General features: G+C 48.2%; 9 protein-coding genes and 1 long non-coding RNA gene across 17 annotated transcripts in view; 7 read left to right on the top strand and 3 right to left on the bottom strand.

Moving 5' to 3' along the window:
- Positions 1–5,435: 5,435 nt before the first annotated feature.
- On the bottom strand, positions 5,436–9,804 carry sirt3 (sirtuin 3). The gene is made up of 7 exons (XM_086224098.1): positions 9,537–9,804; positions 9,421–9,460; positions 8,654–8,830; positions 8,346–8,578; positions 8,168–8,268; positions 7,861–8,022; positions 5,436–6,586 (listed from the first exon to the last, which is right to left on the bottom strand). Exons 1-7 carry the CDS (start codon positions 9,619–9,621, stop codon positions 6,344–6,346), a joined length of 1,041 nt encoding a protein of 346 aa, XP_086080224.1. The 5' UTR covers positions 9,622–9,804; the 3' UTR covers positions 5,436–6,343.
- Positions 9,805–11,597: 1,793 nt separating this feature from the next.
- On the top strand, positions 11,598–17,350 carry psmd13 (proteasome 26S subunit, non-ATPase 13). Its single transcript, XM_086193270.1, has 13 exons — positions 11,598–11,830; positions 12,167–12,245; positions 12,885–12,919; positions 13,022–13,077; positions 13,162–13,205; positions 13,292–13,378; positions 14,536–14,707; positions 14,788–14,867; positions 14,938–15,063; positions 16,096–16,158; positions 16,571–16,651; positions 16,763–16,879; positions 17,056–17,350. Exons 1-13 carry the CDS (start codon positions 11,730–11,732, stop codon positions 17,149–17,151), a joined length of 1,137 nt encoding a protein of 378 aa, XP_086049396.1. The 5' UTR covers positions 11,598–11,729; the 3' UTR covers positions 17,152–17,350.
- A 6,719-nt stretch (positions 17,351–24,069) lies between these two features.
- Positions 24,070–39,394, top strand: jph3a (junctophilin 3a). Its single transcript, XM_086224084.1, has 5 exons — positions 24,070–25,406; positions 30,988–31,768; positions 32,368–32,492; positions 33,580–34,826; positions 37,604–39,394. The coding sequence occupies exons 1-5, from the start codon at positions 25,025–25,027 to the stop codon at positions 37,682–37,684; spliced, it is 2,616 nt and encodes an 871-aa protein (XP_086080210.1). The 5' UTR covers positions 24,070–25,024; the 3' UTR covers positions 37,685–39,394.
- Positions 39,395–43,606: 4,212 nt separating this feature from the next.
- On the top strand, positions 43,607–49,069 carry znf319a (zinc finger protein 319a). Its single transcript, XM_086224071.1, has 2 exons — positions 43,607–44,658; positions 45,645–49,069. The coding sequence occupies exon 2, from the start codon at positions 45,784–45,786 to the stop codon at positions 47,557–47,559; it is 1,776 nt and encodes a 591-aa protein (XP_086080197.1). The 5' UTR covers positions 43,607–44,658; positions 45,645–45,783; the 3' UTR covers positions 47,560–49,069.
- A 1,050-nt stretch (positions 49,070–50,119) lies between these two features.
- Positions 50,120–62,883, top strand: LOC147268881 (casein kinase II subunit alpha'-like). Of its 3 annotated transcripts, none has more exons than XM_086224050.1 (13): positions 50,120–50,377; positions 54,006–54,382; positions 54,701–54,812; positions 55,753–55,854; positions 56,316–56,366; positions 56,537–56,596; positions 56,957–57,040; positions 57,740–57,850; positions 57,949–58,050; positions 58,834–58,934; positions 61,392–61,540; positions 62,036–62,123; positions 62,449–62,883. In XM_086224050.1, the coding sequence occupies exons 2-12, from the start codon at positions 54,276–54,278 to the stop codon at positions 62,107–62,109; spliced, it is 1,053 nt and encodes a 350-aa protein (XP_086080176.1). In that variant the 5' UTR covers positions 50,120–50,377; positions 54,006–54,275; the 3' UTR covers positions 62,110–62,123; positions 62,449–62,883. The 3 variants fall into 3 exon arrangements, with proteins under 3 accessions (XP_086080176.1, XP_086080166.1, XP_086080185.1); XM_086224040.1 differs by having other exon boundaries at positions 50,120–50,568; XM_086224059.1 differs by lacking the exon at positions 50,120–50,377 and adding an exon at positions 50,710–51,025.
- Positions 62,884–66,977: 4,094 nt separating this feature from the next.
- Positions 66,978–76,413, bottom strand: kiaa0895l. The gene is made up of 6 exons (XM_086224020.1): positions 74,751–76,413; positions 74,517–74,660; positions 73,880–74,012; positions 72,120–72,425; positions 71,779–71,876; positions 66,978–69,884 (listed from the first exon to the last, which is right to left on the bottom strand). Exons 1-6 carry the CDS (start codon positions 75,465–75,467, stop codon positions 69,723–69,725), a joined length of 1,560 nt encoding a protein of 519 aa, XP_086080146.1. The 5' UTR covers positions 75,468–76,413; the 3' UTR covers positions 66,978–69,722.
- Positions 76,414–82,323: 5,910 nt separating this feature from the next.
- Positions 82,324–83,711, bottom strand: LOC147268879 (uncharacterized). The gene is made up of 3 exons (XR_015119201.1): positions 83,614–83,711; positions 83,148–83,365; positions 82,324–82,561 (listed from the first exon to the last, which is right to left on the bottom strand). It is a non-coding gene; the product is annotated as an uncharacterized LOC147268879 (long non-coding RNA).
- A 14,527-nt stretch (positions 83,712–98,238) lies between these two features.
- Positions 98,239–113,711, top strand: LOC147268878 (beta-1,3-galactosyltransferase 1-like). 5 transcript variants are annotated; one of them, XM_086224008.1, is made up of 3 exons: positions 100,360–100,543; positions 100,824–101,687; positions 110,274–113,711. In XM_086224008.1, exons 1-3 carry the CDS (start codon positions 100,425–100,427, stop codon positions 110,314–110,316), a joined length of 1,026 nt encoding a protein of 341 aa, XP_086080134.1. In that variant the 5' UTR covers positions 100,360–100,424; the 3' UTR covers positions 110,317–113,711. The 5 variants fall into 5 exon arrangements, with proteins under 5 accessions (XP_086080125.1, XP_086080109.1, XP_086080134.1 ...); XM_086223999.1 differs by lacking the exons at positions 100,360–100,543; positions 110,274–113,711 and adding an exon at positions 98,239–98,612 and having other exon boundaries at positions 100,828–105,812; XM_086223983.1 differs by lacking the exons at positions 100,360–100,543; positions 110,274–113,711 and adding an exon at positions 98,239–98,612 and having other exon boundaries at positions 100,824–105,812.
- A 7,469-nt stretch (positions 113,712–121,180) lies between these two features.
- nqo1 (NAD(P)H dehydrogenase, quinone 1) lies at positions 121,181–135,124 on the top strand. Of its 2 annotated transcripts, none has more exons than XM_086223956.1 (6): positions 121,181–121,344; positions 123,710–123,877; positions 124,904–125,034; positions 133,013–133,126; positions 134,202–134,303; positions 134,709–135,124. In XM_086223956.1, exons 1-6 carry the CDS (start codon positions 121,341–121,343, stop codon positions 135,048–135,050), a joined length of 861 nt encoding a protein of 286 aa, XP_086080082.1. In that variant the 5' UTR covers positions 121,181–121,340; the 3' UTR covers positions 135,051–135,124. The 2 variants fall into 2 exon arrangements, with proteins under 2 accessions (XP_086080082.1, XP_086080089.1); XM_086223963.1 differs by lacking the exon at positions 134,709–135,124 and adding an exon at positions 134,372–134,668.
- Positions 135,125–137,268: 2,144 nt separating this feature from the next.
- LOC147268876 (gamma-aminobutyric acid receptor-associated protein-like 2) overlaps positions 137,269–141,246 on the top strand; it is a 10,302-nt gene continuing 6,324 nt past the window's right edge. Inside the window, exons 1-3 of the mRNA XM_086223946.1 lie at positions 137,269–137,487; positions 139,897–139,952; positions 140,037–140,209. Of these exons, the coding sequence (XP_086080072.1) occupies positions 137,454–137,487; positions 139,897–139,952; positions 140,037–140,209 (263 nt within the window). The 5' untranslated portion in view covers positions 137,269–137,453. The remainder of the gene's footprint in view (positions 137,488–139,896; positions 139,953–140,036; positions 140,210–141,246) is intronic.

Here is a 141,246-nt window from a genome sequence, read left to right as displayed (position 1 = left end):
TTCATGGCATCATAACAACATCCTCTGCCCTCAGAGCCTCACATCGACTGAGGAGAAACTCCATAGAAAACCTTGAACAGGGAAAAATGGGAGAAACCTCAGGGTGAGGAGGGGAGGAGGATCCCTCACCAGGAGGGACAGACGTGCAGGAGATGTTGGTACAGACAAGAAAACAGTTTATAACACAGAATGGAGGAAACATGGAAATGTTAAGAACAGCTGAAGAAGGAAGCTTCTGGAAGGGGAGGCAGGGAGAGCAAGCCAGCTTGATGGGGGACTGGATGGTAGACTGGTTCATGGAAGGGGAGGCAGGGAGAGCAAGCCAGCTTGATGGGGGACTGGATGGTAGACTGGTTCATGGGAGGGGAGGCAGGGAGAGCAAGCCAGCTTGATGGGGGACTGGATGGTAGACTGGTTCATGGAAGGGGAGGCAGGGAGAGCAAGCCAGCTTGATGGGGGACTGGATGGTAGACTGGTTCATGGAAGGGGAGGCAGGGAGAGCAAGCCAGCTTGATGGGGGACTGGATGGTAGACTGGTTCATGGAAGGAGAGGCAGGGAGAGCAGGGCAGCTTGATGGGGGACTGGATGGTAGACTGGTTCATGGGAGGGGAGGCAGGGAGAGCAAGCCAGCTTGATGGGGGACTGGATGGCAGACTGGTTCATGGAAGGGGAGCGCAGGCCGGTGTAACAGTAGGGAATAAGGGGGGGGGGGCGATGCAGGCGGCGGTTGGAGCTCTGGTGGATCTGTGGAAACACAGAGAGACTGCGAGACACCAAGGCCAAACTACAAAGTGCAACAAGTAGTGGTGATGACAGTTCCAAAAATGTGCAGGGAGGAGAGGAGGAGAGGAGGGGAGGAGAGGAGAGGAGGGAAGGGCTCCATGTAACCTGATGTGTCCCCCAGCAGTCTAAGCCTGTAGCAGCATAGCTATCAATGGTTCAGAGCTACCTGAACCAGTCCTGACTGAAGGCTCTGTCATAAAGGAAGGTCTTAAGCCTGGACTTAAACGTAGTTAAAGTGTCTGCCTCTCTGACCCATGGAGAGATGCTGGTTCCACAGTAAAGGAACCGGTACCTGAAGGCTCTACCTCCCAGTCTGTTTTTATTGATACTGGGAGTCACTAACAGACCTGCATTCTGGGAGCGGAGTGCTCTGGTGGGACAGTAGGGACTAATGAGCTCTTTCAAATAGGATGGAGCTTCATCATTGAGAGCCTTATAAGTTAGCAGAAGGACTTTGAAGTCGATTCTAGATCCTACAGGAAGCCAGTGGAGAGAAGCTAAAGTGGGAGAGATGTGTTCTCTCTTCTTAACTCCCGTCAAAACCCTCGCTGCAGCGTTCTGGACCAGCTGGAGACTCTTTAGAGAGTATTTAGGACATCCTGACAGGAGAGAGTTGCAGTAGTCCAGCCGAGAAGTGATAAATGCATGCACCAGTTTGTCAGCATCACTCTGGGAAAGGATGTTCCTAATCTTAGCGATACTTCGCAGATGGAAGAAGGCGGTCCTGGTCACATGATTTATGTGGGAGCTGAAGGAAAGGTCCTGGTCAAAAATGACCCCAAGGTTCCTTGCAGTTGTCCTCTGGGTCAGGGTGATGCCATCTAGAGTAGAGATCCGATTCAAGAGTGTGTCCCTGTGGTGTTTAGGTCCAAACATGATGACCTCAGTTTGATCTGAATTTAGCAGTAAGAAGTTAGAAGACATCCAGGATTTAATGTCTTTCAGGCAGTCTAGCAGATTAGTAAACTGGCTTGTGTCGTCTGGCTCCATCGACCAGTAAAGTTGTGTGTCATCCTCATAACAGTGGAAGTTGATCGAGTGCTTCCGGATTATGTCACCTAATGGGAGCATGGAAAGAGTGAAGAGAATCGGTCCTAAAACTGAACCCTGTGGTCCACCATATGTGACTCTGCTGTACTCTGAATGGTCATTATTAACATGAACAAACTGAAACCTGTCAGATAAGTAGGACTTAAACCATTTTAGGGCAGTTCCTTTAATCCCAATGTCATGGTCTAGTCTCTGTAGCAGGATGCTGTGGTCGATGGTGTCAAATGCAGCACTGAGGTCCAAAAGGACAGAGACGAGACCTCTGTCTGAAGCTGTAAGAAGATCAGTAGAGACTCTGACCAGTGCTGGTTCAGTGCTATGGTGTCCCTGAATCCAGACTGGAAGGCTTCAAACAGGTGACTGAAGGTGGGCTGCAGCAGATGCATTTGTTCCTTGAAGTATGTCCCTCCTGCTGCAGAAGTGCACTCTCGTTACACAAAATAGTGGGAGCCTCCCCGACAACAACAACAACAACAACAAACAGCTCAAGTGAATATTACGGCGTAACAAGGTACGTACACACACTGCTCTCTACTTGAACAGGAGGCCTTTGCAGATGTTTGATTGTGCAAATACAAGGAAGTTCATGAGAGCCACTCCTGCTTGGTGCATGAAGGTTAAAAATACATAACCATGCTTGTTGGTTTGTTTTTTAAAAGCACATCATGAAGAAATTGCACACTCAACTCAGGGCAGACAATAAAGTCCTGAAACCTAAATGTTCTTTAAAAAGTTATTGCACAGCTCGTACCTTCCATCTGCCCAGGCCACAGGGTTACCAGCACGAGGGGGGGGCACTGACGCCGTTTCCATGACGAGAGCTTAGAGCAGGGGTGTCCAAACTGGTCCAGTAAGGGCCGGTGTGGCTGCCGGTTTTCATTCGAACCCAGCAAAAGCAACACCTGATCCAACAAATGAGCTGTGAGGACACAGCTTGGTTGATTTAAGTAGAATCAGGTGTTGCTTTTGCTGGGTTGGAATGAAAACCTGCAGCCACAGCGGCCCTTACTGGACCAGTCTGAGACCCCTGGTTTAGAGTATGAATGGACTCAGGAGAAGAAACTGCTCATGAGTCTGGTGCTTGGTACTTTACTGACCTCTGGTGTCCTGGAGGTCAGACAGTGAGGCGGCAATTGATGGTTGTTAAGATCTGGTCCTTTTTTGTGCTGCCCTAAGACCATCCATCCCTCCATCCACCCATCCCTCCATCCATGTTCCCTCTCTTCTCCTGTTGAGGGTGGTGGGGGTGGAGCCTATCCCAGCAGCCTTCCCAGAGCCCACCCTCCTCCTTCAGGATGTAGGATCGTTTTAAAACGTCATTCGTATCAACAGATTTTGATGATTTTTAAAAATGCATCAGTATCAATGTCGGCTGTGTCTCTGTGGGTTATTATGGGGTCTGGAGGAATTCTCGGCCAGAAGGAAATGTTAACATTGAAGAAAGCATTGTGGTGAAAATGAAGGCCAACACAATGTTGACTGCAGCAGAGACAGCAGTTGGTACACCCACTCTGTTTGGTTGGGCCTTTTCCCATATTTGCTTTCTCGTGAACTCAGGCTGCATTTTGCAAAAGTGTGAGCACATTTTAATACTGTGGCAGCGGGAAGCCGCTGGACGCCTCCACCTTTACCCAGGCTCAGCTCCATCTGCTCCGCACCCATGAGTCAAGCTGCGCTACATAACTGCTGTCTTCTTCTTCACGCACTCTCACACAGTCATCAGGTTCTATCAGCTGGCTTCAAGGCTCAAAGATCCACAGGTGCCATCCATTCAGCTAGCTAGCTAGCTTTGACTTCACTTGCTACATTTGTGTTAAAACCACTGAAGTTGCCCCTGACCAGTGGTATGGTAGCGTCTGACCAGTATGACCATATGGAAATGTGGGCAAACACTTGTTCAGCTGCTGGGAATGATGTGAATTTTTCGAGGGAAAGTTCTGACTGGTGGATTGGTGCCAGAGGTCGGCACAGCGACACGGTGAAGTAAGGGCAGTAATGATGCAGGTCTGTTCACAGACCCCCGAGTGGCGGCGCTCTGACCCCTGAGGAGGAATGATGACCTCATTCAACATAATGAGCCATCCCTGTGAGAATCCCAGTGACTCACCCAGGGAAGCAAACTCCTTTTTCCTGGCTGTTTATTATCAGGGTTTGTCATTTAATGGACCTTTTCTTGTTAGCAGCTTGTTAGCAACACGCCAAAAATACATCTTCATCGACCGGGCGCAAAGGAGAGGTGGAAATTGGAGGAAAGTGTGAGTGTTGCAAAGCTGAAGTGTGTGTTAAACTCTGCAATGATCCTCAGATCACCCACAACACGTGAGTCACAGAGCGCCAAACCGTGACTGACTCACTCGTTCACATGCGCTCAGTTGTTCTGTGTTCAAGGGAACTGTGTTAGGCAGCACTGGGAACGACCATGATGATGAGATTCAGGATACTGGGCTCCAACATTCCCGAGGACATGGATCCACAAGTTCCCACTCATCCGTCCATCACCCCTCCATCCCTCCCTGTTCCCCCTCTTCTCCTGTTGAGGGTGGTGGGGGTGGAGCCTATCCCAGCAGCCTTCCCCCTGGACAGGTCACCAGTCCATGGCAGGGCCAACACATAGAGACAGACAACCATTGGCTCTCCCAGCCACGCCTACGGTCAATTTAGAGTCTGGATTAACCTGGTCCCTCTTGATGTCTTTGGACTGTGGAGGAAGCTGGAGTACCAGAGAGAACCCAGCAGGAACAGGGAGAACATGGAGACTCACCCAGAAAGACCCCGTGCTGCAGCCGGGGCTCCACCCACAACCTTCTTGATGGGGGGCCGCAGTGAGGACCACTGCTCCACCCACAACCTTCTTGCTGGGGGCCACAGTGAGGACCACTGCTCCACCAGGCTGGCCTCCACCAGTTTCCAGGTTTGCGTTTCTGTTTGGATTTCAGCCATCAGGAGGACCTCTGGTGTTCTGGACTCCTGACCTCACTTTTAGTTCAATATTACAATCATAATGAAATCACTGGGCACCACGCTTTGTTGTGCTGTGACGTACCGCGAGTCATGATGTGAGCATGTCCACGTCACTGTGACCCTGATCATGTGGTCATAAGCAAAAGTAGCCACTTTCTACCTCAAACCCAAGCTAGCAGAAGTCAGGCGTGATATCTTTGCCAATCCACTTCCATGATGTCTGACAAGTGTTTACATTAAAAACATCCAAATCAAAGTTTACCACCAAATGTTTCAGCACACCTTGGAGAAGCGACTTGGTTGGAGGGAACACAAACATGTATCGACCTGTATACTTGGAAGTTAAGGTGATTCTGAGCCACATTTCCAGGACTACTCTCAAATTTTCTGGCTTTCAATCCCTTTTCCAGGCCTTGAAACTGCTCCTGTCAGACTCCAGGCCGTATGCAGGTCTGTCATGACCATACGAAGCAGACACGAACCAGGATGTGATCCGTCTCTGCACCAAGTGACCAGTTCACCAGCGTTCATGTGAGCTCATTGAGTCTAGCAACACAACGCAGACGCTTGATGCAGACTGACTGCAGCAAAGGACAAGGACCAAATCCAGGAAACAAGCCTGGCATTTATTTATCCAAAGGTCAGTTCTTCTGAGCCTCGCCCCGCTGCCTCTGTTCCCGTCTGTCATCATTAGTTTGGCCTCTTGTTGGAAAACACAACAGACCTTTTTCCCAGTGGACAGTTTGACATGACAGCACAGGACTGAGCAGGTAGAAGTCCCTGTGCTTCTGTTGTCTTTCATCGTGAACGAGAGGACCAGCAGTCGCTGCTGCAGCTCCTGCTTCTGTTTGAGCTTCTTTACCTGTTTGATGGAATTTTCCCTAAAAATTAAGATGCACAAAGCTCACAAATTTTCCTGCAACATTCCTGGACTCTGCTTTAATGACAAATAATTAAAACAGCAAGAACACACACACACACACACACACCACTAACAATAGCTGCAGCAGGAACCCTCAGCACACTCATTTAGCACCCCCTGATGGTTAAAACTCTGAAAACACTGGAAAAAGCCTGATGATCTTAAGTTTGTTGACTCTTAGTGGAAGCAGTTGGATTTGGTCTGTGCTGTTGTTTGAGGGTTCAGCCCCCCCCCCCCCGCAGGCCTCATTAACTCTCCTCGCATCTCTCTCTCTCTCTCACACACACACACACCTGCCACTAATGAAGCAGAGTGTGAGCACGTCTGGGTTCTCTGAGTGTGGATGAGGTCGGTGGGGACACACACATCTCCTGGAGATCAGGTGGCGTTCTGAGAATAAATCCTGTAAATCTTTCAACGCTGCTCGTTAGTTCTCATTATTTGATGTTTTCAGGAGTGACAGGTGATCAACAGCGAGGAGGGGGCGTGGCCGCTTCAGTGTGTTGCGGGTGTTTGGCTCTGGAGTTCCGTCTGAGGTGCTGGGTGCGTGATTTCACTGCTGAGAGCTTCGCCACCTACACATATCGTCTTTTCTCTCGTTTGGATCTCATGACGACCGTCTGGTTTCATTTGTCTTCACTTCTGTGACTTCCTGACTTCTCAGAAGCTGCCGCCATCAGAGCTTCAAGCTCCTGAGTCCAACCCAGGGCGCTGGCTAAAGTTCCCACGCCACTGACCACATCACCCAACTGCACCACGTCTTGAGGCCGGCAGGTTCCCCATGCAAACGGACCCACCAAGTCCCTGTTGATAAGCAGCCGGGGAACGGAGCCCCGCACAGCTCCAGCCAGGCTGGCAAAGGGCTCCACCTGCAGGACACAGAGGGAACAGCGTAGGCATGTCTATTTGACACTTCAAGGAACCACGTATTTCTTTATATTTTCTTATTTCAGAGAAGGGTTTTCTTCCAGACACAGGAATGTTTGCAGTTTATTTCCTGCTGCACTTTGTACAAATACAGCAATGACATCAGTGCAACTACCAACTTGTGTTCTTAACATTTCCATGTTTCCTCCATTCTGTGTTGTAAACTCTTTTCTTGTCTGTACCAACATCTCCTGCACGTCTGTCCCTCCTGGTGAGGGATCCTCCTCCCCTCCTCACCCTGAGGTTTCTCCCATTTTTCCCTGTTAAAGGTTTTCTATGGAGTTTCTCCTCAGTCGATGTGAGGCTCTGAGGGCAGAGGATGTTGCTATGATGCCATGAAGCCTGGAGACAAACTGGAGGGGAAAACAGGCTACAAAGAAAACTGCCTTGCCAACTGATGTTCCAACTCCCACGTCACCACTGACAGGGGCTCAGATCCACCTCGACAGCGCCCTTCCTTTTCTTAAAATAAAGCTTTTGTATCTCGGAGTTTGATGGAGGAGTGGCTCGAACACCGCGGCGGTATAACGAGACGTCTAACATTACCACGCCAAACACAGCAGAGGTGTGGAGCTGTAGTGTCGTCCGTAGCAACAGTAGCGTTCTTCTGCAGATTGGGTTAATCCTCCAAAAGATGAGAAATGCATTCCTTTGTGAACTCAATTTGATACATTTAAACAATGTGAGTCTCATAAACTTTTGTTTGCTACAGAACTGATTTTCAGCAACGGACCCAAATCAGAAATGATGATGTCACTGGCTTGTGGGCGAGGGACCCCGTGCTGATGCTAACTGGTTAGCTGACAAAAATATATCATTCCACAGCATTCTTTAATTCTTCAACGTCAACTGGGAGCTCCCTGCAGATGTTTGAACTCAGCCATCAGGTAACATGCTGCCCCCTATTGGTCTGGAGTGAAGAGTACAAGACGCTAGCTTGTTTTCAATGCCACCCAGAGGCCTGGCAGCTGTACTACATCATAGATACTGCATACATGGCTTGACTCAGCTTCCTTTATATGGCTGTTGATTGCATTCTGGCAGCAAATCCATACGGCTCATGAGAATCAAGCACAGTGCAGATTCACTTTCCTTGGTTCTCAGCCCACCAAGCTTGAAACTTCATGTCGTCTCCCAGCCTGACTGCTTACTCAACATCATAAGAATGGCGAAGACGCAGCGTAGTCTCCTCTTGAGGTTTGGAGGAAGTGCTCACCTCCAGTGATGTGCCCATGATGATGAGGAGGTCTGCCAGAGGGAAATCAGTGAGGTACTTGAAGAAGTTCAGAGGGAGCTCCTCCCCGAAAAAGACGATGTCGGGCTTGACCACGCCCTTACAGGTGGGACACTTGGGGATCTTCCCTCTCATCACGTCCGGCTAATGACACACAGGAAACACACATCAAGTCATCCTTCATTCTGAGGATAAAATTAAAAACAAACACATAAAAGAATGTTGTCATCTTCACCCCGACTTGAATCATCAACAGAGTTTTAAAATAAAAGTCTTGATGACATCTCACCCGCAGGTCCTCTCCCTCATAATTTCTCCGGCACACAGTGCAGGTTGCCGTGGCGAACGTGCCGTGGGCCTCCACCAGCATCTCAGGAGGAATGCCTGCCACTAAATGAGCATGCTGGGTTAAAGCAACAGCTGCAGAGTGTGGCGCATTCGCAAGAACCGAAGACATGAAAACATACGTCGTTCCAAGCCGTCGATGTTCTGCGTGTACATCCTGAGAAGCTGAGCCTTCTCATGCAGCAGACGCACAAAGTAGTGCGTCAGATTAGGCCGGTAATTTCCTGGGTACAGCTCTTTGGCCAGGGCAAAGAACGGCTCCGGCTTGTGGTGGAAGAAGCCGATTTCAAATATGGCCTCAGCGTAGGGCAGGTTATACTGCTGCAGGTTGTCATAGAGACCGCTGCCTGGGGACCTGGCAGACACAAACGCTCTAGAATACACTTGTACATGTAAACACAGTACATTCTAGAATACTAGCAAAGGGAACCTGAAATCTGGGATGCCACTCGGAGTGCTGATGCCGGCACCCGCCATCACAACCACCTTCCTGAACTGCTGCTCCCGGATCTTCTTGGCGATGCTCTCCAGGGTCTGCTGCTCACCAGCTGCACCGCCACGGGAGAAAAGTCCTCGCGTCCCATTGGACCAGGAGGACTTGGTTTGTCTGGACCGAGGCAGACCAGCAATGAAGGAGCAGTGGTCGACATTCAGCAGCAACCAGAGCCCTGGCTCTTGAAGACACCTCCAGACCTACTGAGCCTCAATGCGGACACTGACTACACTGGGCGGCGCCAAGCCTTGCTACCTGAGAGCGCGTCTGGGTGAGAGCGTTGACCAGATGATGACAACAGCGACCGACTGATGGCACCTCGTGGCTGCCAGTGACTTGATGTCATTTCAATTCTCTGAGGATTAAAATGTCGAATAATAGCGTGTTTAGCATCACACGCTCCTGCGCCAGACTGTTCCTGCACGATTTCTGCCTCGTCTGATGTGTTTCATTACAGCCTCACCTCAACGCAGTAAAGAGCAAACGGCTGCAGATCCTTCCAGACATTAAACGAATGGCTGAGTAAATTTCAGTTTAAAACTGTGTGCGTGTGTGTGTGTGTGTGTGGCTTATTGAGCAGTGGAGTGGATGTACTGTACTGCATGTATAAGTCGCAACTGCTTGATCTGAGTCAGCTTCGATGTGAGCATGTCAAATATGGAGGTATGATTCATGACCCTTCACCCAGAGAGGTGTGTGTGTACCTGAGGAGAGCCGCTGGCGCTTGACACACACTCCTCCGACCTGTAAACACAAGGCATGTTTTTCATGGCACATCAACGTTTTAGAGGTATGACGTCAGCTCTGTCGGCGCACTGACCCTCTGCAGAGACTCTCCTGCTTGCCCCTGGACACAAACTGTAAAAGAGAGCGAGTCTGAGAGGCGAGCACAAGGCGGAGGCCATGATGGCAGATGTGGAGCGGCCTGCTGCAGGCTCCCGGTGCAGGACTCCTCCGGACTGGACCGGGTTCCGCAGCACTGGCGTCAGCGCATTATGTCCGCTGGAGTCTCATGAACTCGAGCCTCCACCGACGATGAGCTGTCCGGTCTCCTCCTTCTCCTTCTCCTTCTTTGGCATTTGTGGGTGGTTCTCAAACAAAGACTTGGTGCATGACCGCCATCAACTGGTATGGAGGAATAATTGTTGTTTTAAAATTGAAAACTTTTCATCGATAAAATCCAACAGGCGCAATTGATACACAGTGTAGTACCATAGACATACAGTATATTCATAAATATGTATATAAATGGTGTAGCACGTACAAGTCCCAGAAATAAAAAGCCAATAACAAAAATAATGACAAAGACGGTAAAGAACGAAGGAGGTCAGTCTGGAGTTGAAATGATTAATGGCCACATGAGCTCTTCTGAAAATTTCCTATAATTATATAAAGTTTCACATAATTATATTCAGTAGTACCTCGGGCTTTTTTTTCTAGATATTCATTAAATATTGGTTAAGGTTTTGTAGCAACGTCAATTTATGATTTTTCCCCCATCAACACATTGTTATTCCTAAATTCTGTTGTTGCTGTTGTTGTTATCATTGCTGTTGTTATCGCTGTTGTTGTGGTTGTTGTTGCTGTTGTTATTATTGTTGTTATTGTGGTTGTTATAGCTGTTGTTGTTGTTATTATTGTTGTTATTGTTATTTTGTTATTGTTATTGATGTTGTTATTGTTATTGTTGTTATTGTTGTTATTGTGGTTGTGGTTGTTGTTATTGTGGTTGTTATTGCTGTTATTGTTATTGTGGTTGTTGTTGTTATTGCTGTTGTTGTTATTGTTGTTATTGTGGTTGCTGTTGTTATTGCTGTTATTGTTATTGTGGTTGTTGTTATTGCTGTTGTTGTTATTGTTGTTATTGTGGTTGTTGTTGTTATTGCTGTTGTTATTGCTGTTGTTGTTATTGTGGTTGTTGTTGTTATTGCTGTTGTTGTTATTGTGGTTGTTGTTGTTATTGCTGTTGTTATTGCTGTTGTTGTTATTGTGGTTGTTATTGCTGTTGTTGTTATTGTTGTTATTGTGGTTGTTGTTGTTATTGCTGTTGTTGTTATTGTGGTTGTTATTGCTGCTGTTGTTATTGTGGTTGTTATTGCTGTTGTTGTTGTTATTGTGGTTGTTATTGCTGTTGGTGTTATTGTTGTTATTGCTGTTGTTGTTGTTGTGATTGCTGTTGTTGTTATTGTTGTTATTGTGGTTGTTGTTGTTATTGCTGTTGTTGTTATTGTTGTTATTGTGGTTGTTATTGTGGTTGTTGTTGTTATTGCTGTTGTTGTTATTGTTGTTATTGTGGTTGTTATTGCTGCTGTTGTTGTTGTGGTTGTTATTGCTGTTGTTGTTGTTATTGTTGTTATTGTGGTTGTTATTGCTGTTGTTGTTATTGTGGTTGTTATTGCTGTTGTTGTTGTTGTTATTGTGGTTGTTATTGCTGTTGTTGTTATTGTTGTTATTGTGGTTGTTATTGCTGTTGTTGTTATTGTTGTTATTGTGGTTGTTATTGCTGTTGTTGTTGTTGTTGTTATTGTGGTTGTTATTGCTGTTGTTGTTGTTGTTATTGCTGTTGTTGTTGTTGTTGTTGTTATTGTGGTTGTTATTGCTGTTGTTGTTATTGTTGTTATTGTGGTTGTTATTGCTGCTGTTGTTGTTGTTGTGCTCCATCTGCAGACCAACCTTTATATTCTGACAGGCAACAGTCAGATCAGTTTGATTAAACTCTGTTTTCGCTCAGTTGTTGGAGAATAAATGTATTCTGTGGTCTCCGTGTCAGAATGACCGAAGATAAACATATTAAACTCCATTAAACCCAGCAGAAGACATCACACGGGTACGAATCTCCATTCCGGGACAGAGAGTCTACAATCCGGTGCGATTGGCTGCGCGTCGGTTTCCCATAATTCTTCGCGGCAGATCCACAACACGGCAAGCTAGGAGCTTCACACTACGCTAGCAGAAAAGATTCACCATCACTTACCAGCCCTGAATTAGAGTAGTTTTCGGGCCTGTCGCCACCATGAAAGATGTTACCGGGTACCTCAAACAGCAGCAGAGCAACAGCTCGACGCCGGAGATGGCGACGGAGTGGCACACGCTGGAGGACCTGTACAACAAGAGGTGAGCGGCCCCGCTAGCCCCCGGCTAAGGTGCTAGCTGTCGGTAGCTAGCCTATTCAATGGGAAGGCTCGCTGAGTCATGCGTTCAGCTAGCGTTAGCACATCATGAGGTGCAAAATTCTGTCACATTTGTCATCACACCTGTACAGGTGGGCATTATTTGCTGTATAGAAAGACGCTGAAGGGTGTGAGCCCTTCGCGGTTTGTGTCTCGCAGCTCGGACATAGAAAATGTAACGTGGGCTTGTTGAGAAGGAAGTGTTCCAGTTGGTTGCTGGCCTGGATGGAAAGAAAGTTACTGACAAGTGTCCCTGACGTTGTACTTTTACTTTCAACAGATTGTGGCATCAGTTGACCCTGAAGCTGACAGACTTTGTGAAGGATCCTTGCTTCAAAACAGGGGATGGCCTCATCCAGGTACCTGCACTGTCACCCACGCGGGGCTGTTGCTTGCAAGGGGGGGGGTCTGTACACCTATGTGATACTCTTGAAACACAACATGGAGTGTGACGTATTGAGCTGTGCATGCAGTATTGTCCTGTGTCATTATGAAGGCAGCATGTGTTGTTGGTATGTTACTGTATGTCCGTGTCTAGAGAGCTCATGTGGGAGACTCCACTTGTTTATATCATTGGAAATTATTTGTTTGATTTCTATTAATATTAAGGTGAAATGCATTTCTATGAAGGACTGTCTTATGTCTGTATTTGAGCCTTTGACTCGATTAACACTGATCTGATGTGGCATGTTCAGATTAATACAGTGAAAAGTCACTTACTGTGTTGGGTTATTTTTCTGTATCAGCGGTTTGTGTGGGGCTGAAATGGATAAATTCAGTGTGGGCGTGGAACGACGCCATACGACGGGGCTTACTGGAAACCCTTCAGTAGAATGTGTATTAGTGCAGGGATTAATCTGGCAGATATACACCACGTATGAAGAGACAATCATGGCACATAATCTCACATCCCAAAGGCAAGTAGAGGTCACAGTCCAGAATTGTCTCTGGCTCGATCGTTCATCGTTCAGCATTTTAACTTTGTTTCCTTCTTACAGCTTTATGAAAATTTCCTCAGTGACTTTGAACACAGGTGAGGTGGAAGCTGCTCCCACACACTCAGTCGTCTTTGGCTTGTTGGTTCAGCTCTGTTTGCTTATTCAGCAGCTAATTCATCATTCCCATCCCTTCATAGGATCAACCCGCTGTCTCTTGTGGAGATTGTTTTGTATGTTGCCCGACAGATGTCAGGTCAGGACACGCTGATACAGTAGAGACTTTATCTCTGTAGATTGACTTTGTATTTAATTGGATTGTTTAAATGTATGTTTCCAGATCCTAAAGATGCCATTACTTTCCTTGAGAAGACCAAGGAAAAAGTAAGTTGACTCCAAACAAAGGTTCAAGGATTTAATTTGATTGGCACAATGTTTTTGGTCACACTTTAATGCGTCTGTCTCTGCAGGTGAAAAGCAGCGAGGAAGCAGTGATTCTCTGCAAGACGTCGATCGGCAGCCTCAAACTGGAGATCAACGATCTTCCTGCTACAAAGGTGGGAGCTCCCCACACCTCCTCTGTGTCCTTTAAACAAGTGCTCATGCAACCCTAAGGCGTTGGACGTACGCTGAGCATCAGGCTGCTGGTAACGCTCACACGTGATTGAACAGCTGTGCAGCGAGTCAGCAGCAGGGTGGTCTGCCGCTGATGTCCCCTCGTAGGAACAGAAATCATGTTTAGAAAGAATAAGCATCTTTAAATCTGCGCCCTTGTCAAGTCCTCTTGAGTGCGTCTGCGGTCATCAAGGGTTGGTGTTGTTCTGCCTTGTTTATTGAGGTCTTCTATCAACAGGCAGTCTCAGAACCTGTTTCATGTTCTCAGTGTGGGTAGAGGACAAATGTTGAGTCATCTGAAGATAATTGCACCCATCAATGTCTGTTCTCATTCTGACTGTATGAAGGCGCTGCAGAGAGACTGCAGCCTGGAGCAGAGCACCTGTGCGTGGTAGACCAAGCTCCCACCACTGTCATTTCAATATGTTCTTCAAGATAAGTGTCAGTAGCAGCAGGAGACTAAGAATTCCTTCTCGTACTGTGAGTCGTATTACGATTGCAATATCAGTCCGCAATAATCAAACGTACATTTTTTTGATTGTTTAGCCGCCACTCAGAATTCCCAAATGTTAAAGTTGGTTGAGGATCAGAAATAATCCAGCCGAGCGATCTGTGCGTCCAACAGGAAGCAAAGCCTGACGGCGATTTGAAGGCGTTGGACTCAAATCAAGAATATTTCATGAAGTGAACAGTGTTAGGACCCTGGAGCGCGGCTGGGCTCCCCCAGCAGCTCATACGCAGATGCTTTCATGTCTTGAAAGTAAATCACAAAAACTTGGATGGTAAAACTGCTAGACAGTCTTTGTGAGCAGGTAAGACCCAGTCACTGTGAGCTGCGGCCGTGCTCGGAGTGAGCTGGTGAGCTCCAGGCTGTACAGCAAACAGATCTGGAGTCTGTGAGATCGTTTTTCTCAGTTATTTGAATCTGCATGAGGAGAGCACAATGGGGTCGCATCCCCACAGAAAAGTTGCCTTCAGCATATCAAGTGCCACTAATGTGCGACCCATCCTTCAAACGCCGTTCATGTATGGCGAAACCCTGAGGTTTGACCCACAGCTGAGGGCTCTGGCTTTGTGTGTGCTTGTGATTCGCCTCCAGAAACTCATTGAAGAGGTGGAGGAGATGCTGAATAACTTGCCCGGCGTGACATCGGTGCACGGCAGATTTTATGACCTCTCTAGCAAATACTATCGCATCATCGGGAACCACGCCTCCTACTACAAGGACGCTCTGCGATACCTTGGATGTGTGGACATCAAAGACCTTCCAGGTGACCAAAGGCGTGACGGGAACGGTTCAAGCTCCAGGACCCCGTAAGAGGAAAACTAATTGTTGTTGTCGCCCTCGCAGAGACTGAGAAGCAGGAACGAGCGTTCACGCTGGGGCTGGCGGGTCTTCTAGGAGAGGGAGTGTACAACTTTGGAGAGCTGGTGGGTTTATCCCTCTTCAGGTTGTCTCTGGTGCTGGTCAGGGTGGCATTGACCCTGTGTGTTGTTGCAGCTGATGCATCCCGTGTTGGAGTCCCTGAGGAACACTGACAAACAGTGGCTCATAGACACGCTGTACGCTTTCAATGGAGGGAACGTGGAGAAGTTCCAGGGCTTCAAGTCTGCGTGGGGCCAACAGGTGATCATTCATGTAACTGCTCAGCAAAAAAGTTCAGCGAGGTCACAGGAGTGTTACAGCGATTTGTAGTTCAAGAGTCAACCTCAGGGTCTGGACCGCGGACCTGGGCCGAACCACAACTCTCTCCAGAGTAAATTCTACTTCTGTGTGCCTCATTTGTAGCATCTGTTAGATACCGTCACAGGTAACAAATGTCCACTTGCTCCGCTGCAACCAGCGTTTCAGGTCAGAAAATCGTAAAAAAAAACCTGAGAAGGTCATGGAATTTGAAAATGGTCATTTCAAGGCCTGGAAACGTCAGACTACCAGAATTTTTTACTGCATGTTGGTGCACATGTGGTTCAGTGGAGCCCGAATGAGAGAAATGTCTTGGTGAATACTGATGCATTTGAATACGCTTGGCACGAATCGCAGCTAAACAGTGAAGTGAGTTCTGTCAATGTTCACAATTCCGAAACAGACGTTTCAGAGCTGGTGAGGTCACATGCTTGCAAAAGTCATGGAAATTGAATGGTGTAAATTTGTATGAACCCTGACGTAACTTAAGGTCATCTGACTGTTGGAAACTCTCACCAGACTTCCATTGACCTCATAAACGCACCTCCGTCCTGCTTGACTCAGGGATGAATGGCGTCAGGAATCGATTGCTTGCATTTCTGAGGAACTGTAGTCTTGTAATTGTTCAGTCAGGCACGGTCCTGGAGCAGTTCCCCTTCGAAAATCCATTCCAGTTGATTTTGCCTTCAATATAAAAGCAGAAGTGCCGCTCGGAGAGCCGCCTTCTGTGAAATTCTTACAGGAAGTGCAGCAGTTCTTCCACTAGCTTTTCAGGCTAAGCTAACATGTCTCCTGTATGCTATGCGGTATTTACACTCTTGACCTGTCCTGTTTTGACTGTTGTTGACAGGCTAGCTGGAGACAGTGCAGAACAGTTGTAAATTCAGTACTGCAGGAAGTCACTGGTAGGCATTTGCTGACTCCTCATCCGTGGCAGAAGTAAATACGTAAACGTGTTTTCTCTCTTGATCTTAGCCGGACCTGGCAGCCCATGAAGCTAAGCTAATGCAGAAGATCCAGCTGCTCTGTGTGATGGAGGTGAGACCCCCAACAAATATTTAGTAGATCCTGTCTGACTGCATTTGTTCCCCTTCCAGCATGAAGCACACAGACATTTCTGGGCAAAATCAGTTCATTTGGACCAAAATGATGCGACGGGTGCCTTCACGCTTAGCGCAGGAGTGAACCGACACACCAATCAACAAGTTAACAACCAGTTAAGAACAAATGTGAGGAAACTGACATGTTGGGGGTGCTGACCTCTTCAATCAAGCTAGGAACACGTTAGCTCGCTTCCGTCGTGGTCAGCCAGGTTAACACAATGAATGCAAGTGCACACACAACTTAAAACTTGCTTCAAATCTTTGTCACATTTCTATCCTCAATATGTGACACAGCTATGAAATTAAAAGAATAATCAAGCATTTCAGACGTCTCCCTTGTCTTCCAGATGACTTTCACCCGTCCTGCGAACCACCGGCAGCTGACCTTCACGGAGATCGCGCAGAGCGCCAAGATCCCTGTTAATGAGGTTTGTTGGTTTGTTGGCGTCCATCAGTAATCACAAAAATCCGCTGCTGGCTGGTCTTGAATCTGTTGAGTCAGTGCAGCAGTGTGACCTGTGACGGTGGCGCGTGTGCAGGTGGAGCTGCTGGTGATGAAGGCTCTGTCTGTGGGCCTGATCAAAGGCAACATTGATGAGGTGGACCAGAAGGTGCAGATGACCTGGGTGCAGCCCCGAGTGCTGGACCTGCAGCAGGTCAGTCCACCCACTGATATTAGTTCAACTTTGATGCTTTACATCCAGACCAAGGCACTGAGACAGGGACCACCTCAGCTGGTCCCGGTGCCCTGCCCTGGGCTCCTTAGAGGAGGAGTTCGATACGCAAACTCTTATAAGCGGTCCACTGAAGGCGCCTCTCCTCTCTGTTTCAGATCAAAGGCATGAAGGAGCGTTTGGACTTCTGGTGTGGTGACGTTAAGAACATGGCCATGCTGGTGGAGCAGCAAGCCCACGACATCCTCACCTAGACGCCGTCCTTCCTCGTCCGTCTCCCCAGCCAAGTTCTGTTCTGTTGTTCTGTTTGATGTCTTCTTTGGTTGCTGTCGCTGTTCATTACCAACCTGTAAATGACACTGTGGTATTTTACAAATAAACATTTGGTTGCGAATTATTATCACAGTGTGGACTGAAAATACTGACCAAAACAAGAATAAAATCTCCACGAAAATCAACTCTATCCATGTTGTTTATTTTAATATGCGTCAGTTTGTCCGGCTTTGGGGTTTAGGTTTATCTTTAGAATTTCTCCGCTGAGTGTTACTTGGGCCAAAATGATTGAACTAGTCATCTAAAGCTGAGGGAGGTCTCAAAAGGTGTACTTTCTGTTGTTTTATTTTTAGCCCTTCAAATACTCAAAAACGGGTGTCTCCAGCTCACTAAGATGTTCTTTCCCCTCCTGCTGCGCTGCGACTCCAGAGTGCAGATGGAGCCAGCCACGTCCATTTAGCTGGAAGCTAATTGAGCTCCAGCCATCCATTTTCTTCCTCTTATCCGGGGTCCGGTCGCGGGGGCAGCAGCCTAAGCAGAGATACAGAGACTTCCCTCTCCCTGGCTACTTTGTCCAGCTCCTCATGGAGGATCCAGAGTGTTCCCAGGCCAGCTGAGAGACATGGTCTCTCCGGCGTGTCCTGGGCCCTCCCCAAGGCCTCCTACCGTCTGGACATGCCCTGAACACCTACCCAGGGAGGCGTCTTGGAGGCATCCTGACCAGATGCCTGAACCACCTCATCTGACTCCTCTCGACATGAAGGAGCAGCAGCTCTACTCAAAGCTCTTCCTGGATGGCGGTGCTTCTCACCCTGTCTCTAAGGGAGAGCCCAGCCATCCTCCACAGGAAACTCATTCCGGCCGCTTGTACCTGCGATCTCGTCCTGTCGGTCATTACCTAAAGCTCATGACCACAGGTGAGGGTAGGAACGTAGATGGACTGGTAAATAAAGAGCTTTTCCTTAGGCTCAGCTCCCTCTTTACGACCCATGCAGAGTCCGCATCACTGTGGATGCCGCACCAATCCACCTGTCGATATCATGATCCATCTTTCCCTCTCTCAAACACTTGAACTCCTCCACCTGGGGCAGGGTCTCATCCCCCACCCAGGGATGGCACTCCACCCGGGCAAGAACCATGGACTCGGACTTGCAGGTGCTGATTCTCATCCCAGCTTATCCTCACACTTGGCACAAAACCAGAAAGTGCCCCGGCTGCACCTAGAGATTCTTTTCATAAAAGCTGTGAACAGAATCGGTGACAAATGGCTGCCCTGGCAGAGTCCAACCCTCACTGGAAACCAGTCCAACTTACTGCCTGCAACGTAGACCAAACTCTGGCACTGATCATCCCGGGAGGGAACTGCCCGAATCAGGCTGTTCGATACCCCATACTCCTGGAGCACCCCCCACAGCATTCCTCGAGGGACATGGTCGAATGCCTTCTTCAAGTCCACCAAACACATGTGGACTGGTTGGGCAAACTCCCACGCACCCTCAAGAACCCTGCCCGAGAGTGTAGAGCTGGTCCACAATTCCGCAACCAGGACCAAAGCCACACTGCTCCTCCTGGATCCGAGGTTCGACTGTCCGAGGAGGCTGAGGACTGTGATCCCACGATATCATGAACAGACCCTACGGTCCCCCTTCTTAAAGGGGAACCACCACCCTGGTCTGCAAATGCAAGGGCAAATCCCTCTTTCTGTATCGAAACGTTTGCTGACTCATCCTGCACTCAGGACTAATTTTGCGCCCAGTGAATATGCTTTTGTTACTTTATGGTCCCTCCCCATATGTCACATGACGCACTGCAGCCTTAAAAGACTTTTTTTCTATAAGCTTTCACTTTGAAAGATGCGTCTGTAAAACTTTAGCTAAACTGTTTTGATGGTTACACCACCACAGTGACAGGACTCACTACTGACCCCTCCAGGCTGATCAAGGTTAGACAGTCAGGAAGAGCTGCAGGATCAAACTACCTCTCCACACTCACTAGAGGATGATTAACCACAGGTAGTCAGTTTGACTTCTGTGTGTGTGTGTGTGTGTGTGTGTGTGTGTGTGTGTGTGTGTGTGTGTGTGTGTGTGTGTGTGTGTGTGTGTGTGTGTGTGTGTATTGGCACTACTGTAGAACAACAATATGCAGAAATACTTGAGGGACTGCAGCGACTAAGAACAGGTGTGCTGATTTGGCTCTGCCTTGCCTCTCTTGACCTCTCTGGCCTACAGCACATACATGTGGTTTGGAGTCTTATGTCATGAGTTACTACATGACGATGATCAGGCTGTAGCCGGTAAAGGTTGAAGTGACTGGGTGCTGCTACTGGTGCTGCTACTGGTGCTGCTACTGGTGCTGCTACTGGTGCTGCTGGGCTCTGGCCCTGCCCACAGGTGTGGGAGGAGACGACATAGACCAACCAATCATTCCACTCCGTGTTTTCATTGTTGATGAAGCAAAACAAGAAACTCCTCAATAAATACATGAATAGTGATGTTCCTCTTTCCTGTCTCTCCTCCTCCCTCTAACACACATATACACGCACACACTCACACACACACACAAATACACATATACACACACGCTCACTCACACACACACACATGCACACACTCACACACACACACACACACGGTGCCTCTGTCATTTTTTTTGACCCACATGAATCTGTTATACTTTACTCGAGTCGAGCCCTGTTGTTGGTGTTGGTGTGTCTTTTCTCACACTGGCGTTCATTAAATTAACTCCACTCTCAACTGGATATTTATCATGAACCATTTTTAAATGATATCCACATAAATTACAATCTGGTGTATTGACAGGTTTGCTGCAGCCAAAGTACACCAACAAAATCAGATGTACTTACTTCAAACTAAGAAGTCACACACCTCCTGAGAGGAAGTACTCACACAAAGAACGCAAAAAGAAGTGCGTTGTTGCAGCTTCACTGCCCCACACTTCCCCTTTATGTTCACTGGCGTTGTCAAAGTGTGACTATGAACACCACTGCTGTACACATGCAGTACACAGACAACGCTGCGCATCCGAAACACGAGCATTGCTGAGTCTGGTCGAAGGTTCCATAAATCACAGCTGGACTTCATGTAACAGCCACCCTTTCTTTGTAAACTCTCGTGGATTAAAGGCATCCAGAGCAGAAAATACATGTTTGAATTGCTTTTGAAAAACAAAGCAAAAAACCTCTACATTTCTTACATATGAGTATTTGTACCGCCCATCACGCATAAAGAAAACAATCAATACAGAGGATATCAGTAAATCATCCAAATCATGTCGCACTCATGTCCATAAACTTGACTATCGAATAGACGCAGACAGAAGGAGAAGCGGTCCTACAGTGGCACAACCGCAGATTATTGCCAAAACCTGATCAGGTGGGCTGATCTGACTCTGCTCACTCTCTTCTGCATAATTTAACCTCCAGTTTTAAACTAAGTTGTGTTTTACTGTATTTATTGAGAGTACTTTTACATGACGCTTAAGCAGCTAACTTTAGCCCAGCTAACTTGCTAACTTTTAGCAAGCTAAAAGTGGTGTTGCACGGACGCAGTTTCTGCAGTGTGCTCCCTCTAGTGGTCTTTGACAGATTGCATTTCATAGGTGAGAGTCAACATGAATCAGGTTTTAGACATGTCACTCTCACACGACGGTGGGGCTGTGGGGGGTCAGAAATGGCTGAGTGGCAGAAATTCAGGTCGTGGTCAGGTGGCCTCTGGTTCTGTCAGTTCTGTGGCAAAAACCTGCCAACTGCCTCACTAATGATCCTCAGCTTCCTGTCCAGATGGTGTCCCGTGGCGTGTGCTGTGCTCTCCTCAACCTTTGACCTTCTCTGCACCTGTCACCTTGTGCTCAGGTGTCCAACTGCAGCCAGCAATTATTATCAGCAATCCGTCAGTTTTCGTTTTATCAAAAGACATTTTGTTCCCTAAAATGTCAGAAAACTGAAAACATTTCAAAGTTCAACTAAATCCTCATCTCAAGAAAAAGACATTTGCTCAAGGAACCTCCCAAGGTCATCAACTGATGGTACAACTGCTGACGACCATCCGGTGGATGGCTTGACGCCAGCGGCTTGACGCCAGCGCCAGCCAGAGGTGCGACAGCAGCACCTGCAGTAATACATGAGTTTGAGGTGAGGAATTCCAACGCTCGTCTTGTTGGTTTACAAAGTAGAACAAGACTTGCTAAGAAGGGACTTTTGACCTTTAAACCCAGGCACAAACATGGGTCCCGTTAGCTAGCCCAGCCTGTGTGCTACTGTTAGCTAGGTTGACTCACCGAGCGCACAAACCAACTGGCTAACATGAACTAGTCAGACTTTCAAAATGTTGATGGTCCTCAGCTTTTTATATTTTCACTCCCTGAAGGAAAACTTGACATGGATGCTGATAATCAGATGATTAACCTTAATCTAAATAAGACTGATTGGATTAATGATTGATATCGAGGCGGCCCGGTGGAGCAGAGGTCCTCCCTGTGGCCCCCATCAAGAAGGTTGTGGGTGGAGCCCCGGCTGCAGCACGGGGTCTTTCTGTGTGAGTCTCCATGTTCTCCCTGTTCCTGCTGGGTTCTCTCTGGTACTCCAGCTTCCTCCACAGTCCAAAGACATCAAGAGGGACCAGGTTAATCCAGACTCTAAATTGACCGTAGGCGTGGCTGGGAGAGCCAATGGTTGTCTGTCTCTATGTGTTGGCCCTGCCATGGACTGGTGACCTGTCCAGGGGGAAGGCTGCTGGGATAGGCTCCACCCCCACCACCCTGAACAGGAGGAGAGGGAGGACAGGGAGGGAGGGATGATGGAGGGAGGGAGGAATGGATGATGGAGGGAGGGAGGGATGGAGGGATGGATGGATGGATGGAGGGATGGATGATGGAGGATGGATGGATGGATGGAGGGATGGATGATGGAGGATGGATGGATGGATGGAGGGATGATTGACATCAAGGGCCGATGACTGAAGACAGCCTCATTTTTACACTCCAGTTTTCCTTCGTACTTGGAACTGACACCGTTCCTGTCTTGTTGGTACAATCTGAAGGTTGTCTTGTTAATGACGCAGAAAACTGAGCCTGAGGCTGGAACCCTGACAGGAACTCGCGTCACCCTCTGAACAGCAAGTTTCCAGTGCTGGAATGAGGGTGCTGTTTCTGCTGACCGTGCATATGCAGGTGGGTGCACCTGGGACACGGTGACATCATTACATGTCTGTGACCAACACCACCAGAAGTAAAACACAAGCTCAGTCCCAACTGCCCCCCCCCCCCCGACACCCTCCATGCATCACTGATTCAGTCGTGGGGAGGTGGCCAATAAAACCCTCATCAGCAGGTGCACACCGCTGATTGTTGTATGTTCGTCTACTGCCTTTATTTTGGAGAGGACTGTGACTGCTTCTTCCTGTTTCTGCGGGAAGTGGCAGGGGGTCTGGAAGTGTTTACCCCTCCTCCCCCTCCAGTGGTTGACTTCATACGGAGTGACAGGCAGAGTGAGGGAGGAGCCGATGGAGGCCCGCTGCTCATAAAATATGCAAATACATAATACAGGAATTTCATTGAAATCCCATCTGATGTGGTTTTATATTGTAAATAATATAGAAAATCTGCAAATATAAATACATTAATAACCACTGCATTTTTTGTGCAGAACTTTGTAATAATGAAAAAAGAAAAGATTAAAAAATGACTTGAAATTCCGTAAAATTGAATCCAATAATACTTTACTTCTGCGTATTAGGTTTTTAAGCTTGTATTTTCTAATTTGTTTTTTTGTTTTATTTTTTTCTATTCAAGTTAGACTTTGGTTATTTTTTTGTGCATCTGCCAGCTTCCTCCTCCTCCTCCTCTTATCCGGTTGGTCCGGGTCGTGGGGGCAGCAGTCCTCTCCCAGCCAAGTCCACCAGCTCTTCAGGGGAATCCTGAGGCATTCCCAGGCCAGCCCAGAGATATAAACCCTCCAGCGTGTGCTGGGTCGGCCCCGAGGCCTCGTCCTGGTCCGACATGCCCGGACCACCTCAGCTGACTCCTCTCACATGGAGGAGCAGCGGCTCTACTCTCAGTCCCTCCAATCATCTGCCAACTAATTCTCAATAAAGCCACACAGTTCCACATTTCTGGGACCCTCTTTAATCCCCGGTGACTCGTGTCCTGTCATCAGTCCTGCTGTGAGGGGACGAGTGTTTTGGGCCAACTTTGGTCCTCGTGTCTCTTCAGAAGGGAGCATGGCAGCTTCCTCCCAGCAGGTCTCTGCCAGTCTTCCTCTGACACCGTTGTCTGGTCACCATATGATCCAGCAGATGGTGCGTTCAATACCACAAAGATTTCCAATGCCATCATTCCTCATCCATTGATTGGGAAAATATGGACAACATTAACAGTGTGGGAGTGAAGATGAGTCTGTGTGATGTCAGGTCGGGCGGAGGCTCATATTTTGTTGTTGCTGTCGCGGCAAGTCGAGTCACAAATGGATTTGTGGCCTTTCTGCTAAAGGTCATTCTGGGTCTCAGCGGTGCTCGGTTTGGTTGACTGAAGGCTGAAGTGACAGCTAGAGTCCATTGGTTTGAAAAAGACTAACAACAATTAACTGGGGACACTGGCGTGGGATCAATGGGCTCACAAACCAGCCGTTATCAGAAAAAAACGTTTGCTGACTACCCAGATTTCAGTCTGGGAGGAGGCGAGTGAAACCAGGCTGGATAATTAGGAGAAGCAGGCTGTTTCCCCAAAGGCAAAGAGCAGCGAGCTCCATGCATGCAGCTCTTCCACCATCCCTCTGTCTCTATCTCTTTAAGAGCCGAGAGTGTGTGTGTGTGTGTGTGTGTGTGTGTGTGTGTGTGTGTGTGTGTGTGTGTGTGTGGGGGAGGGGTATTGGCTGGGGTGGAACAGTCCTGTAATGAGTAGATTTTTAGAGCGACGGCGAGATAGAGCGAGAACGAGTGAGAGGCCGAAAAACAAGGGAAGGACAGATGACTTGGTGGAATTGAGGGACACGAGGAGCGTCCTGATTTAGGCGAGCGCTGAGATGGAGGGACGGACAAAGGGAAGATGAGAAGAATATTGTTTTTCTGCTTCTCTTGACACCTTGAGGAGAGAGCATCCTCTTTATATCAGAGGGGAGAGCGAGGGAGGAAACAGGAGAGATTCACACTCCGTGACGTCTCGTGAGGTGTCCGTGTGGATGTGAACGTGTGTGTTTCCAGGCCATGCTACCGAGATATCTCCAACTTCTCTGCTCCTGGGATTTTTTTTTGATGGCGTACCAGCGCGGCAGCATCCGTGCCCTGTATCCCTCTCTGTCTCTGTGTCTGTGCTGGTGCAGCAGGGATGCTGGGATGCTGTAATGTCTGACTGAGCTGAGCTCGATCGCTGCTGCCGCCGCCACCGCCGCCGCTACTCTCTGGGCCTGTGGGACTGTTGGAAAAGCCTAGGCCTCGCTTGTCTGGAGTGGCCCGCCGCGAGGCTGAGGCAACGGGCCGACAAGCTCCCAGGCTGCGAGGAAGGTGGAGGAGGAAGTGGAGGAGGAGGATGAGAAGCACTCTGAGCCTGCATGCCCATGGGAAGCGGCGCGCTCCACAGCTGCATTCATCCCTCCAGACCCATCGCTGAGGCTGAGCTGGCTTCTCCATCATAAGGTGGTGCTCTTCAGGCCTCGCTGCTGTTTCTAACGTGAGGAGCCGGTATCTTACAGCCTAACTGAGAGGAGAGGGGAGTCGGGGGCCTGCGCCTCCATGCTACCTGGTTCAAACAAGGCCTCCTCCCTCTCTGCTCCTCCTGAGTGAACCAGGCCCTTGTTTAGTTTTTTCTTGACGTTCTAAGGATTTGCCTAAACCTGTTTCATGCATGTCCACTGGAGGCAGGTTTGACTTTGATGATGGGGGGTCGTACTGCGGGGGGTGGGAGCAGGGTAAAGCCCATGGCCGTGGGGTGTGCACAGGACCCCAGGGTCAGGGTGAGTATGCGGGGGCCTGGAGCCATGGCTTCGAGGTCCTGGGCGTGTACACGTGGCCCAGCGGGAACAGCTACCAGGGCACCTGGGCCCAGGGCAAGCGGCATGGCATCGGAGTGGAGAGCAAGGGCCGCTGGGAGTACAGAGGGGAGTGGACGCAGGGGTTCAAAGGTCGCTACGGGCAGCTTGAGAGCACGGCCAGCGGCGCCCGTTATGAGGGGACGTGGAGCAACGGTCTGCAGGATGGATACGGCACTGAAACCTACTCTGATGGAGGTGAGGCTACTTGCACCTGTTCCACACCACAGCTCAGTCCACAGGCGTGTAAAGAGCAGCTTGGCCTGATGCTAACATCTGCAATGTAGGCTGCACAGGTAACATGTGGGTCTCATCCACGCCGTCACCCTCACACCTGCCCCACATGACCCCAGAACAGCAGACATGAATGGAAGCAGACACTATATCGTCTCCACGCCCGCCGTGATCTTACATCACCATGGTAACGCGGAGACAGCAGGTCAGCGTGTCACTAGGGACCAGCTCAGGCTCCCCCACTCTCTGATTGGCTGCTTGCTCCCGTCACTCCTCTCTCTCCCCACCTCGAATTTAGGCCGTTTGACGATCAACGCAGGCACCCGAGAGTCAGGTGAAGGGTGATGCAGGTGGAGTGGAGGCGTGGTGCTGGAGCGTGAGGCCGGCGCACGCTTTAACACGCAGCCGATAAAAAAACGACTGCGTCACGCGACAGCCCTGCTTTCGTCTTCCGCTCACGTGGAGCAGCGCGCACGAGCTGACACAGTTTGCAGGGTGCAGGACGTCCAACACCCAGGAGACCGGCGGGGAGGCGCGGCAGCACGGCCACGGCTCCTCCCAGCACCGCGGACAGCTCCCCGCCCGCCCGTCCGCCGGAGCCCAGGCGGAACCGCGGGGAAACCAGGAGCTTGTTTCATCAGAACATCCGGTTTCATTTCCGTCCAGGATCAGACCTTTGGAGGTGCTCAGCCACGAACGTGCCACTGAATAGCAATTAATACTCCAATATTTCCTCAGGGGATACCGTCAATTTGAAGTACGCACGGTATGTGTGTGAGTGCTCAGTAGTACTAATACTAACAGCAGTACACGGCACTCAGTAACACCACTAAATAGTTTTACACTAAAACAAATAAAAAGTGTGGGAAGGCAGTGAACTGGTGGGGTTTGTCCAGCGCCTGTGCCGCTTCCCTCGGCTCTGCTGCAGGTACACAGTGAGCTCTGACCCTTACCAGGGGGTCCTCAGGATGCTGCTGAGCCCGGCACGAGCTCACCTTGGCTGGTCCCGCTTCCACTCCTGGACTCCCCTGGTTCCGGGTAACTGGACTCTCTGAGTCACAGCAACAGTGACCCCACGTTCACAATATTCCAGCTCCCCTTCCATTGTGTAAAACACTGTCAGCTATTGTGTAGGGGTGCTAGATGAGTGTTGGCAGAGGGACAGTTTGAACCACCCTGGAACGCGTCTTCCATGTTGTGCCAGGACAAATGAGGTGCAACAGCTGTGAGATACCAGAACAGAAGTCTTGGAGGTGGGGAGCGACCTGGGACCACAAACTGATGCAGCCACACGTATCAGGACATCCAAAAAGTACCTAATTACCACATTAAAAAACCCCAAACACTTCTACCTCTTCTCCCTCATTAGAAATGACAGAATGTACGCAAATATTTTCGGTGTCTCAAGTGTGAACAGGATGTCTCTTCTCTAGCGTCCACATCAGGTTCCCACATCACACTGAACCAGGATCAGCCTCAGAATATTTCTGATGCCACTAATTCTGCTTGTTGGGCCGCTTCTTAAATTCAGACTGAGTCCAGAGGGAATTTACATTTGCAAGGACGGGAGTGAGAAGAGTTCTGGTGTCAAGCTCTGCGCGAGTGTTGGTCTGGATTACTGGGCAGCGCTGCAGGGTTAATCTGGGGTTATTTCCTCCTCCTCCACCTCTGTGTGCTGCTGTTTAAAAGTCCCCTTCGCTGTGAGGAACAACAACTCTCTCACCTGGTGAATAGTTGGGAACTTGCTCTACTGATACGAATGTATACCAGTAAAGAACCTTTAGAACAGTTTTCCCAGTGCAACCTCCTGGGTTTAGCTCCGCCCACCATAATTATAAGGCCTTTTTTTCCCGCCATAGGAAGATGGTGAGGGGCTGAGGCGGATCTCTGTTGTGGGGGGACGTCTGAGTTGTCTCTCTGTTGAGTGGGAAATCTGAGCTTCTGCTTGCAGGGTTTGTGACATCACACTAAGTTGGAGCCAACCAGGATTCAGGAACAAGAACAAATATGTGTGATGGGAACTTGAACGTAGTTTGTGGTTTTATTAAATCTTGATTCTCCCCGAGGTAGACGGAGGAGGGGACAGCTGGGACTCGCTATAAATAAAATGTGCTATTTATAATGAAGTCAATGGTTAAAATAGTTCCCCACTACAAACATTGGATATAAAATATTTTGTATGAGGTTGGGAGACTTTGCTATGTGCCAATTAGAGGCAGACTCAACCGCACTGTACTGCAGACCCTCCATCACCGCTCAGTGGTTAGCGAATGCAACACGTTGCCTTTAAGTGCACCAATAACCACCGTGCAAACGACAGACTAGCTGCTTCTTTATGTTTTGTTTGCCGCCGCGGAAACAGCCCCCCCCCGCCCCCCCCCCCTGCACGATGATCAAGCAGTCAGTCTGGTTTATTCAGCAGTCAAGTGACCACTGTGGACTCGTGGAGGAACACAAGTTGAGATCAGATCAGTGAATTCTTGACAAGATTAAACTATAGTTTACTATGTAAATGGCTTGTTTCAAGGGCCTCACAATAAAAAGACAAAGTAAGTCATGTGCCACGAAATGAGGGTCAATTCAGCAGCGGCAGCAGAGAGAGATCTCCCCAGCAGGTCATGTGGGCGGCGTGGCTCAGGGGTAGAGCGGCCGTCTACCAACCCAAGGGTCTCTGGTTCGATCCTCTGGTGACCATGTCCAAGTGTCCTTGAGCAAGACACTGAACCCATAATTGCTCCTGATGAGCAGGTTGGTGCCTTGCATGGCAGCCTCCACCATCAGAGTGTGAGAGTGTGAGTGTGTGTGTGTGTGAATGAGACGACACTGTAAAGAGCTTGGAGTGCCGCTAAGGTAGAGAAGTGCTCTATAAAATTGAGTCCATTTAATGTGTGTGTGTGGGGGGGGGGAGGTAAAGGTGGATTTATTTTAGGTCAAAATTAAGTCTTCATAACAAAATTAAACTGCAACAGGCCGGAGACGATCACACTCTTCTTCTGTGAGACTCAAACTGATCTGACTAGTGTCTCGGTACTTTTAGTGCACGTTCCCTAGCAGATATAGAAGTATAGGTAGCACAGAAACACACACACGCACGCGCGCACATGCACGCACACACACACACACACACACACACACACACACACACACACACACACACACACACACACACTCCACCAAACAGCTCCAGGTGTCTCTAACTACCATCACCATGTCTGCTCCACTGAGATGACGAGGTGCTGTTGTCGTACTTTTTCTTGCTCCATTTCCTTACTCTTATATCTTAGATTTAGTTTGATTCTTTATCCTCCTTCAGTCAGTGCTTTTAAACTATTACAAAAATATGATCATATTTAATTTCATGCTTTGGCGCTAATATGTTTTTGTTCATACTGACAAAGTCATTTAAATCAGAGATCAAAGCCTGAACCCCAATGATCAAAGTCAAACATTAAAGCCAAAGGTTGTGGCACACACTGACATGTTCAGGGTGACTGACATCCGTGACAGAGAACACATCTAAGGGTGTTTTCCTTTTCAGTGACACACATGCAGCGACGTATGGTAATCTGATATATTGATTATTGCTCAGTGTATCACGTCTAGCAGAAGGGTTATTCTGTAACCCCACCCCAACCAAACAAAGCAGTGAGCCAACAGACCCACAACAGTCACCGCAGATAACAACTGAAACTACACACAGACACTGACAATGTCTGTGTGTGTGTGTGTGTGTGTGTGTGTGTGTGTGTGTGTGTGTTTCAGCACCGTGGACAGCTCCAGCTATGACCCCCACAGCAATAATGCTTTACTACACTGAGACTTTACCTGGTGATGCTGTGTTTGCAGTAAACCACGTTAGAATTGCAACTACATTACAAACGACAACCAAAAGGTTGAGACCCACTGACTCACTTATGGCACTCGCACAGCAGAGGAAGGTGAGGAATGAGGTACAAGCGCCATTGATAAGACTCACACTTGCACCTTTGTTGTATTGTGTTGTGTGGCTTGAAAACTAAAGTGGCACGTATGTAGGGTTTGTTGTTGAATGGGTCCAAAAGCATAGATATTGATTATAAAGTGGAAAGAGACAGATTCTCCTGCCTTCATAATTTACTGATAATATGTGAAATCATGACTGTACCGCTTTGGTGACTTGAAGCAACACAAGTGGAGCACAACACACCCTTGAACAACAGATAAATCACACGTGCTCACATGTGAGCGTTTAGAATCAGTGTCAGTGCCTGGTTGAAGAACAGGAAGGTGCGAGCAGCCTGTGACAGCCCCATCAGGGTTGTCTTGTCTCTAGAAAGTACAGAATCGTTTTTTTTTTTTACTTTGTGCCTGATGTTGCACAAAGCATCACGAAGTATACCTCCTCTGACCAGTGTCTAGCAGAAACAAGTTAATGTCTGCTGTCAGTACGGATCTCTATGACAGACATTTGAGGGATCGTTACAAAAAACACAAGAATCTTAAAAAAGAGTAGACGTAGAGTAGAGAAGAACCCAGGGACGCGCCGATGGCACCACAGAGCTTGTTGCATGTCCAGCCGTTCACTGATGAGGTGCCCCCCAAAGATGTGACTACTCGCTCTGAGCCGTGGGCTCCAACCTGTCAACAGCTTAAATATTACAAATCCCAGGAATGCAGCAAGAACACACATCAGCAGGAAATCCCTGTCACGACGACTTGAGGATGTAGGACATGAAGGATTTCAAAATAGGATCCATTACTGCACAGCTGCAGCTGTTTACGACATGACGTGAGCTATTTGGTTGAACAGAGCTTCAGTTTCAGCTGGAAATGCAGTCACAGTCCTCGTGTTTTACCTGCTAATGATGTGCATTCATGATTCGTGTGAGAGTCTTTTGGGTGCAGTTTGTAATCCCCTCCGCCCACTGGGCTCCGTACAGACGAGACAGTCGGGGCCAAAAGCTTGTAAACTTGAGTTTGAGCCCAGACCAGAAAAGGAAAGAGAGAAAATGTGTTCCTAGAAGATGCTTTCCTCTACTCACATTCTAACGTTTTGAAGAGAAGCTTGGTTGTGCTCGGACATCGTGAACTACTTCAAGAATTGATTTGATGGTTTAACTTTAAATTGATTTTATTCTGGGTGGTTAAAGTAAGTTCATCACTTTCAACAGTACAACAAGGGACATTCATATCAAACTGTAACTGTACAGGCTAATGTCACTGCACACAAGCTAGCAGGTCCACAAGAGGCTGCAGGCAGACACAGGAGGGCTACGTGCTAACATGCTCTTAATAGCAACGATAGTGCTAATCCTGATGTTCACCGTGTTCACTGTCTTAGATTTGCTTGTTAGCATGCGAACATTTTGCTAATTAGTACTTTGTACTCATTGTAAACCTGATAAGGTTGACCCCACGGTGACCTCTTTCAACAGGAAGTATGTTGAGGAGGTAATGAATTCATTTGGAGAGTGATCCCAACATGTAGCACTCCTGATCTCCAGAACTGAAGAAAACATAACAAGCACTTGTTGGATTTCTTCCTAACTCAGTGTCTTTGTTTCAGGAACCTACCAAGGCCAGTGGCTGGGCGGGATGCGTCATGGCTATGGCGTACGGCAGAGTGTGCCATACGGCATGGCGGCCGTCATCCTCTTCCCTTTGCGAACATCCATAAACTCCCTCCGCTCTGAGCACAGCCACGGACCACCAGCTGTGCTGGAGGATGGCACTGCCACTACACCCACAGATGGGGTGGTGGCCGGGTTGGCTGGCAGCCCTGTGGGTCGAGGTGGATTTGCTCTGACAGCTCCAAGTGAGGCCGAACGCCAGAGGAAGAGGAAAGGCCGTTTCCGCCAGTCCATCCTGAGTGGGCTGAAGCTGCGGCGCTCTGAGTCAAAAAGCTCCCTGGCTAGTCAGCTCAGCAAGCAGAGCTCCTTCTGCAGCGAGGCTGGCATGAGCACTGTCAGCTCAGCTGCGTCTGACATCCACTCCAACGCCAGTGAGAATGAACAGGGCGCCCCTGTGGACGCCACTGTCACAGAGATGTATGCTGGAGAGTGGCGGAGTGACCAGAGGGCTGGCTGGGGGGTGAGTCGGCGCTCAGACGGGCTGCACTATGCAGGTGAATGGGCCGGAAACAAGAGGCACGGATATGGATGTACAACCTTCCCCGATGGCACCAAAGAGGAGGGGAAGTACAAACAGAATGTGCTGGTGAGCGGAAAACGCAAGAACCTCATTCCTCTGAGGGCCAGTAAGATCAGAGAGAAGGTGGACCGAGCTGTGGAAGCGGCAGAGAAGGCCGCTGAGATAGCCAAGCAAAAAGCCGAAATTGCCATGTCAAGGTAACAGATTCCCATCATCGTCACAGCTTCAGGGAGGGGCGTATATCGGTGCCACACCCATTATTAGTCATTAATCCAATTAAAACCTGTCAGAAAACAAGTTAAACAAATAAACATCGTTTTGACTGACATGGATTGTCATGAGCCTTCAGGTGGATGTATTTCATGTTGCGCCACGACACAGATCATTATGTCCAAAGATGTAACGTCTCTGGAACGAGATCAGTGTCCTGAGCTGCATGCGGGTGTTGCTGTTTATATGTCCCTTTACTTCCTGGTCAGCCCAAGGGCGCCGGCAGACAGCAGACCCCAGTCGAGGTCCATGTCGTGAGTCCAGAGGAATTAATGGAAATACCTGGATCTGTCCCTGAATTCAGTGTCCTCTCCGCCTGCTCATGCTCCACCCCTCCACCTGGTTTAAAGAAAATTAAAATCAAAATTAAAAGATTAGATGCATGACGATGTTGAAAATCACATTTGCTGACCAAACAACACTCAGTAGAACGTATCAGATGGGTTTTGAAAGCAGAGCTACAGACAATGTTGGTGATCCCCTTGACAGCGTGTCTGACTGCAGTGTTCCTACCTGTCCTGCTCAGGATGAGCCATGCTCGAGGGAAGGCGGAGGCAGCTGAAGGGGTGGCACAGAAAGCCATGGAGGAGTGTCGACTGGCCCGCATCGCTGCCAAAGAGCTCTCGCCCTCCTTTCACATCTATGGAAATGGTGAGTGGACAGCAAAGGCCACAAACACCAGCTGATGTAGACTTTCCCCCATGACACGTGTCCTTCTACACGCCACCTCATCTTGTATAATCAGACAGATTAGCTCTGCATTCTATACCTAATAGAAGTACTTCCTTTACTGGAGTACATTTACCACAAGGAGGGGTTGAGGGGGTGCACTAAAACACACACACACAAAAACACCAAAAAACCCTGTAGCATCCTCTCAAAAACGCTATGACTGGCTCCAACTCTGACCCATGACATTAAACTGCCGAAGGCACCGGGCTCGAGCCAGTCAGAGCAAGAGTAGGGCAACGGGCAGGACCTGCCAAAATGAGAGGTTTCAGCTGATGCCTAATTTCTTTAAATATGGATAAATGGTTGCAACAAAGGGGGAAGCAGACGGCGTCGGTGGCATCCACTGCTCTGAAGCTGAAGACAGAGAGCAAAAGTGGGCTTGGACTTCCAGCTCTGACACAGCTAGCGTTACTGTTAGCAGTGCTAACATGGTCACTGGTGGTGGAGAGGATGGAAAATGAAACATCTGTCCCTAAAATGCTTCTGATCCAAACTTCTGTGTTAATTATCGTAAAATTTTCTCTCACACATTGAGAATATCCTGAAATGCTAAATAGTCCATTTGATTCATTTCCCCATAAAGACCTGAGTTGTGACTCTTCGTCATCTGAGAGTCAATCGAAACGTTTACCCTCATGTTTTTAATCTAAAAACTTCATAACAGCGTATTTCATTAAATGAGTTTCTTACAGATTTCATGAAATATAGTTAGAATATGCGGATTTACAGCGTATAATAGGCTCTGTGTCTCCTCACATATGTTGATCTCATAATAAACTACAGAGGATTAGTTGTTGAGAATTTCAACTAAATCTAGTTTATTCCATAATCCTCTCTGAGCCAACTGAGCTTGTCTGCACACCATTCTGTTTGGAGGCAGCTCCCCGCTCCTCTTGTTACTGTGCATGCTAATAACACTGCAACGTACACACACACATGTACACACACACTCGGTGGACCCGGTCCAGATCACTTCATTGGTGCTATTCTCCTGCTGTTTTCATAGGGCTCGAATGTCAGAGGCCCAAGCACCAGGATGCCAAGGACAAAGACCACGAGGTCATCTCCACGGGAACAGACAGTCCGGAGCTGTGCACTCCGGACACCACGCCGCCTGTGATAACACCTGAGCTCAGCCCCGCACTGAGCGTACCCACCTCACCGCCCCACAGCCCGCCCAAGCACGCCCACCGTCCCAGAAATGCTTGCTTCATGCGACAGAGTGCCGTGGACGATCAGGGTGGCGCAGAGATCCAGGTGCTGGTGGAGGGGCGGGGGATGGACCTGCTGAGAGGGGGGGCTAATAATTGGACCGATGACATGTATCCGGATCGATTAGGCAGCAGCCGCTCCACCACACCTTCTCTTCTGGAGGAGCAAGAGGGCCAAATTAACGGGCATGAGCAAGCTCCTGTGTCCAACCACAAACCGCCAGAGAAATCTATGTCCAATCACAAGTCCCGGGAGCACGCCTCCTCCTACAGAACGTGGGAGCACTCCTTGTCCAACCAAAAGCCCTCCAAGCATGCCTCTTCCAATCACAAGTCGAGGGAGTACACGTCGTCCAATCACAAAACATGGGATCATTCTTCCTCCAATCACAAGGCCTGTGAACATGCCTCTTCCAACTACAAGCCGCAGGTGCACATTTTATCCAATCACAAAGCCTTGGAACATAACATGTCTAACCACAAGACTTCTGAGCATGCTTCTTGCAATCACAAGCCCCAAGATTATATCTCCTCCAATCACAATGCAAAGGACCACGTGTCCTCTTGTTATAACCCGCGAGAGCATGTCTACTCCAACCACCATCTCAAGCAGCACAACCCCTCCAACCACAAGCTTCACGAGCATGCTGTAATCGACCAAAGGCTAGACGGCCTCACCGAGGGCTGGACTGCTGGAAGCACCCTTAGGTGGAGCCCCGCCCACTCACGCCTCACAGAGCAGGACGAGGAGAGGATGAATGACTATACGGTTGATATGAGGCTGCAGTGTCCGGACTCGCAGATGCCTCGGGGGCTGGGTCAGGAGTCACCGGCCCCCAAGAACAACAGGCTGCGATCCCGAAGCCTTAGGCCGGTCCGGGAGGGATCCATGGACTCTGTACAGATGCTGGACAACCTGAATGTGGGGGCAGAGCTGGAGGAGTGGCCGCTGCACAGGGACCTCACCCTCTCCCCACCTCTCAAGTCTCAGCCCATCACTCTGGAGCAGGACGGAGAGCATCTCACCCTCAAATCAAACTCAGTGAGTCCAGTTTTGCATGGCTGACATGTGGAAGACTGTCTGGCTTTCTGTTTAGATTCAACTTTAATTAAGTCGACAAAGTTTCTGCTCTTAAAAATCTGTCTTTTACATGAATTTTTTTAATGACATCCAGTTTTCATCGACAGTGTTCATCTTTAACCTCTGTAAGGACTGCTAGCTGCTAGCTTGGATGTCTCTGTAGTGGTAAACATTAAACATTGAATATCAGCTCAGTGTGCACGCTGGCTGCCACGGCGACTGAGACCTTCCATCTCATTTCATGTCTAAGCTCTACAGAGACATTCGAGCCTGCAGCAAACCTCAACATGATTCACTGATTTAAGGCGGTAACCACAAACACCAATGACCTGAACACTGACACCTCGCAAATGGTGACACATGCTACCTTAGCATGAGCATGGCAAGCCCTGCTGCGGATAAACACGAGTAACACCACAGTTAATTATCATCATCATCCAAAGATCAGTTTTAGCTCTCGGAATGAGCTCTGGTCGTCCAGGCCTCAGGTACCGCAAAGAGGAGATCTGGCTTTTTTCAGAACATTACGACCATGTGAGGGACATAAACCCACAGGAGGTCAGGGACATCTGGGAACCCTAAACTCTGATAATCTTCTGCGGCAGGGTGTCACCTGCAATCGCCCAAAAAGTTAAAATTTTCAACTTGTGTGGTGGACCTGCTCTTGTGATTGGTACAAACACAAATTTATTAAATAGTAAATACCACATATTCTGAATGAGCAATACATTATTATTTTAAAAAATGTCCTTGTGTGAATGCGCAGGGAACACAAATATTCAAATGTGGAGAGAAAATAAACACCCAGTAGCCTCAAATGTTTCCTACATCATCTGGTGGGAAACCTGGTAGTCTCTGTTTTCCTCATGAACGTCTGCGACTTTGTTTTGCCTCAATGTCACCAAGAACATTTGATAAAACCAAAGGGGAAGTGACACTTGAAGGTCATGAGCCTATTTTGCCAATAGGGACAAAAAAACGATTGAGTTTGTTACAATATTGAACGCTGTGACTGACAGTTGCCAAACAGCCACAATGTAACCATAGTGGCCAATTGTATGCTGTTTTCTGTGTTGGGCAACATTCTGGAAAGTTTCCTTTCTTTTAGTTTCACCTTCATTTTCTGCAGCCTTGCTGTAGGGAGGCAGGGTTGACATCTTTGGAGGAGGAGTCACGATGAAACTCGTCAAAGGAGCATTTAGTTGGCTGTGACAAAGCAGCGCTGCTTCAAAAAGTTAATTTCCCAAGTTACACATAAATGTTTAGCTGATTGTGGACGAGCCATTTGACTGTCATGGCCGTCCATACTTGAGCCAGAGCAGAGTGACGGGAGGGCTGGAGAAGACAGACACTGACAAAAGCGATCTGACTGAAGCAAGCTCTTTCAGTGGAAATACTCTGATGTGTGCAGTTCCCTCATGCTCCGCCGTTGTAGTCATGGCGTTCTTGCTCTGTGTGGTGTGCTGCAAATGTGACATAGGTTCGTATGCTAAGCTGAAAGTTAGCATCACCATGGGTTCCCTCAACCGAAAGCCGATGGGATTTTTACTCTGGATTTTGAATTTGAATTGCAGGATATAAAATCTGTGTTACGTGTATCATTCTATCTCCACCAATGAACACCACTTTCATGATTTTGAATCTCGTGTTATGCTATGAATAAGCCATTCTGTGGATGCACGACTTCAAGGTGACCAAAACTAGCTTTGTGCTTCCTCTTTGTGCCATTATGGTATTGAATGTTGGAATCAAGGCCCATGGTCTCATTCAGCCACTTGCAAGCAACAGCTGATTGAAAGACACATGCTAACCTTAGAAATTCTCTTATTGTGAGCTTATTCTACAATCCTACAATCCTACAATTCTACAATCCTACAATCCTACAATTCTACAATTCTACAATCCTACAATCCTACAATTCTACAATCCTACAATCCTACAATTCTACAATTCTACAATCCTACAATTCTACAATTCTACAATCCTACAATCCTACAATTCTACAATTCTACAATCCTACAATCCTACAATCCTACAATTCTACAATTCTACAATCCTACAATCCTACAATCCTACAATTCTACAATTCTACAATTCTACAATTTCATTTAGCAGACGCTTTTGTCCAAAGCGACGTACAACACAAGCAAGAATTTAGACCTAATTAAGGAAAAACCCATAGTAGCACAAAAGTGCTTCAGTTGTGATTTGGTCACAGGTACTGCCATCTAGTGGCAGAAGAAGTGTCACCCCCCTCCCTTTTTTTATATATATAACAAACATACAACATCACACAACCCAGTTAGTGCTACATAGTCACTAAGTGCTGGGTCTTGGACCCTCTGACTGATTCTACCACAGGACAAAGAGGAGCAGAGTCAGGTTCAGTGCCTCGGTGCTCTCTGAACAATTGAGTCTTCAACTGTCTCTTATGAGTCGAATACAGACCTGATTTCTGTCACGTTCTTGAAAAACCCACTGACTTTGCGATGAGGGAACCTGAGGTTTAACTTTCTGTGTTTGAGGACTCATTCTTGCTCCACAGTATTAGAATGATTCAAAATCAAACCGTTTTCCTTCCTGTTTATGATTTTGACCCAAACACCTAGCGAAAGAGGGCTCAGGTGGAGAACGCGTGCCTTTGTGTCTGTCGAGGTTTGCTTGCTTGGTTGTCAGGTGTCATTCAGTGCTGACAGGAACGCGATTAACTGCTTCTTCTCTCTTCTCTTGTCTTTCAGGGCTCCAGCTCTATTCTGGTGGTTATGGTCATTTTACTCAATATTGGAGTAGCCATTCTTTTCATTCACTTCTTTATTTAAGCTTATACAGGTACGATCTACTAAGACTTATTGGTAACTACGGTATATTATATAATTACTTACTGAGACGGACTTTCTGCCTAATCGACCGGAGTCGCAGCCTGAGTGATGGACACAGCAGAGCCTTTTTGGTGTTGCTACTGGTCTTTCACCTGTGTTGACGCCCATTTTCTATGCCATTCCCTTTGAAATGCTTATTTTGAGCTTGCAACTATGGAAGAGAAGGCGATTGAATAAGAGTCACGGGGACATGAAGAGCGCAGCTTTAAACTCCTGTACTGGGACACACGTGCATGGGTGTCTGTCTCCTCCTGGAAAATGGACTGCAGGTGGTTATGCCCATTTTTCACCCCTTTCAAAGATAACAAACCCCTTGTTTCCTGGTCGTCATGCGAAACATTGAACATGCTAACCAACAGCATGACAAACACTCCATCTCACACCCCACAGACAATACCCAACTTTTCCTTTAAAGCCTGTCCAGCCCCATTCACCAGTTTCTTACCCCTGTTCGCACTATGCGCTACATACAGAACTATGCTGCAAGAGTAGATCCATTTAAAGGGCTCCGTCATTCTTCTTTTCTTTCCTTCATTACAAGCCCACACACAACCATTGCATGAGGCTGTGTGGGGGGTTTGAAGTGCATTGTCGATCCCTTTAACATCACCGTTCTGTCTTCATTTGTGTGAACTCCATCCCGATGATCCCTTCCTTGCACCTGTTGGCATAAATTTGGACGTCACCTCCACGCCACCCCAACCAAATCGATGAATTTGGAAAAATCTGATTCCAGTTTGGTTCTTTAATCTGATATCAGCCACCCACACGCTCTGAGTCCCGTGTCTAGTCTCAAGGAACTGCCTGAATTGAGAGTCATTTTTATGTCATCCCTCCCGTATGCACATCGGCACACTAAAGAGTCACACATGACACATGTAACCGCTGACATACGGAGGAGGATTCAGCCTTGCCACTTTGTACAGCCTTGAGACTGTTATGTTATGACCACTAATTCTACTATAATATGTGTATGTGTCATTATTATTCCAGTTCGTCACTTTTGCAGTTTGCAAGACAGAGAGAATGCTGAGTGCCTCGTATTTATTCATTTTCCGTCTCAAATTTATTTCAACCCGACCTGAGATAAAACACCCCAAGACAGCAGGCTAAGAGGAGACAAATAACCTTCGACATTACGAAAGGTGACCCTCCACCCTCTCTCACCCTCTCTCACCCCCTCACCCCTAAATGGCATGCACTGTTTTGTCTCTCTCTCTCCCAGTCGTCCCTTTCAGACCAGTCAAAAAGGGAAACTTGGGTTTCTATAGTGTCACTTCCAGACACTTTGGGCCGGATGAGATTTTTTTCCGCATGTTTGTTTCGCCTGCTCAATCTGGTGTCGGTTTGTGAGTTTCTCCCTCTCGTCTCTTTTATCCAGCAACACAAGGCTACATGAGACGTGGAGAGCAGTGTAAAATAAACGCTAGCTTTTAACTCTCAGTGGATAACTGAAATGTCCTGAGTTTATGAATGATATAAAAAGAAACTCTCTACTACTGTATGTTTTATACTTCGCACCCAGTGGCATCATCATGTTGTGACATCATTGCATGCCCGAGCATGCTCTTTCTTACTCTTTGGTTTATGAGGTTGTTTCGAAGTTAATGTGGAGAAAATAATGAAATGTTTGAAATGAACAAGTTTGCTGTGGTTCTTATTGCTGCATCATTTTCATTCGGGTGGTAAAGAGAAGAAAACATACTACAGCTTGACAAGCTAATTTTGCTACATCAGGCTTGTGTCTTGTTGCTTGCCACTAGGTGGCGCTATGACTTCAGCTTTAAAATGTCTTCAAGTTGTAAAGTTTGGAAATGATCTGACATGTGGAAGTCAGTAACAGGGTTAGTTTTCTATGGTTAAACATCAAACATGGCTGCCTCAGCACAGCAACACTGTTTATGTAAACCCCCGGTCTTCTCAGCGACCCATTGCCGTGGCCTCAAGGTGTTCCTCACTGAATTTGAGGCGGATCTGGTCGGACCACTTTGGGGAGGACATCAAATTTAAAAGTAAAACAACACAAACAAAACGTGAATTACTAATCTGCCCCGAAATTTTAAAAAATGTGTCCCTTATTGACTCATGCACACACACACACACACACACACACACACACACACACACACACACACACACACACCAAGGTTGATGAAATTCTGCCAAATAGTTTTTTTTAAAAATTGAAGTCTCCAGAATCGAACCCTAACCCTCTGGCTGAGTCTACACCTCACCTCCAGCGTCAGTATTGTTGGGATCACTTCCAGAGCGATTTGATAAACTACAGACACACAGATGGCCAAGCAAAACCTGACGTGTGCTCTGTCCCGACTGACACTGCCAGGAAAGCAACGAGCTAACGTTACGGTCCTGGATCCTCCCAACTTCTCTCTTCTCTGAAGAACTTTGTGAACCTGCATCTTTCTGCTTTTCTTTTGTTTCTCTCTGCTGTGAATCAGTGTCCATGTTCCTGAGCTGCTGGTGACCCCTCTGGAGCATCCAGCACAGGCTCACCATCACTGCTGACATCAGTGTGGGTGCGCACATAGCTAACGTTCTCTGGATGGTTTTTATATGTACAGCCAGAAGCTGAGCTGACACTGAACGTGTCTGTGGGCAAGAGTTTAGGAGTGCTGCCGTCAAGAGTTGAAAACGCTTGTCTCCCATCATTAAAGTCAATCATATCTGCCATTTAAACCACACCTGTGTCTAGATTAGTTACCTGGAATTGGTACCACTTTCCTCAGCTGAAAACCAACAGCTTTGTGTATGTAGTCATACTGTTGATTAATCATGTCCAACTTTTTAAATTTTAGTGCAAATAATTTAACTCTTGGCGGCAGCAGTGGTCCTCACTGTGGCCCCCAGCAAGAAGGTTGTGGGTGGAGCCCCGGCTGCAGCACGGGGTCTTTCTGGGTGAGTCTCCATGTTCTCCCTGTTCCTGCTGGGTTCTCTCTGGTACTCCAGCTTCCTCCACAGTCCAAAGACATCAAGAGGGACCAGGTTAATCCAGACTCTAAATTGACCGTAGGCGTGGCTGGGAGAGCCAATGGTTGTCTGTCTCTATGTGTTGGCCCTGCCATGGACTGGTGACCTGTCCAGGGGGAAGGCTGCTGGGATAGGCTCCACCCCCACCACCCTCAACAGGAGGAGAGGTGGAAGATGGAGGGATGGATGGGTGGGTGGATGGATGGATGGATAATTTGACTTGTATGTATTCAACCTCTACTGGTCAAAGCACTTGTTGCCTATGTTTTAGGGTTAGGATGAGGAGTTGCGAATTGTTGACTCTGAAAAGCGGTGGCTGCTAACGAGTGGCTAAAAGAGACGGCAGAGTTGAGAACATCACGCAGCAGCTCTCCGAAAACTCATCAAAGTGGTTTCCATGAGAGGTATTTCGCTAAACCAAACTTGTGAACTCAAACTTTTATTGGCCACAGAGCTTCTCTTCCTCCCAACAATCTAAAATCAAAAGTAAAGAGCGCATTGACTTTTGGTTGGAGGAAATGTGGTGATGGTACCAGGTTGGCCCACAGAAACGTCATCCCTGTGGCATTCAAGAGAGCTCACCTGCCCCCCCCCCCCCCCACACACACACACACACACTCTACCACCATGGTGGCAGGTGTAGGCCCTTTCATTGGCTCTGCAGACAGTCAGGTGGGTACTTGACTCTGGTTGAGTGGCACATTAGCGTGTTCACTCTTGTGCTCACCAGCTGTGAGTGTTCATGGATGCTGCTCCAGACAAGGGGTCACTTATTTGTGTGGCTCCGCCTCTCGTGTGAGAGATAAGCAAACTGGTGGCGGTAATGGAAAAGCAATATATGTGACTGTGACTGGGGGCAGCGGCCAACAACCCATATGTCTGCCTCGCTGGATCCCGGAGGGGAGGCGTTCATCATCATCATGTTAGAAATGAATGAAACAGTTTTTATTTTTGTGTCTCGTCTTACAACTCATCCTGGAAAAAAGACACCACAGAAAATCATGACAAACACTCACCCTACCAGCAGTAGCTGAGCCTAAACATTCCAGCAGCGCAGCTGAGCGCGTGGATGACATCACAAACAGGTGTGCTGTCTACAACTGTCTAAGAGCAAATAGTGAGTCAGTGTCTCAGATATGACACGTTTGAAAAGCCTGGTGGAAATCACTATCAAAGACTGGCTTGATTAAAACCTTTTTTTAATTTATTTTCTTGATATCATAAAAGGGCTTCTTAATATTGTATCAGTTTTTTCTGTGTGGCCCAGCCTGATCTAAGTTCACCAGGGTCAGACTGGACAGACCACATTCTGAGTTGGTCAGGGTCCCATTGTGACCGGATCTCCACAGGCGTGAGTGAATGTGGTTTTCACCTCAGGTGTAAAGGTTGACCTACGCCACCTCCACCTGGCACAGAGAGAACCTGAAACAGCAACTCTGAGGGCCGTAACTGCTGACCGACCCGCCAGCCCCGCCTGCCCAAGGTGCATCTGGAGACCTGGGACCGTGATGTTGACACAGGAGAGAGAAGCACACGGGACCCGTGGATCACAGGAGTCACACACAGCACCGAGAGTCGGATCACGCTGGAGTCGAGCGTAAATGTGGCCAGAAAGTCTCCAAAATGTTTTCATGATTTGAGTTTGTCGTGTTTTCTCTTTTGAAGGGTTGTGGCATTTGAAGCCTCATCGACCACATCACCTGTTATTGTCTTCCAAAACCAGAACCCTGGTTCCTGGCTGGTTGAATGTGTTCAACTGCTAAGCTAACCAGTCTCATTTCAGAACTTCTCTCTCCTCACTTCTCTTTTCTAAGCATTGAACAAAGGAACAGGTCAGTGGTCCCGGACTGAAGCCTGGGGTCCACATGCTTGGATCTGGATCAGCGACTCACTGTGTTAGCTCCTGAGTTCACTCACTTCCGATGGAAGCATCAGTAAGCTGAAGTGTTGGTGAGGGTTATTTTCAACCTGGTATTTGTCCTGAGTTTATGGAAAATGTTGAGCTTCTGTCCCAGATAGACCGTGGACGGTGTTCTGGCTAAAACAAGCTGCAGAGCGACCAGGGGCTGGAGGACAGGTTTTTGCTTCCTGTGTTGGGCCTGTTCCTCGTCCTCATCTCAGGCCAGTCAGCGGTGGTTTCCATCGCCTCGTGAGGGCATTGGCTGTCCATTGTATGAAATGATCACCACCAGACGTTCCTGTGTGGAAACGAGCCCTAGGGACGAGGTTCTGGTCAGTTATGGCAGCTGCACCTGCAATGACATTTTATTCCAAAAAATACTGTCCGTCAGATACATGTCTGATGGACACTGATGATACGGCACAGAAAACTTGAATGGATGTTGCGTAAATACATAGAAACTAGCTTGAGAATTAAAAGTATCCCTGTCGTTCATGAATCTGAAGTGTTCGGTGGCAGGTCTCCATCGCTGCACCAGCACCTCTGCTGCCAGACCCCCCACCATGACAAAACATGAGTGGAGACTTTGAATTGGACATGAGAGTTCGTCCACCGTGAAGGCTGCTCCTCTTCTTGGCACTGAATCTTCAACGTGATGCTGATTTCTGGGGAAAACAGCTTTTTTCCCACCCGCTGGTCGAGTAAGGCAAGATAGCTTCCCCTCTCCCCTCTGTGCTGTGTCAGGGAGCTGAGACCCACCGAGACCAGATGACTGCTAGTTAGCTTAGCACAATGAATTGTAGTCAGTGGGAAGTGTTAGCGTTCATCTATCTAAAGCTCCTCCCTCTCTCGCTGGGTATTTCCATTGTTGCCGCTACAACCAGCAGGTTTTCCTTGCCTCTCTTCAGAAAGTGACCTTGAAATGCTGGTGTGGATGCTTTAAAAAAAAAGGGGGGGGGGCGGGGAATTTGGCAACATCAGGTGAAGGTGATCTGGATCTTAACCAAACCCACTAATACAATTTCAAAGGGATGTTGTGTTGCAAACAGCAGCGGTGTGCAACCTTTTCCACGATGCTGCCTGTGCCCCGGCTTCGGGATCATTGCTGGAAGTGTGTGTGTAATCGTCATGACATGCAGGTAACTTCAGGAGGGATGATCGCAGTGGGTCTGATGTGGTCACACGTCCTCTAAAAGTCCAGTTTTAGTCAGACAAGCCCATAATTACATTTTTTTCCAATGTGGTGTCTCTTCTGAGTCGAATGGGTTCCTCTGACTACACGATTGGCCTCCCCAGTACACCTGCCGCAAAACTATAATTAAAAACGACAATTTAAAAACTATAATTTAGGGTTCCGTGTTACTGGTGAGGGTATTAACGGGAAATGTGTCGGACAATTACCACCTTAACTTCGCGTGTGCTTGCGTCCACCTGCTTGGACAATGTCCTCGTTTTGTTCCTCAGGTGGAAGGCAGAGGCTCCATCTTCTGAAGGAGGAGGGTGGAGATTCAAAGAGTAGACAACAACAAGCGCCTGATACGCTGCAACAACACGAGGCTCTCGACTTGTTTTTAATTTATGATAACACAATAATAAACACAAAATAAACACACACACACACACAAACAAATGTCATGGTGAATATCAGGGACTCGAACGAAGGCAAACCGAGAGAAACACTCCCCCCTGCTGTTCCGTTGTGGAACGACATGGTCTAATATCTTACTACCCGTCTTTGTGCTTATTTGGATGCTCCTCTGGCGAACCCCGGGGGCCGATTATCCTCACCCGGCACTGCTTTCGGGTTCTTCGGTGCACCTCCAACATGGGGCGGCTGTAGCAGCAGCAGCACCGCGGCGGCAGCAGCTCACTGCGTGGCGGTTTCCGGTGTCCGTCCGTCTGCAAGAGGATGGCGTCTCGTTCCAACCGCATCCCCTCTACCACCGGTCCTCGGACTCCCAAATACAGCAAAGGTTGTCGGCTCCAGACTGAAGACGGCGCGGAGAAGCAGTGATAAGCTGCGGGGGTAGGTAATGGTGGGCTGTTGTTTGTCGAATGTAGCCCCTGCAGACGCGAGCGGCTCCCCTGCAGCTCGGCGGAGGCCTAGTTTGAATTGGAGACCGTTTTCGGTGGAAGCTCATATTAAACGTAGACCCCCGAACGTTATTGTGGCCTTTCATAAAGCGGCATTTCAGTCGGTGCACCGGGACGTCGCTCCGGTCATTTCCACCGTGTCGGGGTGAAGCTAAAAACAGCGTGGAGTTCATTTCGAGGCCGATGCAGCGAATATTGTCTTTATTCAGAGCCTGAGACCTCGATGATCGCGCAGGAAGTCGGGTTGCTCAGAGGTGCTAGCTGGAGCTAGCGGTTAGCAGCTAGCATGTAGCTCTGGCGAGCTAATGTCTGTTAGCCACACTGCAACAGAATTCACTTCATTTTGTACTCCGTTGATATTCCGGTTGGTCTCCAGCCCGGTGAGCAGGAGAGAGACGGACAGGAGTGTGGCACGAAGCTGGCCTCAACAGGCTCAGCAAACGAAAGGAAGACCAACAAAATGCCCGATATTTGTTGCAGGAAATAGACTTAGCCCCGTTTTGGTCTTGGTGAAGCTTTCATTTTCAGTGTTGTGTTGCTTTTTAGAGAAATGCTTCAAGATGTCAACACAGTAGTTGTCTCATTTCCGACAGGTGTAACACCGGAACCTAACGAGTGTTTAATGGCCGAATGTTGAGTTCCATGCTAGCTAAGCTAGCTGGGATGTTCAGGTTCATCCTCGCAGCAAACCAGGCTACAAGTGTCAACAGTCCTTCAGAGCAGAATGCTCACGCTGCTGACTGCTCTCTCCTGACCTCCACCATGTGTTGGACAGATATTCATGCACACCGGCTCAAATCATGGTGGTAGCCTGTAGTTCATCAGCCTGCTTATTCATCAACTGCATAGCAGGGTTCCAGATGTCTATGGAACCAAACTGGTTTACAAATTCATTGCTTGTCTTTTGTTTTCCTCCAGGTTTCCACAGGTGTATTTAGGACCTGTGCAAGTGCTGATTGAGCACGCGGCCTCTCTGTGTCTAGGGCCCCCTCTCAACCACATCCAACCTCAGTGTGACACTGAAAAGCCCCTCACCTCCCAAGCTCTGACTCCTTACATGCAAAGAGAAAAGATGACGGAGGCGTGGCAGCAGCAGCAGCATGCAGTGGCTCCACCTTCTGTAGTGCACACGCTCCCCCAGGGCACTGACAACACTCTGGGCTGCACGGTGTATGGAGTTGTCCTGCAGCCAGACTCCTCCTTGCAGCAGCCCCAGCATGGCCAGCAGCACTCTGTTCAAGCCCAGCAGCCCTCCCTGCAAGTAGGGGGTGAGAGGGGGCACAAGTGTGGAGCCTGTGGCCACGACATTTCTCACCTGGCCAACCCTCACGAGCACCAGTGCATGGTAACCCAAGATCGATCCTTCCAGTGCACTCAGTGTATGAAGATCTTCAGCCAGGCAACGGACCTCCTGGAGCATCAGTGTGTGCAGGTGGAGCAGAAGCCTTTTGTGTGCGGTGTGTGTAAGATGGGCTTCTCGCTACTCACCTCCTTGGCGCAGCATCACAACTCGCACGGCAATGGCAACAACCCGATGAAGTGCTCCATCTGTGAGAAAACGTACCGGCCCGGATCTGGAAACGTCACCCCGACCTCCTCAGCTGCCAACCCTCAGCAGCCCTCCACCGGGGAGACGTCCGGTGGCGGCGCAGCGATCAGTGCCTCGTCTCCTCCTACTTTTGAGGCCTCAGCACCAGATAGGCCATACAAGTGCTCCGTGTGCCATAAGTCATTCCGACATTTGTCAGAGCTGACCCGCCATGAAAGAGTGCACACAGGTGAAAAGCCATACAAATGTGACACGTGTGATAAAAGCTTCAGCCAGTCTTCACATTTGGCGCACCACCAGCGCACGCACAGCTCTGAGCGACCGTATAAGTGTGCTGTGTGCGAAAAGAGCTTTAAGCACCGCTCTCACCTTGTGCGGCACATGTACGCTCATTCAGGCGAGCACCTCTTCAAGTGCAATTTGTGTGAAATGCACTTTAAGGAGTCGTCCGAGCTCCTGCACCATCAATGCCAGCCTGAAGGAGAGAGGCCCTTTCGCTGCGGTTCATGCGGGAAGAGTTTCAAGCGCCCGTCTGACCTGCGGCAGCACGAACGCACCCACTCAGAAGAGCGCCCGTTCCAGTGCGAGGAGTGCCAGATGAGCTTCAAGCAGCAGTACGCTCTCGTACGCCATCGCCGCACTCACAAAAATCCAGCCGATCGCCCTTTCAAGTGTAACCTCTGCGATAAAGGGTTTCTTCAGCCCTCCCACCTGCTCTACCACCAGCAGGTGCACGGCATGGAAAGTCTGTTTAAGTGTGCGTCTTGCCAGAAGTCTTTTAGCCAATCGGGAGAACTGCTACGGCACAAATGTGGCGGTGAAGTAGAGAAGCCCTACAAGTGTGATGTGTGCGGCAAAGGTTACAAAAAGAATTCAACGCTTCAACGCCACCAGAACACTCACTGCACAGAGAAGCCCTTGAAATGCTCTCTGTGTGACAAGCGCTTCGTGTCATCCTCCGAGTTCGTCCAGCATCGCTGCGACCCGACTCGGGAGAAACCGCTGAAATGTCCCGACTGTGAAAAACGCTTCAGGTACTCATCCGAGCTGCAGCGCCACCGCCGCGTTCACACTGGCGAAAAACCTTTCAAGTGCGCCAGCTGTGACAAGAGCTTCAAGCAACGCGAGCACCTGGCCAAGCATCAGAGCGTGCATTCGCGGGAGACGCAGTTTAAGTGTGTGTGGTGCGGAGAGCGTTTTGTCGACCTCACAGCCTTGCAGGAGCACACGGTGCAGCACACTGCTGAAGGGGAGAGTTTCCCTGAAGCTCCCTGCATCCCATGAGCTGTGCTGCTCGACTGTCTGGGACAGCAGTTGAAACATTAGCCCTCAAAGCAACATGTGCCAGCCCCCGCTCACTCTCCCATCCGTAGGTTCGAACCTTCACCTCTTTATTCTGTTGAACGATTTTAGTGTCGGTTAGACTCAGACATCCTCATCCCTCTGAGTAGAAGGCAGAACTGCATACGCTGACAGGAGGATCCGGATCCCTGCGTCGTGAAGACGTTGTGGTAAAGACTGGAAGAATGGAGACAAGCTGGTGATGTGAAACGTGGGACGTCTTGATTTTTGTTCAGAGAGTGTGGGACCTTATTCTGTGGTTGCATGTGATTGTCTTTTGTACCTGTTGACTGTTGTTGAGGAAGACGGTGAGACCTTGTGGGATACGTGTGCTCATGTGTAAGCTCCTCGAAAATCCATGTGCCTTTTTCTTTTCTTTTTTTTAACCCATCACTCAATATGTGTTGTCATAATTTGCTATCCAGCGTAGCCACCGAGACCCTCCCATCCGTACTCAGCGGCCGACCTGCGCAGCAGGGCCTTTTCACATTCTAGACTTTAGGTAGTTTCATCTGTTTGTGCATGAATATTTATCACTTTAATATCACTGTTGTATTATAGGTTTGGTTTATTTAGGAAAACATTCGAAGAAGAAGAGGAAAAAAAAGAAAACAAGTGGAGTTGTGAAAAACTGTATATGTCCTATGAAATCTGTGTTGTTGCATCTTTGGATTAAAACAAACGACATCTAGGTCACGAAGCCGTACCGACGGTGTCCTACGAACACTTGACATGTGCAGTAGAACATGCACAGTGTACTATTTATGACTACTGATCCATGGCATAGTCTACTCTGTTCTATTATAGATGGTGTGTATGCGCTCATGTAAACATTGACAACTGTATAGTGCTTATGTTACCTGCTTTTGTATTCACTATGAATGAGCTTGCTGTACTTTGCAAGCACTTTAGTTGCATTGGGAGTTGGATGATCACCAATTTTAACCGGATAAACTATATTTCTCACTTGCCACGTTAGAAAATTACTGTGCAGTAGATCTATAAAATAAGTTTTTTTGTTCTTCTTTTAAAGAACTGGCCTTGTTAAGATGGTCACAGGCTTCTCGCCGCCTACTCAACATTAACCACATTATTACCAATAGCCTCAAAGTTGCAACTTACGTGTTGTTTTATGAGGACAAAGTTTAAAAATGTGTGTAATTTAGTTTACCTGTGTGGATTTCTATATTCTGTACAATCTTTGCAGTATATTTAAAGGAAGGATTTTGGAGTTTAAAAACGGACAAAGGGAATTGCAGTGGGCAGCTAGTGGGGTGGCGTGGACGGAGGCCGTGGACGGAGGCCGTGGTGGCGCCTCGAACGGCGTCCCGGCGAGTCTGCTGCAAACTCCAAAGGGATGAAGAAGCATAACAAAGTGTTGGATTTACACACAAATGGATATCAATATAGACTCCTGTTCATACTGTATACAGACAAGTAAAATAAACCACCCTGAGGAAGCTGAGCGTCTGCATTGCTTTGTAGGAGCGCGCCAGAGTGTCGGTGGGGGGCTGAAGGCCTCCCATCCCTGCGGAGGTGAAGAAGGTGCACTGGGCCAACTGGTCACAGCTGCAGGTACAGATGAATTCATAGAAGCAACTGGGAACGTCGTGGCATGTTTTTGTTTGTCCAGCAGTGATGGAGAGTTAATTCAGAAGCACCTTAGCGTGCATGTGGTTCACCTGAAACTGAGAACCATCTGTTGGTTCATTTGGCTTCATGTTGGTGTGAGCTGACGCCGACCACGCAGCCTGGCAGCAAGTCCAGTCAAATAGTCTGGGCTGCACTTTGACATGGATTTGGGTTCCTTTTTCCTTTCAGAGAACGTCGCACATCATAGAAGTTGTGTTTGAGGTCCTGGGAAGTCGTGGGCACGTGTTGTGTCTTGATGCAAACCACCAGCCTGACTTCATCTCTGTTGTGATGCTCGAGGGGAGGTCACGTCCATCCTGGTGTCTCAAACCACGCGTGTCAGTGAGAGCGGGGTGGAGGACTCCAGCAGGGTTCGCCACAGTGCCTGATCACGTGATGGCTGGGCAAATGAATGCGGTTGCAACCAACATTAGTTTTCCTGGTCAAATGATCCCCAACAACAGCAAACATGAAGAAGCTCCATCCCAGTTTGTGTCCGAGCGACAGTGGCAACTCTTTATGACGGGAAAGAATTCTTACCAAAAGAATATTTTGCTGTTATTCTTTTTGTTTTCAAAGCAAGAAGTTATGATCATGTGGTTTAGTATAACACTGGTTTTGTCGAGGATTATAATCTTTAACTCATTATTCCAAATATAATACGGATTTTTTTTTACCTTAAGGACCTGAGATAAGTTCATATAATTCAATTGAATCCTAATTTCGTTTAATAGTTTTTATTGTTGGGTTTGTGCGTGTGTTTTCATACATGTATATTAAATGATGTACATGTACTACAGTTGGTGGTGCAATCAGGACCGTGAAATAACTGAATCATGTCAATGGGGTCGCATCCGTGCGTCACAAACGAGTCACAAGATTTGTGTCTCTGCTCGTCTTGGGTCGCCGTGCTGGTTTTTCTTAAAAGAGTAAAATGAAGAACGAGAAGACTAAACAAGGTTAAAGTGACAGGCAGACACAGGCCCGCCGGGTTTTACGGTCTTTGTCGAAGCGAACTGCATCTCTGACATTTCAGTTAATTTGTTGACACGGATTTTCGGGTCACCAAGCCGACTGGTTTACTTCCGGTTGATGTTTACTGAAAGGGGGAAGACCATCCCTGCTAGAGGTACCACCACCACCACCACCACCACCCGCCCGACAACATTATTAAATCACTAATATTGAGGGGTTTAGCCTCTTTATCGGTGCCTGCAGTCCCGGTGGCTCCACGCCGCTGCATGGAGAGGACAGCGCCGCTGCTGCGTGCGAGCTAACGCTAACGTAGATGTCGGGCGGACGCTACCTTTCTACGACGAGGTTAGCCGGCTAACTTTAGCTCCGTTATTGATTTCACATTTCAGTTACACGTATAAAGTGTCTACTGCCTCAGCACATTGGAAGCCCACCTACTATGAATTTATTATGAAATTTACAATCTATAGGTCTGTTTGTCGAGGTTAGATGACTTAATGTCTCGGGGAGGAAGCTAGGTCACCGCAACTTGTTAGCTCAGTGTGTGGATGATCGTGACAGATGCTAGCAACGCTCCTGAACGGCTCCCAAACCCAAAGATACCAAGAAGAAGACGCGAACCCGCTCCCCCGTGGAGTAGAACTGGAGGTGTTCGTCGGCGGACGGGCCCCCAGGGAGCCAGGGCTCATCTTTTTTGGACCCCGACCTAATTGTCTTTGGGCTGTAGAAACTGGTTCGGACAGTGGATGTGCCTGCTTGGTTGGGCTCCGTCAGGGTCCCTGCCTGCCTCCCGGGGTCCGAGGTACTCTGTGTTAAACCCACCAGCCGGGGGGAGAAAACACTTGGAACCCTTTAGGGGTTTTCCTTGAACTGCTGGAGTATTTCCTCGCACTTAGCAAGAAGGTCCTCAGTGTCCTGTCTCTAAAAATTTAAATAATGTTTGGAAAATTAGAGCGAGTTTCTGGAGAGGTGGTTAAGAACAGAGGCAATCCCGACTGAATAGATTTGACCATGAGTCCTCCACAAACCTGTCATTGCTTATCATTTCTGTGAGAGTTTGCTTGTGAATTTTTCAAGGGAACAACGTTTCCATCCGTTTATCCTTCTTTGCTATCCTCTCTCTTGTCCATTAGGACTGCACAATTAATCTAAATTGCAGTTAAGTCAACTGAAATTTTCAAACCCCTGGCCAGACACAGCATTTGTTCACGGTTAATTGTATGTCAACCATTTATAGTGAAATATTGTGGTGATGCAGAGATGGCCTGCCTTCACAACTTATACCTCAGGCTTGAGGAAGCACCTGCCTGACACTGATCCACGCCACAATCACACCACAATCATTTTAGGAGGCCCGTCTATGAAAATGAGAAGAAGCATGTTTCTATTGCACTCTCAGTTGAAATAACCACAGTTAGATATTCTTCAAAGTTGTACCGTCCTGTTGTCCCTGTTGAAAAAGCCCACTAATGTTGTTTTCAGATGATGTGAGGTAGCAGAATCAGGATAAATCAACCTCTCTGCTGAAAGAGAACATTTAACTAAGGCAGAAACTTTAAAGTTTGAACCTGGGGTGGTTTATGTTTCATAGTTCTGGGTTCAGACTGTCTCTACAGGTGTGGTCAAGGGTGTTGTGAGAGCTGGACTGGTAGGGTCTGGATGCAGAAACTGTGGTGGAACGAAAAGGGAAGCAAATGGGACAAATAGCTCTCGTGTGCGTTGAACTGAGTTATCAAGGGTCCGGGGCCTGGGTCCCGAAGCAAGTCCTGCATATCCAGGATGTCTTCAAGTGAGCTGGCTTGATAAAACCATCCAGCCAGATGAGCAGTGTCATGGAGATGGTATGAACTCACTGGAGTAGTTGGTGCTGACCAGGAGCAGACATGGAGAGGCACTGAGGAGAGGAACTGAGCACAGTCTTTGAAAGATAGGAGGACTCTTCAAGGGTTGCTGTGTGAGGTAATCTGTGTCGCTGTATCAAGGCGTGAGTCGTCTGACAGTACTTCCAACTGTCCGTGAAGGGAGTAGGCCTCTGACAATCTATCTTAAAACAACTCTCCAGCTGGAGGCTTTAAAGGAAGTGTTTGGAGAAAATGACAAAATGTCAAAACGACATTCAAACCTGTGAATGCGCGGAGCTGCAAATCTTCAGTAAGTTCAGCGAGTTTGAAGAGCTTTAATCAGCCTCTGTATGAGGCTTAAATCCCTGTACAAAGGCGTATAGAGCCAGGAAATCACTTTAGGATTAATTGAAGCCAACAGGAAAACAAAAACAAATCCAGGAAGACGGGTGGGGAAGCGCTCGAAGGGGCATCTGTGACCTCACCGAGGTCCATGGGATCTTCAGGAACGATGACGCAGTTTCCAAGAAAATTGATTGGTCCGTAGGGAGAGTCTCTTCAGATTGTGATCTCTCATCCTGCTTTGTTGCTTGTTCGATCTAAATTACCGTGGGGTGACATATCCTAAAGATGTCTGGATCCCCTTTGTGATCCTAAAAGTCCCAAGTTGAACCTGGATTTACCTGACTAAACCACTCTTCCTGCTCCATGATACGACTTCCATGGGAGGAATCACTTTTATTGTTTTCATAATTGAGATTAACGTCTGTAACCACTACTTTCCATCACAGGCATCTCTAGCCTAACTGAGTGGAAGTGAGATGGGGCTATGAGCTTGATGTGGTGTCGTGTGCAGTTGTTTTGTGCAATGGGGAGAAAAGACTGTGAGTATAAGATTGCAGTAGGGATGTGGTGTTATTTTAGGCATACCCTGAAGTTGGCCTCACCATTGGTTCCTTCGGCCACAAGCAGATGAGATTTTGACGTAGAATTTTGGATTATTATAGAAAATCGCTCGGTGGCAAAGAGAAGTTGATGAAAATCAGTGTTGCTCTGCAAGATTCCCTTGATGAATGGCGGTGGACGCATGACTTCCACATCGCTACAAGCAGCTTTGCCTTTCTTGCTCTCCACATGATGAAGTTTAATGTCCATGACAACCACTGTTGGGTTGTCTAGCCACTTGTTAGCAGCTTCCACAAACCCTTCGTAAATGAGGAGTGTTGTGTTTACTGATGGATTTTACTCTGTAGAATGAAATGTGTGTATAAAATATTTAAGTTTGTTAAATTGATTATAAATAGCCTTTATTAGTTGGAGGTGAAAGAACTCTGTAATGAAGTCAGTCATGGAGGTTGGCCTCAGGAAAAGTAGTTTGACTGAGGCAGAATTCGACCACTCTGACACAAACCTGTCGCTGTAGTACTCACTCTCTGGGGGGGGGGCTAAGTGACAGGTAGTCAGATTGGATTGTGATTGGATGTCAGTCCCAATGACAGCCAACCAGGTCATGGCTCAGTGGTCGAATTGTGTGGATCACGCCTGAGAACAAAGTCAGAATTCTTATGGTGTGGATGATAACGTTGATGCTCTCTAACATCATCTGGGTCTCTTGGAACCAACAGGTCAGTCAGTGAGGTCAAAGTCAGAACCTGGAGACCAAAGTCAGACATTGGGTAGAGATTTTTAAATGCTCCACAGCCCATGGCCTTGTGTGGACTGCAGGTCCCCTTTCATCTGAGGGGTTGTTAACACTTGCAGTCAGCGCAACTGGCACCACCCGTGACAGTGATGGGGTTGGAGAAGACAAGATGGAGCTTTTTTGTTTGTTTCTTTGTTGTCAAGTATCAGTTCAGGAAGCGTTACCTTCTCTGACTTGTTCTGTATATCCTGTTATATCCTCTCCTCCTTCAGTGTCTCTTCTGCCTTGTCTCCCTGCAGCTGGCGGGTCTTCATCCCATCCTGCCTAACATCCTGCTCAGGGGCATCACACAATCCGTCATCGTAGCTCTTTCTGTCTGCACAACAGCTGCGTCAGATCATCCTGACACCTCTCGCCAGAGAGCACAAGTAGCCAAAGCCAATGCTAAGCACAGCCCTGCAGTCTTAGAGACACATATTCTGGAGAGTCAGTGTGCTGCCTTCCAGTACCAGGCCAACAAGTATTCAGCGGAAGGTGAAGGTCCTCGAAACGGAGCCGCGAAGCGAGCGATGCCCGGATCCACGCCGGCCAGCAGCAAGGCTCGGGTGTACACCGATGTCAACACACAGAAGAACAGAGAGTACTGGGACTACGATGCACATGTGCCAAACTGGAGGTACAGCTGAGCGCTAAACCACAACCACTACACGTGAATGACAGGGGAGTAAACCTGAGTAGTGTCAGATGTGTATGAACACTAGAGCTCGTTGAGAAGTGTGCTTGTTATTTGTACTGATGAACCCTAACCCTCCAACCAAAAAGTCAGCAGTTACATTTCCTAAATAATCACTCAGGCAAAAGAAGGTGAGCATGAACCGGTCCCTGTCTTCAACACACAGTGTAACTTTGGATTATGGGTTGCAGTTTGCGTATTAGATGTTTTACATCAATATCCCGTGTTTGCCATCGCCGAATGTCTCCACTCTCTCTCCAGCAATCAAGACAACTATCAGTTGGTGCGTAAATTGGGAAGAGGGAAGTACAGTGAAGTATTTGAGGCCATAAATGTCACCAACAATGAGAAGGTGGTGGTGAAAATCCTCAAGGTGAGCCATGTTTGTGCCTGTCCTCCCTCCTTTGACAGAGGTCTTCCCCATCATGCTGTGTCCCACCACCCCCAGGTGGGACTCACAGATAGTCATTGATCCTCAGGACAGGTTTGTTCCCTGCATTGATTGTTAACCCTGACTGAACTGGGATTTTGCTCAGATTAGATTTCTTCAAATAAATAAGCAGTTCTGTTTTATTTTTGGGGACCAAACTTCCAGGACTTTTGGGGTTTAAAAAAGACAAAAACAGTAGGATGGATGGATGGATGGATGGAACTTTTCTTTTCCAAAATGGCATCAGTGGTGCACAGCTCACTCTACTGGGCAAATGATGCAAGGACATCATTTCTTAATGTCTCCAAGCCATTTTGCCAGCACTAAAGAAGTGTTGTTCACGTCAGCTGATATCATGAATCATCGCCAGTATTGGCCGACATGTTAATTGGCGAGTTGCCGTTTTGTCTGAGAAAAGCTATTTTTTAGCGTGACCTCTGTCTCTCTCTGATTCAGCCATCGAGGAGAAAACACACTTCTCATATTCTTGAATGCTTGGAAACGAGCACCAGAATTTGGCAACTGCTCCTCTTCTTACTCATGTTTTGCTCTTTTTCACCAAATCAATGGAATTCGTCAGATCATTAGAAAGGGCAACTAAAAACCCTTAATTCTAACCACTGTATCTCCTTGTCAGTAAAGCACAGAGTCAAACGGACACTTCTGCCAGACACCTGAGAATGTTACCTTACCTAAGAGACCAAGCACACCTCTGAGTCCTGAGCTATGTGCCAGTTGTGCTGCTTTGAATGTTGGCATGGCGTTTTTTAACAAAATCACTGAAAAAGGCAGTGCTGCTTCAGGGGTGAAGTAAGCGTTAGTTTCGAAAAGTCACACAAAGTTGTAGCAAACAGACAGTTGATGCACGTGTTCTCTCTTGCAGCCTGTCAAGAAAAAGAAGATCAAACGGGAAATCAAGATTCTTGAAAACCTTCGTGGGGGAACCAACATCATCCGGCTGGTGGACACCGTCAAAGACCCTGTGGTGAGTTTGATGCCTGCCAACATTTTGCTGCATGTTGGCTTGCCAGCAGCTGTAATCCAGTCATGCTTGTAACTGTGTGTGTGTGTGTGTGTGTGTGTGTGTGTGTGTTCTTGTACTTGCTACATTGTGAGGACTAGAATACGTATTTAACCAACAGAGTGAGGACATTTTATCCGGTCCTCACTTCTTCAAAGGGCCTTTTGAAGGTCAAGACTTGGTTTTAGGGTTAAGGTTAGAATCAGGTTCAGGTTAGGTTTAAGGGTCAAGGTTAGGGTCAGGCAGTCAGCTAAGATGGTTAGGGGGAGGGGCTAGGGAATGTATTAAGTCAATGAAAGTCCTCATAAATTTACAAGTACAAGGGTGTGTGTGTGTGTGTGTGTGTGTGTGTCCATGCAGAGACGAAGGTCTCCACCTACCTGCTGTTCTCCTCAGTTAAGCCTTGTGTTGTCCTCTCTTTGCAGTCCAGAACGCCAGCGCTTGTCTTTGAGTGCATCAATAACACAGATTTTAAGGTACTTAAGTTTGGCAGCGTCATACATGCAGAACTACCATCCATGCAAAAGCACTGATATCCACTATCAATAACATGCTTAACCCTCCAATTCTTCCTGCACATGTATTCAGGCCTGCTGACATGCTGTCTGTGTCAAACCTTTACACGTGTGTCCTCCTTCTTCCGCAGGAACTTTATCAGAAGCTGACAGACTACGATATCCGTTTTTACATGTATGAGCTTCTTAAGGTAACCACACTGACCTCAATATTTCTCCTCCTTTCAAAATAAGAACCTTGTTGTGACTGCTGGGAAGGTGCTGCGAGTACAAAAGAACAGCACAAACTGTAATTACGAAGTTATGAGACATGTGGTCAATGTCTTTTTTTCTTGTGTAGTGATGTCTTAAACTGTAAACTCGGTGACAGGTTGAAGTTCAGGCCAAAGTCGGAGAACCACCTCTGAAAGTCTCCAGTAGGGTTTGTTAGATCCACAGCAGCACCTGCCTGGTCTTGATTAGGAGTTGTGTTTCTGAAGCAGGCAGAGGCTTCGTATTAATCATGACGGCGTCTGTGGAGGGTCAGAGATTGTGTCTGTGTCTTTCTGAAGGCTCTGGACTACTGTCACAGTATGGGCATCATGCACAGGGACGTGAAGCCTCACAATGTGATGATCGACCACCAGCTGAGAAAGGTACCACTCACTCTGCAGTTAACTCACTGATTTACGTGTAGTGCAGGGTTTCCCCTAGAAAAACTTTTAGGCCCAGTGGCAAGTTTTGGGGGGGGGTGTGTGTGTTGTGGATATTTTCAAATCTGATGATGTAATGATGTGCTGTTACAAGACATTTGTTCAACATACTTAAAGGGGAACAAAGTTTCCCAGTTTGTGGATTGGCTGATGGTGTGTGAGGCCGTGGTGGGGATGAGCTGATGTGTCAGCAGACGTCTGGTATTCATGAAGCTTGTTGGTAACTAAAAGCTGCTTGTCCTTGTTCGGTCCTGATCATTGGAACACCGAGTAACTGTCCCAGGACCTGAGGGGCCATGGACTCCTCAGTGGAAGCCACTCAGATGCCTTTAGACCCAAGACAATTGAGTGCTTTACAGACAAGTAACTGCTTGTTAAGCTCCATCCCCTGACACACATGGAAAAGAAAAGAGAAATAAAGGCTCTCTTAAAACTAAGGTTCTGAACTTTCTGTGAGCAGCGTAAAGACCACACCTGAATCGAATAAACTGGACTGTCACTGCTGAGCTTGGAATCCAAGTGTAGAGCGAAGACGAAATCAAGGGGGGAACGAACCCGACACAGACCAGCAGTGCCCATCCAGAATAACGACTGGTTGCATGTCACTCTGTGGTACCAGCCAGTAACGTGTCCTGTCTGTAGCTACGTCTTATAGATTGGGGTTTGGCAGAATTCTACCATCCCGCTCAGGAATACAACGTCAGGGTGGCCTCTCGCTATTTCAAGGGCCCTGAGCTGCTAGTGGACTATCAGGTACATCCTTCCAGGTCTCCATTCCACACCTCATGTTACAGGGGGGGTGTCATCAGTATATGTGTTGTAAGTTTGTTTGTTCATTTTTCTTCTCCCAGATGTATGACTATAGTTTGGACATGTGGAGTCTGGGCTGTATGTTGGCCAGCATGATCTTTTTGAAGGAACCATTCTTCCATGGCCAAGACAACTATGACCAGGTAAACCTCTAGATAAGGGTGACCAGCAGCCAAAGGTGGGGTCTGTCCGCCCAGGACGACTTTGAATGTGACGTGAAGTTAGCATCAGAAGTAGATGATTACTTTCATTAAAGGTACCGTGTGGAACATTACATCATGAGCTCCAGCGTGGTCCTCTGTATCTGTGGTGTGATATGTGCTCTGCTGATGGAGCATGCTCAGTGAGCACCCCCAGCAGCATCAGGAGTCCGATGCAGAGAGGCTTAGCTGGCGGAGCTGAGTTTCATGATGAAGTCACTCGGTGAGGGCTTGAGTGGTTGAGGTCTTCATCTGTATGAAAACACGATGCTCCAAAGCCCTGGCAGGGGTCGTTGCTACGGTTACTCTCAGGATCACAAACCACTTTGATAAATGGGCAAAAATCATAGTGAATGGTGCTTTGCTGGCAGAAGTCACTTCACAACGTCATCTCCTTCACACACACACAGACACACACACACACAGGCCACCGACCTGCTCACCAGGAGCAATCAAGGGTTCTTCCTCAAGGACACGTCAGATTGATTTCTATCACTAATGTACTTGAAGTGGGTATCTGTGTTGTCTAGGAAAATTTAAGTACTGAACCTGGTCTCTGTTGGTCAGATTTCCATTTTGAAAGACCTGATCAGGTTCAGGCATGAAACCTTGATTGGAACAACATGACTTAGAAGTAAAAGGGTCCTTAGTTTGGTCAAAACTGAAGACATCCTGCATGTTGAATCGTCTCTTTGCCAGTTGTAATGCTTTTTTCTTGTTCTTCAGCTGGTTCGCATCGCCAAGGTTCTTGGCACCGATGAGCTCTTTGGCTACCTGCACAAGTATCACATAGAACTGGACACACGCTTCAAAGACCTGCTGGGACAGTGAGTATCAGCAGACGACAGTGCTTAATTTGTAAATCACAAGGTACCGGAACGTAGAAGTACATTTGACGGCTCAGGGGTGAGAGAGGGGCTCAGGTCCCGGAACGTAGACAGAAAACAACATACAAATGCCCACTTGCCATGATGTGGGACTTACAAGCCTCCATTTCAAATCATATCCATGGTATCAACGTTATGACGACAATTCACAGTTATTAGCCTCCTCTGCACTGCACAGGTGAGTGCCCACATCACCACAGGTGGACTCAGAGTCTACAGTCAGCAGTTTGTTTCTCAACAGGTCCAACTTGTAAAACAAACAAAAAAGAGCTCACAACAAATCACACAAATCTTCCATTATTATCATTTCGGTATTTAAAGATTGGCACGGCGGCCTATTAGTAGACGGTCTGCTCACCATTTAGTTGTCCAAGACACCCCACATCACGTTAGACCAGGCTTGACTAGCTGGAGGTGAACCAGGCTAGCTGTGGCAGCGCTAGCCTCCTGCCCCGGCTTGGCTAGCTGGAGGTGAACCAGGCTAGCTGGAGCTGAACCAGGATAGCTTGAGGTGAACCAGGCTAGCTGGAGGTGAACCAGGATAGCTTGAGGTGAACCAGGCTAGCTGGAGGTGAACCAGGCTAGCTGGAAGTGAACCTGGCTAGCTGGAGGTGAACCTGGCTAGCTGGAGGTGAACCAGGCTAGCTGTGGCGGCGCTAGCCTCCTGCCCCTGCTTGGCTAGCTGGAGGTGAACCAGGCAAGCTGGAGCTGAACCAGGATAGCTTGAGGTGAACCTGGCTAGCTGGAGGTGAACCAGGCTAGCTGGAGGTGAACCTGGCTAGCTGGAGGTGAACCTGGCTAGCTGGAGGTGAACCAGGCTAGCTGGAGGTGAACCAGGCTAGCTTGAGGTGAACCAGGCTAGCTGGAGGTGAACCTGGCTAGCTGGAGGTGAACCTGGCTAGCTGGAGGTGAACCTGGCTAGCTGGAGGTGAACCAGGCTAGCTGTGGCGGCGCTAGCCTCCTGCCCCGGCTTGGCTAGCTGGAGGTGAACCAGGCTAGCTGGAGCTGAACCAGGATAGCTTGAGGTGAACCTGGCTAGCTGGAGGTGAACCAGGCTAGCTGGAGGTGAACCTGGCTAGCTGGAGGTGAACCTGGCTAGCTGGAGGTGAACCTGGCTCGCTGTGGCGGCGCTAGCCTCCTGCCCCGGCTTGGCTAGCTGGAGGTGCACCAGGCTAGCTGGAGCTGAACCAGGATAGCTGGAGGTGAACCTGGCTAGCTGGAGGTGAACCTGGCTAGCTGGAGGTGAACCAGGCTAGCTGGAGGTGAACCTGGCTAGCTGGAGGTGAACCAGGCTCGCTGTGGCGGCGCTAGCCTCCTGCTGCAGCCGATTTTGATCGTCAACATGACCGCTGCAGCTGCCCTCGTCGCTGCTTGTGGAGACTTTTCTGCCTCGTTTTAAGCGTCATGCGACTCTTCCCTCTTTTTGAAAAAACAGCAAATTTAACTGTCTTTTCAACAAGTCGGCGTTGAAACAGGAACTGTTTATTTCCTCTCTGCTTGCTCCTCAAAGGCGGCGAATTTCGAAAGGTTATTTGTTTGTCAGAGGCGTGGTTTGTTGGCGTCAGTGCATCAACAGATCTCCGACTCTTTCAAATGACGTTGAATCTTAATAAACAACATGAAATTCTAAGGATTTGGTCTGTACATTTATCTTTGCATTATTGTTGTATTTTAAACATTTTTAAAACGTTTTCATATTTTCTTTTAATACAAGAGGTACCGGAACTGTCCAAATAAGTACCGGAGCACAGGGAGGCCAAAATTCAGAGGTGCTGGATCTTGTTCTGGCAGGATCCGGCTCAAATTAACCCCTGGCAAGACAAGTGACCAACACGTCCGTCCTCTGCACACTTGAGTTCTGTGTAGGATAGTTGGTCAGTAATTAAAAGGAGAGGCGGGAGACAGCCAGACGCTGCAGTCAGGCTCTGGTCCCTGGCGTGTTCCTGGCAAATGAAATCAATCTGAATGGTTGATGCGCTCGTAAATTCAGCTTGGAATCTTAAGGTCCAGCCTCGGGGGCCGGGGGGCAGCGTAGGTCAAGGACAGGGGACACAGGTGATCCACGAGTTCCTGCAGTTGAGGGGTTTCGCTTCTGTCGCTGTTGCTGTACCTTTTATTTTTTTTCCATCAACGTGCTGTCACGTTTCTACTTGACGATGCTAGGATGGGCAGCCAGTGTTTGGTGGCTGACACGCCCCCTGCAGAGCATCTGAGGGATGTTTACCAGCGTGTTCTCCTCCCTGGGATTCCTGTGCACTCAACACAGCTCTTGTGAAGGAATGTTAATGCCATAAAAGGAATGTTTCTTTTGTTCTATTCATTGTTCATCCTCTAAACAGTTCGATTGCTTCCACAAACCTCCCGGGATGTAATGAAAGTGCTGCTTGCTGTGTTCAGGCAAACACGGAAGCGTTGGGAGCAGTTCATCCAGACGGAGAACCAGCACCTGGTGAGTCCAGAGGCTCTGGACCTGCTTGACAAGCTGCTGCGCTACGACCACCAGCAGAGACTGACAGCAGCTGAGGCCATGCAGCACCCATACTTCTGTTAGTATACCCTGCATCCTGTCACATGACTGGCTGATCAGAGTATTTTAATGAAGGTTAGCTAATAAGAATTAGTCAAATAAGAATTACAGAAGCATATTAAATATTCAGCTTGGTCTCTGTGACCTTTCTGGCAAGGATAGGGAGAAGTGAGGATGTGAACCTCGAACACCCTTCAACCTTACTGAGGTCAACGAAGCCTTTCCGACACTTGACCAAGCATTATTATGATGATGCTTTTTATTATTAATGATTATTAACTATACTCTTATTGATAAGTGTTACCAAATTTGTATCTGAGAGGATTCTGGTTGGACCAGTCAGTGTGAGTCATCCCTCCTTGTCCAGCTACTTGACTGTGTGCTATTCATCCTGGATAATGTAAGATAAAAAAAACAAAACAAACACGACAAAGAAACAAGTTCTGGATTTCAAGAGAAGTTTGTGGAATTGTTGTCAATCACAATAGTGGCTGTGTGTGTCTTTGCCTGTCAGATCCTGTGGTGAAAGAACAGACAAACACCAATACAGACGGCACAAAGGCAATAAGCAGCTCCAATGCAACATGATAACAAGAGAGCAGGTAATCTACGCTCCCGTCACCCCCTCCAGAATCAGGTGATGTCCAAACGCCCAGCCAGAGCTGGTGTGTGGCTCCTGCTAGCCCTGTGCCAAACACAGTTAGCAGCCAAAACAATCAGCAGCCGACTTTGAAGTGCAGGAGGATCAGGGGTTTTGCCCAAAAGTGGCATTTTGTAAATATTACTGGGCATGGGAGAGAGAAATAAACCCCATTCAGCTCAGGAGTAGATTATAATCCCAGCACACTCTGGAAACACAGCTCTTGATTGCCTTGTCTAATCTGGATGAGGATGTGATCACTCATTTTCTACACCCTCTCCTTCTAGGAAGAATCTTCGTTACCTCAAATTGTGACTTTTTCGCGGCAGAAACCTCTGCCTCCACAACAACAGCCATACTGGAGCAAGATGTCAATTTTGCAGTATACAAACACACACGGATTCAACTTGTCCCAACAGAGCCCAGGGAATTCCCGCCGCTTTATCAGAATTCCAGATAAGTCATTATCTGAAATCAGACCTGACCCTCCTCTCTCCCTCCTGCCTCCCAACATCACCAACTACCAGTTTAAAAAGAGCAAAAGGACTGTTGTTGGATCCTCATCGAGCCGGCGTTGTGCTGCTCAGACGTTTGTCCGTCAGTACGATGCCGTGGTGACCAGAGATCCAGTTCCAGATGTTAGCACTGAGTGGCATAGAGGCTCTTTTCTGCTATGGATAGAACAAAAGCTATATTGAAAGAGAATAAACCATTTTTATTTTAAAGTGTGTTGCATTGTCATTGCTTGTCTCTCTACCTTTGGCCTGACTTGTTGCTCATTTCTACAAAAAAAGAAGAAAATGTTTAGTCTTTCTTCCGTGAGAGGTTAGGGTTCTAAGTACTAACTAGCGAAGCATCGAGAGGGTTGACACGCAGCTGAAGGGAAACTGAGTTCTCAGTAAGAGACAGGAAGGCAGAAGTCAGTCACCATGGTGATTGGCCCACAATGATAGTACTTCAATATATTTTACTTTTCTCAGAAATTAGTGTCTTAATATCACAAAGATGTCCCCCCCCCCCCCATCTTAATTTTGGGGGGTATCTGTCCATGTTTAACCCTAACCCGTCTAACCCTAACCTGTCTAACCCTAACCCGTCTAACCCTAACCCTCCCAATTGACATTAATAACCTCTACACTAACATCAACACCCACCTTGGACTACAAACACTTCGCACCATTTTCAATAGGAACCTGGAACCAATCCACCCAGACACAGAACTCCTCCAATTAATCAAACTCTGCCTGACCAACAATGACTTCCTTTTCAACAACCAATTTTATCTTCAGATCCACGGTACAGCCATGGGCCAGAGGTTTGCCCCCGCCTATGACAACCTGTACACGGGCGAGTGGGAGCGAGAAGCCTTGGCAAAATGTCCCCTACAACCATTCCTCTACCGCAGGTTTTTAGACGACATTTTTGGCATCTGGCCCCTTGAACCCTCCAAATTTCCAGAATTCATTTCCATTCTCAATAATTATCACCCCCCATCACTGTCAAATACACAATAAATGCATCACACATCAACTTCCTAGATACTACAGTTTTCTTTGGCCCTGTTTTCTTGTCTGTACCAACATCTCCTGTCCGTCTGTCCCTCCTGGTGAGGGATCCTCCTCCCCTCCTCACCCTGAGGTTTCTCCCATTTTTCCCTGTTCAAGGTTTTCTATGGAGTTTCTCCTCAGTCGATGTGAGGGTCTGAGGGCAGAGGATGTTGTTATGATGCCATGAAGCCTGGAGACAAACTGGTGGGGAAAACAGGCCACAAAGAAACCTGCCTTGCCTCCAACACCATGTACAAAACACTACAGACTAAAGTTTACTTCAACCCTACAGACACACATGCACTACTCCATAAATCCAATTATCATCCAAAACACACATTCAAAGGAATCATCAAGTCACAACTCATCCGTTTCTTTCGTATCTGCACCAACATCCAGGATTTCCATTTTCACAGTCTACGCCCCAGAGGCTACGCCAAACGTTTCCTCCGCACCATTAAAAACACCACATTGGCCTCTCTCGCTCCCACTCGCTCTCCCCCGCTTTCCCCGTCCTGCCAACCCCTTCTCCTACCCCAGGTCCTTGAGCTTGGGCCTCCGATAAGTCCCTCCCCCTTTTCCCACCAGACCACTGGCCTACACGGCATCATTAAGCATAACTGTTGCAGACTACAGGCCCCAACACCTGGCTTTCTACACCACCACATCATTTCAGCCTACAGAAAACATGAGAGCCTCCAGTCCATCCTCGTTAGATCCCAGTTCACGGACCATAGACCCACACCCCCATCTCAATACAGCCACCACTACAAGAACAGGAAATTGATCCACAACCCACATCGCAACACCACATTCCCCACCTTAGGCTCCTTTTCTATCTCCACCACCGACGTAGTCTACATTATCACATGCACACTTTGCAACAAACCCTACGTAGGAGAAACAAAACATTGTACTCACACCTGCCTTTCACAACACTTGCGTAACATTGGAGAAGGTCGACTCACCACCCCCGAGTACCACACTTCCAACTACACCCCCCACCCATCTTATCATAACCGTTCTAGAAAGCAACGACCGTTGGAAGATTTGGATCCACAGGCTAGGGTTAGGGTTAGGGTAAGGGTAAGGGTTAGGGTTAGGGTTAGGGTTAACCCTTACCCTAACCCTAACCCTAACCCTTACCCTTACCCTAACCCTTACCCTAACCCTAACCCTTACCCTAACCCTAACCCTAACCCTAGCCTGTGGGTAAGGGTTAGGGTAAGGGTAAGGGTTAGGGTTAACCCTAACCCTTACCCTAACCCTAACCCTAACCCTTACCCTTACCCTAACCCTTACCCTAACCCTAACCCTAACCCTTACCCTAACCCTAACCCTAACCCTAACCCTTACCCTAACCCTAACCCTTACCCTAACCCTAACCCTTACCCTAACCCTAACCCTTACCCTTACCCTAACCCTAACCCTTACCCTAACCCTAACCCTTACCCTAACCCTTACCCTAACCCTAACCCTAACCCTTACCCTAACCCTAACCCTTACCCTAACCCTAACCCTTACCCTAACCCTAACCCTAACCCTTACCCTAACCCTAACCCTTACCCTAACCCTAACCCTAACCCTTACCCTAACCCTAACCCTTACCCTAACCCTAACCCTTACCCTAACCCTAACCCTTACCCTAACCCTAACCCTAACCCTTACCCTAACCCTAACCCTAACCCTTACCCTAACCCTAACCCTTACCCTAACCCTAACCCTTACCCTAACCCTAACCCTAACCCTAGTCTGTCCAAAAAGTTTTTTCTCGCCCCCCCCCCTTTCCCACTCTCCCCAATATTTGGAATTTTAGGAACAGAAGCAAGAGACCCTTTTTATTTATTTTTATAGCACATTTTTTAATTTGTACTTTTTTAAGCACTTACCTCTTCTGCCTCTGTATTTAGGTCCAAATATATCCCCTTATCTCACCCAATTTTCTTTTTTTTACTAATTCTCTTTCCACTTTTTATGTTCCGTCTCAACGACTTTTCTATCTATACCGTTTTAGACTCATAATTTGAGCAACTCTTTTACATGGTCTTATTACAATATTTTATATTCCTCTTAAGACGATGGATTTACACATCTAATTATTTTTTTTATCTTCTGATCTATTTATTTAGTACCTCTACCCCTTACCTAAACTTTATGCACCTCCCTGTGGTGATCCGCATGGCCATAACCATGACGGGACCCAGCCCCACCCCATTTTTAATTCCCCACTAAATTGAGTACAAACGTTACCGGGAGCCGTACCTTCTGTGGAATATTTTCTTCGGCAGGTCTCTCTCTTTACTCTGTCATGGTGTCCTGCCTGGGGATTGAACCCTGGTCCCTGGTAGGAAGGACCACACGTCCCACTACACCATACATCTTTGCAGATCAAGAGGCCAGTGCACATGAGTTTAACACAACCCTATAACCCCAACCCCACCCCTCCGTCACACAGATGTTTGAAGTCTGTCGAAAATGCCGTGTGGCAGGATGTCTTAGCATATTTTATTTTTAACTTTAAATGGACTTTGGGAGGGTTTGTGTGTCAGTAACAGCAGTTTCTTACAGTGGTGGAAGGAATCTACAGCAGTCATTGAACACCATCACACCAAACCCTGAAGTGTAAAGCTGGCGATGAGGGCGTGCCTGTGGTGTAGTCTGTCCGGAACATCGCGTTAGCTTAGCATTTGTCACGACTGCGTCTAAGGTTCAAATTCATCATGGTGGTGTTCGTATGCCAAGATTTGCCTTGGACTTTCTCTCCTGCAATAATCCAAAATTCTACTTTAAAACAATCCAAAATTCTACTTTAAAGCTTTTTACTGAGGGAGCAACAGCAATGCTAACTTCCTGTTTGACTATAAAAATACGCAATTCCCTTGGTCCTCTGCACACGAGAGGCAAATACTGATTTGATTGCAGTTTGGTATTCAAGGACGATCTGAAGTTGAACTTTATATGGCATAAAAGTGATATTTAAACTAGTTCTATAGAAAGGTCATCAGTGGAGATGCTTGGTTTGGCAAGTTAACTGGGAATGCTAGGCTAAAACCCTCGACCCTGAGGCTGCAGCAGCTTCAGACAAGTCACATGACTCGTCTGCCTCATTTATACACTTTAAATAAATAGGAATTTAATGAATTACCCAAGATAAATGGTACCCTGATGAATGGATAACGACCATCAGAGGCCGTAGGTGCTCAAAAGCAAGAGCGTTCCACATCAGCAGAGCGTGTGTTGCTGAGTGAGGACAACAGACAGATTTTCAAGTGTGTTCTTTTTAATAAATAAATTATAAATTCAAGGTGTTTTCCAGAACATGATACACTTGTACAACAATCGTCCCCTACAAATAGGTGCGTTCCTTTCATCTGGGCGGAGGTTGAAGGCCAAAGACAAATTTAAAACATCTGCTTACTAAATGACTAAAACTGTAAACAGTAGAATCTCACTTTTCAAGAACACCTTTGTGGTTCACATTTTGGTCAAGTTTCCTTTTCATGTTAAAAAGGGGTCCAGCTGTGGTGACCGCCCACATCCTGCTTCCTGTGACCTGGATTCTCAGCTCGGCGCCAATTGAAATGCCCTGACAGACATCTAAATGGGACTTGAGTCAAACGGTAAAAAGCAGCTGATGAACACACGGTTAGCTACGGCACATGAGCCTGACGCCCATCAAAGGCACACCCACAGCACCTGTGCTTCCTCAGCCGCTCCCACCTGAACGAGGAGCAGCGCTTGAGCGTGGCTGCTTCTGAACACGCCTACAATTAAAAATGCCACGCTGACACTGGTCTGACGTAACAGGAGGTCTGCTAGCTTGCAGAGAGTGACATGAGGGGATTGATGCCACTCAATGGGTTTCCCTTCCAAGGCAGCTAGCCTGGCTGCGTGGCATGTTGCTAAAGGAAGGCAGAACTCACGCAACCAGGAAGTGGGAAGTAAGGTTTGGGGAAGATTTCACTTCCCCTTAAAGACTCGATGAGAACAAACAGGCAACATGGTCGCCCAAGAGCACCTGTCAGACAGGTGCAAGCATCCTGCTTTCCAATTTACACCAAACCAACTGAAGCACAGAAGGTCAATATTTAGCTAACCAGAAGGCTACAGTTACCTGAGCTACACAAAACTTAGCCAGATGACCAAGTCAAATTTGCGAAGTCCAGTATAGTATTGTCATAGCGATCACGCGCTTTAGCTCCTGACAGTAAAACCTCCATTGTCACTTTTTTAGTATCAGAGCAGCGCCATTTCTCATCTTTCACTGTCAGGATGTTCAGAGTTGGACGGGCGTTTCCTGTGTCCTCCATCTTTGAGGCTGGACCTTTCCCACTCCCCAGCCGCTCTCGTTTAGCCTCACGACGTTTGGGAGTCGGCTTCTTCATCCTGGCTACTGAGGGCCGTGTAGGGGGGTCGACTGACCAGCTGATGTTCAGATGAATGTCAGACATGTCGGGACTTTTGGCTGGCCATCGTCGCGCTGTCACACAGTGCAAACAGAACCAACAGCTGATCCCTCAACACCTTTTCTCATCATTGTGCCAAGTGGCAGAAGGCATCTGAAAGCTACGGCGCCGCATCGCGTGGACAGAGAAGGTCAGGTTGATCGGGGTGCTCGATGAGCCTTCCTCCTCCTGTTGCGACGGGCAACGAGAGAATTAACCAGAATGATCGGTGCGGGAGGTCCTGAGTGAGCGGTCAGGTCATGCTTGTACATGGCCACACGTTGTGTGAGCTCATGAATGGCGAGCTTTGGCTTTACTGCTCAAACTCTGTACAATGTGAGTTGGACCTTCAGGTCAGAAACCTCACCTGTAGCCCGCCACTGCCTCGCTGGTGCAGTCCTCGTGTCCTTTATCAGAACAGAGGCTGATTCATCAGCAAAATAGGACTCTCACAAATCTACTGTTGCAGACAGACTCTCCCTCCTAGCTAACAGAGGCAGCGCTAGCTGGCGTTAGCTCCAGGAGGCTGTGCTCAGTCGCTAGCAGTTCCTCCCTGCTGGCACCAGTGAATACTGAACTGGTAACAGACCAGTGGCGAGAGTGGCATCGATCCTCTCATCTCACGCGGGAAGGTGGAACTTCCTTCACTGTTTAAGTCGATGGAGGGAATTTGGTTGCTGTGCCGGGTGGGGGGGTGACACCACACCACAGTAGCACATTGATTTCAAAGTCCACCAAGGACACACCACTGAGACAGAAACAACTGAGCAGATGAAATAACCCTGATCTAGTCAATCCTCCCTTGGAGTACTTGAACACACCACCGAGGCCACTGGCACTTGATATTTGGAAGATTTATGGCCTCAGTTTCACTTCCATACAACTGACAGTCCTTGGTGTCCTTTTAAAAATGCAAACGATCAAAGGCAGGGGTGTCAGAGTCTGAGAGGTGGGCCGCCCCTCGCACAAGGATGAAGACGGCGCCGGTCCGTCACCTGTTCAGGCCAGCAGGCCTAACAACTTCCTGTCATTCACATCGCAGCTCTACATGACGTCCTGTCCACCACCGACTGTCCTTCTCCTCCGTTCACTGACCCTCCCATCATGTCAGGAGCCCCCCGGAGGTCCGCCCCACACTCTGAAAACCCCTGATCTAAGGCATAAAACAAAGTATAAAAAGGAGAGGGTATAAAGCTAAAACCAGAGACATTCAGTTTGCTCTCTCAAAGAAAAAACTTAAATAATTGCATAACTTAAGCGTGTGATTAAGTCAGTACACGGCACGTAGCGTGTCCTGTGTAGGAGTGCACATACATCGTGTTGGTTACATGGTAGCGTATTGAGGTAACTTCTTCGTACGTAGAGGGAGCACAGGTGAGGGAGCACTTGACCTGTGATTGGCTCTGACAGAAAGCCACATGCATTGTCGAGGTGTTCGTGTGTGTCCCTTTGTTTCTCTCATTCAAGTTTTACAAAGTTGCTCAAATCAAGCATTGCGAATACTGGATGAAGTACGTGATGGTCAGGTACCACGGGATCCCGGCCTGCTCCTCAGCCTCCAGGTGCCCCTCAGGGCAACAGCTCTTGCAGCGTTGCATCATCGAGTTCATTGACTGCAACAATGTGGTCCAGATGCTGCAGGTACCGGTCTGGGTCTCGCATGAAATGTGGGATTCTGGTCCGGGGAAACACTGCGAAGTGCCGCAGCTTTTCCACGTCTTCATAAGACACCTGCAGAGGTGAGTTCTGTCAGTGGAAACACACCTACCACACACACACACCTACGACAGACACACCCCTACGACAGACACACACCTCCGACAGACACACACACCCCTACGACACACACGCACCTGCCACACACACACACCTACCACACACACACCTACCACACACACACACACCTACGACAGACACACACACCTACGACACACACACCTACGACAGACACACACACCTACGACACACACCTACGACAGACACACACACCTACGACAGACACACACCTACGACAGACACCTACGACAGACACACACACCCCTACGACAGACACACACACCTACGACAGACACACCCCTACGACAGACACACACCTCCGACAGACACACACACCCCTACGACACACACGCACCTGCCACACACACACACCTACCACACACACACCTACCACACACACACACCTACGACAGACACACACACCTACGACACACACACCTACGACAGACACACACACCTACGACACACACCTACGACAGACACACACACCTACGACAGACACACACCTACGACAGACACCTACGACAGACACACACACCCCTACGACAGACACACACACCCCTACGACAGACACACACACCTACGACAGACACACACACCTACGACAGACACACACACCTACGACAGACACCTACGACAGACACCTACGACAGACACACACACCCCTACGACAGACACACACACCCCTACGACACACACGCACCTGCCACACACACACACCTACGACACACACACACACACACCTACCACACACACACCTACAACAGACACACACACCTACGACAGACACACACACCTACGACACACACACACACCTACGACACACACACACCTACGACAGACACACACACCTACGACAGACACACACACCTACGACACACACACACACCTACGACACACACACACCTACGACACACACACACCTACGACACACACACACCTACGACACACACACACCTACGACAGACACACACCTCTCTCTCTCTCCCCCTCTCTATGTCTCTCTCTCTCCCCCTCTCTATGTCTCTCCCTCTCTCTATGTCTCTCCCTCCTCTCTGTCCCTCTCCCTCCCCCCCTCTCTCTGTCCCTCTCCCTCCCTCTCTCTCCCTCCCCCCTCTCTATGTCTCTCTCTCTCCCTCTCCCTCCCCCCTCTCTATGTCTGTCTCTCTCCCTCCTCCCCCCTCTCTATGTCTGTCTCTCTCCCTCCTCCCCCCTCTCTATGTCTCTCTCTCTCCCTCTCCCCTCTCTATGTCTGTCTCTCTCCCTCCTTCCCCCTCTCTCTGTCCCTCTCCCTCCCTCTCTCTCTCCCTCCCCCCTCTCTCTGTCCCTCTCCCTCCCTCTCTCTCTCCCTCCCCCCTCTCTCTCCCCCTCTCTATGTCTCTCTCTCCCTCCCTCTCTATGTCTCTCTCTCCCTCCCCCCTCTGTCTCTCTCTCTCTCCCCCTCTCTCTGTCTCTCTCTCCCCCTCTCTATGTCTCTCCCTCCTCTGTCCCTCTCCCTCCCCCCCTCTATGTCTGTCTCTCTCCCTCCTTCCCCCTCTCTGTCCCTCTCTGTCCCTCTCTCTCTCCCTCCCCCCCTCTCTATGTCTGTCTCTCTCCCTCCTTCCCTACCCCTCTCTCCCCCTCTCTCTCCCTCCCTCTCTATGTCTCTCTCTCCCTCCCTCCCTCCCTCTCTATGTCTCTCTCTCTCTCCCCCTCTCTATGTCTCAACCCCTCCCTCTCTCTCTCTCCCGAGGCAGCACAGTTTACCCGCCAGAGTAACTCCCTTCTCGACCATGTTGTCTCGGTGTGATCGTCCAGTTTCAGCTGGACAGACAGTGATTTGTGGTGTGACACGTGTTGATGTGCTGACCTTTCCCAAGGACGTCAACATCTTGAAGTCAATGTTCCTTCGATGGCGAAGAATGCGGAGGATCCCGTCCAGGTAAACCTGGTCTTTACTGAAGCAGCCTGCAACAGGAACAAGGCAAGGCAGTTTTAATTGTAGAGCCCGTTTTCCCCTCCAGTTTGTCTCCAGGCTTCATGGCATCATAACAACATCCTCTGTCCTCAGAGCCTCACATCGACTGAGGAGAAACTCCATAGGAAACCTTGAACAGGGAAAGCCCAGGGCACCAACTTGAGCGGATCCTTGCAGCTTCATTCAGACATGACAAGAAGACACATTCATGAGGAGAGACGATGGGGGCTCACCGGGCCGCGAGGTGTCCGTCTGACCCCTCTTGGCTCGCAGGCAGTACTCCCAGCGGACATCCGGGTTCTGGACGAAACGTGCGATGTGGCTGAAGAGCTGGCTGAAGCTCATGCTGGTGGCGTGGTAAACTGTGTAGTAGAGCAGCGCCGCGCGCCACAGGTAAGGTTGTTTCCGTAGCAACACACTGTGCAGGCTGGCCAGACCCTCCTCGGTGGGGTTTGCCGGCTTGAGGCCAAACTGTTTCCTGCCCTCTGAGGAGGCCCACGGCTGTAGACTGTTGTTCACCCCGCGAAGATAGTGAGTTCCTGCACAGGACAACCAACACGAGGGACTCAGACCTCACCCCCCACCCCCACTGCTGCTCACTCTGCTGGAATGGTTTGGGTTGAAATGAATGACATCATCATTTCACTCTGACTTCATAGTGCAACTCCTGATGAATGAGTGACTACAGCAGGCAGGAAGCTGCTGGACAAGAACCAGTGATCTGTGGTCCTGGGTGTGACAGTGATGGCACTTCCAGTCAGAGAGGTGTCTGATGGATGGATGAGGAGTGGATGGAGGAGTGGATGGAGGAGTGGATGAGGAGTGATGAGTGGATGGATGGATGAGGAGTGGATGAATGGATGAGGAGTGGATGGAGGAGTGGATGGAGGAGTGGATGAGGAGTGATGAGTGGATGGATGGATGAGGAGTGGATGGATGGATGAGGAGTGGATGGATGGATGAGGAGTGGATGAGGAGTGGATGGAGGAGTGATGAGTGGATGGATGGATGAGGAGTGGATGGATGAATGGATGAGGAGTGGATGAAGAGTGGATGGAGGAGTGATGAGTGGATGGATGGATGAGGAGTGGATGAGGAGTGGATGGAGGAGTGATGAGTGGATGGATGGATGAGGAGTGGATGGATGGATGAATGAGGAGTGGATGGAGGAGTGATGAGTGGATGGATGGATGAGGAGTGGATGGATGAATGGATGAGGAGTGGATGGATGAGGAGTGGATGGATGGATGGATGAGGAGTGGATGGATGGATGAGGAGTGGATGGATGAATGGATGAGGAGTGGATGGAGGAATGATGAGTGGATGGATGGATGGATGGATGAGGAGTGGATGGATGGATGAGGAGTGGATGGATGAATGAGGAGTGGATGGATGGATGAGGAGTGGATGGATGGATGAGGAGTGGATGGATGGATGAGGAGTGGATGGATGAATGAGGATTGGATGGATGGATGAGGAGTGGATGGATGGATGAGGAGTGGATGGATGGATGAGGAGTGGATGGATGGATGAGGAGTGGATGGATGAATGAGGATTGGATGGATGGATGAGGAGTGGATGGATGGATGAGGAGTGGATGGATGGATGAGGAGTGGATGGATGGATGAGGATTGGATGGATGGATGAATGAGGATTGGATGGATGGATGAGGAGTGGATGGATGAATGAGGATTGGATGGATGGATGAGGAGTGGATGGATGGATGAATGAGGATTGGATGGATGGATGAGGAGTGGATGGATGAATGAGGATTGGATGGATGGATGAGGAGTGGATGGATGGATGAATGAGGATTGGATGGATGGATGAGGAGTGGATGGATGGATGAGGAGTGGATGGATGGATGAGGAGTGGATGGATGGATGAGGAGTGGATGGATGGATGAGGAGTGGATGGATGATTTCTGGGTAGGTGGGTGTGTATTAGAGATCCAAACTTGTATATCTGACAGAGAACCTTGTGTGTGTGTCACCTATTTCATGTCTCAGCATCCCCTCCAGCCAGTGCTGCCGAGCTCCAGCCAGGTTGATGGTCAGAGTGGGACGGCAGCTCTCCACCACCATCACTGCTTGAGACAGCAGCTCATCAGAGAGACGCACCACCACCTGGAGACACACACACACACACACACACACACACACACACGGTTGCTCTGGTAGCCTTGTATTTGTACTCAGCCACTCGTCATGTGTGTGCCCTGCAGGTCTAAACATGCGGTAATGAAACACGTTGAAGGAAGCAGCTGATCGGCGTTGCTCAGGGCGCCGCTGGAACCTATATGTCACTCTGCTTCTTTTACTGGTTTCCTCCCAGAAACACAACAAAGGAATATTTCACTTTACATTCACATTTCTATATCCTACCATTGCCTTTTATCTTAAACATTTTATTGATTAGTAACAAGTCCGCTTCACCAGGAAGACGCAGCACAACTTTGATACACTTGTGAAAAAAAAAGCGTTCCGAATAAAGAAACAAGAGTTATTTGACACGCCTGTAACTCCTCGCCAACGTCAGACCGAGGCAGCGTGACTTCCTGCCGCCCTGCTGGGCTGGTGACGTCCTTGGTAACATGTGTTTTCTGCCTGGGTCCAGCTGGTGGCGCTCACCTCCCCCACGCAGCCTTCCTTCTGCAGGTACTTCCTCACGGCGGCCCACACCTGACTCTTGGGCAGCACGCTCCCACCTGTCACCTGCTCAAAGTTCTCATAGGAGCCAAACTTCTTCAGGACACACTCCATGATTCCCACAGCCTGCAATCAGACAGAAGCGTCATCATCACCGTCATCATCATCACCACGGCAACTCACAGGTTCAGCCTCCGATTCTTCACTCTCCCTGACCTGCTCCAGGAAGAGGCCGGAGCCCTCGCTGTACTTGTCCAGCACGCTCCTGGGCTCAGGCTGCGTGTACTCAAACTGGGGCTCGTACGTGTAGTCTGACTGGAAGAAGGCCTGCTTCTCCCGCTCCAGGTTCAGAGGTCTGAGAGCCACAAGCAGACAAGGCCTGGAGGGCGGAGGCAACGTGCTGCCTCCCACCCCCTTAGCGATGTGCGGCAGGGACGTGGCAGGCCGCATCTGACCCCTGCCGGCCCGCAGCCCCGCCGAGTAATTGACTGAGCAGGTGCTCTCACTGCGGCGCATCCAGCCCCCCACGCCCAGGCTGGGGCTGGTCAGGCTGCGAGCTGGCGGCGATGGTGCAGCTGAGCCACAGCGCCAAGGTGGCTGCACGATCCGCCTGTCCACCATCTGCTCCTGGGAGCCCCGCAGGCGTTGGGGTGTCATGTCCAGGCTGAGGGGACGGTGGAGCGGGACTCTGGGTCCGATACTGCCCTTTGATAAGGACCTCCTCTCCACCACCTGGCCGCCACTTGTCTGAGCCACAAGTCCATTGTAGGACGGCCTCCCCTGCACGGCGGCACTGCTGCTCCTGGTCTGGGGTCTGGGCTTCACCGGCGGACTGATGTTGGTTTGGCGAGCTCCGCTGCCTGGTTTTAAGGGGTCCCTGCTGCTTTCATGCTCAGCCTGATCCATGAGGACGTCGCCAGAGTCCAACACCATCACCAAAGCCTGGTCCCCCACCTCAGTCCGCCCTGGCGCTGTGGGAAGAGTCGGGTACAAAGAGTTGATGGCTGATGGGGGGGGGAGAGAATGTCAGCAGACGTGTCCCTCGGTGGTCCAGACAGAGAACCAGACGCTCCTGCGACCCGGCCGGGCGTCCAGCTAACGCTCCCTCGCAACCGAGGCACGAGCAGCTCGTCTTTCTCAACGGACGCCAACAGCTGCCAGGGACGGACCCGCTCCCCGCTCACCTCTCCTGGTGCTCTCACTCGGACTTCTGCGAGGCCTCAGCCGCGGCACTCACTCATCGCGACTGCGGCTCCACACTCACGGAGCAGCGGAGCGGGGAGCACTGGCCGGCGGGTAGCGGTTCAGAAGGAGCGGGGCCTGAGGCGCTCGCCCGGGCCGGCCAGGAAGCGGCGGTGGTGTTGGAAGATATGACGTAACACGCTAACCTCCATGTGACTAACGCCCCGTTTACGTAGTGACGTAAAGCCTCGAGGGATCGTATGTTGAGACTGGAGACATTTCTGTCCATTTTCAATTCAACTCGGAATACAAAAGAATACCAACAAAACAATGGACGTCATCCGTGAATTCGTTTGCGATGGTGACGGATGCAGTCAGCAGCTTCTGCTGTGGGACGCTTGATGAACACATGGAGACCCAAAGACATCGCGAGAGGAGCTCTCCTCGGAGGGGAGGCTCCTCCTCGGAGGGGAGGCCTGTTTCCAGTGGCAACCATCCCGCTGATGCAGAGGGCGGGGCGTCAGAACTTCATTCATTCACAGTGAAAACAGGGAGCCTTGATTTTCTCAGGCGAATGGAAAACGACGCGCGTCCCTACGCGTCATCGAAGCTGCTGAGGTCCCAGCATGGAATGAGGAGCAGATCGCTGTGATCCTCCACAGCCAGACGCGGGTTCTGCTCCCTGGGAGGCGGGTTGAAGCTCCTCCAGGGTTCTGATCGAGTTGGTCCCCGTGGACACGTCAGGTGAAGCTGAGAGGGACCCCACGTTGCTCTCCACCACCATCATCGTCATCTTACTGATGCGGGTGTCAGTCGAGTTTCACTCTTCAACCCCTCCTCCTGTGACGTCTCTCACGTCAGGGGCGTCATTTCTTCTTATTGTAGTGAGGGGGCGGGGTTGCGGGCCCTTAAGAGCTGGGATGAATTCAGAGGATTTCACAACTGTGTGTGGTACTGAGTAACAAATACAAAAATACGGGGTTTTCTGCTTCTTGTTCAGTTTTATTCCCCAAAGGAAGTTTGGGCTGAAGAGTCTGAGGGCAGCAGCTGAAACACAGATGGCACAGAAAATGGCAGTCATTACTTTTCTTTGACGATGAGAAGTAAAGGGTTTGTTAGTGACAGTCTTTTTTCTTTCATGTCAGACATCCAGTCAAACTGAAGAAATTAAGAGAGGGGGGAGAGGGGGAGGGGGTACAGAGGGGGAGAGAGAAAGGAGGGGGGAGAGAGAGGGTGGGGGTCCAGACAATTAAAACTTGTTTGGTTTAGAAAACAGTTAACAACAACAAAACCCAGTTCTGGACAAGGCCACGCCCATTTCCCTGTTTACGCTCTGAAATCAGATGCAGGGGCAGATAAGGAGGCCACACCCCTTCGTGCGGTCATAACAAAGGGACAGCCCAGCGTTTCTCCACTTCCTGCGTTTGGCCAGTTAACGCTGCTGTGGAGCTAAATCCTTGTAACGGAGTCAAGATCCTGGCTCCTGATCACCCCTGACCATGAACCAGCTGTTCTGGATCAGGGCTGTGTTATGAATTATTGTTTTCATTTGTTGATGGAAGGCACTTTGAGTTACATGGAATGTATAAATAAAGTTTGATTGATAGTTGGTTTGAGCTTGAGGCTCTAAGTCAGGGTTCCCCAATTAGATTTCACCAAGGGCCAAATTCTGACCTGGGCACCAAGCCGAGGGCCGCAGCACCTGTGGGGCACGCGGCGGCAGGGAGGGGGCGCCACCACACCCCCACAACAGTGACATTTGGCTCCTGCATTTTTGAAATCAGTGAGCAGCGTGGAAGAGCACTCGGCAGCTGAAACCTCCACTCTTCTTGTAGCAGTCATGTGACACCACCTGTTTTAGCAGCTCCACTTCTCTTGGTTTTCTCATCGTGATTTAAAACTTCACCAACCCTTCCAATAGCAAACGTTTTAATTAACTCTGAACCAAGGAACGGTTTCTTCGGCTTGGCCAGGTTCCAGGCTGCACACAGCGATGCAACTGTTGCACTCCCTTGTGCAGAAGTGAATTTGCTGATTGGAGCCACACAATTGTTGTCTTCTTTTATGAGCCGTTTTATTTCCTCTTTTCTCTGTGCTGTTGTTGGAGGAAACTGAGCTTCCAAATCGCCGTGCAACTTGGTGAAGTGTCGGTGGAGATTTTCCCTTTTACAGACGGCAACAGTCCTCGGGCAGATTAAACAGGTTGGCTTTGCATTGGCACGGCCCGGCAAAATAAACCAGAATGCGTCAGTCCATTCTGGTCTGGACTGAGGGTTTTCCTGGTCGACTTGTGGTTTTTTAATGCTGGACATGATCACCACTCAGTCACTGTTGCTGTGTTCTCCTTTCGTTCCTGTCTGTCTGCATCATGAAGATCACAAATTACCTAATCACATGCGCAGGTCAGGTGGAAAGTGGGGATGAGGTGTATTCTGGGGTTCAGACCCACGTGGAGATGAATGCTGGGGGGGGGGGGGGGGGGGGGCTGTGATAATGTTATTTCTTACAATTTGTAAGATGTTTATGTGAATTTGAAGCAGGGAATCTTATGGGGTTTTTTTTCCAATTTTTTTTCCCCCCAAAAAATCCTTTTTGCTCACAATTAGGTGTGGGCCAGTCTGCGTCCTTGCGGCCCGCGGGCCACCCATTGGGGAACCCTGATCTAAGTTATCTACATCTCTGTGGACGGTCACGTTCAGGCTGCAGCGTGCAGGTGGCAGGATGAAGCGCCTGAAGCAAACCAAACAGCATGTCGTCGTCTACGTCTTCAATATGTCACACTGGCAGTTTTCTTCACAGGGGAAGAGAGAGACACGTGTTGGTAGAAGTGAATACAAGGGCCCTGCTGGCAGGAACTGATGAGTTGAAGCCAGAAAAACGATCCGTGGTTGGTGCATATTGAACGGCTGGAACAGTTTTTCAAAGCTAACGCCATAGATCAAGTCAGGTCAGTTCTATTAGTGTGTCACCAAACCCCAACCAAAGTTCTGTCCTGACTCTGTCCAAGTAGAGCAGGTCCAGCACCTCCCTCCTTCAATGAACCTCCACCCAACAATTCTCCATCAGCAGCACATCCTGCAACAGCAGCCACCAGAACCTTCCTTTACCAGCAGGAAGGTGGAGCAGATCCAGGATCAGTGGGGACGGAGAGAGAGCAGGGGAGCAGGACAGAGACAAAGACAGAGAATGGAGGAGGACAGAGAGACAGAAGGAAAGAGAGGGACAGAGATAAAGAGAGAGAGAAAGGAAGAGAGACTGATGGACAGAGACAAAGACAGAGAATGGAGGAAGACAGAGAGACAGAAGGAAAGAGAGGGACAGAGATAAAGAGAGAGAGAAAGGAGGAGAGACTGATGGACAGACGGGGACGTGAGCAGGTGGAGCTACAGGTGGCAGCTGGAGCCTCTTCAGGTCTGGAGCCTCCTCCAGCAGCACCAGGATCTGGGATGAGGGGAGAAGAAGAGGAGTTAGGAACATGTCTGAGGACAGGAGGAGGAGAGAGAAGCCCAGTGCATCATGGGAGATCCCAGCAGTCTGAGCCTAGAGCAGCAGGTCTAAGGGCCAGCCTAAGCAGTCCTGACTATAAGCCCGATCAACAAGGAGGTCTTAAGTCTGCTCTTAAACCTAGAGAGGGGGTCTGGGTCCTGGACTGAAACTGGGAGACGGTTCCACAGGAGGGGAGCCTGATAGCTGAAGGCTCTGGCTCCATTCTACTGTTAGAACTCTAGGAACCAGCAGGAACCCTGCGTCCTGGGAGTGAAGGGTTCTAGCTGGATCATAGGGGACTAGGAGCTCTGTCAGGGATGAAGGAGCCTGACTGTTGAGGACTTTGATGGTAGAAGAAGAATTTTAAATTCTGTTCTGAATCTGACAGGGAGCCATGCAGAGTCGTTATGGGTTGTTCAGGAGGACCACCTCCACACCCTTCAAAGAATCCTGCAACACTTGCAGGAGAACAGACCACGAGATAACTCGTGAAAGAGAACTCCTAGGTTCCTTGGGTTCCCAGGTTGCTGGGGGCCAGGGTGGTGCCATCCAGGGTACCTGTCTCATCAGATCAGGTGGTCCTCAGGTGTTTGGGCCCAGCACAAGAACTTCAGTTTATCAGAGTTTAATAAAGGAAATGATGGTCCTCTATGTTTCCTGTCCTTCAGACAGGCCTCCAGTTCAGTCAGCTGGTTTGTTCCATGTGGATCATTGATGAGTTCAGCTGAGTGTCGTCTGCATAGCAGTGAACATTAATGGAGTGTTTCCTGATCATGTGACCTAGAGGAAGCAGGTACAGGGTGAAGAGGACTGGTCCAAGCACAGACCCTTGTGGAACACCAGAACTGACTGTAGTGGTCTCAGAGGAGCCACCATTAACTAGTACCAACTGAGATGACCTAGTAAATATGACCTGAACCAGTTTAGTGTGGTTCCTTTAATACCAGTGACAGGTTCCAGTCTCTGTAAAAGGATATGGTGGTCAATGGTATCAAAGCTGCACTGAGATCTAATCAGACCAGCACAGAGACCAGTCCCTCATCTGGTACCAGTAGGAGGTCACTGGTAACTTTGACTAGTTCTGTTTCTGTGCTAGGATGAACCTGGAACCTGACTGAATCCTCCAATCAGCTGTTGCTGTGGAGAAGTCACAGAGCTGTTTAGCAGCTGCTTTCTCCAGAACCTTGGAGAGAAAAGGAAGATGTGATGTTGGTCTGTAGTTGGTAGAACTTCTGGATCCAGGCTTGTTTTTGAGGAGGGTTTAATTCCTGCTACTTTAAAAGGACTGAGGGACGGAACCAGATACCAGCGCCACATTGATCATATCTAAGAGGGAGGGGCTAACAAGGGGAGAGAGTCTTTGAGCAGCTTAGTTGGGATGGGGTCTCAAGTGTTACCTTCTGCTCTGGAGACAAAGGCCTGGACCCAGTAGGTTGAGACAGGAGTAACAAAGTTTATTTAGAAAGTACAAAACAAAGTAGTCACGAGGGACAAGTATCAAAATAAGAGCGGAGGACTTAGCCTGGAAAAAGGGTTAACATAAAGCACCTCACAAAAAGGTGAGGGAAATGACAAAACCAAAAATACCTCTGAGGGATAACAAGACTAAACAAAGAACCAAAGCAAAAACTACTACCGGCAAGCACACAGCGAGTGGTAGGCACTGGTAGGAGGACTGGAGCCGAAAGCACAGGAAGATACGTGTGGTCAGGAGAAGGAATCATGCGGCACTGAAACACTGGCAGTGCCGACAGATATAGGCTGGCCAAACGAGCCAAATGCAATCAGGTGTGAGATCAGTGTCACCTGGCCCCGCCTCCTACCAGCCTCAGAACCGCAAGAAAAAACACTGAAGAGAAACACTGGATCAAAAAAACATAATACTAACACAACGAAAACCTGGAACACAACATCAATGACAGGTTGCAGGAGAACGGACCACGAGTGAAGCGCCCAAAGTGGGAGTTTGGCAGAACTGAACTGGATACCTGGGCCACCTGCTGGAGGCTCCTGCTCCTAACAATGTTCAAGAGCTTCAGGCCTTTTTGGGACTTTTTAAGTATTATGGGAGATTTGTGCCACAACAAAGCACAGTGTTGGCCCCGCTGTACCGACTGCTGAGAGGAAATGTACCTTGGAAATGGACTGAGGCAGAAGAGTCTGCATTTGTGAAGTGTAAGGACCTGTTGACCAGAGACCAGTGACACCCGAACAACTGCGGCATCAACTACTCAATGCTTGCGGAGCATCAACAGGAGGCGCCACTCAACATGACACAAGTCGCCTGGGTGATGCGCATTGACAGTGAGTTAGCCGGCGTCCACAAGGATGTCACGGAAGGCCGGCCAAACCAAGCTGAGGAACATTTGAAAGTGTCTGACACAAAGAGAAATGACCTTTCTACAGAGTAGGGAGTGTTCATGGAAATTCACTCAGGGCACCAAGGGTTAGTGAAAACAACAGCCCCTGCTTGCAAATATGTATGGCGGCCAAATCTCGACTCAGACGTGGAGCAATGGTGCAGAGACTGTGAAACATGTCAGCTGGAGCAAAAGAGGCCTCAGCACATCCCACTACACCTGTGGAGTTTCCTGGTGAGTCCTGGAAAAGACTGCATAGACTTGGAGTACCAGAGAGAACCCAGGAGGAACAGGGAGAACATGCAAATAAACTGAGCTTTTCTTTGTTTTGAATTCTTCAGAAAATCTGCATTTCACACTTGAGTGAAAAGGTGTGATGCTTCTAAGAACAAAAGAACCTGACAAACAACAAAAAGATGTCAGTCATGCGAGGGACAACACTGAGGCACCTGATGCCCCCTTTTAGGTGCCCTTCACTTCTGATATGAAATAAATTCATGTTTATGACTTCATTCTGGCAAATGCTGTGTTTTCTCTCATTTTTATAATTTCATTTAAAAAAAATGAGGATTTGAAAAGTTCAAATCCTGAGCATAATGACTGAATATTTGGTAGAGATGATTAAAAGTTGATTGAAATATTCAACCATAAAAAAGGGAAAACAATGTGAATGCATGATGTCTTCACCAATCACGACATGCAGTTGGTAGAACCATCTTTATGTTGTCACAACTAATGTGGCCACTAGAGGGCGTGTCAGCAAAATGTGCCAACTTTGTCTTCATGGCTCAGATGATGAGGATCAAAACTAAGAGGTCAACAGTTTTCGCTCTCCTACTCAATGCTCGGCATGGCTGTGGTGCTGCTGAGCACAGGATCTGCCAGCTGTCAATCATTTTCACACACAGTTGATTCCAATCAGAGAAACGGGGGAGACCCCCGGCTCATCCTGGGCGCTGGTCAGAGGAAGGATGCATCTTTCTTCCTCTTTCTCAAAACCTGGAGTGTTCAAAGGTCACAAACATGGTGGATTTAGGGCAGAACAGTGGGTTGTGGTGTTTCTTACAGAACACATTGTGTTGTTCTTGTTGTTCTTGTTTCAACAGTGTGGTGAAGTTCTGTTTCATAGACTGGACAAACTCCCACTGATGGTATCACTTCGTTTTTGATGAAGAAATCTTAAATTGAGTCTGGCTTAAAAAATTCTATGAGCAAAAAAACCGCTGAGCACTTTTCCGACTACTACTACTACTACAACTACTACTACTACTACAACTACTACTACTACTACTACTACAACTACTACTACTACTACTACAACTACTACTAATAATAATAATAGAGTGAAAATCATTTTTTTAAATTGATGAACTAAAACCAGCACAAGCGTCCTACACGCTGTTGTCATGGAAACATCACAGCACATGACAGTGGGGGTGTCAGTCACATGATGAATAAAGACACAGAGAGGGAAGATGGACGTCAGGTTTAAGGGGACACGTGTGCGTGACTTCAGAGTCCTTGTTGTCTCCAAAGGTTCGACCCCTGAGAGATGAAATGTTAACGTCAGACTTTGCGTGCGTACCTGCAGCGACCAGCAGCTGACCTGGGATCAGACAGCCTTCCACCTGGTATCAGGCGCCGCTGCGTCCAGTTGCAGCTGGCTCTGCGTCTCTGTATGCAGCCTCGTTAATGATTTCCAGGACGAGCGTGTTAAAGACAACATGAGAGTCGGATCTGTGCGATAGCGGCAGCTGTTTCTGCCAGGCGGGCCCAGCGTTTCCTGGAAACAACAACCAGTTCCTGACAGATGAGAGCAGATAAACAACGGGTTCTCCCCATCAGGCCATCAACGCTCGACTCAGTGCCTTACGATTGTACTGTTGTGTGTTTTAGTCTGGTGCTATTATACTGAAATGTTTTCATGTATTCACTGTAAAAAGATAATATCACATTTCCTACCAAAGGAATTTTGTAATTTAATGGTGTGGTCACTGCAAAAAGGAAATCTCTAATGAGAGGATCCATCACAGGAAACTGGTCAGACTCACCCTCACACCTCCAGACGATTCAGTCTCCAAACGTGAGGTCGTCAGGAGTCCTTTTATTGGCTGAAGGAGGAGTCGAGTTCAGTCAAGTCAGCTTTATTTGAACGGCGCCAAATCCCAGCCAAAGTTCTCTCACCAGTCTTCACTTGTGGAGCAGGTCCAGTAGAGCAGGTCAAGTCGAGCAGGTCCAGCACCTCACTTCCTCTATTCACTGAGACCAGCTGTTCTTTTGGACCAGCACATCTGAGACGGCGGCAACACCAGCAGTCCTTCAACAGGCAGGAGCCTTGAGCAGATCCAGGATCAGTGGAGGGACGGCGGCCATCTGCCTGAACCGGGTGGGGGGGGGGAGCGGATGAGAGAGACAGAGAGAGTCAGTGGGGGGGGGGGGTAAACTTGACATCAGGTCCTCCGCTGCTGTTTGACTGGATGATGATGAAGAACCTCAAAAATCTCCAGAGTTCTCACGTGGTTCCACGAGGGCTGCATACATACACACACACACACACACACACACACACACACACACACGAGGATGTCAGTGGGTGAATGTCTGTAAATAACTGATGACTGCCCATGTTGGAAGACAATTGGACAATTGATGAGTCATAGATAGATAGAGTCAGGATTTGGGGGTTGAGGATGGTGAGGGAATGATGGAGACCCAATTACAGACAGTAGGATGAGTGGTGCACAAAAGAGGTTTATTGAGAGACGGGGAGACTTGAGACCTGACGACTGGAGATGGGGAATGAGGGCGAAGGCTTGAGACGTGGCGAGAGGAAGTGGCTTGACTCGACAATGAGGGGACAACAAGCGACGACGACAACAACAGCAAATGACAACAGCGACAATGACAGCGACAACAACTACAATGACCCAACCACCTTACAGAGGAAAACACACAGGTTAAATACAAGAGGGGAAACAAGACACAGGTGATGCAATCACCCAGGTGAGACACATGAGGTGATCACAGGAGGGAGGACAGGAAGACAGGACATGACTACAAAATAAAACAGGAAGCTGGGTGGAGGGTGGCCAGGAGGCGGGAAAGGGCAAGAAAACACCAGTGAAACTAAAAAAAACACTCACTCACCACACTTGTGGGCAAAACCACAATACAGTGTCGGGGGGGGGGGGGCCAGGGGGCCAGGGGGCCGCAGAGACCACGGAGAGTCAGGGGACCAGGACCCTCGGAAGAAGGTGTAGCAGCCGCTGGGATTGGGATGGTGCCTGCCAGAGCCCTGGGCAGTGGAGCAAGAGATAGATAGATAGATAGATAGATACATAGATGATAGATAGATGATAGATAGATAGATAGATAGATAGATAGATAGATAGATAGATAGATGGATAGATAGATAGATAGATAGATAGATAGATAGATAGATAGATAGATGATAGATAGATAGATGATAGATAGATGATAGATAGATAGATAGATAGATGATAGATAGATAGATGATAGATAGATGATAGATAGATAGATGATAGATAGATAGATAGATAGATGATAGATAGATAGATAGATGGATAGATAGATAGATAGATGATAGATAGATAGATAGATGATAGATAGATAGATAGATAGATAGATAGATAGATAGATGATAGATAGATAGATGATAGATAGATGATAGATAGATAGATAGATAGATAGATAGATGATAGATAGATAGATAGATAGATAGATGATAGATAGATAGATAGATAGATAGATAGATGATAGATAGATAGATGATAGATAGATGATAGATAGATAGATAGATAGATAGATAGATGATAGATAGATAGATAGATAGATAGATGATAGATAGATAGATAGATGATAGATAGATAGATAGATAGATAGATGATAGATAGATGATAGATAGATAGATAGATAGATAGATAGATAGATAGATAGATAGATAGATGATAGATAGATAGATAGATGATAGATAGATAGATAGATAGATAGATGATAGATAGATGATAGATAGATGATAGATAGATAGATAGATAGATAGATAGATAGATAGATAGATAGATGATAGATAGATAGATAGATAGATAGATAGATAGATAGATAGATAGATAGATAGATGATAGATAGATAGATAGATGATAGATAGATAGATAGATAGATAGATGATAGATAGATAGATAGATGATAGATAGATAGATAGATGGATAGATAGATAGATAGATAGATAGATAGATAGATAGATGGATAGATAGATAGATAGATAGATAGATAGATAGATAGATGGATGTAGTGGAAACAGTCATGCCTGCATTGTCCATGTTTTTAATGTGTTTGTTTTATTGCTCCCTGCCCAGGGACCACAGATGTAAATTAGCTCTCTTGCTAACTCTGGTCCTAGAACTTTCTTGTTCATGGCCCCTGTCAAATTAGCTCATAAACTAAACTAAACTCTGAGGGTTCCTCTACCCAAACAATACCTTTTGCAGTCAATGTGTGTGTGTGTGCCTTGTCACCTGATTTCCCAGAATTGGCTGAGCGCGCATGTGTGTGTGTGTGTGTGTGTGTGTAGGTGTGCGTGCGTGCGTGTGTGTGTAGGTGTGCGTGCGTGCATGTGTGTGTGTGTGTGAGTGTGTGTAAGTGTTTTCCTGAGGTGATTTCCTTCAATTTTTTGGCTGGACACGTGGCAACAAATTCCAACCCACCCACCTCAGAAACATTTCCTAGCTGCACATGCAGTCCCATTTCAACACACAGTGTCCCTGATGTCATCATAGTGTGTAAGTGTGTGTGTGTGTGTGTGTGAGAGAGAGCTCGTACCAGGTTTCACTCAGCTGGATGTATGTGTTTTCCTAATATGACCATACATGCATGTCCCCCTGAATTCACACCAGCAGGGCTCCTCCAACACAAATTTTATTTTCTCCATGAGTCAAAGGTCGGTCAGGCCACATGTGATTATACTCTAATATTCAAAAACAAAACGCCCTTTTCATTCAAAACATCAACAAAAATACAAACTAAAATAAAATGTCATCTCCTTTTTGACAATGCCACACTGGACGAGAAGGATTTTCCTGATTCTTCTTATGGCCTCACCCATGAATCTTTAATTTCCTTCTCAGTTTTCAGTGGGCAGGGAGAAAACTCAGTTTTGAGGTCAGGAGGCAACAGGAGTGATGGATGAGATTCATTAAAGCCGGCGATGGGCCGATCCGACAGGTGAGTAGCCAGCAGACCAGGTGAACCAACTTGTGGTTCAGCCCCAATTTATCCATTTATCTCGTTATCAGTCAGGATTCTGGGTTCATCTTAGCACAGAAACATCTTGACCAGTGACCTCCTACTGGTACCAGATGAGGGACTGGTCTCTGTGCTGGTCTGATTAGGTCTCAGTGCAGCTTTGATGCCATTGACCACCATATCCTTCTACAGAGACTGGAACCTGTCACTGGTATTAAAGGAACCACACTGAACTGGTTCAGGTCATATTTACTAGGTCATCTCAGTTGGTACTAGTTCATGGTGGCTCCTCTGAGACCACTACAGTCAGTTCTGGTGTTCCACAAGGGTCTGTGCTTGGACCAGTCCTCTTCACCCTGGACCTGCTTCCTCTAGGTCACATGATCAGGAAACACTCCATTAATGTTCACTGCTATGCAGACGACACTCAGCTGAACTCATCAATGATCCACATGGAACAAACCAGCTGACTGAACTGGAGGCCTGTCTGAAGGACAGGAAACATGGAGGACCATCATTTCCTTTATTAAACTCTGATAAACTGAAGTTCTTGTGCTGGGCCCAAACACCTGAGGACCACCTGATCTGATGAGACAGGTACCCTGGATGGCACCACCCTGGCCCCCAGCAACCTGGGAACCCAAGGAACCTAGGAGTTCTCTTTCACAAGTTCTCTCGTGGTCTGTTCTCCTGCAAGTGTTGCAGGATTCTTTGAAGGGTGTGGAGGTGGTCCTCCTGAACAACCCATAACGACTCTGCATGGCTCCCTGTCAGATTCAGAACAGAATTTAAAATTCTTCTTCCACCATCAAAGTCCTCAACAGTCAGGCTCCTTCATCCCTGACAGAGCTCCTAGTCCCCTATGATCCAGCTAGAACCCTTCACTCCCAGGATGCAGGGTTCCTGCTGGTTCCTAGAGTTCTAACAGTAGAATGGAGCCAGAGCCTTCAGCTATCAGGCTCCTTCATCCCTGACAGAGCTCCTAGTCCCCTATGATCCAGCTAGAACCCTTCACTCCCAGGATGCAGGGTTCCTGCTGGTTCCTAGAGTTCTAACAGTAGAATGGAGCCAGAGCCTTCAGCTATCAGGCTCCCCTCCTGTGGAACCATCTCCCAGTTTCAGTCCAGGACCCAGACCCCCTCTCTAGGTTTAAGAGCAGACTGAAGACCTCCTTGTTGATCAGGCTTATAGTCAGGACTGCTTAGGCTGGCCTTTAGACCTGCTGCTATAGGCTCAGACTGCTGGGATCTCCCATGATGCACTGGGCTTCTCCCTCCTCCTCCTGTCCTCAGACATGTTACTAACTCCTCTTCATCTCCCCTCATCCCAGTCTGTCCATCAGTCTCTGCTCCTTTCTCTCCCTCTTTATCTCTGTCCCTCTCTCTCCTTCTGTCTCTCTGTCCTCCTCCATTCTCTGTCTTTGTCTCTGTCCTGCTCCCCTGCTCTCTCTCCGTCCCCACTGATCCTGGATCTGCTCCACCTTCCTGCTGGTAAAGGAAGGTTCTGGTGGCTGCTGGTGCAGGATGTGCTGCTGATGGAGAATTGTTGGGTGGAGGTTCATTGAAGGAGGGAGGTGCTGGACCTGCTCTACTTGGACAGAGTCAGGACAGAACTTTGGTTGGGGTTTGATGCCACACAAATAAACCTGACCTGACTTGTCTGCTTTCATCCCTGGGAATATCGGTCTGTTCCACAAACTGTGTGTCACCCCTGCTTGCAACAGACCAGAAGCTGTTTTGTTTGCCCTTCTTCTGCCTATGGCTTCAGTGGGTGTTTAGCAATTTTCACATTAAGCTTTAATCCTTTTTTTCACAGGGTTTTCAGACTTCACCATTCCAACGTCAGTGTTGCCACACTTCATGCGGTACGTGTTTTAACATTTCCTGCTCCAAAACAACCCACTCATGTTCAGCCTGGTTCCCGCACCTCAGTGTTTGTTTAGATATTCCTTTAGCAGTCCCATGACGGGGAAATTCACATCTATGTGAAAGTTAAGAGACTCTTCTGGTTCGGAGCTCCATCTCTCTGCACCAACTGCCGCCTGCATCGCCCCCCCACCCCCTTTTTATCCCCTACTGTTACACCGGCCCGCACTCCCCTTCCATGAACCAGTCTACCATCTAGTCCCCCATCACACTGGCTTGCTCTCCCTGCCTCCCCTTCCATGAACCAGTCTACCATCCAGTCCCCCATCAAACTGGCTTGCTCTCCCTGCCTCCCCTTCCATGAACCAGTCTACCATCCAGTCACCCATCAAGCTGGCTTGCTTTCCCTGCCTCCCCTCCCATAAACCAGTCTACCATCCAGTCCCCCATCAAGCTGGCTTGCTCTCCCTGCCTCCCCTTCCATGAACCAGTCTACCATCCAGTCCCCCATCAAGCTGGCTTGCTCTCCCTGCCTCCCCTCCCATGAACCAGTCTACCATCCAGTCCCCCATCAAGCTGGCTTGCTCTCCCTGCCTCCCCTTCCATGAACCAGTCTACCATCCAGTCCCCCATCAAGCTGGCTTGCTCTCCCTGCCTCCCCTCCCATGAACCAGTCTACCATCCAGTACCCCATCAAGCTGGCTTGCTCTCCCTGCCTCCCCTTCCATGAACCAGTCTACCATCCAGTCCCCCATCAAGCTGGCTTCCTCTCCCTGCCTCCCCTCCATGAACCAGTCTACCATCCAGTCCCCCATCAAGCTGGCTTGCTCTCCCTGCCTCCCCTCCCATGAACCAGTCTACCATCCAGTCCCCCATCAAGCTGGCTTGCTCTCCCTGCCTCCCCTCCCATGAACCAGTCTGCCATCCAGTCCCCCATCAAGCTGGCTTGCTCTACCTGCCTCCCCTCCCATGAACCAGTCTACCATCCAGTCCCCCATCAAGCTGGCTTGCTCTCCCTGCCTCCCCTCCCATGAACCCGTCTACCATCCAGTCCCCCATCAAGCTGGCTTGCTCTCCCTGCCTCCCCTTCCATGAACCAGTCTACCATCCAGGCCCCCTTCAAGCTGGCTGGCTCTCCCTGCCTCCCCTCCCATGAACCAGTCTACCATCCAGTCCCCCATCAAGCTGGCTTGCTCTCCCTGCCTCCCCTTCCATGAACCAGTCTACCATCCAGTCCCCCATCAAGCTGGCTTGCTCTCCCTGCCTCCCCTCCCATGAACCAGTCTACCATCCAGTCCCCCATCAAGCTGGCTTGCTCTCCCTGCCTCCCCTTCCATGAACCAGTCTACCATCCAGTCCCCCATCAAGCTGGCTGGCTCTCCCTGCCTCCCCTCCCATGAACCAGTCTACCATCCAGTCCCCCATCAAGCTGGCTTGCTCTCCCTGCCTCCCCTTCCATGAACCAGTCTACCATCCAGTCCCCCATCAAGCTGGCTTGCTCTCCCTGCCTCCCCTCCCATGAACCAGTCTACCATCCAGTCCCCCATCAAGCTGGCTTGCTCTCCCTGCCTCCCCTTCCATGAACCAGTCTACCATCCAGTCCCCCATCAAGCTGGCTTGCTCTCCCTGCCTCCCCTCCCATGAACCCGTCTACCATCCAGTCCCCCATCAAGCTGGCTTGCTCTCCCTGCCTCCCCTTCCATGAACCAGTCTACCATCCAGTCCCCCATCAAGCTGGCTGGCTCTCCCTGCCTCCCCTCCCATGAACCAGTCTACCATCCAGTCCCCCATCAAGCTGGCTTGCTCTCCCTGCCTCCCCTTCCATGAACCAGTCTACCATCCAGTCCCCCATCAAGCTGGCTTGCTCTCCCTGCCTCCCCTCCCATGAACCAGTCTACCATCCAGTCCCCCATCAAGCTGGCTTGCTCTCCCTGCCTCCCCTTCCATGAACCAGTCTACCATCCAGTCCCCCATCAAGCTGGCTTGCTCTCCCTGCCTCCCCTTCCATGAACCAGTCTACCATCCAGTCCCCCATCAAGCTGGCTTGCTCTCCCCTTCCAGAAGCTTCCTTCTTCAACTGTTATTAACATTTCCATGTTTCCTCCATTCTGTGTTATAAACTGTTTTCTTGTCTGTACCAACATCTCCTGCACGTCTGTCCCTCCTGGTGAGGGATCCTCCTCCCCTCCTCACCCTGAGGTTTCTCCCATTTTTCCCTGTTAAAGGTTTTCTATGGAGTTTCTCCTCAGTCGATGTGAGGCTCTGAGGGCAGAGGATGTTGTTATGATGCCATGAAGCCTGGAGACAAACTGGTGGGGAAAACAGGCTACAAAGAAAACTGCCTTGCCTTGCCTTGGTTTTGCTACCACTGTCACTCCACAAAAGATTTAATCATTGTTGAGTCCCAATGTGAAAAATTAATGGGTTATCTGTCTCTTTTGATTCTATTTTTGTTGCAGTTTTCATCATGGGACCCAAATCTGTTACTCCAAAATTCTCATTTGCCAGCAAATGTCATCGGGTCTCGGACATTCATGGTGGCTCCTGATTCTCTGACAACAACAACTTGTGTGGTCATCTAAAGCTGGAGTCCTTTGATCGATTCATTCCACGTCTCAGAGAAACTCTCAAGTTTTCTTGCTGATGTCACCCAGCTGATAAACCTTGGCTCTCTCTGACTGGACGCACATTTTTTTTTTTTTAGAAACATGTCTTTATTATAAATTGTGCATAAACCACACAACTCAAATGTAGACAGATTTTACATATGCATTGTGTCTTAATTACATTTACACAACTTTTATACTTTACACCCCCCCCCCCACCCCACCCCTCAAACCAGCACACGCAGTCTTAGTTCACAAACCTAGTGGGATACTGTTAATAAACTAGAAAATACAATAGACATAGATACAGATATCAAAGTCTTCTCACAGCCTTCAACCATCTTTCTTTGGTCTGGGAAGTACATTCCAAAATATATTGGATATCCTCGGCCCAACATATTGGAAAAATGGAGTCCATACCTCGTAAAAAAGATCGATTTTGCCACGAGACCAATATGTTAAATATTCCATCGGTAAAAGATCAAAAATGACCTTACGCCATTCTGAAACTGTGGGTGATTTGTTTGAGATCCATTTTAATAATATGGTTTTACGTGCAGCATAGGTCAACACATTCAACAATTTTTTCCTGCAGATATCTTGACTCTCAGATGTGGTCTTCCTAACAGAAGGCATAGCGGATCCAAATCCAATTCTCCATCAAATACCAAGTTCAACCATGAAACAACCTTCCCCCAGAAATCCTGAACATGTACACAGGTCCACACAGTATGTAGAAAACTCCCCACCTCTGTACGACACTTCATACACAGAGCTGATTTCTTTGGGTCCATTTTATTTCTGAGTTGAGGCGATATTTGAAGACGATGTAACAACCGGAATTGTAATTCTTTTGTTCTGTTCCATATGGATATGTTGTTAGCATTCTCCCATATACTTGTCCGTGTATCCTCATCCATCACCACCCCAAGGTCCTGAGCCCACGTTTGTAGGATGTCATGATCCACTTTACAGGACTTAGAGAGGGCCTCATAGCAACGCCTCACTATAAACTTATTGTTGTGTATTTTATCAAGTAGATGTTCAGTGGGTGACAGTTCCAAATTGAATCTGCACTCAGTTTGATTCTGAATAAAACTTCTCACTTGTAGGAACCTAAAAAAGTGTGTTTGGGGTAGTTTATATTTTAGTCTTCGTTGATCAAAAGACATCATTCTACCTCCTTCAAATAAGTCCTTTAAAGTTCTAATACCTGCCTTCTCCCATGAAGAAAAAACATTGTCCATCATTCCTGGGAGAAAATCTGAATTTTTCTGTATTGGGCTAATTGGTGATAAAACACCTTTTCTCTTCTCCCATTTTTTAATCATATCTCAAACCTTTAGTGTAGATTTGACAATAAAATTGCCCTCCACAATCTCCGAGTCTTTTCGGTTCCAAATAAAAGGGAGACTAGCTGGTGTTATTGGTTTTCCCAAATTGTATGTTTCAATATCTAACCAGACAGAGTTTGGGTCATTTCGTACCCAGTCTACCAAATACCGAAATTGAGAAGCTAACTGGTATAATTTGATGTTGGGGACTGCCATGCCTCCTTTATCTGATGGCAACTGCAACCTTGCTAACTTAAGTCGTGGTCTCTTATGGTTCCAGATATATGTCCTAAACCAGTTATTTATAAGTTTGATAGTGTTATTGTTTAGTAGGATGGGAATCATCTGAAATTGGTAAAGCAGTCTCGGCAAAATGTTCATTTTTATCGAGGAGGTTCTTCCCAACATTGAGAGTGGTAGCGAGGCCCATCTATCCAAGTCATCATGGATGCGTTTAAGAAGAGGTTGGAAATTGGTTTTGTACATTTTTTGAAGCACGGGAGTGACAAATATACCTGGATAAACAAAGCCTTGTGTTGCCCATCGGAAAGGTGATAAACCAGGGGGAAGAGTGTGATGCGTTTGACCCAGTGGCATTGCCTCTGACTTATTAAAATTTATTTTGTACCCAGAAAACTCACTGAATTTATTAATGACCTCAAGGACTAAGGGGATAGACATTTCAGGTTGTGTAATAAACAACAAGACATCATCCGCATATAGCGATATTACATGTTTCCTTTGATTAATTGATATACCATGAATGTTAGGGTGGTTCCTTGTAGCTTCAGCCAAAGGCTCAATTGCAATCGCAAATCACAAGGGTGATAGGGGACACCCCTGTCGTGTACCCCTTCCCAGTGCAAAATATGGAGAGCATTTACCATTTGTGATAACAGCTCCGAGGGGATTACAGTACAACAATTTAATCCAGTCAATAAAGTTTTTACCTAAGCCAAATTTATGGAGTGTGAAAAACAAATAATTCCATTCTATACGGTCAAACGCTTTTTCCGCATCCAGTGAAACCACCATGCCTTTGAGGTTATTTTGCTGACAGAGCTGAATGATGTTGAGTAACCTTCTTACATTGTTACATGAATTCCTTCCAGCAATAAACCCTGTTTGGTCATTATTAATAATATCTGGAAGGATCTTCTCCAGCCTTAAAGCTAGCGTTTTAGATAAGAGCTTGAAATCTGAGTTTAACAAACTGATGGGCCGGAATGATGAACATTCATCCCCTGGTTTATCTTTTTTAAGAATCAGACTAATGCTTGCCTCTGTGAGTGTTTTGGGAAGAGATCCCATCTCAAGAGAGTGATTGAACATGTTCAGAAGAGGCTTGATCATCAATGACTTAAATTGTTTGTAAAATTCTGAACCAAAGCCATCAGGGCCGGTACCTGTTTGTACAGTGCGGACAGCCTCTATTATTTCTTCTGATGTTATAGGTTTGTTCAATTCTGTTTTTTGTCTATCATTGGGTTTAGGAAGTGTTAAATTAGAGAAAAAACCCTCCATTAGTCCTGCGACCCCTGCTGGCTGCTCACTAGTATACAATCTCTTATAAAATTCCGCAAAAGCCTTGTTAATACCTTTGCTATCCATCTTAAGTTCACCAGAGGCATCTTAAACAGAGGAAATATTTTGGGAGTCAGCTCTTGTCTTCACCAGATTAGCCAAATACTTGCTTGGCTTGTTTCCAAATTCATATAATTTTTGCTTTGCAAATCTTATACTTTGCTCTGCCTTTTTCGTGAGTAATGAATTAAGTGCTGCCCTAGTGGCCAGAGTTGCTTTAAGATTGGATTCAGTGGGGTTTTGATTATATGCCCTCTCACATTCAGATAGCTGTAGTTCTAGCTTCCGTTGCTGTTCTAAACATTTTCATCTTGTATTTTTTTCATAAGATATTATCAAGCCACGTGAGTATGCCTTACATGTCTCCCACAAGATGGAGGGAGATATCCCTGGTGTGTCATTACTGCTGTAGAACAACTGAAACTCATTTTGGAAATAAGAAATACATTTTGGATCATTTAGCAGATGTGTATTGAAACGCCATCTTTTTGAGCGCTCTTGGGTCTCTCCATGTGAGAATTTTAGGTACACAGGAGCATGGTCAGATATTGTGATACTGCCAATAGTACAAGAAAGAACAGAATGTAACATTGTTTTTGGAGCAAACGGATAGTCTATTCTAGAGCTACTTTTGTGAACCCCAGAGAAGAATGTGAATTCCTTGCTGTTAGGGTTTAGTGTTCGCCACAAGTCCAAATAACCTAGTTCTTCACATATATTAGCTGTTGTCCGTGCTCTTTTGGTAGGATGGTTTCCTTCACATTAGGCTTTTCTGTAAAACTTAAATTTTAACATAGAACCACTACACTTTACCACTCAAAACAAAGAGGGGGAAAAAGAGAGAGAGAAAAAAATAAATAAATACAAAATTCGAGCATGGAAAAAAAGAAAATTCGGCTTTACATTTTTAGCACACCATGAATACTGTACTCACACTTATTCATCAGATACATTGTCCCGTCTCAGAGTGTTTATAAAAGCCATGGCTTCCTCGGGCTTGTCAAAGGATTTCGTAGTTTTGTTGGCGGTGATCCTCAGGGTTGCAGGATAGCTTAAGCCGTACTTCTGTATACCGATCGATTGGAGCTTCCTCCTGGCCTCATCGAAAACCCGGCGTTTTCTCTGAGTGCCGTTGGAGAAGTCCTGGAAGAAGAAAATCCGGCTGTCCTCAAAACGAATATTTCCCATCCGTCTGGCCGCCTCTATCACCCAAACCCGATCGGCGTAGTTGTGAAACCTCACGATCATAACGCGGGGATAAGGCTTATGAGAGTCGGCTCCCCTCCTCCCGGAGCCCGCCACCCGGTGCGCCCTCTCCAGCTTGATTTTCCCCGCCTTGGTGTTTAATGCCAGGATCTCGGGAATCCATGACGCCATGAAATGAATCGCCGATGTCCCCTCTAATGATTCTGGCAGGCCAACTATTCTGATGTTTTTGCATCTGCTCCGGTCTTCCTGGTCATCGAGACGCTCCTGCAGGGATGCGATAGCTTTCTCCAGGTATGACACACGCGTCTCCGTCTCGACATTTGTGTCTTCCACCGCTGATATACGCTGCTCCGCTTCGTCAATGCGCCTGGCCGCGTCCTGTAATTCTTTTGATATTTCACCAATTTTCTCCAAGAATGAGTTAAACTTGACATCCATCATGTCTGAGATATTTCCTGTTAATGTCGCCATGGCCTTGGCCATCGCTGGATTTAGTTCAGTCTCTCCTGTATCCGCGGCGCCATCTTGTGCATTGTCAACCTTGCTAGCCGCTATGCTCTTTTTTTCGTGAGTCTTCCTCCCAGTTTTAGTGGCCATTTCTCCGACTGCTTTGCCCCAAAAGTGCTCCAAGGACATCCCATACACTACTAACCGTATTTTATGCCTATCTGGACTAGTCAAACATAAAAGTCAGGATATTTTGCATCGAAAATGCGGGAGCTCACAGCGAACGCTGCTACTCGGTCCACATCATCGGAAGTCCGCGTTGGACGCACATTTTGAGATCGAGACTTTGCTCATGTCCATACATCTGTTGGCTAAATGACTCACATGCCCGCGGGCCTTTGTGCAACCACCTCTTCCTGGCCAACATGGACCTCTATATTCATGTCAAACATTGTGCGGCTGTGAGTACACGTTAACAGCCGGTGGTGCCTGCAGTGCTGGTAGTATTGGCAGTGATGCTGGCTGCATGGTTGGAGCTGTTGGTTGTGGTGCCTCAACCAGCTGCTGCAGGTCTCTTTGGACCCTCTTGCTGCAGGGGCTTGTGTTTTTGCTTTATTTTTTCCTTGTAATTCTCTGTGTTGTAATTGCACGAGCTTCCTCTGGATGGTTTTATCTTGTCCCAGCACCTTTTTCTCATCTCTACGATATTTGTCAAGCCCGTGCACCACATGATCGCAGAACAAGTGATGCGGCAATGATAGGAAGCCCACCACATCCTCTGGTCGACTCTGGACCAGGGCAGGAAGGCCTCCATGATGGCATTTCTGGACAGAGTCTTCAGTTCCAGGCTTTTCTCAATCTTCTCCTCAGTCACTCGCTTCCTGTTTTTAATTTGCTGCATAATTTATGTGCCTGGGTTCTCGGATTCCCCTCTTGTTCTTGCGTGATGTGCAGCATAGCAATGTAATATTTGAGACTCTTTCCTACCTGCAATATTTCAAAATCAAGGTCTGTTGACTCGTCATCTCTTGGTGTGCTAGCTGGTCTGTTGCTACTGTCCAGTGTTTCTGATAGAAGCCTCTTATGTGAGCTTGGAGCTGTGCAGGTGTTTAGCTGCCACAGGAACAATCTCCTTGGAGGCTTGCTGTTGCAGCTGAGACTGGATTCATTCCCGCTGGGCTTTGCTGCTGATTTTCATTTACTTCCAGCTGTTGACTTTTTATTTTGAGTAGGTCTTCTTCATGTCTTCCTATAATGCTAACCTTCACCTCTGAATGGATTTGAAATCCTCAGTTCCAGCTCTCTTGTCTCATGTCTTTTCTTAATTTTGCCTTTATTAATATATATTCATAAATAATTAATACATTATTGTCTCTTACTCGCTGCTCCATGTCCTAGCATGCTTCCGCATAAAATGTTCCATGCTCTGGCCAAGCTGACGCCAATTCCATCCATCGTCATCTTCCGCTTATTCCTTACTAGTAAGGATCATGGGGGGGTGGAGCCTATCCCAGCATCTACAGGCGAGAGGCGGGGTTCACCCTGGACAGGTCACCAGTCCATCGCAGGGCCAACACACAGAGACGAACAACCATTCACACTCACATTCACACCTACGGTCAATTTAGAGAATCAATCAGCCTCGTCCCCTCTTGATGTCTTTGGACTGTGGAGGAAGCTGGAGTACCAGAGAGAACCCAGCAGGAACAGGGAGAACATGGAGACTCACACAGAAGGATCCCACGCCCGAGCCGGGACTCGAACCTGGAACCTTCTTGCTGTGAGGCCACAGTGAGGACCACTGCACCACCGTGCAGCCCCTGACGCCAATTATTTGGTTCATTTGTCCTGTTTCTCAGAGATCTTTAAAATATTTTTCAGGAGCTCTGGCATTACAGTTCTACAATTCTACAGTTTTATTTGGCAGACGCTTTTGTCCAAAGCGACGTACAACACAAGCAAGAATTTAGACAGAAGGAAAAGCCTTCGTAAGAACGACAAAGTGCTACTAGTTGGATTGGTTGCAGGTGCTGCCATCTAGTGGCAGAAGAAGTGCCAGGATTTTTTTGTTTTTTTCTTAATATAATTTAACCACAACCACTATTTCAACATCAAGAATATCTTCAACATTCAACACATTCAATATTTAACATTGTGTGTTGCCACCCAGGATCCCAAATGCTGCCTCCATCGTTGTGGCTCTGATCAGTGCTTGAGTTCATTCAGTTCACATGCTGAGTTCTTCCTCCCTGTTTTTACATCAACAAAGATACAATCAGTGTTTCCTGAGAGAGAAAGACCAGCTCCTCTTATTGTGTCCCAGTGGGTGGTGGGTCAGGCAGCTCCAACCTGCAGTCACTGGGATCAGCCTGCAGCAGGATCAGACGGCACCTCCCTCAGTTTCATAGCGGCTCGGAGTGACTGAGGTATTCTTCTGAACAAGGAACCCCACAAGCAACTGCCCTTCGGAGGCAGCGTTGTTGTGCCAATTCTGCACTTCTTTTGCGTAATAATTTGATCTTGGTTAAAACCTAGAGAGTCCATTTACTCGCTTTCTCTGGAGGATGTCATGAATAAAAATCCCAGTCCTGAGTGACTACAAGTGGACCAGAGACAGACTGAACAGGAGCAGGAGTCAGAGATCACGACCCAGGAGGCGGCGGACAGCACGAGAAAGTTGATGTTTATTCACATCAGGACGTCCTGAGTCCTGAGGAAGCGTCCGACATCCTGGTGAAAGAAGCTGGTAAGTTCACAACAAATAATGTTGTTTTTGACAAAGGACAGTTGGGCTTTGATGCGTGCCATAAACCTTTGCCACAAACTGGTGAACAGCGACATGTTGTTCCACAGCCTGGACCAACTTCTAGGTGTCTGTCCGTCACTGAGTTGCTGCAGCAGTCATGTCAGATTGGTCTGATGACATCTTTGACACGGATTGCCCTGCAGCGTGTTTGTCATGGTTGTCAGATCATTCTGAGGCAGGTCATCTTCTCCTCAAGAACTACGACAGCACAACGTTGTCTTTGGGTGTTGGTGTGGTGAAATGTTTAGTTAGTGGGGGATCGTGAAATCATCCTCACCGTATGCTGCCTTTTCAGAACCAGACAAAAGCCACTCTTAAAACGGATACATATCTAAACGTCCTGTTTTAGAATAATAGTGGTAATGATGACAACAATAATGATTACCATAACAAGTATTATGACAATCATTATTATGATGCATTATCTAAAGTAAATTATTATTTGTTCATCTTATTTGTATATTTTCAGTTACTGTTTGTCCTTTTGATGAATGGCTTTTACCCATAAAAGTCAGGAGTCCCAGGAGCGCTGCGGGTCTGAGAGGAATAACAGTCACACCAAACGCTGTGCTAACCCTCCGACCCATGGGTCCATTTGGGGTTTCACAAAAAAGCCATCAAACTGTTCCTAAAGCAGTGTCATGGGGCTACGATGTTTTCTTAGAATGACTTTTGACATAACCTCCTTGCTGTTTCCACCAGCAGTCGGTATGGAAGCTCAGCATTTTCAAAGTTTCTTCACAGTTTTTATGTTTGTATACTTAACATTGACTTTAATGAACGTGCAGAAAAACACCAGCTGGAGGCAAAAGTCAAGTCAAAGACAGACCTTGGGTGCATTAAGAAAGCATATGTACGGTGATATTAAGATGTCCTCAAAACTGTAAGGATGTTGTTGATGTTTGGGACTGAAGGAAAATTTTACTTTTTCAAATTCAAATGGTTTAATTTGTTTTTTCGTTCATAAGAAATGTGAATATCTCATTAATCTGTGTCTGTACTGATGATCAGATATCAGTTGTAAAAAAACTGGCACAAAATTAAATGTTGAGCATTTTGAGCTCTGTTACCCTCCTCCACGATGTGTGTATAACCTGATTAAAAGCTTCATGTAGCAACTGGCTAAAGCACGAAACAAAGCAACAAGTCAGTATGGAGGAATAATAATACAACAGGAACCAACCACTTCATCTTTTTGTTGTAACTTTTGACCCTTTTTCTTTTTATGACTTTGAGTTGTCAGCGATGTCTAAAGTGTAACTAATAAAAAAGTGAAGTACCTGAGTGTTGAAATTCAACCTGAAGCCAAACAACTCAATAGGTAAACTATTTATCATTAACACACACACACATGCACGCACGCACACACACATGCGCGCACATACACACGCACGTACACACACACGCGTGCACATACACACACACACACACACACACACACACACACACACACACATGTCCCCTTGCGTCAGATGAAGGAGCCGCCTGTTAAAAAAGCTTTGGGAAAACTGACAGCATTTCATTGTCTGTGAGGCGTAAACAAACAAAGGGGAACCTGGCAGGGTTGGGGTGGAGCAAACAAAGGTGGGGCTGGTCTGCAGGTAAAGGCAGTGCAGAGGTTAGTGGGTGAAGGCTGGAAGGTGGTGGAGGCGGAGGGATCCAGGAAACACATTTGGAGGAACAACTTTGATAGTTGCTCCAGCTGAGTGTGAGATGTGACATGTAGGAGTCGTGTGAGCAGCAAGTCCTGTCATGACTTTTCGCGAGGAACAACATGCTTGGTTTTTTTCTTTACTCATGGGAAAAGGCAGCAAGTCACATTTACAGAGTGCAAACACGCTAGATTATGGCTTTGCTGAAGGTGCTCACAGGTATGTATGCAGTCGAAGACACTCATTCAGCAGGCGTTTCTGTCTAACAACGAGAGAGGACACAGGAACGTCATAGTTCCCTAAACGGTGTCCCTAAATTATTTTTTTTTAAGTCAGATATGAGAGCATTCAACGTGCTATCAGTGCATTAATCACTCGGTTAACAATGCTGAGTCAATCGTAGTGAAAAGCCTGAGTTTTCCTGCTAACACAAACGCCACAGGGAAAGAAGTGTTTCTCCTCTCCTTTGCTTGTCTATCGTTCACTTTTCTCCTCTCAGCCAGGCAATGCTGGATGGTGGGAGAGCGGGCGAGAGCCGGAGATGGTGCAGCTGGTGCCGCTGCCTTTTCTTCATTCTGGTGTTAGCAGCTGTTCTGTTCTGCAGCTCAAACCTTCAAGACATGGCACCTGACTGGAGCCCTAAATGGTGGACGCAGTATAATGCAACAAAATGGTGGGTTCAGTTTAAAAGCCATGGTGAGGTTTCCCACGGTACCTCTGGGTCCGTTGGCTTTACGCCTGATAAGAACTCGTCTGGGACTACAGCCAAGGAAATATCAACTACTGCTTCCTGGATGGTTCAGCTGGTGACACACAGGGAAACTGCACCATCAACGCCACCTGCTTATGTATCTCCGGGCCCGTACTTTGTAGAGTACCCTAATAAGTACCACTTTGTTATAAATGAGCCAACAATGTGTAAAGAGCAGGAACCTTTTGTGGTTCTGATGGTACCCGTGGCACCTCACAACAGAGCGCATCGTGACATCATCCGTGACACGTGGGGAAGTGAGAGTGAGGTGCTGGGTAAAGTGGTGAAGCTGTTCTTCCTGCTGGGGCTGCACACGGGGGAGTCGGGCCAGCAGCTCCAGGAGCAGATGCTGCAGGAGAGCAGGGAGCATCGAGACCTCATCCAGAGCGACTTCAGGGACTGCTACAAGAACCTGACGATCAAGACCATGGTGATGCTGGAGTGGCTGGACGCTTTTTGCTCTGGCGCCTCTTACGCCATGAAGATTGATTCAGACACGTTCCTCAATGTGCCTAAACTCATTAGCATGCTGTCATCTGCTCCAAAGAGGAACTACATGACGGGGCTCGTAGCAGGAATGGCTCCGGTCCTGAGAGATCCAACCTCTAAGTGGTATGTACCTGAGGCGATTTACCCGAAATCCCAGTACCCACGTTACGCTTTGGGGCTGGGCTACATTTTATCCTTAGACCTGCCTAAAAAACTTTTGGAAGCCTCCAGACATGTCAGAGCTCTTTACATTGAAGACGTGTATTTAGGGTTGTGTATGGAATACATGAGAATCCCTGTCAGTGACCCCCCAAACTGGGGTTTCTTTCAAGTGTTTCCTGTCCCGTACAGTCGCTGTGCCTACGCTAACCTTGTAGCCACAACTGTCAATGAAAACACTGATCGATTATGGGTTTGGAAAGACTTCAAATCACAGCCCTGCTGAGCTGCTGGGACACACCAACTTTTCGGATTTGTTCTAATGGTCCATCATCTGGTCAATGTCAATCATTTTCTCTCAACAAATGTCATACATAACTCTAGTTGTAATAATCTTGGTGAAGACCATTTTGGAGAAAAGTGTATTTGATGGCTTTTGGCTGAGGTATGCTAACAGTTTCCCATCCACTTCCGTTCGTTGTGCCAGGCGAACCAGCCTGGGTCTGAGCTCCCAATGCAGTGCAGAGGACAGAAGGGTCTCCACCCTCTAGTCTGGCTCTGTGGGGGTGGATGACAAGCACGCTTTGCAAACAGTTGGTGTGCACCTTCAAAACTGAGGAAGAGGTGTGAGAAACGATAACAAAGACTACGATCAGCCTCAGACATGAAATGCATGCATTCAGCTAACAAATTGAAGTAAGAGTGCGAAGTAAAAGAGGGCGGTCATCGTCAATGACCATGTCTGATGAGCGCGTCCCAACAGACGAGATGGACCTGTATCGCTAACCCAAACCATGAGCGCCGCCTTTCGTCCGTGTCCCTGGAGGAGTTTAAAGATGTGTAACAACACATCAGCCGCTTCGGAAGAGGCTGAGTTGTTCTGCACGACGAGAAGGAAGTGAGAGAAACACATCTTCTCCTCACATCTGTGGAGAAACGTTTGACCACTTTCTGCCGATTGTTTCAGGCAGTTGCAACGTTCCAAGAGTCTCACTCTCATTCTGCTTCCACAAGACTGCTGTCACATTCCAAGTAAAGGTTTTACAGGCCTGTCCTGAGTTGTTCACAATACTGAGCAGGAGGTCATCAGTTTATCATATTGTTGTGCATTTGTATTTGAGGAAGTTCATGTGACTCGAACACAAACAACACAGTAAGTGATGACGTGTGTCAGTAACTCCTGTTGATCTGGAGACTTGTGGTTTGTTTGCCTCCACTGGGCGTGTCCCCGTCACCTGACCTCCGACCACCCACACCTTCTCAGGCCATCCTTTAGTCCCAGAGCACGTTTGTGTGACCAAGCTGAAGACATTTCCCACAGGTGTTCCACAGATGTGGTCGTACGAACGCACAAACCCAAACACCTGAGGGTCAGTTAGAAGTAAAAATCGAATATAAAAAAGGCACAATTCAAATGAGGTCAGACACTCATTGGTTCAAGTAAATTTCAGGTGTTTTACAGAAACCTGGTGACCCACCTACATGTGTCTGCTGGACAAAGCAGCCTTTTTTCATAGCATAGGTTTGTTCTCCTTCAGTGACAGGAATTCAGTTCATCAAGTGACAAACTGGGGGAGAAGGACAGGAGAGTTTTGTTGTATCAACTGTGTGTCACCCTTCACAGAGAGTTTCTGTGGACTGCTGAGTCAAAAATTAACGTAGGGATGTTTGCATCTGGAGACCAGACGAAACAAAAGAAACCTGTTCCGTATTTCTGTGCTGGCGAGAGCAGAGTGACTCTTGCTGTCTCTATGGTGGAATTCGACAATGAAATCCTCCTACGTGCAAATGTAAACCCTCACGGATTCATTATTTCTGTCTGACTCCACCACAAACTCCTGCTTCCCCAAGGTCGCAACCCCGCCTGAGAGGGCTGTCCCCGTGTGTTACTTCCCGTGGAGGCCGTGGGAAGTTCTTGATTTTGCTGTGTTTCTAATGAACCTTTGTGTCTTTGATTGGATTCATTCCTTACAGTATGTGAAAAGTCAACGCAAGGGAAATTCTAAGTATTTTTAATGACATTTTAAAATGGCATTGATTGAAAAATGTAACAATCTGACTTTAAAATGAGCTTTTTGATCAGACAGCTTCATCTCCGAGTGGTGTTTTTCTGTAACTAAACATCCTATCAACCCTTACTTGGAGTAGGAGACCCGACATTTATCACCCTACAACGGTAGTTGCAAAGAGGCAGATGATATGAATGGTTTCTGGTTTAAGGGCCAAAGATTTACAGTCAGATTGGATGTGATGAAGGCAACAGGTAAAAGCCTGACAGCTCTTAGGTGAGTGTGCAGCAACAAAACCACCTGGAGGACAACTGCTGTGCCAGGAGCTGGAGTGGGCCGGCCCCTTCATTTCAATTTAGGAAAATGATACTGAAATATAAATGAGCATATTTGTCATTGTTGCTGTGCAGCTGCAGTGATCAAGCAGCAGTTGCAGGTCCGTCCTGTAGTTTGCTGAAGTGGCTCAGTCTCTACTGAACCTACTGTTGCACACTCAGCCTCAGCTGCCAGCGAGTCTGCCTCAACAGCTCCACCCACACCCAGCCTGCTAGCACCACCTTCAGGTCTGGAGCGTGAAGTGCACTGCTGCTTCTCTCGTGTGGTTCAACCAGGAAGACTCACGCTCTCACTCACCTGTAGGACCAGCCTAAACCAAAGTACCAAATGTTTCTGAATTATTGTTTGATCATAAAATTACGTCTAACACAGCAGTGTCTCTCATTTCTATGAACGGAACATTTTTTCCCCCTTGTAATTTAGCAAACGTGGTTTTACTGAGTGTGACTGCTAGCGCTCTGTGTGCTGACTGGCCAAGACTGTCTGGGGTCTGGTTTCACCATCGTGACTGTCGTGCTTTTTGTCTCCATCTTTATTGAGACAGACTCACACCCTCATGGTCTACAGCAGACAGAGCTCTAAGTAAGGGTGTGCTCATTCATAGACAAGTAGGAACGTATCATTCAACATTCATAGATCGTTAGAGGAACTCACTCTCTCCTGAAACCATGAAATCACTAAGAAGGCCTTGTCAGGTCTACCTGCCAATAAATGTCTGAGGTACAAGATTCAGTCTACAGTGTGAAAGACTGGTGGCCTGCCCAGGGTGGTGCCAGATGAGAGCAGGTATTGGCTGCACTGGATGGATGGATGGATGAGTGGATGGGTGGATGGATGGTTGGATGGACAGATGGATGGATGGACAGATGGATGAGTGAATGGGTGGATGGACAGATGGATGAGTGGATGGACGGATGGATGGGTGGACAGATGGATGGACAGTTGGGTGGATGGATGGACAGTTGGGTGGATGGATGGTTGGATGGACAGTTGGGTGGATGGATGGTTGGATGGAGAGATGGGTGGATGGATGGAGAGATGGATGTTAAGATAGATTCAGCAGATGGACAACAACACAAGGGTCTCCCCCAGGAGAACCTTGGTGTTTCACTGTTATGAAGCTCATTCCGTCGTTGCAGCCAACAGGCTGTTGTTTGCCGTTCAGGTTTGAGGGTTGTGTTGTTGACGTAGCAGTGACGTTGTCGCTGACGTAGTATTAACATGAGGGGCTGAGGACGAGGGAGAGGAACGCTCACAAACCAGCTCGCCAGCACAGCCCCACATGGGAGCTAAGCAGGCCTCCGGCACCCTAGAGGGACTCAAAGATTTGAGTTTGCTTACTTCTTGTAGACTTCGGCTTGATGTGATATCCAGAGAGCTTCACCACTTCATCTCCCAGGCCCCAGTACAGCACCGCCGATGAGAGAGGGGAGTGGTGACATTGCGTCAAGATACAAGTGGAGCTGTGGGCTACGAGTCCCACAGTTACAAATGTGAGGGGTCTAGGAGACACCATTGCAGGTGTTGCTCTATGATGGACATCTCACCATATAAACCCTTAGAATCACGCTGCTTGAATTTAAGCACCAAGATCCAATTTAAAGTATTCATTTCAGTTTCAAATATATCTGAAAGTCCTCCCGTTTATGTTCATATTTCTCCACTGATAGTCGTGGCATTGATTCATGATTTCTGTACAACATGAAGACGTGTGGCTGCTGTTGAGAATTAAAACACACATCTGTACCTCAAAACTTTCCATGACTTTTCTTTTATTACATGAAAAAGATCAAATGAGACAAATAAAGAAAACCTCTCTTCAGTGCACGTGTCACATCGGACGACAACATTCACTCTTCCACAGCGGCGGTGCGGTATTTCTAAATAGGTTTTCTCACCGTATCGTCTTCTCCATGCAAAAGTTATTTTCAAATATCGAGGAGAGGTGTGTCGTTCCTCTGAGCCACAGTGAGAAAACGAAAGTAGGTTCACATGAAGGAGAACAAAGTGAAAACAAACAAAACGAATTCTCGGCTGTGGTTTTGGACCAGGGGTCAGCAACCATGCGGCATGGATCCATGCAGGTTTTGCTCCCAACCAAACGCTTTAACAGGCGATTCCATTGAATAACACTCGTCTGTGGCTGAAGGTGTTAATCAGTGGAATCGCCTGTTAAAGTGTTTGGTTGGGAGCAAAACCTGCAAGCACGTGGATTCCTGCGGCCCTCCAGGGTGCATGGTTGCCCCCCCTGTTTGAGATGCACCAGGCAGTGACAGGACAGGAGACTCGGAGACCATCGCTTTATTTCATGTACCGCGTGAACAAATGAGCAAAAGACAACGTGACGAGTCCGAACTCTGAAGACGACGTCCCTGAGGCCAGGAGAAGCGCAGGCTTGTGTTGGTGGTATAACCGCTCCTCAACTACAACAGAGTTCAACTCATGAAAATATAAAGCTTCAAAATAGATCCTCAAGGTTCCTGCTTCATAACCGGTCACAGTACAACACAGTATTCATGTAGCGCGTCTGCTCCAGAGATCAATCTACAGTACATATACAATTGAAAGAATAGCAATAAAGTGTAGAAACAAGGCATCGGGCGGACCCTCAGGTTTAGGCCAGGCCTAAACTCAGCACAGCACACAATGTAAGAAGGCTCCTGCTCGCAGGTTCATTCTTCAGCAACACTTCCTCACTCATCAGTGCAGGCTCTTATTCCAGTGCCATGAGCCTTGGTTCTGTGACTGAACCCGTCTGAGTTCTCTCCAGTTTAGGGCCTCTAGAGAGCGATGCAACCATGCAACAGAGGTCACACACCTGAGCAGAGCTGCCTCCGCATCGCCGGCCCAACCAGGGCTGCCGTGGTCATAAACAACATGTAACAATATACAGAACATTTCACTGGCTCACACTTAGGGGAAGCTACACTAGTGGGGGGTCCTGGGCTGTAGCCCCACGACAGAGAGGGTGGGGGTGGGGATCATTGGTTCAGAATGGGCACGGAACCGTTTCCTGTCAGCGAGAGTGGAACTCTTGATGGCGATGCGCGCCATCCTTCTAGACTCCTGTTCTGCTTCGAAGGAATGCAGTTGTTGTTGTTTTTCAATTCAATTCCCAGACACTGATTGGCTCCTTCAACAAGAAGACTGGCACCGTTCTCATGACACTCACAGGGGGTCTTAGCCCAGCCCAGCCTAGCCTAGCATAAACACTGGAAACAGGCCAACAGCTGATCTCACGCTACCTGACCTCTTCATGAGTACGAATACTTTGTCACCTAAGCACATGTTGAAGTATCTTTACTTCACTTGAATACTGAGTGGATGAGTGTACTTTTTACTTTCAGACGAGTTTTACAGTCTGCTTCAGCACATGTACCAGCTGTGCTGCTACAGATGCTAGCCACTGTATTAAAGGTTACTGAGCTGTTCCGCAGTCTCGGTGCTAAACGGACTGTTTCAAGGCAGACTCTTTAAATTTATGGTGCCAATATGAGTGTTCATGTTGTCAGCTTGTTGCCTGGGATGCAGTACCTGTCATTGTCCGTTTGTAGCCGTTAGCCATCGTGTCCTGTTGAACATAAAATGACACTTTTCTGGCAGTTTGTGCAAATCACAACTGAAAAGTTCAAGTCTATTTAACAAATGTAGGTAACAAGGTTAGAGGAGGTTACCGTTATTATCATTTTGTTATTATTATCATCATTATCATCGCTGCAGGCTGTCCCTCCATCTCACTGGTGCTGAGGTCATTTGCCTGGAAGTATGATGGTGACAGAGAGCAGCTTCTGTAAGTGTGTGTGTGTCCTGCAGGCCACACAGGCTGGTGAAACACTTATTTGTTACTTGTGGTTGGAATTTTCAGATTTGTCTTCAGTATTTAACACTTTGGTCATGAATAAATCCGAGGAAGCGTTTGCACTGTGAATGGCAGACTTTGTTACCTGTTTAGTGAACGATTCACCAGGCACTCAGACGCTAGATTTTGGTGGTCTAGTTGATGATCAGGCAGCTCTTAGTCCAGGTGCCACCCAATCAGAACACAGCAGATGAGATCAGATCCCACAACAGTCACAGGCAGTCTGGGTCAGATGCATCCTGGGCCGCGGAGACGACCACCTCATCACGTCCTCAGTGAGCCTGGAAGAGTGATTCCCATGCTAACAGTTCCATTCAGACCCGGTTCTGATCACCCGCTGCCCCGGCAGGTTCAGTGTGTCAGGCCTGCTGAGGAGCCGAGCCCCATGTGCTGTTCCCTGTTGCTTCCTCCATCTCCTGCTTGAAGAGCTTCACTCTCCATGCACCACCCAGGTACTCGACAAGGTAGACAACAATTAAAACTGCTTCAACACTCATGTTGGCAGTGAAAGTATTCATCAGTACTGTATGTAGCATGATACCGTATCAGTGCAGGGCAGGAATACTGATACAGTTTCATGATGAAAAGTATTGCAAGGACTCTTCTTTGCAACCTGGGAACTCACAGATGAGCTCAGGGTCCCAGATGTCCCAGCTGGAACGCAGGAGTGACCCTTCAGACACCTCACTGGTCCCCAGCCAGCCTGGTGTCGTTACTAAATCCTTAGCATCATGGAATCCAGCCATCCTCATTTCTGTAGTGAGAAAATCCCATCAAGGCGGCATGGCTCACACAAACCCGGGCGGACCACCCGGATCCCGGCGTAGGAAGGAGCGAAGGAGCGGCTATGATTCTATGTTTGAAATTACGTTTTAATTGATATGCTTCATATGTACTGTAAGTATGTGTCGTGACGCACACATCATCAGTGACGCGACACCTGTTGTTACAACACCTCTCCGCCACCTGAACCACAGGTCACCTCACGTCACATCTAAAGTTGCGTACACAAACTCAGACCTGACGTAAGATTTCATCGCAGAATGCACTCACCTTCAAATTGATAAATGCCACACCTTGCGTAGAAATGAATGTACGCACGTTTTACGCTGGTTTTCTGTCGTACGTTGGTGTGATAAGTGAGGGCCGTCGGATGCTGCACTCGCAGCAGGGTCCGGGTCGGTCGCTAAGCGATGGAGATGCAGCAGAGAGTTGAAGAATCAGATGCGTCAGAATGTGTCTGACCAATCAGAGGAGGCTCTGCTGGAGGTGGAGGCGAGCAGAGAAGAAGAAGGAGCTCCCGCCGCTCTGTGTCGACTGCTGTTGTTTGATTTATTAAGTAGTGTTGTAACACGGTTGGGATAAAAGTAATCACAGTAGGCCTGTTAGCTTGTTGGCATGGCAACAGATGGAGTTGTAGTCCACCCTGATTCTTTTTCTGACCGTGGAGCTACGTGGCGGTTGGGTTCCGTCGGGTTGCATATTTCCTGCCCTCCTCGAAATAAAAAGTCCTGCTCCTCCAGGACAGGGAAGCTCACCAGGTCCAGGGAGGCGGCAGCAGCTTCCTCCTGATGGCGTGAGGGGAAACCCTGGAGAACCCTGCTGCTCAGTTGTTTGACATGCAGCCAAACCTGCGTCCTGTTGAGACTTGGTGACAGCACATTTCTTCAGACACCAGGGAGGCAACGCAGGGGACTTCCACAGATATGGGATGACATCATGCTGCAGCTGCGCGTCATGTGCTCATGCAGGTCATATGGGTTTGCAAGAGGCGTGACTTTCAGAGTGAATCCAAGATTATAACAAACATTTCGTGCATTGTTTTGAAGTTTTTTTTCTGAGAAAAACAGTTTTATTGTTTATCACCATCGTGGTGGGGGTGGAGCCTATCCCAGCAGCCTTCCCCCTGGACAGGTCACCAGTCCATGGCAGGGCCAACACATAGAGACAGACAACCATTGGCTCTCCCAGCCACGCCTACGGTCAATTTAGAGTCTGGATTAACCTGGTCCCTCTTGATGTCTTTGGACTGTGGAGGAAGCTGGAGTACCAGAGAGAACCCAGCAGGAACAGGGAGAACATGGAGACTCACCCAGAAAGACCCCGTGCTGCAGCTGGGGCTCCACCCACAACCTTCTTGCTGGGGGCCACAGGGAGGACCACTGCTCCACTGGGCCGCCCTGAGTTGTAGCTCAGATGCGCTCAAATACAGCCGAACTGCTGCAGTAGCGTCACCATTCTCCCGTTCCGTGGTGGTAGTAACCCTCTGGGGACTCTTGATAGGTCAATGTCTTCCTGCTCATCAGTGGGAGTGTTGATGGACTCACTTGTGATTCTTTTCTGCAGCCTCACACTTGGACCGGTGCCTTCACATCTGCTTCCAAATTAACGCAGGGAAAACCAACAAGCGGCTGGATATCTGCAGACACTCCGCTGATGTGGGTGAAGATCCAGGGGCTGAGCCTGGTGGGAGTGGCGTCTTAAAGGTACCTGCTGGGTGTTCACCTCATCTCAACTGGTCGAGCTACCCTAATGCACCTCACTAGAAGAGCCAGAGGAGGCAGACTCTTCATGCTGGGGTGTGTGACAGACCTGCTGAGACCCTACCCTTGTATCAATGGTCTCCTGGGGCAGCACAGCAGCAGAGTCTCACCTCCCGCAGGACGCCATTGCAGGTTTTTCCTCCCAGAATCCACTGCCTCATCACCCAGTCAGGATACTTTCATTAAAACATCAATCAGTCATTCACTCATCTCATGGTTAGCATGAACTGCAGCGTGTCTCAGCACCTGTTAGGGAATTCACTCATCCGTCTAGGGGAATATTCAGTTTGTCTCATGGGGATAACACAAGTTAGGGTACAATCCTGTGTTAGTTTCTAGCTCCAGTTGCTAGTCAAGCTTTTAGCAAAAGAACTAGAGAAGGAACAGATCATACATACGACACCCAACCCAACGCACACATATGGAACCACGGTCGAGTTAGGCTGCATTAAAACCACGGCCTTCTGATGAAGCTCAATCCTCCAGTAACTCTTTTATTAAAAACCTGGCCGTTTTTGCTTCATGTTGCTCCTTCTTGTATTCATTATGTTGAATCTTTCCTCTGTAGCAAACACAGTCAAGCAGGTTGAGTTCTTCAGAAGAGCGCAAGGTCATTGAATTGTGCTGCTGCTCACCTAGTGGACATTCCTGTGACATGAATATTAACCCCCCGGCAGGGGGAGAACAGGCGCAGCCAGCTCCTCCCACAGTATAAGTGTTAGTGTGACAGATTTAGAAGAGGCTGACAGCCCAGACTGACCTGACATGCCGATGACTCAACAGGCTGCTCAACAAATCGCCTGGAGGGAGACGCACGAACACAACAACCTAGCCTAGCTATCAATGCTGTTCATGACCTGCAGGTCAGTCTTTGATTATGATGCACTTGAGAACTAGTTTGTTGTCCGATGTGGACTGGCCCTGCCTGGTGGCTGGCAACATGAAGCAGGGTTAGAGGGACACTTAACTTAAAGCAATTATTCAACCAAAATGTGTATTTGGTTTTGGAATGCAAGTCTTGAGTTGAAAAATTGCTTCAAGTAGAACTTTTCTACACAACAAAGGTGGTTCACTTTTCAGCCCAGTACCTTATGCTGCAGTAAAAACCTGCTCCAGGCTGAGGGGGCCGACTGAACCCCCATCGCCAATTCAGTCCGTCACTGAAAAGCCCCTCAGATCCGTTCCAGGCAGGGATTTGGGTGCAGAGTCCTCACAGCTCCATCAGCGCCCCTTGATGGCCTCAGGTTTGGTCACTGATGATGCACCTGGATCTGGCACTGATTCCATGTAGCTTATAAGTATGTTCCCATCATTACTTCCAGGAACTGATCAGCTTGGAGCTGTATGATTCTGATGGACTAGGCTATTTGTAACTGGTCCTCGACTGGGACTGACTGGTTCGTACTTCCCATCTCTGGAAAACTAACTTACATAAAAAGTCCAAAACAGTGGGATCGGTAAGACTGAAGTTCTCCACCTGGATTTAGAACAGTGCAATGTCGCCAGAGCATAAACAAAAAATATACAGGTGACACGTGCAGTGTGAGACCCGGCAAGGAAGGTCATGTGACCTGCGAATGAACCAGTAAAATGATCCGTTTCTTCATGATTCACCAACTTTTATTGCTCACCCACCTGTTGAGGAACCACTGCCGGCCTGGTGGGGACCTGGGTGTGTGACACAGGCAACAGCATTCAGCCGTGTCTCAGGCCACTTCAGTAAGTGTGTGTGTGTGTGTGTGTGTGTGTGTGTGTGTGTGTGTGTGTGTGTGTGTGTGTGTGTGTGTGTGTTCTTGTACTTGCTACATAGTGAGGACTAGAACACGTATTTAGCCAACAGAATGAGGACATTTTAGCCGGTCCTCACTTCTTCAAAAGGCCGTTTGAAGGTCAAGACTTGGTTTTAGGGTCAAGGTTAGAATCGGGTTCTGGTTAGGTTAGGGTTAAGGTTAGAGTCAGGCAGTCAGCTGAGATGGTTAGGTTTTGGGGGAGGGGCTAGGGAATGTATTACATCAATGAAAGTCCTCACAAAGATACAAGTACAAGGGTGTGTGTGTGCTTGTGTGTGTGCGTGTGAACATTTTATGGCACTGACTGTGTTTACCATTGGCACTCTTCTTATTTCTTTGCCACCAGGGGGCGGTGTTTCTCTTCCTTGGGGTGCATTCATTCATGTCCACCTCAAGCGTTTTCACCTTTGTCTTCAGTGTTGTTCCATGCTCCCTCCACTCATGTATTCATGATATTATCAAGCTAGAAAAGAGGAACTGCCTGGTGCTCACCGGGAACTTGGCCTCTATTGTCAACTGGGCTCTTGTTTTCTGGTAAAGATGTCCGCAGCTCGAGGTGGCACTTTCTAGCTCACGGCAATAAAATCACCAGAAGTACCTCAAACTGCCACGTCCTTTCTGTTACCCGAAGACATGTTTGTGATTTAATCTTTAATAAATGTATCACCAGAATATTTTTCAGTTCCTTACACAAAGTACTTAGTTCTATGAAAGTAATATGGTTTTAGTAAAATGAGTAACATGTTTGTTTGTGTCTGCATCTCGGTCCAGATTTGCTTTAAAATTCTATAATTTACAGAATCTGGCAGTTAAGAACTCAAAATCAGCATTAAAGATATTATTGCATTATTCAGGAAATTCTCCCCTTTGAAAAAAATCTCACTGGAGGTTAAAGTCAACCCAGTTTGAGCTGAAGATCTCAGGAGTTAAAACCAAATTCTTGTTGAAGTTGATCCACCAGGCGTAAAATCCTCTGAGATGGTTTTCATGTCAAAGTGTGACAGTTTTACAGGTTTCATCTTCAGACATTACTGCACCTTAAATCTGCTAAATGATCAAACCCAGGAGGCGACCTTTGACGTGTTGTTCCGCTGATGTGAGGACTTGTTTGGAGGGTGACCACCAATGACAGACACATTTCAAGATGATTTGCAGTCAAAGTGACATTTTAAATTTATTTCTGTCCGTGCAGCGCCGGCTCAAACCTGGGCAACAGTGCCCTGATGTTCTTGTGCGATGGCGGATTCCGAGACTCAGTACAGTCTTCACTTTGAATGAAAGCTAATGGGTTTAGAGGGAAATAATGAGATCCAGTAACACGACAGGATCAGACTTTCTGCTGCGTACTCAGGGATAATTTTGTCTTAATCCATCCAGCGTGCCTCTCAGGCCGCAGCACGTCAGGATTACCAGCTGGGCCTGCAGGGCACGATGAAAAACAAAACTGTCACAGCCCAGGTGCATGAGCTGGAAACAGGACGGAAGGACTGAAAATTCAGGTACGTGGACGCACCCAAAATGTTTGAGTGGCACATAATTAGTGAGCTCCTGACAACACCTGTTGTTCTACCCTGGTATTAGAAAATCCTCCCATGACATGTAGAAAGTGGTTTCTGTAGAACCGCATATGTTTGAGCGAGAGGCTCTGGAGCCTCCGTTAGAATCTGCATCATGGCGACACCCTCACATGACAACAACTGAGTCATTGAAACACAGTTGATAACCTGAGCTCCTGAGATGCTTCCATCCATCCATTTTCTTCCTCTTATTCCTATTAAGGGTCGTGGGGGGGGGGGGGGGGGAGCCTATCCCAGCAGCCTTCCCCCTGGACGGGTCACCAGTCCATGGCAGGGCCAACACATAGAGACAGACAACCATTGGCTCTCCCAGCCACGCCTACGGTCAATTTAGAGTCTGGATTAACCTGGTCCCTCTTGATGTCTTTGGACTGTGGAGGAAGCTGGAGTACCAGAGAGAACCCAGCAGGAACAGGGAGAACATGGAGACTCACCCAGAAAGACCCCGTGCTGCAGCCGGGGCTCCACCCACAACCTTCTTGCTGGGGGGCCACAGGGAGGACCACTGCTCCACCGGGCCGCCCTCCTGAGACGCATCTTCATCAGTCATGTTCACTCATGAGCCAAAGGGCCAGACACATGGTCGCATCCTGCTATTTGCTGTTGACAAGTTATGGTGTTTAATTATGTTTCTCAAACCCTTGGCCGTGGCTCCTGGGCAGGTTGTGAGTGCCCTCTAGTGGGAAGGGAAATACTTTCAAATGGAATCTCATAATTTACACAGGAAATTGTTTTTCAATAAAGGTGAATGGAGCTGATGAATATATTCATTTCATGAATATATCAATAATCACTCAATTGCATAAAGTTGAGCCTCAATCTACGTCATCCCCTGAGGCGCTAACCGGTTAGGTTAACTGCAAGCAGTAAACTACAATGTAGCATCACAATTTGGCAGAAAAATACTAGATATCTCAGTAGCAGTCATCTAGAATACATTAAATAGGTTTTTGCAATTGCGGTGATGACACAGAGCCCAATGTGTGCAGGGTGTTGAGACAAAACACTCAACATTCAATGGATTCCATCAATACATTTCAAGCTGATCATTAAAATACAAAACAATAGTGTAGCCAAAGTCTTGCCCCGGCCGAGCAGGAGAGTTCGATTTGTAGGACTTGGTCAAAGCTCTGTGACTGTTCAATGAATTAAGATTCTCCAGCACCTGTGAGAGAAGAGCAGCTGGATCCTGCTCTGCGGGAGGCGTCTCTGAGCCGGTGAGCTGAGGAGTTCAGCATTGACGTTGTCTGGATTTACTCCCAATCAACATGTTAATAAAGACCCACAGCAAACTCATCAAAAGTGCGCGTGAACAAGGCTGAACTGAAGTTAACCAGTAATCACTGCTTCTACTGGATGCAGATAAGAAGCACAAACGGCGTTGACCACTCTTACATCTCCCTCAGCTCCAGCATTGTAAGTCATTCTTAATTCTAATTTTATTTAAGAAAAGAAAGAAAAACTGCAGGGACTGAATCTGCTTCCTGTCCCCGGGTCCGTGAGCGTGCTGGTATTTGCTCTGGAGCTGAGCGTGGGTGCATGTCTGGGCTGAGGCAAGAGGAGTTCTTTGACTGAACTGACTTCTCTCTTCATGACTGAGGAATATTACACAAAGAGATACATCCATCAATGGGAAATGAAGGGCTGTAGATCATAATGACCTAAGCATAGATGATATACCAGTAACACACATACGCAGCAAGAATCATGATGGCAGCGTACGACACTGGAACCAGCAAAAATGTAACAATCAAGTTCAACCCTCTGTTTGGTCTAGCAGGCAGGAAGCCTGTTGTTCCCAGGTTATCAGGCTCCCCTCCTGTGGAACCGTCTCCCAGTTTCAGTCCAGGACCCAGACCCCCTCTCTAGGTTTAAGAGCAGACTTAAGACCTCCTTGTTGATCAGGCTTATAGTCAGGACTGCTTAGGCTGGCCCTTAGACCTGCTGCTCTAGGCTCAGACTGCTGGGATCTCCCATGATGCACTGGGCTTCTCTGTCCTCCTCCTGTCCTCAGACGTGTTACTAACTCCTCTTCTTCTCCCCTCATCCCAGATCCTGGTGCTGCTGGAGGAGGCTCCAGACCTGAAGAGGCTCCAGCTGCCACCCGTAGCTCCACCTGCTCACGTCCCCGTCTGTCCATCAGTCTCTCCTCCTTTCTCTCTCTCTTTATCTCTGTCCCTCTCTTTCCTTCTGTCTCTCTGTCCTCCTCCATTCTCTGTCTTTGTCTCTGTCCATCAGTCTCTTCTCCTTTCTCTCTCTCTTTATCGCTGTCCCTCTCTTTCCTTCTGTCTCTCTGTCTTCCTCCATTCTCTGTCTTTGTTTCTGTCCATCAGTCTCTCCTCCTGTCTCTCTCTCTTTATCTCTGTCCCTCTCTTTCCTTCTGTCTCTCTGTCTTCCTCCATTCTCTGTCTTTGTCTCTGTCCATCAGTCTCTCCTCCTTTCTCTCCCTCTTTATCTCTGTCCCTCTCTTTCCTTCTGTCTCTCTGTCTTCCTCCATTCTCTGTCTTTGTCTCTGTCCTGCTCTCCTGCTCTCTCCGTCCCCACTGATCCTGGATCTGCTCCACCTTCCTGCTGGTAAAGGAAGGTTCTGGTGGCTGCTGTTGCAGGATGTGCTGCTGATGGAGAATTGTTGGGTGGAGGTTCATTGAAGGAGGGAGGTGCTGGACCTGCTCTACTTGGACAGAGTCAGGACAGAACTTTGGTTGGGGTTTGGTGACACACTAATAAAACTGACTTGACTTGCTCCTGACATCCACGAGGCTGAGCTTCCTGCCTGTAGGACTCACCATGATTCTGTGCTGCCAGCTCCGGGGAGTCGTCCTCTGGGCCTGTACTGCTAGCAGTTCTTCATTGCTGAGGCTCAACCAGGTGATTGGCAGGTGGCAGAAGTGTTCAGGTAACATTCTTGCCACATTCCAGCCTGTTGAGTCTAGTTCACAACATGTCGCCTCACAGTCTCCAGCTCCCAAGGCAACAGGGAGAGATGCCAGTCTGGACACTGCCTGTATTAGGAGCTTGAAGATGTACAAATAAAACAAATTAATATTCCAGAGGGTAGATGTGTCGCACAAACTACATATACACACCTCTGGGGTAAGATTTGTATTTCTAATGAAACACTACTGGCATATTTTCAGAAAAAAGTAGCTTAAAACAAACATTACAAAAAAGTTTTACATTCAATAAAGCATCCATTTCCACATGTGGTTTTCAGGTTGCGTCGCAAAGGAAAGAAAATTCTAAATTCTTGGCGGAGCCCATTTTCTCACACGACAGAGAATGAATGAACATCAAGAGATGTCATCCTCAAGCTCTGAAGAATTACTACTCTATTGGTTGATTTAAGATCTTAAAAAATGTTCTTTTTCCCCTCGCACAACTTTAATGGACTCAATTTTATATAGCGCTTTTCTACTTTAGCGGCACTCAAAGCTCTTTACAGTGTCGTCTCATTCACCCGTTCACACAGTGAAGGCTGCCATGCAAGGCACCAACCAGCTCATCAGGAGCAATTATGGGTTCAGTATCTTGCTCAAGGACATTTGGACATGGTCACCGAGGTCCAGGATCGAACCAGCGACCCTTGGCCATGCGAATGAACCAGTAAAATGCCATGCCGTCCAACTGTCACACATTAATACATCTGAAACGATCTGCTTGAGAGGACGGATCCAGATGAAAACCTGAAAAATGTGCCTGTGTCCCAGTGAACAAAGTGAAGCCCCTGAAAGCTTGAGAAGAGAAACCTGCAAAAATACTCCTGCTTTTCTTGTCTTTCTGAGCAGAATAATTGATTATTGAACTGGTCAGGGGGCGCCGATCTCCCCAAAAGATCATTTATATCTGAAAAGGAAAAGAAAAGACTTGTGAGCAGCAACACGCTCCTCTGGGGTCGCACGTGAAACGACATCACATGTATGATAAGGATGTTCATCTGGTAGACGCTGATTTAACCTTCTTGGTCTTGGGACTCAGGTGTTCCAGTTAGGTGTTACTGGTAGTGCTAACATTACTAGTACCAGTGTTCACCAGGGAGGACTCAGGTGTTCCAGTTGGGTGTTACTGGTAGTGCTGACATTACTAGTACCAGTGTTCACCAGGGAGGACTCAGGTGTTCCAGTTGGGTGTTACTGGTAGTGCTGACATTACTAGTACCAGTGTTCACCAGGGAGGACTCAGGTGTTCCAGTTAGGTGTTACTGGTAGTGCTAACATTACTAGTACCAGTGTTCACCAGGGAGGACTCAGGTGTTCCAGTTGGGTGTTACTGGTAGTGCTGACATTACTAGTACCAGTGTTCACCAGGGAGGACTCAGGTGTTCCAGTTAGGTGTTACTGGTAGTGCTGACATTACTAGTACCAGTGTTCACCAGGGGGGACTCAGGTGTTCCAGTTAGGTGTTACTGGTAGTGCTGACATTACTAGTACCAGTGTTCACCAGGGGGGACTCAGGTGTTCCAGTTAGGTGTTACTGGTAGTGCTAACATTACTAGCACCAGTGTTCACCAGGGGGGACTCAGGTGTTCCAGTTAGGTGTTACTGGTAGTGCTGACATTACTAGTACCAGTGTTCACCAGGGAGGACTCAGGTGTTCCAGTTAGGTGTCACTGGTAGTGCTGACATTACTAGTACCAGTGTTCACCAGGGGGGACTCAGGTGTTCCAGTTAGGTGTCACTGGTAGTGCTGACATTACTAGTACCAGTGTTCACCAGGGGGGACTCAGGTGTTCCAGTTAGGTGTCACTGGTAGTGCTAACATTACTAGTATCAGTGTTCACCAGGGGGGACTCAGGTGTTCCAGTTAGGTGTTACTGGTAGTGCTGACATTACTAGTACCAGTGTTCACCAGGGAGGACTCAGGTGTTCCAGTTAGGTGTCACTGGTAGTGCTGACATTACTAGTATCAGTGTTCACCAGGGGGGACTCAGGTGTTCCAGTTAGGTGTCACTGGTAGTGCTAACATTACTAGTACCAGTGTTCACCAGGGAGGACTCAGGTGTTCCAGTTAGGTGTTACTGGTAGTGCTGACATTACTAGTACCAGTGTTCACCAGGGAGGACTCAGGTGTTCCAGTTAGGTGTTACTGGTAGAGCTGACATTACTAGTACCAGTGTGCACCAGGGGGGACTCAGGTGTTCCAGTTAGGTGTCACTGGTAGTGCTAACATTACTAGTACCAGTGTTCACCAGGGGGGACTCAGGTGTTCCAGTTAGGTGTCACTGGTAGTGCTAACATTACTAGTACCAGTGTTCACCAGGGAGGACTCAGGTATTCCAGTTAGGTGTCACTGGTAGTGCTAACATTACTAGTACCAGTGTTCACCAGGGGGGACTCAGGTGTTCCAGTTAGGTGTCACTGGTAGTGCTAACATTACTAGTACCAGTGTTCACCAGGGGGGACTCAGGTGTTCCAGTTAGGTGTCACTGGTAGTGCTAACATTACTAGTACCAGTGTTCACCAGGGGGGGCCAAGATGTTCTGGGGGAGTAACTTAACCTCATCTCACAGCCAGCCTTGCACAGCTGATATGGACGTCCATTAAAGGGTCCAGCTTCAGCCGTCTCTGAGTCCCCAGCCTCCCTCTGGTGTCTGAGCGATTCCTTCATCACACAAAATTCGTCAACAATGTAGAAGAGCACCAAACCACCTACTGGTTTTTGGATATTGCACAGGAAAGCATACATTTCTGAAGGTGCTGTTCCAGAAGAACCTTGACTTACTCAAGGATAATTGCGTGTTTTTGGTTAGCAAACGTTTTGAGGTGCTGTGAGTCTTCATTGGAGCTTTAGTGCAGATTCAACATCTCTGGTTTGAGACGTAAAAGAAGTTCCTCTGCTGCCTGAAAACGGTGAGTTAACTGAAGCTGAAATTCTGAATGTCCTTTTGTTCAGATCCTGGGTCATGTTTTTCATCTTTGTTTACTATATGCCAAAAAAAAGACCGAAAATTAACTTCTTTGTATCTTTCCTTAAAATCCACTCATGTTTTCTTCCTGAAAAGTAAAATATGACACATGAGCACGTACCAACCAATAATATCATGACATCCACCTGTCAATGAACCGCCAGCTTATCGCAGCATTTATTTACAGTAGCTACGAGCTAAGACACATGAGGCCGGTGGTCTTGGCAGTTCTGTCCTGCTGGATCAGATTTCCCTTTGAGGAAAGTGTTTTGCATTAGGAGCAAGACACTGGTCTCTTCTCCCTGAGGAACAGTGTAGTCCGGTGGGTGTAGGGCTGTTGTGTGGGACACGCTCAGGACACTCCCCCTTTCCAGCATTTCAGTCTAATTCCTCTCCTTATTTCCTGCTTTTCCCCTCATCGATGCATCCCCATGCAGCAGTAAGACGCTCTCAAACTGCTGCGTCAGCTGAACTTGAAGTTGAATACTTAGTTTTCTCAGTAATGCAGCTGCTCAGTTCAAGGCACATTCACAGCTCTGAGATATCAACTCCTCAGTGAACATGACATCAATTAAACATACATATTTATTCAAATGAATGGAAAAGTGGCAGAACCACATTCCTGTGGTATCTATGGGGCTTTTGTTCTCATCACGTGATCCTCCTCAGCAGGTGGAGTTGTCATCCAGTCACTGATTTTTTTTTCTTTTTCACTCCATTTGGATGCAACATGGATGCAAGAGCTTAACATGTTCAAGAATTGAAAATTTGATTATCTTGATAAACTTGGACAATTATGTGACTAAGGCTCCAGGATGGCTACCAGGGGACATTTTCTCACCTTCACGGCCGGCTTTTGTCCTGCTGACACACTCAAAACCAAAATCAGTCAGTCATAAAAGCCTGTTTGCAAAGAACCCGATGACAGCTTAGTGACATTAAAGTCAAGGACTTGGCGAGAGCTCAGTCTTCACTACACTGACGCCTTCCTCCACTCGTCGTTAACAAGGTGGAATTAAGTCGGATTAACGCGTTTATTAGGCCACATGACCCTGTTGGATAATCCCTTGAAAGTGACCCAAACATTCTTTTCCAGGCCAAGTGAAACCAATCTTATTCCCCTGCACCAGTGACTCCACAGCCTAACTCAGACACACACACACACACACACACACACACACACACACACACACACACACACGCGCGCGCGCACACACACATGCACACACACACACACACACGCGCGCACACACACACATGCACACACACACACACACACGCGCGCACACACACACACACACGCGCGCGCACACACACACATGCACACACACGCGCACACACACACACACACACACACACACACACACACACACACACACTCCAACCTCCTCCCTTTCAAAACACTAAACCAAACCGGTCCTGCAGTTCCACAGCAGTTTTTTTTCTTCCTCCCTCCAGTGTGTAGTTGTAACTGTGAGACATATTTCCTCCATCGTATATCCGATCTAACCATGTTTCTCACGCAAAGAAAGCTGCAGGGTGTATAAAAGCTGCAGGGACCTGGTCCAGACGGGTGCAGACTGATCTGGCAGACCCACAGCATGGGTGAGTCCACTCAGATTTACAGGAATAGGACATCTTTTTAGGCTCCTGATCTGATACTTGAATTCAAGCAGCAGAATGCATACTTTGCTGCTTTAACGTGTCTATGGCACATTTATTGTCCTCGCAGGAGTCCACATACTGGAGAGTCAAACCTTCTGAACTGAGCAGTGTAGATTAGTGATTGTGTTTCTCTGAAGTCAAACACTTGTTGGATTGTTGTGGCTGCATGAAAACTGTGACGGCGTTACAAAGAGAAGCTTCTCACCCCTCCTGTCTCTGGCTTTTATTGCTCTCTGTCATGAAGTGACTGACAAGGTGGGGATGAATTATTGACAAAAGAAAGTGAAACTCCAGCTGAGGCTGCCAAAGCCAGAAGGGTGAAAGGAGGGATCCTCTCCTGGATCAGCCTGGCACACCAGCAGTGTCGCCTCTGGGATTTCTCAGTTTGTCCTGATTACATTTGGAGTTTTCCCAGAAATCGACCTTCTAAATGTAGCTGCCATCAAAAGCTACAATCCAACAGTTTGATCACATCATAACGGAACATTTGAGATTTGACAAAAGTGCTATGAGGCCATCGGTTAGATCGTCTGAGTGGAAATATACTAGAAACTGAGAAAAACTTTAATAAAATGACATGAAGTGAACAAGGCCACATTGTTGGTCAGCGTCCAAACAGAGGCAGATGTGACTGTCGTTCCGTGGAAGTGAAGCCACAACAGAGAATCATGTCGCTCGTCTGCATTTCCATTCTGCTTCATCCTGCGGTTTAGAGTCTTTTAGCTCATAGTTTCTGTTGTTTACTCTCACTGACTTTTCACCACATACAAATAGTAGTTAGTAGTTCTGAACCAACTGCAGCCAGCAGTGCAGCGACCTGCTCATCAGAAACACAGCGTTAGCTTGCTAAGCTCACTGGAGAGCACAGTCGCAGCATGAGAGGTCAGGTGTTGACCTCCGGAGCAAAAATATGCCTTAAAAAAGCCAGAATTTTGATCTTAAACTCATTTAAACTGAGTGGCCAAGTCTCACATGTGGTTTATGTTACATTTGGAAGCTATGCTTTTGTTACACTTTTCTTTTTCCTGGTGCTCTGCAAGACTTTGGAGGTAGTAAAAGTGTTCATTACTCAGAGAGAAACACAAGCAGGACAAAACCAAAATACTCTGGCAGAGGTTGATGCGGCGATTCATTCAAATATAAGTAAAGGACTTCAGGCTCTTGAGTGTAGAAGGTAAAATTCTGAAGTAAGAAATATAAATATATAATATGGATGTTTTATATATATGTGTGTGTGTGTGTGTGTGGCAAGGGTTGACAGTTCAATTCTTCAAAATGACAACTAAGTGATAACAAAGAGAAAATAGTGACACACTGGTGTTAAAATAAAGTTTATATTGTAGTTTAAACATGTTCAAATTGGAGTGAATGATTTTTGGGAGATGTCAAATTGTAAGGGTGTTAAGGAAATAAGTTTAATTTAATCGCAACCTTTTTATTTACAGTTTGTATCTGACTCTTGATCTAATATTGTTATGTTAGTAAATGTATGACATCCATGAATAAACGGGGGTCCCAGAGGACCTCCAGGTCTGATGGCGCTGCTTTGCTGATTGGTGGTCGGTGAGCAGGAGCAGCGCTGCTGTGAGACCAGAGGAAGCTTGTTGTCGTGGAGAACAAACCAGTTGTGTTGCTGCTGCAGCCGCCGGCTCTGCTGCTCTGTCTCTGTCTTTGGCCTCGGGGAACATTCAGATTCCTCCTGCCGCCACACAGAGAAGCGTTGTTTGAGACGCCGTGACCACGGGTCAGCAGACGCGTCAGCCGCGGCTGTACTACACCATACTGGGTGTTCTCCTGCAGGTTTCTGGGCTTCACGACATCACAAGCTCAGACGTGAAACCCGATCTGCTGCTGACGCACCGCCTGGTCACACGGGGCTAACAGCATTGTGAATGTTGTGCAGTTCAGATGTCAAACCCACCTTGCTGATGTCATGGTTCCTGTTTAACCGCCACCTGCATGATGGAAGATCCTATCAGGGATTGTAGAGAAAACTGTGTTTGCTTTGGTTCTTCGTTCCCGCTCGACTGTTTGTCTCTAATTGTGACAAAAGCTCTCTTCAGTGAGCCAAACGCTGACGTCCATGAGAGTTTCAGGTGACAACATTCGCACAAAGATCAATGCATCTGAGACAGTTTTTGTTGTTGTTGATTGACTTGAAATACTTGACAAACAATTTATGGATCCTTTGAACTAAAATGTCCTGCAGACTTCGAGGATTCTCGTGAGATCATGTGTGTGTGTGTGTGTGTGTGTGTGTGTGTGTGTGTGTGTGTGTGTGTGTGTGTGTGTGTGTGTATGTCAGCTCAGAAAACAGTCCTGATCGTGTACGCCCACCAGGACCCGGGCTCCTTCAATGCAGCGGTCCGGGACGTGGCAGTGCAGGAGCTGGAGGAGCAGGGCTACCGGGTCACCGTGTCTGACCTTTATGCCATCAACTTCAGAGCCAACGCCACACAAGATGACATCATCGGTGATCAGTCTCCTCTGTTAACGACACACTCAAGCTGCCAGCAGCCTACATGTGACATGTGTCTGACCTCATGATGCTTGCAGTGAAAAATCACGATAATTCAGGACGTCAGTTTGCCACCGTGTGTGTGTGTGAGTGTGTTTGTGTGTGTGTGTGTGTTTGAGTGTGAGTGTGTTTGTGTGTTTGTGTGTGTGTGAGTGTGTTTGTGTGTGTGTGTGTGTTTGAGTGTGAGTGTGTTTGTGTGTTTGTGTGTGTGTGTGTATGTGTGAGTGTGTGTGAGTGTTTGTGTGTGTGTGTGAGTGTGTTTGTGTGTGTGAGTGTGTTTGTGTGTGTGTGTGTGTGAGTGTGTTTGTGTGTGTGTGTGTGAGTGTGTTTGTGTGTGTGTGTGAGTGTGTTTGTGTGTGTGTGTGTTTGAGTGTGAGTGTGTTTGTGTGTGTGTGAGTGTGTTTGTGTGTGTGTGTGTTTGAGTGTGAGTGTGTTTGTGTGTTTGTGTGTGTGTGTGTATGTGTGAGTGTGTGTGAGTGTGTTTGTGTGTGTGTGTGAGTGTGTTTGTGTGTGTGAGTGTGTTTGTGTGTGTGTGTGTGTGAGTGTGTGTGTGAGTGTGTTTGTGTGTGTGAGTGTGTTTGTGTGTGTGTGTGAGTGTGTTTGTGTGTGTGAGTGTGTTTGTGTGTGTGTGTGTGAGTGTGTGTGTGAGTGTGTTTGTGTGTGTGAGTGTGTTTGTGTGTGTGTGTGAGTGTGTTTGTGTGTGTGAGTGTGTTTGTGTGTGTGTGTGTGTGAGTGTGTGAGTGTGTTTGTGTTCAGGGTGCAGAGGGAAAACCTTACTCAGTGCGACAACGAGGCTCATTCGTGACATTTGAAATGTTTTGGTCAAAATTAGAGCTCTCAGGCTTGGAAGAGGAGGCTCAGGCTGCGGCCTCAGGTGTCATACCTGCTGGGATGATGTCATGACGGGAGGTTATGGGATTTGTTGCCAGTAAAAATGAAGAACATTTCCAGATGTTGAGTTTGAAAGTGTTTTGTGTCCAGGCGAACTGAAAAACCCCAAACTTTTCCAGTATGGAGAGGAGACGATGCATGCGTGGATGGAGAAGCGGCTCAGCGAAGACATCGTGGCCGAGCAGCACAAAGTCGAAGCGGCCGACATCATCATCTTCCAGGTCAGAGGTCATGCGCATTTTGTGTTGACACTGGGGGCAAAACAAACGAGACTGATGGCCAAACATCTGTGGAGACGGTCGAAGCGCCGACAACAGGCCCAGGAAGGATTCTTGAGACCCAGCAGTCTGCTAAAGTCAGAGGGCTTCTTACATCATGCCTGGAGCACGGTCTTTGGTTACCGTATCGGCGTACATTGGTACTTGGTGCTAGTGACCAAATAGGATGACAAGTGTGGTCACGTTGAGGAAGGAAGCAGCACGAAGCAGCACAAAGCTGCAGTCGTGCGTCCAGAGTGCAGGTCACAGTGCAACGCTGGCTTGATGCGTCTGACAGAGATGCCTCGTGAACAGTAGAACAACAGAAACTCACATCAGTTATACTCAGATCATGGCTACCATCATATGCTAGCCTCCTGTGCTGCGCCGCTGTGACCCAGGTGTCAGACGCAGTAAACCTCTGAAAGGGACCTTCATGCTAAAATGTGATAACGCAGGGAAAAAGCGGCCTTTGTGAATCCTGGACTTCTGTGGAGGGGAAGGAAGCCCAGGCTCATTCTGCTGGCATCCACCCACGGAAGTCAGAGGCCCTGCAGGCACAGGTGTCGAATCACGAGGGTTCAGGACTGCAGTACAGGGGGCTGGACTGGCCTCGCTTTCCAAGCATGAAGGTGTAGAAAGGCACAAGTTCAATGGGGGGGTATTTGATTACAGGCGATCAATTGATAAATGATTGTTAGATGGAGGGAAGGGTGGAGGGGACACAGAGGCACCACCCTGGATAGAGAAGATCCAAGAACACCAGGTTGAGAGCAAGAGGGAGGAGAACCCCCTCTGACATGGACCCACTGACATGGACCCCACTGATATGAACCCACTGACATGGACCCACTGACATGGACCCACTCACATGGACCCACTCACATGGACCCACTTACATGGACCCACTCACATAGACACACTCACATGGACCCACTAATGTGGACAGACAAACATGGATCCACTCACATGAACCCACTCACATGGACCCACTGACATGGACCCACTGACATGGACCAACTGATAAAAACCCACTGACATGGACCCACTGACATGGACCAACTGATATGACCCACTGACATGGACCCACTGACATGGACCAACTGATATGACCCACTGACATGGACTCACTGACATGGACCCACTGATAAAAACCCACTGACATGGACCCACTGACATGACCCACTGACATGAACCCACTGACATGAACCCACTGACATGAACCCACTAATGTGGACCGACAAACATGGACCCACTCACATGAACCCACTGACATGGACCCACTGACATGGACCAACTAATATGACCCACTCACATGAACCCACTGACATGAACCCACTGACATGAACCCACTGACATGGACCCACTGATAAAAACCCACTGACATGGACCCACTGACATGGACTCACTGACATGGACACACTGACATGAACCCACTGACATGGACTCACTGACATGGACCCACTGACATGAACCCACTGACATGGACACACTGACATGAACCCACTGACATGGACCCACTGACATGGACTCACTGACATGGACCCACTGACATGAACCCACTGACATGGACACACTGACATGAACCCACTGACATGGACCCACTGATAAAAACCCACTGACATGGACCCACTGACATGAACCCACTGACATGGACCCCACTGACATGGACCCCACTGACATGGACCCCACTCACATGGACACACTCACATGGACCCCACTCACATGAACCCCACTGACATGGACCCACTGACATGGTACCACTGACATGGACCCACACTCATGGACCCACTCACATGGACTCACTGACTTGTACCCACTCACATGGACCCACTCACATAGACACACTCACATGGACCCACTGACATGAACCCACTGACATGGACACACTGACATGAACCCACTGACATGGACCCACTGACATGAACCCAATGACATGGACCCCACTGAAATGGACCCCACTCACATGAACCCCACTCACATGGACCCACTGACATGGAACTCATTCACATGGACCCACTGATATGGACCCCACTCACGTGAACCCCACTGACATGGACCCCCTGACATGGACCCACTGACATGAACCCACTGACACGGATTCACTGACATGGACCAAATCACTTGTACCCACTCACATGGACCCTCTCACATGGACCCACTATAATGGACCCACTCACATGGATCCACTCTCATGGACCCACTCACATGGATCCACTCACATGGACTCACTCTCAAGGGACCACTCTCATGGACCCTCTCACATGGACCCACTCTCATGGACCCACTGACATGAAGCCACTCTCATGGACCCACTGACATGGACCCACTGACATGAGCCCACTGACAGGGACCAACACTCATGGACCCAGTCACATGGACTCACTGACTTGTACCCACTGACATGGACCCACTGACATGGACCCACTGACATGGACCAACTCACATGGACCCACTGACATGGACCCACTGACATGAACCCACTGACATGGAGCCACTGACATGAACCCACTGACATGAACGCACTGACATGGACCCACTGACATAAACCCACTGACATGGACCCACAGACATGAACCCACTGACATGGACCCCACTCACATGAACCCCACTGACATGGACCCACTCACATGAACCCACTGAAATGGACCCCACTCACATGAACCCCACTGACATGGACCCACTGACATGAACCCACTGACATAGATTCACTAACATGGACCCACTCACTTGTACCCACTCACATGGACCCTCTCACATGGACCCACACACATGAAACCACTCACATGGACCCACTCACATGGACCCACTCTCATGAACCCACTCACAAGGGACCACTCTCATGGACACTCTCACATGGACCCACTCTCATGGACCCACTGACATGGACCCACTCTCATGGACCCACTGACATGTACTCACTGACATGAACCCACTGACATGGACCCACACTCATGGACCCAATCACATGGACTCACTGACTTGTACCCACTCACATGGACCCACTGTCATAAACCCACTCACATGGACCCACTCACATGGACCCACTCACATGGACCCACTGACATGAACCCACTCACATGGACCCACTAACATGGACCCACTGACATGAAACAACTGACATGGACCCACTGACATGGAGCCACACTCATGGACCCACTCACATGGACTCACTGACTTCTACCCACTCACATGGACCCACTCACATAGACACACTCACATGGACCCACTAATGCGGACCCACAAACACAGACCCACTCATATGAACCCACCTACATGGACCCACTGATATGGACTCACTCACATGGACCCACTCACATGGACCCACTGACATGAACCCACTGACATGGACCCACTGACATGGACCCCACTCACATGAACCCCACTCACATTGACCCACCGAAGTGGACCCACTCACATGAACCCACTCACATGGTCCCACTCACATGGACCCACACTCAAGGACCCACTCACATGGACTCACTCACTTGTACCCACTCACATGGATTCACTGACATGGCCCCACTCACTTGTACCCACTCACATGGACCCTCTCACATGGACCCACTCTCATGGACCCACTCACATGGACCCACTTACATGGACCCACTGATATGGACCCACTCACATGGACCCACTGACATGGACCCACTGACAGGAACCCACTGACATGGACCCACAGACATGGACCCACTGACATGGACCCACTGATAAAAACCCACTGACATGGACCCACTGACATGAACCCACTGACATGGACCCCACTGAAATGGACCCCACTCACATGAACCCCACTGACATGGACCCTCTGACATGAACCTACTGACATAGATTCACTAACATAGATCCACTCACTGGTACCCACTCACATGGACCCTCTCACATGGACCCACTCTCATGGAACCACTCACATGGACCCACTCACATGGACACACTCTCGTGAACCCACTCACATAGATCCACTCACATGGACCCACTCACAAGGGACCACTCTCATGGACCCTCTCACATGGACCCACTCTCATGGACCCACTGACATGGACCCACTCTCATGGACCCACTGACATGGACCCACTGACATGAACCCACTGACATGGACCCACACTCATGGACCCAGTCACATGGACTCACTGACTTGTACCTACTCACATGGACCCACTGTCATAAACCCACTCACATGGACCCACTCACATGGACCCACTAACATGGACCCACTGACATGTACTCACTGACATGAACCCACTGACATGGACCCACACTCATGGACCCAATCACATGGACTCACTGACTTGTACCCACTCACATGGACCCACTGTCATAAACCCACTCACATGGACCCACTCACATGGACCCACTCACATGGACCCACTGACATGAACCCACTCACATGGACCCACTAACATGGACCCACTGACATGAAACAACTGACATGGACCCACTGACATGGAGCCACACTCATGGACCCACTCACATGGACTCACTGACTTCTACCCACTCACACTGACCCACTCACATAGACACACTCACATGGACCCACTAATGTGGACCCACAAACACAGACCCACTCACATGAACCCACCTACATGGACCCACTGATATGGACTCACTCACATGGACCCACTCACATGGACCCACTGACATGAACCCACTGACATGGACCCACTGACATGGACCCCACTCACATGAACCCCACTCACATTGACCCACTGAAGTGGACCCACTCACATGAACCCACTCACATGGTCCCACTCACATGGACCCACACTCAAGGACCCACTCACATGGACTCACTCACTTGTACCCACTCACATGGATTCACTGACATGGCCCCACTCACTTGTACCCACTCACATGGACCCTCTCACATGGACCCACTCTCATGGACCCACTCACATGGACCCACTTACATGGACCCACTGATATGGACCCACTCACATGGACCCACTGACATGGACCCACTGACAGGAACCCACTGACATGGACCCACAGACATGGACCCCACTCACATGAACCCCACTCACATGGACCCACTGACATGGACCCACTGATAAAAACCCACTGACATGGACCCACTGACATGAACCCACTGACATGGACCCCACTGAAATGGACCCCACTCACATGAACCCCACTGACATGGACCCTCTGACATGAACCTACTGACATAGATTCACTAACATAGACCCACTCACTGGTACCCACTCACATGGACCCTCTCACATGGACCCACTCTCATGGAACCACTCACATGGACCCACTCACATGGACACACTCTCGTGAACCCACTCACATAGATCCACTCACATGGACCCACTCACAAGGGACCACTCTCATGGACCCTCTCACATGGACCCACTCTCATGGACCCACTGACATGGACCCACTCTCATGGACCCACTGACATGGACCCACTGACATGAACCCACTGACATGGACCCACACTCATGGACCCAGTCACATGGACTCACTGACTTGTACCTACTCACATGGACCCACTGTCATAAACCCACTCACATGAACCCACTCACATGGACCCACTAACATGGACCCACTGACATGAAACAACTGACATGGACCCACTGACATGGAGCCACACTCATGGACCCACTCACATGGACTCACTGACTTCTACCCACTCACATGGACCCACTCACATAGACACACTCACATGGACCCACTAATGTGGACCCACAAACACAGACCCACTCACATGAACCCACCTACATGGACCCACTGATATGGACTCACTCACATGGACCCACTCACATGGACCCACTGACATGAACCCACTGACATGGACCCACTGACATGGACCCCACTCACATGAACCCCACTCACATTGACCCACTGAAGTGGACCCACTCACATGAACCCACTCACATGGTCCCACTCACATGGACCCACACTCATGGACCCACTCACATGGACTCACTGACTTGTACCCACTCACATGGATTCACTGACATGGACCCACTCACTTGTACCCACTCACATGGACCCTCACACATGGACCCACTCTCATGGACCCACTCACATGGACCCACTTACATGGACCCACTGATATGGACCCACTCACATGGACCCACTGACGTGGACCCACTGACATGGACCCACTGACAGGAACCCACTGACATGGACCCACAGACATAGACCCCACTCACATGAACCCCACTCACATGGACCCACTGACATGGATCCACTCACATGAACACACACACATGGACCCACTGATATGGACCCACTCACATGGACCCACTGACATGGACCCACTCACATGGACCCACAGACAGGAACCCACTGACATGGACCCACAGACATGGACCCACTCACATGAACACACACACATGGACCCACTGATATGGACCCACTCACATGGACCCACTGACATGGACCCACTCACATGGACCCACTGACAGGAACCCACTGACATGGACCCACAGACATGGACCCCACTCACATGAACCCACTTACATGGACCAACTCACATGGACCAACTCCCTTGCACCCCACCCACATGGACCCACTCACATAGACACACTCACATGGACCCACTGATATGGACACACAAACATGGACCCACTCACATGAACCCACTGACATGGACCCAATGACATGGACGCACTCACATGAACCAACTCACATGGACCCACTGACATGGACCCACACTCATGGACCCACTCACATGGACTCACTGACTTGTACACACTCACATGGACCAACTCACATGGACCAACTCACTTGCACCCCACCCACATGGACCCACTCACATAGACACACTCACATGGACCCACTGATTAGGACCCACAAACATGGACTCACTCACATGAACCCACTTACATGGACCCACTAATATGGACCCACTCACATGGACCCACTGACATGGACCCGCTCACATGGACCCACTGACAGGAACCCACTCACATGGACCCACAGACATGGACCCCACTCACATGAACCCCACTCACATGGACCATCTGACATGGACCCACTCACATGGACCCACTCACATGGACCCACACTCATGGACCCACTCACATGGACTCACTGACTTATACCCACACACATGGACCAACTCACATGGACCAACTCACTTGCACCCCACCCACATGGACCCACTCACATAGACACACTCACATGGACCCACTAATTGGGACCCACAAACATGGACTCACTCACATGAACCCACTCACATGGACCCACTCTCATGGACCCACTGACATGGACCCACTGACATGGACCCCACTGATATGAACCCACTGACATGGACTCACTGATATGAACCCACTCACAAGGATCCACTCACATGGACCCACTCTCATGGACCCACTCACATGGACCCACTCTCATGGACCCACTCTCACGGACCCTCTCACATGGACCCACTCTCATGGACTCACTCACATGGACCCACTCTCATGGACCCACTCACATGGACCCACTCTCATGGACCCACTGACATGGACCCACTGACATGGACCCCACTGATATGAACCCACTGACATGGACTCACTGATATGAACCCACTCACATCGACCCACTCACTTGTACCCACTCACTTGTACCCACTCTCATGGACCCAATACATGGACCCACTCTCATGGATCCACTCTCATGGACCCACTCTCATGGACCCACTCACATGGACCCACACTCATGGACCCACTCACATGGACCCACTCTCATGGACCCACTGTCATGGACCCACTCACGTGGACCCACTCTCATAGCACAAACACACATTCAAACATTCAGTGAAATGTTGAGAACATTGTTTTATTTTCATGACCACGTGAACAACAACATAACACTGACGTCCACCCACCCACTTCTGTAACAAAGACACACACATTTGTCAATTGGCAGTGTCAATAAATATTTGATGAGTAAGGAAGTGAAATAAAAGAAGTCAATGGAGACTAACCATGATGAATTGACCCTGCAGTTTCCATTGTACTGGTTCAGTGTTCCTGCCATCATGAAGGGCTGGATGGACCGCGTGCTGACGCAGGGCTTCGCCTTCTCCCTGGAGAGGATGTACAATAACGGTATTTTCAAGGTCCGTCAGGGGGACGAGTCCAGCACATGGGCCCATAAACACACAGAGGGCACAGGATGATGAGAGTCAAATAAAATAAGCTCTTATTTGTTAAGCAACCTGGATCTCTGTTTGTGTGTGTGTGTGTGTGTGTGTGTGTGTGTGTGTGTGTGCATGTGTGTGTGCATTTGGTGTGTTTGTCAACTTGTTTAAATGGATTTGATGAACAGAAAAATAAGTTTAAAAATTATGTTAATCTACAATTAAACAGCATAACAAATTACCTAAAAAAAACACTACCTGCCCAAATACTTATCATAATACTATACGAGATACTAGGTAATAGATAGGAAAAGTAAAGATACTAATCATAGTAAATGTACACCCAATAAGCACCCCTTCAGCTTTTATCAGAACCCACTCAAAGCGATGTCACATCAACTTGATCGGGGCTCCCCCAGCAGGGTCCCTGGCCTCACAGGTGGGAGGTTTAGTTGATTCCCTGACTGACCAACCCTAAACACGCTGCTCTGACTTTAAAACCAATCAAACCGTGGGTGTCGCCCTTCTCCAACACCTTGTTTAGGGACTCAAGTGCTGAAGCGTTGGGAACTCTCGAACTGCTGAGCAGAGTCAGAGAGGGCAAACCCATAGAGACAGAACACGTAAAACAACAGGAGACCAAAGATGGAGACTTGGGTGACATCAGGGGTCAGAGAGGTCAAGGTCATGTTAAACCTGTCATTCTGGTTCTTACAAGGTCGTGGGTGTTGTCAGGTGTTTAACTCCAAGAGAAAGAATGTGGAGCAGCCTGAGGCAGGGAAGTGAGCAGCATTGCTAAAGTCAGAGCTCGCTGGTTGTTCGTGTGTCATCGGTATCACGGTGGCCTCTCGTGCCAGGGTGAGGAAGCTGGGGGGTCGCCAGCAGAAACAGTCGACCAGTATGAATACCGCCTGCTCCTACGTGAATGGGATAGTCCAGTATGAATGGTCTGAGCCACTTTACTCGCCTCCGTCTACAGAGTTGGAGCAGGGTCGAGTGTGTTGATGCTACCTTTAACACTGGATAACAGGTGTGTTTCTTTGTCCCCTCAAAGGATAAGAAAGCTATGTTGTCTTTCACAACTGGAGCAACGGAAACTATGTTCCGCCCTGACGGCATCAACGGGGACATCAACGTCACGCTGTGGCCTCTGCAGGTGAGCAGGAATAACCTCGGAACTGCTCCACAACTCAGCATGAGGCTGTAATTTGTTTCCTCCCTCAGAAAAATGGATTTCATTCTCGGCCCCTTAAAGCCTGCTGCTACCCAAGCGGATGATTTGAGCCTGCCTACATGCCCACCACCCCCTGGATTATTACTGGATTCATCTTACATGAGCACAGTGCAGTTCCTTCTGAAGAGGAAAATTGGCATTACAGTACTTTATATCCAATAACCCACATACTACCAATGGATAGAATTATTATTAGTAATAATTATCATTGTACTGAGAGGCACTTTAGTGTAACGACTGATTTAAGGTCATAGTGGAAGCAGCATGAAAGTCACAGACGTTTTGAAGCTAAGTGGCTCCCATTTCTTTCTCTCCTGTTTCTTTCAGAATGGAACACTGCATTTCTGTGGATTTCAGGTTCTCGCGCCCCAGATTTTCTGGAGTCCGGCTCACTCCGCCCCCGGGGTACGAACCTCTATGCTAGAGGGTTGGCGTGCCCGACTAAAAGGACTGCTAGCCGAAAAGCCTTTGACCTTTGCCCCATGTGAGCTGTTTGACCTCAGTTTTCAAGGGGGGTTCTTGCTTTGGCCCGAGGTGATGAGGGAGAAAGAGTCCCAGTTCTACGGCATCACCACGGGACACCATCTAGGGAAACGACTGCCGCCTGACAACCAGACCAAAGTCCAGCTCCCGGATGAAAGTGGAGACAAACCAGCCAGCAGGACCTAGAACCTCCTCACCTGCCGCATTGTCAGCTTCTTACCACGAGAGTTTTACCAATGCTGAAACTGAAATTAAAGAATTAAGATTAAAAAGACTCGACTTGTTTCTGTTTAGGTGTAGTGACGGAGGCTCACGGCTAAGCTACACTAGCAAAAGTATGGCTTCACAACAGGAAAACAATACATGAATTACTTTCTCCACCAGGGGAAGTACGACTGTCATTCACGCAGTGTTAACTCAACGTGAGCTGTCTCTCCTGGTCTCTCTGAACGTGGGGTTGGATTTGTTTCGGTGCAGGTATCCTTGACTCTCGCAAATTCTGGAGATATTTTGAAATTCAATAATAAATAGTAGAATGGTTCCAATGACATCAAATTACTTGAGGAGATTCCTATCATGAGAGAATGCTTCAGGCGTTTCATTGTGATTGTTCTCACCCTAACCACAGCAGGGCCGCGGTCTCCCTGCTAAGAAACTCCTGTCAAAGTTACCTTTCCACTCAGCACCTGACCAAACATCATCACATCCCCAAAGCCAGGTTGAGTGCTGTGAACATGAGTGTTTGGCTCCCTCTGCCTGCAGGCTGGGATGGTGCTTCTGCCTTGTTTTCATTGTCAGAAGAGTTTATTGTTTGAAATATTTGGATTTTCCACCGTTGGTTTATTTAAAGACTCTAATCTGTCAGTTTAGGCTGCGGGGACGTTGTGGTGGGAACTCCGTCTCTGCCATTTAACCCTGACCTGTGCAAGGACTGTTGTTGGACCAAAACTAATCTCTACAATTCTACAATTCTACAATTCTACAATTCTACAATTCTACAATTTCATTTAGCAGACGCTTTTGTCCAAAGCGACGTACAACACAAGCAAGAATTTAGACCTAATTAAGGAAAAGTCCATAGGAAGCGCAACAGTGCTTCAGTTGTGATTTGGTCACAGGTACTGCCATCTAGTGGCAGAAGAAGTGTCGCCCCCCCCTCCCTTTTTTTGTTTTTTTGACAGACATACAACATGACACAACCCAGTTAGTGCTACATAGTCATTAAGTGCTGGGTCTTGGACCCTCTGACTGATTCTACCCCAAAGAGGAGCAGAGTCAGGTTCAGTGCCTCGGTGCTCTCTGAACAATTGAGTCTTCAATTGTCTCTTAAAAGTAGAAAGGGACTCAGCAGAACGCACAGAGTTCGGTAGTTGGTTCCACCATTTGGGAACAACAGAAGAGAAGAGTCTGGCTAGAGATTTGGAGCAGCGCTGGGCTGGAAGCACCAGGCGTCTTTGGCATGCAGAGCGTAGTGGGCGAGAAGGAGAGTAGACCTGGATCAGGGATTCCAGGTAGGCTGGAGCCGTTCTTGTGATTGTTTTGTGAGCCAAGAGAAGTGCCTTGAATTTGATCCTGGCTGCCACTGGAAGCCAGTGAAGAGAAACCAGCAGCGGGGTGACATGTGCCCTTTTGGGCTGGTTGAAGACCAGACGTGCTGCTGCATTCTGGATCATCTGCAGAGGCTTGAATGAGCCTGCAGGGAGGCCTGCCAGAAGAGAGTTGCAGTAGTCAATGCGTGAGATGACAAGAGCCTGAACCAGAATCTGTGTGGTCTGTTGGGTCAGGAAGGGTCTGATCTTCCTGATGTTGTAGAGGGCATAACGGCAAGACCGAGAAACTGAGGCCACATGAACCTTAAAGGTCAGCTGGTCATCAATCATGACACCCAGGTTTCTGGCTGAGTTTGTGGGCACAAGTAGGCTCGAGTCAAGTTGGACAGTGACCTGAGGCTGAACAGATGGACATCTCAGGTTGATGTCTGGCCTGTGATTGACATCCCTGACTTTTATCTCTGTGTTCTCACTTTGATGTTGGCAGCTCTGTCTTCAGTCTCTGACTCTGATCTCAGTCATTCTGCCTGTCATCTCAGTGCAGTGCTTTGTTCTGGTGCCATCCAGTTGCCTTTGATCCCCCCACACAGAGTACAGGATCCAGGATCTGGTGTCCCCCCAGAATCACCATCCGCAAGGTGCACCTGGACAGCTGATCGGACATTTCTGTCCTCACAAAAGGAACTGTGAAGACAACAATCGGCCTTTTGTCCTGGCCAGACCTCGGGACTGCCTGGCTCTTCAGACCGGTGCTCTGACAGGTGGAGTGCTATGTATTACCGCCCCCTTTGGTGGCTCGGTGTTGCAGGGGGACGTCCCTCAGCCGCCCCCCCCCCCCCCCCCCCCCTCGCAGGGCTGGGCTGTGCTGTACTGGGGGAGGCTGGTTGTTTTGCTGAGGTGGAGATATCTGTCCTGCTGCTGGTGCTCCGCTGTTCGAGCTGCAGGCGAACGAGCAGCGACGAGGAAACCCTTCACCCGGAACCTCGAGTGGTGCCAACGATCTGCTGCATCGAGCGAGACGAGCCCGGGAACGGCAAACATGAAATGGATGTTCAAAGAGGATCACTCCTTGGGTAAGGGGGGGGGGGACACTGAGCGGAGTGTTGATCCCTCCGGGGTGAGCGGACTCGGGTCAGCGGCGGCGAGCGCCTCCGTCGGGCCCGGCCCTCGGGCTTCAGCCTGTCAGCGAGCAGCAGGTCGAGCTGTGAATGTTACCGCCAGCCTACTCAGAGACCTGCTCTGCTTCGTCTTGTATTAAACGCCAGCGCTGTGTTTACTGTCTCCCCTCGACGACCCTCGCTTGCTGCTGCGGGCTGAGCGGCTCAACAACATCATCCTGCCCCCAAGAACTTTCGACGGCCGCACGGCAAGCATGCAGCCGGCCTCTTTGTGCCGTTCGACCTGATTATGAGTGCCTGTCGGCCGAGGGCCGGAGCTCTGGTGGGAGGAGGGAGCTGGTTCAGGTAGAGCATTTGCAGGCCTGCAGCTGGCCTTTACTGCTCTACATAACCACTTTCTACTTGACAGCTACGAGTGTTGTCACCAAACTACTGACCGGGTACTGGGAGGAATGCCCCAAATGCCCCTGTGTTACATCACGAGCCAAGGAGACGGTCGAAAGTCGAGTTACTGACTTTAAAATGTGATTTAAATGGTCGTTTCCATGTTAGCGAGCAGAGCTAGCATGACACACAGGTAGCAGCCTCTTCCTAGGACAAAGTTTGGGTAATAATCAACTAAAGTGGTATCAAATTAAGACTGTAGCTCCTGTTTCCCCTGAGTTGTTATTGTCAGAGCCAAAACTACATTACCCAGAATCCTCTTGTGCTTCCTGTGAGAGGGAGGATGGCTGGCGCCCCACACCAGCGAGGCTAAACTAGTTACTGTCACCAAATACAAATACAATTAACGTTAATTTAACAACATTTCGACTGATTTTTAGTTATTGACGTATTAGTTGATTTAATGTGCTTTGTTTTGTGGTTAACAAGCGTGACAATTATCTGAAGGTGACGTGTTTGGGGCGCTCCCTCAAAAAAAGATCAAAGGAGGCAACTGGACTCTCCTCTTGTAGGTGAAGACGTTTCGTCTCTCATCCAAGAAGCTTCTTCAGTCTAAAGGTCTGGTGGGAAGTATCAGGTATACAACCACCCGTGGGGGTGGTGGCAAAGAAAACAAATGGTCGTCAGGCCAGAACAAGAGGCTCATCAGGTGGTGATGTGAGTCGTTGGCCTCAGTTTCAGGTCATTACCCTCCCAGCCCTCTTAGGAGGGTCGTTCAGGTCACCTGAATGAAGGCGTGACAACTGGCTGCACCTCCTGGGGACGATCTGAGGACGGCATTGTAGGTGGGTGACAGGCGGTGTCTGAGGCCCCTCCTCTGTTCAAAGGTGGACGTTCTAGTTTGACATGAACGGCTTCTTTCACCCCTCTTTCAAACCTTCTGTCCTCCCTGGCGAGAACGCGCACCTTGTGGTCTTCAAAGGAGTACCCCTTCCCCTTGAGGTGGAGGTGGACTGCTGAGTCCTGGCCTGTGGTTGTGGCCCTCCTGTGTGGCGCCATGCGTTTGAGGCGCGTATCTGTTTGTTATCCTGGACCCAAGCAAACATGAAGCGCTGCACAAGGAGTTATTCTGAGCAGCGCAGGTATTGCACAAGTGATACTTTTGTTATTGCTATTTATGTGACTTACTTGAATATTTTCATTTTGAAAGTTTTAGTTTGAAATTCCTTTTTTTTCTTGATTATCATTCATTTGCATACATTTTTCTTGACAAGCAGACGTGGAGATTTGAGAGAGAACAGTGATTGGCATTGAATGGATTTGTAGTATAATTAATAGATTCCGTTTTTCTTCTTTTAGAAACCTGTAATTTGCTACTCTAAATCAAACTGGAGCCTCTACACTTCTTTGATGAGTTGATTTTTCTGTTGAAAGACGATCAGTCGCCATCCACTGCAATAAATGTGTTTATTTTGGTGTTGCAGTTTCTTGGATAAGTCCTCTAAACAAGCCTGCCACCTCGTGTGACATCATAAGCTGGTTTTTCATTTGATGACGAGGTGAAATGTTGTTAAAGTTTAAAGACATTTGAGGAAATGGTACCCAAACTACCTCTTTTTCCTTTTTAGAAAATATCTTTGTCATGTGACCCTTCATGTAATTAGAACTGACATAGAAACCTAGTGTTTATCTTTGGAAGCAGGGCCCTCGGTCATCAAGAGTCACAGCCATATTATGTGACAGTAAAGTCATCAGTTGAACTGTCGAGGACGCCGGCTGAGCTCAGGTTGGCAGCTTAAGCTGCCTTGCTGAGTACCTGGACCGCCAGGTGTGCTGGACTGATCTGTCCTGGGTGTGTTGGGATCCAGCACAGCTACACAACCCTGATCCTTGTCCATCACTCCTGGCCTCTAGAGAAGAGGAAGTGTTACTCAGGAACACATCTGACGACTAACACAACTCTTTCTTTCTGTCCTGCAGAACATCGATGCATAGAATCAGCAAAAATCCGCAACAAGTACCCTGACAGGGTCCCGGTGAGTGGCAGCCAACCGAGTCCAGCTGGGGCTCTGGTGTTCTGGTCGTAATGCTGTGATTTCTGCCTCTGTGTGGGCTGCCAGGTGATTGTGGAGAAAGTGTCTGGATCTCAGATAGTGGACATCGACAAGAGGAAGTACCTGGTCCCCTCTGACATCACCGTGGCCCAGTTCATGTGGATCATCAGGAAACGCATCCAGCTGCCGTCGGAGAAGGCCATCTTCCTGTTTGTGGACAAGACGGTCCCTCAGTCCAGGTCAGGACCAGATCACTGGAGCAGCGTCTTTCATGGTCCAGCTCAGGTGTCTCTATGTGCTGCTTAGGGCTGCTGCACGATTTGGAAGAAAGAGACGCAGTTTGATTATTGCATACAATATTGTGAGAATATACACAAACAGTACCTGAGTTTCCTCACGAGACAGACGTACACGAAGCGAGTAGCGGTGTGACGCCCCCCCCAACTCCGACATAGAAACCTCCAGAAGCACAGGACGAGTACATCAATAAACATTTATGCTGAGCATAGTGATGCTTGAGTACATTCAGTTAGATAAACATGGTAGTAAGTAGTAATACAGTACTACTACAATAACTTCCTGTTTTTTCTGCTACTGTTCCAACTGTAGAACAGGTTGTGGGTCACAAACTGCATTCAGGTCACATTGACTGTCTAATATCAGCAGCAGAAGCTCAGTGCCAAGACTGAGTTACTGTGCTGAACCAGAATCCTGGATCAAGATTCTGGTGAAAAACTGGGCAGCCCAGTAGATGTGGGGTAGTGTTTCAGTGAACACCAGACCAAACATGGGGAGGCGTTCATGTCTTTAGACTTCATGCTTCATTTAACAGAACAATTACATCAACAACACAGTAGTAGTAGTAGTAGTAGTAGTAGTAGGAGTAGAAGTAGCAGTAGTAGTAGTAGTAGTAGTAGTAGTGACAGCAGCAGTAGTAGTAGTAGTAGCAGCAGCAGCAGCAGTAGTAGTAGCAGTAGTAGTAGTAGTAGTAGCAGCAGCAGTAGTAGTAGTAGCAGTAGTAGTAGTAGCAGTAGTAGTAGTAGTAGTGACAGCAGCAGTAGTAGTAGCAGCAGCAGCAGCAGTAGTAGTAGTAGCAGTAGTAGTAGTAGTAGTAGCAGCAGTAGTAGTAGTAGCAGTAGTAGTAGGAGTAGAAGTAGCAGTAGTAGTAGTAGTAGTAGTAGTAGTGACAGCAGCAGTAGTAGTAGTAGTAGTAGCAGCAGCAGCAGCAGTAGTAGTAGTAGCAGTAGTAGTAGTAGTAGTAGCAGCAGTAGTAGTA

Source organism: Aulostomus chinensis, chromosome 2, assembly GCF_037954235.1.
Source record: "Aulostomus chinensis isolate RoL2024-O1b breed Wild chromosome 2, RoL_Achi_v1.0, whole genome shotgun sequence".
Lineage (NCBI taxonomy): Eukaryota > Metazoa > Chordata > Actinopteri > Syngnathiformes > Aulostomidae > Aulostomus > Aulostomus chinensis.
This window is presented reverse-complemented; position numbering and strand designations above follow the sequence as displayed.

What these genes read in the sequence shown, in the direction of transcription:
- LOC147268878 (XM_086223973.1), top strand. Translation starts at nt 100,425, where the DNA reads ATGACTTTTCGCGAGGAACAACATGCTTGGTTTTTTTCTTTACTCATG. An exon ending in TTTGCTGAAGGTGCTCACAG is followed by an intron (nt 100,544 to 100,823) that starts GTATGTATGCAG and finishes TTCTCCTCTCAG; the next exon opens with CCAGGCAATGCTGGATGGTG.
- nqo1 (XM_086223956.1), top strand. An exon ending in CACACAAGATGACATCATCG is followed by an intron (nt 123,878 to 124,903) that starts GTGATCAGTCTC and finishes TTTTGTGTCCAG; the next exon opens with GCGAACTGAAAAACCCCAAA. An exon ending in TCACGCTGTGGCCTCTGCAG is followed by an intron (nt 134,304 to 134,708) that starts GTGAGCAGGAAT and finishes TGTTTCTTTCAG; the next exon opens with AATGGAACACTGCATTTCTG.
- znf319a (XM_086224071.1), top strand. Translation starts at nt 45,784, where the DNA reads ATGCAAAGAGAAAAGATGACGGAGGCGTGGCAGCAGCAGCAGCATGCA.
- LOC147268881 (XM_086224050.1), top strand. Translation starts at nt 54,276, where the DNA reads ATGCCCGGATCCACGCCGGCCAGCAGCAAGGCTCGGGTGTACACCGAT. An exon ending in ACATGTATGAGCTTCTTAAG is followed by an intron (nt 56,597 to 56,956) that starts GTAACCACACTG and finishes GTCTTTCTGAAG; the next exon opens with GCTCTGGACTACTGTCACAG. An exon ending in CATGCAGCACCCATACTTCT is followed by an intron (nt 61,541 to 62,035) that starts GTTAGTATACCC and finishes TTTGCCTGTCAG; the next exon opens with ATCCTGTGGTGAAAGAACAG.
- psmd13 (XM_086193270.1), top strand. Translation starts at nt 11,730, where the DNA reads ATGAAAGATGTTACCGGGTACCTCAAACAGCAGCAGAGCAACAGCTCG. An exon ending in TGTTGCCCGACAGATGTCAG is followed by an intron (nt 13,078 to 13,161) that starts GTCAGGACACGC and finishes GTATGTTTCCAG; the next exon opens with ATCCTAAAGATGCCATTACT. An exon ending in TGTACAACTTTGGAGAGCTG is followed by an intron (nt 14,868 to 14,937) that starts GTGGGTTTATCC and finishes GTGTTGTTGCAG; the next exon opens with CTGATGCATCCCGTGTTGGA.
- jph3a (XM_086224084.1), top strand. Translation starts at nt 25,025, where the DNA reads ATGTCCACTGGAGGCAGGTTTGACTTTGATGATGGGGGGTCGTACTGC. An exon ending in TGAAACCTACTCTGATGGAG is followed by an intron (nt 25,407 to 30,987) that starts GTGAGGCTACTT and finishes TCTTTGTTTCAG; the next exon opens with GAACCTACCAAGGCCAGTGG. An exon ending in CTTTCACATCTATGGAAATG is followed by an intron (nt 32,493 to 33,579) that starts GTGAGTGGACAG and finishes CTGTTTTCATAG; the next exon opens with GGCTCGAATGTCAGAGGCCC.
- sirt3 (XM_086224098.1), bottom strand. Translation starts at nt 9,621, where the DNA reads ATGGCCTCCGCCTTGTGCTCGCCTCTCAGACTCGCTCTCTTTTACAGT. An exon ending in GCGCCAGCGGCTCTCCTCAG is followed by an intron (nt 8,831 to 9,420) that starts GTACACACACAC and finishes GCCTCGGTCCAG; the next exon opens with ACAAACCAAGTCCTCCTGGT. An exon ending in ATGAGGGAGAGGACCTGCGG is followed by an intron (nt 8,023 to 8,167) that starts GTGAGATGTCAT and finishes GTGTGTCATTAG; the next exon opens with CCGGACGTGATGAGAGGGAA.
- kiaa0895l (XM_086224020.1), bottom strand. Translation starts at nt 75,467, where the DNA reads ATGGTGTTGGACTCTGGCGACGTCCTCATGGATCAGGCTGAGCATGAA. An exon ending in GACGGACACCTCGCGGCCCG is followed by an intron (nt 71,877 to 72,119) that starts GTGAGCCCCCAT and finishes TTCCTGTTGCAG; the next exon opens with GCTGCTTCAGTAAAGACCAG. An exon ending in TGTTGACGTCCTTGGGAAAG is followed by an intron (nt 69,885 to 71,778) that starts GTCAGCACATCA and finishes TCACCTCTGCAG; the next exon opens with GTGTCTTATGAAGACGTGGA.